This window comes from Lampetra fluviatilis, chromosome 29 (genome assembly GCF_964198595.1).
Source record: "Lampetra fluviatilis chromosome 29, kcLamFluv1.1, whole genome shotgun sequence".
NCBI classification, from domain to species: Eukaryota; Metazoa; Chordata; class Hyperoartia; order Petromyzontiformes; family Petromyzontidae; genus Lampetra; species Lampetra fluviatilis.
Window position 1 is genome coordinate 1,576,357 of NC_136303.1, and position 121,896 is coordinate 1,698,252.

The 121,896-nt window shown below is 52.2% G+C and overlaps 2 protein-coding genes across 8 annotated transcripts in view; one reads left to right on the top strand and one right to left on the bottom strand.

Moving 5' to 3' along the window:
• LOC144942928 (uroplakin-1a-like) overlaps positions 1–4,917 on the top strand; it is a 17,668-nt gene extending 12,751 nt beyond the window's left edge. Inside the window, exons 6-8 of the mRNA XM_078869958.1 lie at positions 359–544; positions 1,716–1,799; positions 2,182–4,917. Of these exons, the coding sequence (XP_078726084.1) occupies positions 359–544; positions 1,716–1,799; positions 2,182–2,226 (315 nt within the window). The 3' untranslated portion in view covers positions 2,227–4,917. The remainder of the gene's footprint in view (positions 1–358; positions 545–1,715; positions 1,800–2,181) is intronic.
• A 20,194-nt stretch (positions 4,918–25,111) lies between these two features.
• LOC144942929 (uncharacterized) lies at positions 25,112–121,212 on the bottom strand. 7 transcript variants are annotated; one of them, XM_078869960.1, is made up of 24 exons: positions 121,113–121,212; positions 100,293–100,381; positions 94,953–95,073; positions 66,447–66,538; positions 65,856–65,940; positions 64,563–64,652; positions 60,686–60,826; positions 60,180–60,272; positions 59,269–59,391; positions 55,237–55,314; positions 53,547–53,634; positions 43,197–43,346; positions 41,979–42,081; positions 41,533–41,677; positions 41,308–41,390; positions 40,808–40,915; positions 39,471–39,616; positions 38,763–38,868; positions 38,379–38,657; positions 37,627–37,796; positions 36,992–37,060; positions 34,667–35,920; positions 33,159–33,526; positions 25,113–32,437 (listed from the first exon to the last, which is right to left on the bottom strand). In XM_078869960.1, exons 2-24 carry the CDS (start codon positions 100,346–100,348, stop codon positions 30,101–30,103), a joined length of 6,285 nt encoding a protein of 2,094 aa, XP_078726086.1. In that variant the 5' UTR covers positions 100,349–100,381; positions 121,113–121,212; the 3' UTR covers positions 25,113–30,100. The 7 variants fall into 7 exon arrangements, with proteins under 7 accessions (XP_078726092.1, XP_078726086.1, XP_078726085.1 ...); XM_078869959.1 differs by having other exon boundaries at positions 36,983–37,060; XM_078869962.1 differs by lacking the exon at positions 100,293–100,381 and having other exon boundaries at positions 36,983–37,060.
• Between the last annotated feature and the right edge of the window lie 684 nt (positions 121,213–121,896).

Sequence of the window (121,896 nt, forward strand, 5' to 3'; positions counted from 1 at the left end):
CTTATTATTTTAGTACTTTGCTTGTTTACTCCGGAAAGCCACCGGGTCTCAAGAAGTTTTTTTTTTTCAGATGGTGTCCTGCCAAGTTTTGTTTTTGGAGTGGGGGGAGAAGGGGGGGGTGATGGGGCAGTAGCCAAATTGCTGCTGTGTAATCCCAATTGAGTCATTTGCGGCATAGTCTTTCAACATAGCGTTGTTTGGCCAATGCCGGGTTGCATTGTGTGTGCGTGTGTTTTTTTTGTTTCGTTCGTTTAGCTGTCCAATCCATACAACTGTATATCCATCGAGTTATCTGTCCGTCCACTCATCCTTTTTTCCATCTGTGCGGCACCCCTGAACGTCCGTGCGCCGAACACAGCAAAAGTGTTGCGGCTCCAACGGTCCCACGGACTGGCTCACGCACACCTCCAAGTTTTCCGAAGCTCACAACAACGACGACGTCAACTTCCCGTGGCCCATGCACTGCTGCGTGCTGAGCAAGGACGGTCCGCCGCTGAACATCACCTACTGCCGCCTCGGCATGGACGGATACGTGAACACCGCGGTGAGAATGCAGACGCGGTGGCCATCGCGTCGCTCGCGCCGCGACGAGTGATAAACATTTTTTTATTTTTACCCGGTAAGGGGCCCCCCACTGGCTTGTCGTCGTGTGGACATTCATAGTGGGGGGAGGGGGGGGGGACTGGAGCGCCCGGAGAAAAATACACGCGACCACAGGGAGAGAGAGACATGCAAGCTCCAAATATACAGCGAGGTGTCAGGGTCGGGATCGTGACCCCACGACCTCCTGTATACCAGGCAAGGTAGTTAACATCTCCGAGCCGCTGTGGCGCTTTGTCACGGTCGTGTCGCTCGGAGTGCTCTTCGTGGTCGGTGCAGTCCGTGCAGGGAATGTGCAGTGCCGATGGAGTTTAGCTGCCTACCCTCTTAAACCTATTTACCCGAATTATCTTTCATATGTATGTGGAACAACAGTGGACTTTTTTAGGTTGGATCGCGTACATTTTTACGCCTTGAAAAACCCGCCACCACCCGACAGCCAATTGGTAAGGTCTGTCATGTAAACAAAACATGTAAATTAGTTACTTGTTCGGCGCACATCGGTGAGCTGGAGGGTAAACCCACAACAACAGAAATCCCTTGTGGATAATATTGGTCACGAAAGCCTACCTGTTAAACTGATATGTTGAGCGTCTTCCACACCGTACGTAGCCAAGCGTGCTCATCGGAGGTGCGGGGAGAGGCCAACACCACTAAACAACAGAAGGCAGTTTTAAAGCAATTAGTTTTCAATCAAAGCTGGTTTCTTTCAGCCCGTACGGCGAGACCTCCCCGAAGTTGTGAGCGGTTCGCCAGCTGCAGAGCGCGCGTGATGGCTTGGTGCGATCAGTGAACCGGTGTGATGGCGTTTGTCGGTCCACCGTGCCCTGCGCCAGTGACAACCTTGGTGCTCTCTCGCTGCGATGCAATTTGGGGTCGTACCGCGCGAGTGCGGTGTATGGCACTCCACGTTGCCGGGCAACTTCTGCGACCATCTGTCGAGCCGCAACCCGCAAACATTTCCAAAAAAACCTCTGGGATAGTCTGAAGCTCTCTCGCTGGTAAATGAGGTTTGGTGGTTGGGGGGTGGTTGGGGGGTGGTTGGGCTAGCGACCACCCCACGAAGTCGCTCGCTGTGTACCCGAGGTAATAACGGTGGCGACTGCATCCCACAGGGCTGCTTCGATTACTTTAGCGCGGCCGTGAATCGCTACACGTGGGGCGTCGCCTGGTTCGGATTCGCCATCCTCTGCTTCACGGTACGTACTGGATGCTGCGTCGCTCAAACGCCGTCGTCGTGATTGTTGTCATCACCACCACCACCACCATCATTGGCATTATCACCAAATGCATCGTATCATAATTGTTTTTCACCATTGTTATCCATCAACGGTATAACAGTCGTCAGCTGCAGCAGTAGCAGCATTAAGAATGCTCAATAATTGAATTGGCCAGACGACAACAAAAAATTGTCCTTGTTCGTGATTTGTATTTGTTATTATATTGCTGTAATGATTTGCCGTTAACGTGGCTTGTGTGTGTGTGTCTCACGTGGTGTGCGTGTGTGCGTGCCTGTACGTGTGGTACCGTGATGTGTGTGTCATCGTGGCTTGCGCGCGCGGTGCCATGCCGTGTCTGCAGTTCTTCGTTCTCGTTGGAGCCATGTACCTGTACACGGTCGCATAAAGGACACCAGCTCAACCGCCACGGAGGAGAACCTCCTGCACCACCGGCTCAACAACCCTCTTGCAACTGACAGCCTTCCCACGTTCCCGGCACACTCATCGTGACCTGACCCATTCGCCCGAGCCACTCACCCTGACCCACCCTGTGGATATCGCAGTAATTCGTTTTGAAAGCGCCGTCGTTCCAGATCGTGTCTGTTGGTTGTGTGTCTCCGCTGTTGTTTTAATGGCGAGCGGCATAACATCCACCTGGTGAACGTGCAACGTTGGACCAACGTTCCATGTTTACTGGGCGGTGGTATGGTGAGAACACTTGTACTGATACGTCGGCGGCGTTTTTAATAAAGGATATGTACAGCTACGGGAGGTAGTGTTTTTGCGGTTGTGCCGTTATAGCTCTCCGATGCGTCTTTTAGGTTGTTCGACACGATGTCCGACAATTCGGTCCCGTGAAGAAGCTCCGAGCACGTGGGCTCGAAACGTCGGACACCGTGCCCAATGATGCACGGCGCGACCTTGAGCATGCATCGGAGAGCTCTTTGTTTGTCCAGCTGTTTGAGCCCGTTCCCAGAACGTGCCCAACACAACGCATTATAACCCCCACGTAGACACGGTCGCCTTTTGTATACTCATTACAACTATTCGTCACACCAAATTATTTTCTTTAACTCCAATCTACGGGAGCTTCGTCATCCCGAATCTAAAGTTTCCACGAGTCACAATCGGCTTCAGTCGGCGCAAGAAACCCATCGAGAGAGCGAGGACTGGCGGGGTGAGGAAGCGGTTTCTCATGCGGCTGAATTTCCAATTCCTTCCATCGACCGGCACTCCGATGATGTCGCTGCACTGCGAAGCGCTGCAGTTGTTGCCGATGTGTTGTAGCCCATCGTGTGATGGCACGCCACCCGAATGTCAATTCGCAAGCCACTCGCGAAGGATGTAAAACACCTTTGTAACGGTCGCGTTATGGACATCGGTTTGCAAGAAACGTGTGCCCAGTTATCACTGTCGGAGCTCGGGGGAGGTGGCGGTGTGGGTCTCTAGCCAGCAACGGTTCCAACCACATGCCTACGTCGGATGCCCCCGGCGTTTCATGTTTGCGGCGCGCACGACCATCGACCGTTTTTGTTCGTTCTTGTGTCCACCGCAGTTCGTTTAAATCGTGCCAAAGAACGGTCGTCTGCAGTTTTTCGTTTTCGTGATCATCGAGAAGAAGACCACCGAACCTCGTGGGGCTAGGGGGTGGGGCTGGGTCTGGGTCTGCCTTGTTTTTAAACCCAATGATTATTTTTTTTGAGGGATTAAGTAATTGACTCCGATTTTGCCATCGTGAAACCGTGCCGCCCAAATCTGAGCACTGCGGCGCCGCAGCTCCCGTGATGTCTCTCTCTCCCTGTCTCTCTCTCCCTCCCTGTCTCTCTGTCTCTCTGTCTGTCTCTGTGTGTCTCTCTCTCTGTCTCTCACACGCGTGTACATACCTCCTCGACGTGGACGCGACCCAACGTTCAGACGGACGGCTGTTACCTTGTCGCTATACGCGCTCTGCGTGTACCCGGAGCCACGGGTGTCTGACCTGACGTGTCTTTTTTTTTTTTAAAAGCTTCGTTAAAGAGAGGGGGAGATTAAAAATAAAAAGGCTTCGAAGTCTCCTTTTGCAATCGCCGTCCGCAGCGCCCTGGCGATGTGGCGTCCGCTGCGCTGCGAAACGCCGGGACCGTTTGTGGCGCTCGCAATGTTTTGGTGCCACCTGAAAGTCGATTTTGTTTTGGTCCTTTCCGCTCTCGAAGCTTCAGAGTCTCGCGTGCGTGGGGGTTGACGATCCGGATCATGCGGCGCTGCGGCGAGACACGAGCCAGTTCGGGTTCTTTGGGTGGCATTCTTTTTTTTTAGTTTTTCTTGAAGTGGTTTGCAACCGCAATTACACCGTGTTTTGTGTAGCGTATATTATATGGTGATGATATTTGTAGAGTAGTCCCCTTTTTCTTGTCTGTGTGTAATCTTCATACCTACAATTTAGTCTTAACAAAGTAAGTACCGTTGTAATCGTAAAATATTCAGGTAAATCGAAGTAGACTGATTTATGATTTGGGGGTGTGTCGGAGGCGTAATAATGACATTGCGGATAAATTCTGTTGTGTTTTCACCTCCTGGCGTTGTGGTGCGTGTTTTGTCGTCCGGCGAGATGAAACATATTTTAAACTTGACCGAACAAACCATGGGGGCGAACACGTCCACGCGAATCGGTCCACGCGGCGTCAATCGAACTTGGAAAATTGGACCCGTGCAGGTTGAGTGGTCGGTCACAGTTTGTCTCCCAGAGCTGAAGGCCCTGCCAGCATCGTGGTTGTCGCGAGGTCTCCGAAGGTGGCCGATTGCCCGGTACAGCGTGCAGCGTGTTGGGCCCCACGGCGTGTTGGCCCATTGGGTCAACCGTCCCAACTAACGTTGGCAACGTTGAACTGGGTGGGGGTGGGGTGGCCTCATCGATTTCGACACCTTCCCTGAAACTGGCAGGGGGAGTCGTGAAGGTCGTCGTGCATTTCGACACCTCGCGTGCGCACTTGTCAGTCCGGGATTTTGGGTCGTTTTTTTTTAAACAGTCGTGCGATTTCTATATTTGTAAGCATTATGTACACTGATTATAATAATACGTATATATATATCTCAATAAATGTTCTGTATTTTGAACTGGGCTGTTGACGGCAGTTGCGTTTTAATTGGAACCTTTCGCCGAGGTTGTGGGAGGCTAGGGGTGGCTGTTTACCGAGGCTGCTCGAACGAGGACCGATTTATTTTTTTTCTAAACCCTAAACGATTGTCACCAGCGTTTGGCCGCATTTACCAGGAGCGCACCTCTTTAGGCTCTGTGCGGCAATGACCTCAAGTAGAGTTGTGAACCTGCACCGGACTTCACACACGGAACCCATCGCCGCCCGAGGCTATGGGTCCCCTCTCGTATCCACGAATTGGGGGGTTTTTTGACCTGGGAACACAAGGCCGATTCTCATGTTTGCACGCTCGAGTCATCTACTGGTTGTATAAGGGCCTCTTTATAATCGGTCAACATGCAGGTTGTTTTACGTGCCATTGGAGAACTCCAAGGTGCGTGTGTGTGATTAATGTGTGGCTCTGCCAAAAGTAATCCAGAGCCTCATTTGGCCCTCTGGCACAAAAAAAAGCAGTTCCGAAGAAATTCGTTTTCTAGGTAGATTTAAAAGTGCATAGCTCCAGTGGCTTTCTGATATCGGAAGCTAGAGCGTTCCAGACGGCCGCAGAAGCGCATCTGAAAGCGTGCGTTGCAGTGAACCGTCATTGTTCGCTGGCCAGTGAAAAGCCGCGTGATGGTTTATGATCCTTGATCCGCAAGGTATTGGGGTTTATTTGTGGCAAGAACTTTGTTTAACGAGTGCGGCCTCAATGTATTCATTCAGAAACCGTAAAGCCAACGCAGCTCGGCGAGCACTCGACAGACCTGATCGGATCTTGCATTACCGGTCATGACACGCCAGAGAATTGTATACGCGCTGCAACTTGGTAATGTTTTGACCACAAGATGGTCCACAGAAAACTGCGTAACGAAGCCATCTGTGTGAACCTGTGAGTTCTATCCCCTCGTGTGGAGTGGACCAGTTCCTGAAACTTTTCTAATTTATATTTTCTCTTCTAAAGACGCCGTGTTATCGACGAATGTCCAGTTAAAGTGTTAAACAAACGACCCTTTAAGTCGGCTCTAGGTTGTCATCAAACACACCCACGGTGCACATTCAATTTAATCGAGACAGACGTCTTTGTGAAGCCCAAGCAATCTGAAAGAGCGTTATAGCTCATCAGATTCCTCCAGCATAACACATCTTATGATTCTGATTTTGACATCTTTAGGAAGGGAGGCGGTAGCTTCTGCGTAGCTCAGAGGTCAGTGTGAAGAGCTGGCACCAGAGACCCTGGGTCTCAGACCCTGACACCACTGAGACCCTGAGCTGGCACCACTGAGACACAGGGTTCCGTATGCCACGTTTCTGCCAACTGCGAGTAAAGAATGTTCTCATTTGTGGTGACTCCATTATCTCAGCCCAGTCACTGCACACAACAACAACAACAATAAAATAGCAAATCACGGATGAGGGTCGACTAGGCCCACTTCCCCCAACGTGCTCGTAAAAACGAGTCGCACTTTGTGGGAAGGCGATACAGCAATGCCTCGTTTAACGCGGTAGTAGATGCGTTCCTGAAAAGTGCCGGGTTAAGTGAAAAAATAATTAGGAATGCGGAATTCCCACCAACGCCTCTACAAAGGTGAGTGCCACCCCCACACACACATTTCCTTTCCATTAAATACAACGCAGACTGTGTTCTTGAGTTGTTTTTACGTGTGTGTTGATGCGGGCCTTGAGGAATGTGAGCAACAATGTGAAATCTCCTGTTAGTTTGTCAACTTTCATTGTATACACCGAGACCAACATTCGTTTTAAAAACCAGCCCAATCCTGTTCATAGCCCTCGCAGCCCTTGTCCGAGCCGAGTCGGAAGAGCGACGTCACTCTGCGGGTGGTATTCCACTCCCTATTTGTCAAATCGAGCCAGAAACTAAACACAAGAAGATGTCCGAATCTACCTCCGGGCCAAGCAGGGCCACATTGGGCGTGGTCTCACGACTGACGCCATTAATTGTGTGTGACGTCAGTTTGCGAACGCTGTTGAAGACGCAGCACCAACGCGTCATCGACACGTGCGTCTCGACTCGGGACATTTGACCCCAGTGGCACGGCTCGGCTTGAGCAGTGGAAAAAAACAACAACCTGACAGCGCCAAGCCAGCTCGGCAAGGTCCTGTCGCGGCTCGGTTGCACAGTGGAAAAGGGCTAGCCGAGATACAAAGTCCGATGCAGGGGTTTGTCTGCTTTGAAACAAATTCTGCTGGAAAACTACATAAACTAATACTAAATTGTGTTTTTTTTTATTTTACCAGGTAAAGCCCACTGAGCTATATAGCTTTTTGTCAGACGTGACCTGTCCGATATTGGTGCATCTCGAAGAATAAACCAAGCTCGAGCCTGGTGAGCACTTGGATGAGAGACTGCCTGGGAAAATCGAGGTTTTTTTGCAGGCTCGGGGTGAGAAATGTCTCGCGGACGGCGGTAGAGGAAGGGATTCTTGAATCTAGCTGTGCGGAGGTTTGAGTAATCCCCCCCTCCCCCTGTATTTGTGAGTTTCTTCCAAGTTCCTCTCCGCATGGCGACACGCTCATTTGTGGAAGAGGCCAAATATCCGCAAATGGAGGAGGAGGAGCCTTGAGACTCGATTAGGTTTTTTTTCTCCCGGAGAAATAAAGTCCATTCTAATCGAGGGCGTTATCTCCCTACGCGTTGTTGACTGCGCTTGAAATATCTATTGTTAGAACTCTGACTGGCCAAATCAAGAATGTGGATGGGCCACATTTTCGACAATTTCCCTACACCATGATGACTCACTCGCACACGAGGCACAGTGACACCACAGACAGCAAGCAGCCCACGCTGTGTGTTTGTGTGTGTGCTTCGTGTGTGCTCGGCTATGCACGTATTGCGACAAAAAAAATTACAAACAGCGGGGTATCTTACAAAAACAGTCACGTTATCTCTGCTCAAAGAGCACATGGGGGGGAATGTTGTCTCAATTGTCCACTCTTGAGTCGGTAGCGGAAATTCTAATTCCACATTCCCATGCCGGAGACCAGTCCGCGTCTCCACAAGGCGGGCCACCGACATGTATGCTGAACTTCTTTCGCACCGTACGTAGCCAACCGCGCTAATCGTACGTGTGGGGGAAACACAATAAACTAAACACAAAAGCAGTTCTAAAGAAATGAGTTTCCAGTCTAGATTTTAAAAGTCAGAGAGCCTTGCACCACGCTCATGGAGTGTGGGGAACGCCGTGTCGCCTGGATTAGGGGCCGTCCATAAATGACGTCACGCACCTAGGAGGGGGGGGGGGTCAGACATTTGTGACGATGTGTGACGAGGGGGGGGGAGAAATGTGACGTCACATCAAAATGCGCAACTTTAAATAAATATAGACAACACGTTCTACTTAATTAAATTGACTTTTAATAAATATTTTCTCCGACAACATCAGAGTGCAGCGCCACATTAAATACGCACTACAATGACAATAGTTTAAAGCGATTTGAAGCATGTTTTATTTGGGGGGGGGGGGGGGGGCAGAACTTTGTGACGTCATATTTGAGGGGGGGAGGTCTGACTTTTTGTGACGCCGTGTGACGAGGGGGGGGTTAAAAAATAGTACAAAACCGCGTGACGTCATTTATGGACGGCATATGAATAGTCGCGTCAGTCACACGTAAACACATTTACTTTCCCCACGATCGCTTTGGACTCGACTTGCAGCCATCATGTTGGTACAACGTCCGTCATCATCATCACCATGCCGAGCAGTACTCCTCTTACCGACAGGTCCAGTCGACTTCCGAATTGGAGCCTGCAGATTTCAGATTGCGAGCCACGAGTTGTCCCATTACAGTGCTGGTTTCACACGATCTCAGGATAACCCCGTGACGTGGGTACATTGGTGGGCGCAGCTTACAGAGATCGCCCCATGCGAGTGTTCTGGCAAGTCACTTCTGAAGAATGATTTGGGTTTATTTTTGTCGCATCGAGTTTAGCAATCTCCAAGTGACGCGTCTGCGTACAAAATGTCAGCTCGTTCGACTTCGCAGATCTCAATATATATGAAGCGGCAAAGCTTTGAAAGAATATAAACGGACAACAGGGCAGGTTAAATAAAAGTGTCTAAAGACAGCGGGCGACAAGCCCACCGAGGAACGCGCGTAGCCGCTAGCCTTGATGATATAGGCCGTGCGCAAAGTTCGTCGTGTGAACGTCCCCTCGTCATTCAGACACTGTCGGAAAGACAGTGTCTGAATTACCTATTCTTCACCTGAGGACGGCTGCTTGCTTTGTGGCCGAAACGTCGTGAGAATTGTATTTTATTATGTTTCATTTTTATTATTTTATTATTTCCCTTCTACGTGACTTTACCGAAAGAACCAAGAAGATGAATCCCTGCAGTCACGAAAGCTTTTGCTCGTCTCGTGTTCACAAATCGCTCGTTCTTCGCATCGCTGGCATTTGTTCGAATTCCTGGGAGTGCGGGTAAGGGCGGTAGCGCAGCAGAGGCATGTGATTGCGACAGCAGCGATATAAACACCAACAGCAAAGTGACGTAGCACCCAGGTTGGGTTTTTTTTTTACATGGAGAGATGCATATGGGAACGAGGCTCATTGTAGGCTTTGTTATTTTGTTGCATTCGGGTCTTTGGGGTCGATGGATGGCTCAGAATTGTAATGCCATGTCAGAGAATCGAGGGGCGCCAATGCTGAGGGTCTGGGTTTTAAATGTCCGGGCTTCAGCCGACCGTCAATAAGTCTGGGTTCTCAAGTGTAGCGATGTGATGGTCTCAACCTGGTCACTCATTGATTGGACAAATTGCAGCTCTGAGGTTTTAATAACACGTCACAAACAACGTCCACTCACCAGTGTGGTGAAGTATGGTCAAACAGTCCCAACCATCGACATAGCATCGGGAGACCTTCATGCGGAAGCGGGTTGGCACGGTTGCAAGTTGTTAGATACGGATAACTGATGTAGTGGTTATCTTCATCTTGCATTTTGGCACTGCGTACATTCACATTGATGGCATTGTTGGTTCACGTCGCTCATTGAACAGGTAATTATGAACACACGCAATTCACACGTATTGGCCACACAGACACACATCGGTGTTAACTTGGGGTGCAGTGCACGTGATGCAAATAAAATCAGGGCCGTCAGCCGGCAGCAGTGGCGGTGGAAGGTGACGGTGATGATGATGAAGATGCGCAATTATTCAGGAGAGGCGGGCTTGCCTGTACGAGTGTCTGGCTCTTAGGCCGGCAACACAGGAGCATCGCAAGTAAGTTGGAGTGTTGAACGTGTCGGCCGATATTCACGGTGGTTGGGTGGCTCTGAGCCTCGGGTTTGAATCCAAGCAGCAGTAGCCGACCGTGAGTTGAAGCTGGTCGGAGCACAACAACAAAAACGTCGTTTTCTCCGGCTACTCTGCTTCGTTCACACATGAAGCGAGACACTCCTTGATCTAATCGTTATGAACTCAACGCGTTTGTTAATAACGCCGTGGCCTTTAAAGGAGGCAAATATAATTGGCGACGTATTGGGCAATGGGCCTTCTTCATAGGGCATCAAATGGTTATTAAGAAGAACCATTGCCCAACATGTCCTATTACGTACTCTGTTTACTTTTAAGGCCACGGTGTCACAGTAACACCCAGGTTTACGTCGGGGATGCGTTCCTGAAAGGTGCGACGACGAATATCGAAACGACGTTAAATCGAAGCGATTCACAGGGTAGGTGGAGGCGAAGGCTGAGAGGCGACGGCTAACGAGACAGGTCGGACGACGATGTCCTGTAGTGATATTAATAAGGTGACGACGCATTTGCGATACGACGTAAAAAGGGGAGACGGATAAGCGGGGTATGACTGTTATTGACAAGTGCTGAGGAGTCGTTGTTGTTCACTCTGCTTGTGCACCACTGTCAACGCAGCAGCAACACAGCATCACTGAAATAATGTGCTCTATCATTTAATGTTAGCAGGGTCCTCTTGAAAAAAAAGTCTTGAAACTCAGTGAGGCTTTCCTGGATAAGTGAATGACATTCGTACGAACATTATGATATATATATGTGTAAGTATTATTAAAGTCCAGTCCCCCTCTTTGGCACGTAATGCTTGGCAGGACAAAGGCGGCCAGACCGCATTCTTTGCGCGCTAATATAACGCGAGTGGCTTTGACCATTTGTGCATTGGTCACCGAGCAGAAATCCACCCGGCAACGTCGGCTCCTACAATCACAAAGCGAGCACAGAATCTGCTGTTTTTGACTCCCTCCCCTCCTCTTCCCCCTCGATTTCAATTCACAAGACGAAGCGTCAATTTGAAACTTGTAAGAGCAGCGCTTTCACCCCATGTTCGACAATGGCCACGTGGAAGAAGATATCAAAGAACTACTTTCTAGATTCCTTTTAAGTGACTTTTTAAGAAAACAAATTCAAATATTAGCACAATTTAACAACTAAACTAGACTCCCTTCGCACAAACTCCCCCTTTACAAAGTGTGTTCGAAGTGACTTTAAGTAAATATTTGTTTAGTGCTGTACCCAACACAGGTACTTCATAGAAACTAAACATCTTCTCACTACCTGCATTCCTGCTGGTGGTGGTTGTGGTCATGATGGTGGTGGTAGTGATGATGATGATGATGGTGGTAGTAGTGATGGTTTTAGTGATGATGATAGCGGTAGTGACAGTGGTGGCGGTAGTGATGGTGTTTTATTCACGATGGTTTCACTGATGATGATGATCTTCATGATGATAGGAGTGTTGTTATTCATGATATTCGATGATGATGATGATGATGCTACTCTGTAGGTGTTTTCAGTTGCGCTGTTTCGCTCTCATGTGTGTTTGGGCAGAAAACATGCGGTACAACCCAAACACATATCACAGAGCTTGTATGATGGTGTCTTTTATTAATTATGGAAAATTATTATTTCTATTGATAATGTTGGTAGTGGTGTTATTAATGATGGTTAAGTCATATTGACGTTACGGATGATGTATTCATGGTGGTGATGTTATTGATGACGACGAACCCTCTGCTTTTACTGCTGTTATTAAAATCGAACACCTTCTGTAAGAAGTTCGTCACAACTCCCATCATGCCTTGCATTAATGCATTCCATGTGACTCATGCCATTCCATGCACCATGCTCGTAGCCTTGCCTACACCACCAGCTCTGCAGAGCTGAATGTGTGGAACACTGGACCATCGTTGGTCCAACGGTTCTAACCACATGGCAACATTGGTCCAATGTTGCATATTAACTGGAATATTATCGTCTGAGGCCACCAACTGAAGAGTTGTTATTCTTGGTTCTTTCGGTAAAGTCACGTAGAAGGGAAATAATAATCATTTAAAACAATACAAATTCTCACGACGTTCCGACTACGTGACTTTACCGAAAGAACCAAGAAAATGAATCCCTGCAGTCACGAAAGCTTTAAATCAAAATTGAAGAGTTGTTGTTGTGGCTACGGCTGCTGCTGCTGCCGATGATTGTGATGACGGCAGTCGTCGTGCCGTCGTTGGTGACGATTGCGTAACGACGAGTTTGTGAATCAATTGTTCACAAGCGTCAATTAACAAACACACACACACACATCCGCTCTCATCGCACACGCTCAGCCCCTGCTCGCATGATTACCACACCGGCAGGCAAAGCACGCAGGCAAACGAGTTTTGTCGTTTCTTACCCCAAGCCGACACCGTCTCCATTCCTGCCATCCGCGGTCACTCAGACACGGTGTAAACATCATCATCATCATCGATAATCATCGTCATCGATAAACATCGATCGTGGCGGGGCAGCCGCCATAGTGACGTTACGGTCAGCAGCACACTCGGACTGGCAAATGTCGCCCGTTTCTAGGATGTGGCAACTTTCTTCAAATGTCCACCACCACCCCGTCTGCCCACCCTTTTTTGTGTGTAGTTTGTTGTTGGCGCTGTACGGTGCGAAAGAAGTTCAACGTACATACACCCAGCAGTCGAAATGGCTAGACCCACAGTCAGTCGATCGTCAGGTTGTGAGTTTGTGGTGGGGCAAAGTGTGGGCATACTTCCAACTGCTCCAGAACGTGGTCAGCGTGGAAGAGGAGGGCCTGCCTTGACTTCTCTCTCGTGGAAGCGAGCAATTGCAGGTTTGCGCCTTTACCTTTTAACCATGAATGTACAGGGTGGTCCGGATGTCTTGTGACCCCCAATGAATTGACCCCAAACTTTTTTTTAAATATTCCTTTACATATTCATTTATACTAATAGGGTTTTTCCCCTTTTTCTGGCAACAAAACTGACACCTTTTGCAAGGAATCATGTTTACATTAACCACAATACTTGCAGTCAAATGCATACAAACATGATTCCTTGCAAAAGGTGTCAGTTGTGTTGCCAGAAAAAAGGGGAAAAACCCTATTAGTATATTTTGGTACTGGCAAAGGAGGTCCCATGATGATATATTCATTTATGTTTTAAATAAACATTTCTTTTGAAAATATTACGTTTTAGAGAATTTAATTGGGGGGGGGGGGGGTGTCACAAGACATCTGGACCACGCTGGAGAAGGTGGCCAGTGCTGTGACGTGTGAGTTACATTCGCCCGGCCCAGGCGGGCAACCTGAGTGGGTTTTTTGCATCGAATTCTTCTTCTAAAAAAATTATCTTCTTGTTATTTTGTTGTTGTTGCAGACGCCATGGGCCCAGGCCCTGCACAGAGGAATCTGGATGGACCGCCTCCCCATCATTCCTCGCATTCTTATTTGGAGTTGCATCTCTCTGAACAGCATGGATTCTTATCTTTGCCAGGGAATGTGCGTCATCAACAACACTGCCTTAATGGAAATTAATATATAATAGGCGACGTTTCGGGCAACGGTCCTGCTTCATAGCACATGTTTACTATGAGTTACGTGCCAAATTGAAAATGTATTATTTTAATCTGTCGCTATCTTTGTTGCATCGCGTTATATCGCGGTGGCTTTAATGAACACATTTCCTTGAGAATGAATCATTGTGCCGCAGTAGTGGGTTCCAACCATTGTAATGCTGTACATGTTGTACGTGACGAATTATATACTGCACTGGTAAGTCTTGCACAAGTGCAATAACACGTGTCATTTCCTTGAAAGGACAAATATATAATGCTATGTTGCATGTGTCTATTGTGTTGCATATTTGTTTGCATGTCGTGTGTAGTTGTATAGCCTGAACAAACTGTTGGGGCAAGTGCTGTTAGCGAGCGGTGGTGTCGTGGTTAGCGCGCTCCACTGCAAACCCGGCCATTGACAATTATTTGAACTGATCCTGGGCCTCCCCTAGGTCGCCTCAGCCCAAATGAGCACCTGGTGCGGTGTGTATACATCGCCACTGGGGAGACAAAGGCGGTCGGACGTGGTGTTGGCCACCCAGTCGTGTGTGCCGTGACAGTCTTTATAGGTGCTACTCACTAACAGCACTTGCCCCAACAGTCTGTTCAGGCTATATGGGGGATCTTTGTCTTTGTTTGGTGTGTAGTTGCGTGTTTATGTGTGTGGAGCGGCGGTGTAGTAACGTGGTTGTTTAGGCTTTGGCTTTTATTTCCTTAATTTCTGTACTGTATTTAATTTTTTAGGGATTTTGTAATTTCGCTGACCCAGGCCACTTGCAAATGTGACTCATCCTGCTCCCTGGAGGGTCCCACTGGTTAAACAAAATTAAAATCGAACTGCACTGGGAAGCCTGCAATTCCTGGCCACAGCTAGCATCAGTGGCGAGTGGTAAACCGAACCAGTCCTGAGCCTCCCCTAGGCCGACTCAACCTCAAATGAGTATCGATCTGGTGCGGTTTGCATTAGCACGAGCGAGACAAGGGAGACCAGGCGTGGTTGTTGGTCACACCACCACCTCGTGCACCGTGTTGGCCTTCATAAATACGGCACTTTCTTACCAGCACTTGCCCCGTCGGTCTATGTAGGCTCTACGGGTGATCTTTGTCTTTGTGTGATTATCCCCTTTTTGCAAAACATTTATAACTTCATCTGAGTGGTTAAATTTCGATTTAAAGCTTTAAAACTCTGTCGGAAAGACAGCGTCTGAATGATGTCATAAACATGATGTCATATACATTCAGACGCTGTCTTTCCGACAAACCTGTTCTTCACCTGAGGACGGCTGCTTGCGTTGTGGCCGAAACGTCGTGAGAATTGTATTTTATTATGTTTTATTTTTATTATTTTATTACTTCCCTTCTACGTGACTTTACCGAAAGAACCAAGAAGATTCATCTGAGTTGCCTCCTCGACGTCCACTGGTACCAGTGGCATTACATCAACCTCTGTGGAGGAGGTTTGTTGAAGACGCAAGTGGGCAGTTGCAGGCAGTCGCCCTCCCGCAACTCTCGAAAGGCCCAGTTGGCCGTTCGAAAGTTTAACATTTTCAACAGCAGGGAGGTCAATTTAACCGTGGCCAGATGGTTCAGGGGTCAGATCATCAAGTGAGTACCACGAAGGTGCCTGGTTGAAAAATCTAGGTTCTATACACCCGTGATTCAACTGGGTTTTCACTGTGAATGGATTGATGGTCTCAGCTCGGTTACCAGTCAATTAGAATAAATAACCTCATTGCATTTTGGTTTCACTTAATTTGGGTAAATTCCAGCTCTGATGATGTAAACGTGCATATGCAGTACATACTTTTCTATATATGTATACAAGTTTAATATGCGACGTTTATCTGTACCCGGATGTGGGCAAGTGCTGCCCCCTAGTGTGTTCACAAATCGGTCACTGCATTTCGGAAGCAGTTCTATGATATCTAGATTTGAAGCTTTCGTGACTGCAAGGAATCATATTCTTAGGTTTTTTCGGTAAAGTCACGTAGGTAAAACATCAAAATTAATGAAAATAAAATAAAATAAAACAAAAATCACGACGTTTCGGAGGCAACACAAGTCTCCGTCATCAGGTGGGACGGTCCATCAGGTGGGACGGTCCCACCTGATGACGGAGACTTGTGTTGCCTCCGAAACGTCGTGATTTTTGTTTTATTTTATTTTATTTTCATTAATTTTGATGTTTTACCTACGTGACTTTACCGAAAAAACCTAAGAATATTTATGATATCTTTTTCGTGGGCTCACTCTCTGCATTGTCAGCGGTTCGTGTGCACCACTGCTAATGCAGCATCACAAAACATTTATACAATTTAATCAAAATTAACATCACGTATTGCCAAAGCGATGTCATGTGACCAGCACTTTTAACGGGAAAGTAGTGACGCCTTGTATATGACATCATTTCCTGTGACCCCACATTTTGGAAACAATCCAAAACATTCGTTTTAGAACGTAAATTTCGCATTATAGACCCAATTTCGGGATTTCGTCCGATAGGTTGGGAAAACAGCCTCCGCAATATGCACACACGGTCACAAACCCTGTTCTGTATTTTTGATGTTTTATTCAACAAAAATAGACACGTGGGTTCAACGTTCGGGACCCCCAGGTTAACACACGAAGAAGAATAAGCTGCTGATCTGGTAGGGACCATGTGTTCATTTTGAAACCTTTGAGATAAACAATCGTGGTCATATTCACCATCATCGTCGTGGACAAAACTCGGGACGCTTTATCAAAACGTAAAATCACAGTGAGTCGCGAATGTCAGACAGCATGTAATGATGTTTACAACTTATAGATGTTTAAAGGGAAAAGCGCGTGTACGTGGATGCGGTGTGCATGTCAATGGTGAATAATAACAAACGGGTCAATATTGTCATAGTGTGTTTTTTGTTTGCATTTTGACTGCAAGTATTGTGGTTAATGCAGACATGAATCCTTGTAAAAAGGTTTCAGTTTTGTTGCCAGAAAAAAGGGGGAAAATCCCTATTATTATATTTTGGTACTGGCAAAGGAGGTCTAATGATGTAGACGCTCACCCCGAGCCCTCATTACTTTGATAGTGCATTGTCTTTGAGCTGTACGCCTTTTGGCGTCCTCTGGTCGAGCACCAATTGGGTCGAGGCTCAAAAGAAAGCCGTACCTTGGTGTGGACCAATCAGTTTCAAGGACAATGCATATATTATCATAGTGTGTTTTTTGTTTGCATTTTGACTGCAAGTATTGTGGTTAATGCAGGCATGAATCATTGTAAAATGTTTCAGTTTTGTTGCCAGAAAAAAGGGGGAACACCCTATTATTATTAAACGGTTCAATTGTTAAGATAGCAGACCCCCATCCCGCATCTCCGATTAGCACGGTTGGCTCGATACGGTGTAAAAGAAGTTCAAAGTACGTACTGTGAACAAAATAGCTCAACGGTGTGTGTGCATGAGTACAAATTATATTTCAAAACGTGTTACATTGATTGTTATCGTTTATAATACAGCCCGATTACATCTTCCATCAACCGTTCGGTTTTCAAGACAAAGCCCATCACTTTTGAATAAAGACACTTCCCACAAAACCAACAGCTCTTGCAAATCGCACGTGAACTGTGTGTCCTGAGCTGCCCAACACGACTGTGAACGTTTGTCAATGAGAAACACATCCTTTAAATCGACTTTCATGCACGCTGTAGTTGTCACGTTTCTACGAGCTGCAGTACGTTTACAGTAAACAACGTCTACTTGTAACGTGCTGCGCAGTACTCGCTCTTGAGATAAATTAATATTTTGAGGCATGGCGAACCGCAGGTTGCCACACGGTGAGCCGGCACCAACATTTTTCCCGAGTTCTGCTGTTCTCTATGAAGGTGTTATCGGCCAATCAATGATGAGTGTTCACGTGTGGGAGGAAACCGAAGCACCCGAAGAAAACCCACGTGTGCGAGGGGGAAACGCTCGATCCCATACAGATGCAACAGGCGGAGTGCACATGTTTGCAGTGCCGCCTCCTGGCACGCTTACGGGACGGGAATATTGTTTTTAATTGCGTGGTTATCTACCAACCCTCGCTGCCGGCTCCACGGTGCTGGATTTCAGGCGTGCAAAGGCACCAGAGCCCGTTGCGGCAATGTCGCTAGCGCGCACCTCCGAGTCACTTTAAAGTATTTTTCGTGAGCTTCAAACGTGTGTCTGATAAACACGAACCACGCAGCCGCAACGTAGTCAATCGATTCCACAAATCTCGAACTGTCGGATTTTGCGGTTGTGCTGTTGAGTATCTCTCCGATGCATCTTTCCGATGTGCTTTTGGGCCACACCACGTGTCGTTCGTCACGGTGTCCGACGTTTTGCTTCACGCGCCGGGAGTTCTTGATGTGGGAGCGGAACGTCGGACAACGTGCCGAACAACACCGACAACACACACCTAACAAGAGCTGTTCTTTTTGAGATTGTGTCTTAATGTCAGTGTAATCCTAATCGATCGTTCCTGTATTTAAATGTATTTTATAATGATAGAAAAAGAAACCCCACCCCAACGATAGGATTGTAAACATTAGCAAATGCATGACATATCTCAGTGCATATGCACACGTGTAGGCCATGATGAACCAGTGAAGATGCACAACTGGTGAAGTAGAAGAGTCCAGTCTTTTCTTCCACCACAATACATTCCTAGATAAGACGCGTTAGGTATTGTCTTTTATGTTTTTGAGTTCACGTGCCAGGTCCAAATATCGCTCGGATTAGGCATGAACGGCCAACTGCACAACATAGGAAACACGGCTCTTGAATCAGAGCCCGTTGAGAGAGATTAAAATGTATCAGTCTTTTCAATATCATCATTATCATCGCCGCCGTCGTTGTAATCATCATCGCTGTCAACGTCACCGTCACTGTAATGACTCACCGTGGACACTGTCAATGGCACCGTCATTAACAACATCATCATCGTGAACGCCACATCACCAGAGTTGTCAGTGTCATAATTGCCACCATCACCATTGTCATCGTTATTGTGAATGCCACGATTGTCGCAATGGTCATCAATGTCGACAGCATCACTGTTCTTGTCAAATTCGTTGTCATGCCCATCGCCGTCTTTGTCGCCACATTCACAGAGCGAATGTGCTTTAAGCATCACGGGACAGCCAGTAATGTTCCAGCAATGTAGCAAAATCCCGATACTGGGAACGACCTCAAAGCCCCCCATCATCCTGGCCCATCGCACATCCATCAAGGTTCCATCTCACACAGCCACCAGGCGGCAGTGCAGGCGTGGTTGACGAGGCGAACGCGTGCCACGTCTGCGCAAATATTTACAAAGTGTGCCCACCCCCCTCCCCCCCCAAATGGCCCGGTAAAAGTGCAAGACCAAATTTTTATTTAGTCGGCACCAATCTATAAAAAAAAAACCTCGCCGTATTTTTTCAATACCCATGCCTTATAACAGAAGAAAGTATGCGGCGAGCTCACGTTTCAGGCAATGGGCCTTCTTTGGAGTCTCGAATGAGGACCATTGCTACGGAAACGTGAACATTAAGCCTGCAATGCGCGCGTCCAGCCTCTACTGCTGGATTAGGGCCCTCCCCACACCGTGCGGGCCACGTGGGTGGCTTGACCACACACATCACCACCGCTGGGTCAGGGCGGGTTAGTCGTGGAGGGCAGCATAGACGGTGGGAGCATGGTACCGTAATGTTATTTATTTATTTAGCTGCACCGACCTTGGGTGACAACGTTGCCCCCCGGAGGAGCCATCGACGCCAGGTTGATTGCATGGCTGTCACTCAATGCAAGCAATGCCCGGGCCGGAGCCTGCTTAGCGTCCAACATGTGATGGGTGGGTCAAAGGCTTCCCTGTTATTGGGCAGTGATGGTAACACACGTGAAGAGGATTTAACACGTCGGCTTTCGCGAACAATATCATACATGCGAGGTTTTTGTTGGGTTAGATCAGGGGTCGGCAACCTACGGCTCCGGAGCCGCATGCGGCTCTTTACGGGCTGCTTCTTGACGATATGTACGTATGTACAGTATGTACTCAGATGCATTGCGGCTCTTGAAATACTGAATTTTGTACCGAATTGGAAAGAAATGGCTCTTCTTGTTATTTTGGTTGCCGACCCCTGGGTTAGATGGTGTAAATATATAAATGTGTCGTTAAAACCCGCCACCACGCGACACAACCAACTAGTACGGGTTGTCACGTAAACAGAACGTGCCAATTCGTCACGAGTACAGCACACCGGTGTGTTGGAGACCAACGCCACCATTGTAAATGTTGTGATGACGATTTTTTTTAAATCTGTGGTTGTGGAACCACTACCAACGATGCCCCTCCCCGTTTGGTGCAATGAAATGGGGCTTCCTGTGCAATTAGTCATCGCCATGCAGCCGAGAACCTGGCTTTAATGCCTGGTGCTGGAGTGCAAATTGGATCTCTAGAACTCGGCGGTTCTCGCTCACTGTACGTACATGGACATTTTTAACTCTACCCCCCGAGAGAGAACTAAATAACAGATGTTAGCCAGCGTCCAGGGATTCAACGCAAGATCTCAGCATGCCGGCCATTTTTGCATTGAACCAATGTTGCTGAAAGTATGCGCTTCCCAGAAGGCCATGCGGCTGATGAGATGTGTAACAATTACTTTTAGATTTTGTTTGTTTTTGTTTATTCGCAGGCTACAGATATGTGAAGGAGGCGTACTGTCAATCAAATTTTGTCATCTTTCAAACCCCGAGATCTGGTACTGGTATTGTGTTGACTTTATGAGAGCATACCACTCCGTTTTGATAACTGACCTCGGCTGACAGAGAAATGTGTCCGGGTTTGGTCTACAGTGGAGAAGTGTGGTCATCCAGATACGCTTCGTGTGGTTGCAGGCCGTGTGAAATGAAGCCGCTGGTAGAATTGGGCCCGCCGCATGCTGTGGGGTCTCCACCCCGCCAGTGTACCAGCACATCCGAGCGTGTGAAAGAAATACCCGTGGGAGGACGTGGGAACACGAGCAGTTCACGGGACGGCAACACAAATACTCCACTGAAGTCAATCTGTGAGGTGTTAAGATGATTGTTGACGGGCCAAACCGGAGCCCTACCATTTGAAGTTGGTGCCACGATGGAGCAAGTCCACCGATGGACACCGATTGTTGACTATCCAACGAGAAATAAAAATTAATTAAAAAAATAAAAATCACGTTTCGGAGGCAACACAAGTCTCCGTCATCAGGTGGGACCGTCACAGCCAGATTTGATGCATCAAGTGAGGCAGGGATTCAAGATGCAAGCTCTTAAATACAAGTTAAGGGGGAGGTATTTATTGTATTTAAGAGCTTGCATCTTGAATCCCTGCCTCACTTGATGCAGCAAATCTGGCTGTGACGGTCCCACCTGATGACGGAGACTTGTGTTGCCTCCGAATCGTCGTGATTTTTATTTTATTTTTATTAATTTTTATTTCATTTTTTTACCTACGTGACTTTACCGAAAGAACTATAAGTATGAATCCTTGCAGTCACGAAAGCTTCAAATCTAGAATTATCCAACGAGACACGATCTTGAAGGGCCAACAAGGGAACCACTCGGTTTCACCTCGTGTCTCGATGACACGGGAGCTGCGATCAACCGCGCTATCTTCCTCCATTAAGCGGCGAATTCAGAAATCGCCTCATTGCGACTGCAGTGGAGTGAAATCCGATCGTTGCCCAAATCACACGCACATAAGCCATCTGGCCACCGCAGACGCCAAGCTTCTCAATGCGTCTGCTGCTTTTAAAACGCAATACGAGAGGTTGATGGTACTTGCTTTAACGAAGAGAAGTACAAATAGCGGGGCCCTTGACAATTCATTTCAGGTCTGTCCAAGGAACATAAACCATCCTCACAGCAGCAGCAGCAGCTTTTGGCTGGCCATCGAACAAAGCCGTTCACTGCATCGCGCGCTTTCAGATGCACGTGTGGCCGTCTGGAACGCTCTTCCTTCCGATATTAGGAAACCGCTGGAGCTATGCACATTTACATCAAGATTGAAAACTAATTTCTTTAAAACAGCTTTTTGTGTTTAGTTTGTTGTCCTTCCCTCGCACCTCCGATTAGCATGGTTGGCTACGTACGGTGTGAAAGAAGTTCAACATACATACGTTTAACACTCTCTGGACAAAAGAAACCTTTCAGTGAGCATCCTTGGTATGTGCGGGACACAAGAGAAACATTGGCCATAGATGAGACTCATTTTCCATTTGCATTCAGAGGGAGAACCACATCTGAAACAAAACTCAGGTATATGGATTATGACTGGTAAGGCATCCCTGAAAGGCAACTAATTATCTTCGTATTTGTGATCATTCACTTATAATGAAATGTACTAATTGCCGAAAAAATATATTAAAATAGATGAGCAGACAATACGCCTCCTTTCCCATGCCTGTCGCTCCACGTAAAAAAGTGAAATATGTATTTTACACATCCCATCAGCCAAATACGAGATGTATTATCTGCTTAACTTGTTTATATTAACCACAATGACCCAAATGATTTGGTTGTCATCAAAATACCAATGTCTCTGGATGGGTGTTTTTATGTTTGTGTGTACAGGTCGAATTATTATCCTGCTAAGACTGATCGCGCATACACACACACGCATGCAGAGTATTTGAATGATATTTCGTCATTTGTTCGAAGTCACACGAACTTCTGCATGGGTTTTCCAGGAACGTCTAAGAGCATGCACACACACGTTCACACACACACACACGTGTGCACGTGTACGCACTACCACATATGCACAACACACACACGAATGCACACCTAAACTCACACATACATACTTGCACATTCATACTCACCATCTCACCACAGGTATAGTGACTGATGGGGGCTTATTGAGCAAAGCAAGGCCACCGTAACGTACATCTAAGTGTACAACACATTCTGCGTTCGGATAACCGGGAAGGACCCGACTGGTTATGGGGTTTGGGTTCGATTCCAGGAAGCATCCGTGGTGGAAAATCTTGGGTAAAAGGTCTAACCCTCTCCACCACTTTATAATGCTCATTTCATGTGCAAATGTGTATATATATATCCTGCCACGAGGCGATTTGCAGGTAGTTTTGTTGAGAATTTGCGGGCAATGGCCGTTTTCTTTTTCTTCCAGAAAATCCCACCCGAAACAAGAGAGAAAAAGCATGCGTATGCATGGATTCTAGAATATATTTTGAACACGTGACCATTCTCGGGAGCATTTAATGAGCAACGATAAAGTTACGTTTCAAGTTGCACGGTGAGACGTTATTGGTAGAGGGTAGGCCACACACACTTGTAGTACTGGTTTCATGAGTTTGTTAAGCACTGCTTTTCATCTCCACGGATTTGGGGGGGGGGGTGCAGCCCATTGACCGATGTAACCGGTTCTCTCGACGGCAAGACCCTAATAGAAGCACAACCCTACACGAAAGTTTCATTCACATTGGGCCACCTTTACAAGAGTTATCGTGCCCACCACTCAACCCCCCTCGTTACAGACGGCTGGACAGAGAATGCGGGTGGGCGGTGGGGGGGGCACAAGGATGGTGGGCGTGGCCATAATGATGGGGGGCGTGGTCACAGCGATAGGGTGTGGCTAAGAGATGGGTGGGCGTCTCCAGAGCAATCCGTGCAGTTGCAGCTCCACAGGTGTTTTTTTGATGGTTAGCAGCCAATGAGTAAGGTTTGTCACGGTAAACAAACCGTGCCAATTCGTTACTACTACAGCACACCGGTGTGTTGGAGAGTACAATCCACAGCATTTACAATTCCGAGTACCGTGACGTTTCGCCAGTAATTACAACCAGCATCATCAGGAGGCAGCCAGAGTTGTGCAGCTCCCCCGCAATGGTTCCCCCCCCTTTACCAGAGGGATGGAGCTTAGAACCGGGGGGGGGACAAGTCAGTCCGTCGAGTCGCGATTGTAACGGACAACTGGAAATTGTAATCGACTACTTCTTTTTGGAGGTCAATCTACTCGGGCCCCTGGAAAGCTGCCCCTCCCCAACATCTTTACAGGAATAACGAAGGCAGGCAACCCACCCTGCAATCCACGCCCGGCGTGATGCGAATGACATCACCAAGCCATGCCCGTCACCTCCCATCCAGCGGCAAACATGAGATTTGTTTCCCCCCCACAACTGATTTCACACTATCCAATGAGCTGAGTAATCAAACCGATAATCAGTGATCTATTACTTAGATAATCGGAAATCCCAGCGATACAGAGAACATCGTCAATGATGCCCAACACGTATTAAATACAAACATTACAAACACACATTACATACAGCCGCCTATGACCTAATAACTCAACGCACTCAATCCTGTAAGATCTCGCAAGCTAAGCATGTTTGAGCCTGGATAGTGCTTGGATTGGGTGATCCCTGTGCGTAGAAAGTTGATATATGTTGCTGCGTGGCTATGCAGTGGACAGCAGAAGGCAGCACAGAAACATCCATTGTTGTGCTGTACTTCTATGTTCCCATGTCTCTGCTCCCCACCTTCAACCCACACAATCCTCCCAGGCCTTTCCTTCCTTCAGCTACAATCCTCAATCGACATCTGACCTCTCCCGTCTCATCAAAGATCCCCCGTACAGCACAGACTGTTGGGGCAAGTGCTGTTAGCGAGTAGCACCTACCAAGGACGGCACGGCGCACGAGGGGGTGGGTGGCCAGCAACCACGCCCGGCCGCCTTTGTCTCCATAGTGGCGATGTTTACTACGCACCGCACCAGGTACTCGTTTGAGGCTGAGTCGAGCTCGGGGAGGCCCAGGACCGGCTCAGATACTCGTCACTGGTGTTGGTGACCGTGGGCGGGAATCAAACTCGGGTCGCCAGGTTCGTAACGCGGCACGCTAACCGCTACACTCCCCCCCCCACTCGTATTCATCAGTCACATCATCACCATCGCCATAGGCCTTTTCTACAGTCAACATGTCATCCAGGGACCACCACTGTTACAGTCACCATATCACCACCGACTCTATAGGTCATCCCGTTAAGTACTGACCATTTTAGAACTTTTGACTCCAAATTAAAATTAATGTTGAGCTGAGCCGGTAGTGGCAATTCCACATTCCTATGACAAGGACCGGTCTGTCAACATGACCACCGTTGAATTCCCACTGACTGTATCGGCACATCTCAGTTGTGCATTTGTCTGTGTGCATGAGCGGAGCAATTTATGACCAAGAACTGCATTTCAGTGCTCGCGATGCATTTGTCGCCTGCACGTTAACGGGTTGAGAAATAATTTTGTCATGCACTCCAAGTAATGTTATTGTGATGAGATTACCTTTCATGTAAACACATTACCAAAGGTAGGTACTTGCAATTCTAACAAAGCAGGTGTACGTCACTTAGTTTTAGAATTATTCAGAGCATGTATCGGTTAAATATTTTTTTTTATTAAACGTACTTTCACTAAAAGAAGAAAAACGATTTCAGGCCGTTTCAATTGATGGTGTTGGCAGCTTCAATTAAGAATTAATGTTATGACATCAGTGCAAGTGATACTAATTCACATGCATGAGCTCCTGACTGTGGATGTTATTCCCCCTAAGATGCCAGGACGCAATCCAGAGTTGTCGGTGAATGTTTCCTTTTCAGGTGTACATTTGAGCAAAATAAACCATGCCGATATCTCCATCACAATCGAGAAAACTACTTAGAAAAAAAACCACGTGATCTTATTTACGGTCAACGAAAAATCGTGAAAGCGTCCTGGTGACAGTCATCGATGTCCTGTAAAATCCTACGACTGAGCACGTGAAGGATATTGTTGTTCTGATTTAAAGCTTTCGCGACTGCAGGGATTCATATTCTTGGTTCTTTCGGTAAAGTCACGTAGAACGGAAATAACAAAATAATATAAATATAAAACAATAAAAATGCTCACACCTGATGGTGATTGCTTGTGTTGCAGTCGAAACGTCGTGAGAATTTTTATTGTTTTATATTAATATTATTTTATTATTTCCCTTCTACGTGACTTTACCGAAAGAACCAAGAATATTATATTGTTGTTTGTCAAAAAATCGGAGAGGCAGTTGAAACGATGGTGCTAGTTTCCCAAATCCCCCACTCCACATCAGTCTATCTCAGTTAGTCGATGGGCAGGTGAAACGTTGCGGTGTGATGGTGCGAAAGTGTGGGCACTCCCATCTCTGCCACGACACCCGTGCGGCATGGAAGAACGTGTCACCAATGCCCTCTCATGGGTGGAGTGTGGGGGTGGAGGTCCCACTCAGGGTCCCACCCACAGTAAACATGCAACGTTGGGACGTTGGTACAACGGTTCTAACCGCAAATGCAAACGTTGTGCCATGCTAACGTTGAGTCAACGTTTGCATTTGTTTGCTGGGTTCTTGAGCTCGTTCTAGTGGAGGCCCATTCCGCCAGTTGTGGCGTAAGATATCCTTGATCTCAAGGTGTGAAGGGTTCACACTCAGCTACAATGAGCTGCACGTTGTTTTGGTGTGCATTGTGCTTTATTAACGACTACATTTACTCCAAATTTACCTAAAATGTATGCGATCTTAAAAACATTTCTTATCGATGTGCATCAAAAAGACTGGTTACGTGAATAGAAAGAAAGACTGCTTGGAAGAGTTTCTTGGAAGCTCAGGTCTGTGTTTGTTTTATCACAAATGCGTTCTTGGATTGTATCAGCTCGTACGCAGGGACTGGAGCTAAGTTTAAACAGCAAATGACCTTCACACAACGTAGTTGTGTTATTCAAATTTCATGCAACATTCCTCGTTGAACAAATACACTTTGCTGCGTCCTCATTGCAACAAAGCTGCACATATTTGAGCCACTTACGTCCAATTATTTGAGCCACTTATGGCCCATTGGATCAATATTGTAGAGCCTATGAAGGCCGAAAGACCGACCCTCCTGCCCTCCCCTCTTGCCTGGAGAGCCCAGCCCACGGAGCTCACTCGAATCGAGCAGAGGAACCTAGGCAAGGGAATTCGGCCTACACGGTTTATAAGTGGGAGAGAAACAACGGCATTTTATAGCAATGTTTTAATGTACATTTTTTTTGCATTAAAAAAGTTTGAGACTGTCATAAAAATGCAAAATAAACTAGTTATCTTGTTAAACATATACATTTTGTCACAAACACAAAAAAATCCGCGTAATGGGGTTTGTCATTGCGTGACAGCCCATTGCAAACTCATGCGGCCTCTCGCAGTGCTGTTCAATTGTCGAGTAATGCAGTCCGGGGTAAGCGAAGCGCAACGCACACACAGCAACTGCGTTGTAATCTCTACACCATGGGCCAGGGGCCCTCACTGGCCGGGTGTCGTTTCTCCGTGGCTGCCTTTGTCCGTGTGGAACGCGGGGGGCAGCATTCTGCTGGGCATTGGCAGCGAGCGGGGCATTCGATCTGCACCCACTTCGATTAGACATTCGAAGGGCCGCGAACCTCTCCTCCGTGTCAAGCCTTTGGCACCTCACTCATCCGAGTCGTGGTTATTTACGTCGGAAACATTGTACGTGCTACAAATCGCATCATTAATGTTACTCTCAACATAACTGCATGAGGATTGCACTGCTCAATTTCAGCCAACATTCGAGAGGGGGTCCATTTATATGTGCTCTTATTCGACAAAATGCGTGCTAAATTGTGGTGGAAACGTGCCAAATTATCATCACCCAAAGTGGGTAAATCCGCAAGGTGATGGTGATTTGGTAATTTTGTTGAGATGCGAATTTAGGGTAGCGTGCGTTTTTTGTCACAAGGTGTGTGGATTGGGTCAGAACTTATTCCAAATCTTGCGTACGGCGACGTGTTCAGGAGCTAAATACCAATGTCGAGGTCTGATAGCCACGAGAGGGCTTCAGGAGAGAGATAGTTCGTGCAAAGATGAAGAGATGATTCAGGAAGGCAAGAGTGGTGGTACAAGTACGGGGGGTCGGGGCGGTCCCCAATATACGTCGGGGTTAGGGGCCGGAAAGTTGCCACTTATAACGAAACGATGTATAACGGGGACTTTTCCCCCATATGGAATACTACTACTACGTGTTAATGGGGGGTAGGGGCCGTAAGAGCGTAAACATTGCCTATGCGACTCAAAGTGGGGCAATTTCTCCCATAAGAAATAATGGAATAAGGTAGGGAAAAGGACCGTAACTTAGGGAAATGTTGTGTTTCATACCTAACAACCAAAATACGTACTGTACATGTTAAGGTAGGAGTTGTGTAATTTGGTAATGGCCAAACATCCCCGCTGCTAAAATATTGCCTGCGAATTGCTCAATTGGGATTGGTCACAGCAGCAGAATCGCCCCCTACTGCGAAAACATGGTAGGACCCTCCTGAAATACAGATGAGACTGTGAGGCTTTTTGGCTATCTGACAAGCTTGGTAATAAGAATAAAAATAGAACTTGGTGGTGGGCGACAAGTCAGCGCAGCAAAACAGATCGTCGTACTGCTCTTCTATGCCCCCCTATGGCAACTCACGCTGAGCGGCGTGGCAAAATATGGTCGAAATAACGCCCAAGATCCACACGGCGTGGGGAGTGGGAGCCCTCTTTCAGCAATGGATGGACAAAAGTGGGGCTGTGCATTTACAAGGTTTGAAAGGCAGATGAAGGAAGAGATTGCCGAAGGCTGAGCTGCGCGAGGATTGGAAGAAGAGGGAGGATCAAGGCTCTGTCCTGCAGTGAGGCTGCTTACACGCAGTGAGGATGATGGTCACTGGCACATTCATTCATTCATCGTCATCGTGAGTTGGGAGTCTCTGAGAAGTCGCGACGACCGACGCAACGAAACCTGTCGCATTAATGAACCGCCGCGTCCTACGTGGAATGGATGTTTTATGGGTTTTTAGTTATTTCGTAAAAAATTTGTTTAGCGGATTTTTTTCTCGCGCAAAACATGATACGTGCCAGAATCGGGGCGACACCGGTGGCAGCGGGCCGCCGGTGGCATCACGCGCCGCTGGCAGTGCGCTCGGCCCGGATCGCCGCTAGCAGCACGCTCAGCTCGATCATCGCTCGAAGCTCGCTCATCGCTCGAAGCTCGCTCGGATCTCCACAGGCAGCACGCACAGCTCGGATGGCCGCTGGCAGGGCGCTCGGCTCGGATGGCCGCTGGCAGGTTGGCTTGGCTCAGATTGCCGTGCACATCTCCTGTTTCTTGGACTCCAACGACAAGGAGGCGTCCGTGATCGATTGTAAAGCTTCCAAAGCCTTTTTTCTGCTAATGTCTCATGAATTCGGCACGCGTTCTGGGTTACCAGACGTGCGGCGATGTTCGAACCAACATGCGCGTTTATGTTGGTATTTATTTGTTGTTACTCAGGGCTGGATTTAGGCAGGGGAAGGGGGCAAACGGGATATTTGTCCATAGTCCAAAACTCCAGAGGGACACACACAAAAAGTTATATTTTTTTTATTCAGAAAAATCTGACTTGATTGGATCTTGTGTGTATCTGTATTTGTCTTGGGAGGAGGGGGTCTCTTCTCTGCCCTGGTGTCCCAGGAGCAACGATACCTAAACCCGGCCCTGTTATTGGTTTGCCGAACCTCACGTGATCGCAAATAGTCTTGCGTGATTGGTGGACTTGAACCCCTGAAACATAGTCCTTCCATCCCTGCATGTGGTCCCCATCAACAAACGGTGACAAACAAATTACGACAACGACGACTTAAAACGTACGGCGATGTCGCAAAATCAATGACGGCAAATATAAAATAAAAACACGCGAGTACTTTTAAAATAAAAATCATAGAAAAAAAAAAATTTAAAATACATGGCAAGATGAAAATTGCATCCCAACCTTTTCCCTCTCCATTTTGGGCTCAACGACACCGATGCGCGTGTCGCTAAGCCATCCGAATATCGCGCAGGAAAACCGAGTGTAACAAACAGGAAGGACATTTACAAAAAAATAAAACAGACATTAACTTAAACGAATCATAAATAAACGTGTTGGGCGCTGCCGCTATGGAGATGAAATCTGCCGCTTATCACTTTAACGAGACCGCACAGGGATGAGAGTTACGCATCGGGTCTGAGCTCAGAGCTAGAGTGAAGGTTACCCCCCCCTAGCATGCATGGGTTTTCTCCGGGCACTCCGCTTCCCTTCCGCACAGTAAAACAAAAAAAAACCCCACCCAGATTAGAATTGGCTGGACATCCCAAGCAGGACCGTCACTAAAAACAAAAAACAAGACAACCACAGTCTTGAGATTCCGCGAGTGAAGCTGTCCCGGGTAAACAAAGCATCAAGGTTAAGAGTTCACGGCTAGTGCCGTCAATCACCCCCCCCACCCCTCCCTCAACGAGCGCGGGCGTCTACAGGTCAACCTGCAGCTCTGCTTCCGCCCGGTGAATCGACAGCTCCGCCGGGTAGAAGCCGCCCCCACCCTGCCTCACGTAAGGGCCGCCCCGAGGGCCCCCCGCGGGGGGGCCCGGCGACATGAAGTGCAGCGCGGCGGCGGGCGGCTGGTGCTGCGAGTAGAGCGCCGCCGGCGCCGGCGAGAACGCGCCGACCCTGCGGCCCGGCCCCCCCCCCTCCGCCGATGTCGTCCGTCGGCACCAGGCTCTCGTACTGCGGCGCCATCGCCGCCGCCGTGCTCGGCCTCTTGGGCCCCGGCGGCGCGTGGTGCTGATGTGGCGCCGGCGGCGCGTGGTGCTGGGATGACGGGTGCGCGTGCGTCTCCCGGTAGCCGGCCTGCGCGCCGCCGGCCGACACCGGCAACGACTGCCGGCGCTCGTGGTGGTAGTGTTGCTGCTGCTGCTGTTGCTGCTGCTGCTGTTGCTGCTGCTGCCGGTGCTCGGGCGCCACACTGTCCAGGTCCGTCGAATAGAACCCCCGCGCGGGCTGCGCTTGGAGCGGTGGCGGCGGCAGGAGCTGCCGGTGCGCCCCCCTCTCCGGCTCCGCTTTGCCCACATAGTGGACCTCCATGGGCCGCCCGTGCTCGTACCCGCCGACCGGCACCAGCGCATAAAGCTGCGGCGTCGGGCCGTCGGCGCCCCCTCTCCCGCCGGGCGGGCCCTTCCAGTTGGCGCCGCGCCTGTCCGTCACGTGGTACATGTGCTGCTGCTGCTGGTACTGCTGCTGTGTCTGAATCTCGGCTCCATCCAGAGGCGACACCAGCGTGAAGCCTTGCTCCAGCAGCAGCGAACGGCGGCCTGGCTGGAAGAAGCAGCCCTCGGGCATGAGGCCGAAGCGGCCCGGGTCCGACTTGCTCCGCAGGTGAACCGGCAAGGGGAAGGCGTCCGAGCCGCCGCCCAACGGCGCCGGGCCAAAGGCCCGCGACGCAAACTCGTCCCCCGACGGCACCACGTTGTCGTAGCGCGAGACGAGCGCGGCAGACTTGGCCTGCTGCCGGGTGCGTGACTCCCTGCGCATGGGCGGGTGTTTGTCACGGGCGGCGCCGGCGGCAGCCGCGGCGGCCGCGGCAGAGCGGCGCGGAGACGGCGGGACGTCGCGGCTAACGAAGCTGTGCTCGCGCCGGCCGGGCGCCGCCACCCACGCCGGCTCGCCCAGCGCTTGGCGCCCGCCCCACGCCGTCGCCGCCGACGCTTCCTGCTGCTGCGCCATCGGCGGCTGCGGGGGGAAGTCGTTGCGCGTCGCGAACGTGTGCACGCGGCGCAAGCCGAACGGCGGCTGGGCCCCCCCGGCCAGGAAGTCCTGCAGCGTCTCGAAGTAGCTGCCGCCGCGGCCGGCCGCGATAGGCTCGTACGCGGCGCTGCCTCGGGGGGTCTGGTACGCCTCGGCCGCCTCGAGGAGGAAAGCGCCGTTCCGGGGAGGCCTGGCGCCGCTGCCGGGTCTCTGCTGGGGGTGCGCCGCCATCGGGTGGGGGTCCGACAGATTGAGCTGCCCACCGAACCCCGGAGGAGGCGGGTAAGAAGCAAAGCGGTAATGCACACGCCCGTTCTCGAAGTACGGCTGCTTGCTCATGACGTCGGTCGGCTGCTGCTGCTGCTGCTGGAGGTGGAGCTGGCGCGACTTTGACGGCGCCACGTACACCACCGTCTCGGGGCCTGGCGGCACTTCGGTTCGCAGCACGGGCAGCGAGCGGCTGTTGACGGCGTCGCCGAACGCCCCGGGCGCCAGCGCCAGCGGCGTCCTCCCGTCCACGGCACCGGCGCTGCCGACGCTCGGCCAGAACGGGGTGGACACCGGCGTCGCCACGGCCGACGAGGGCGCCGTGGCCGGACCGGGCCCCTCCGTGCGCCGGCCGGCGGCGGTCGCGAACGTCGGGAAGCCCTTGCCGTGCGCGGTGTAGGCGAGCGTCGTTACGAACTGTGTGGGCGAGCCGTCCGCCCTGTGCTGCTGCTGGTGCTGCTGCTGGTGCTGCTGCTGGTGCTGCTGCTGGTGCTGCTGCTGGTGGTGGTGGTGCAGGTAGTGGTTGTGCAGTTGCGACGACAAGAGGTCGGAGGGGAAGGGCGGCCGCGGGGGGGCGATGTCGGAGTCGTGCGCCGTGAGTGGGGGGCTCCACGCCCGTGCCACGGTGCCCTCAAAGCGGCGCTCGGAACCGTCCGCCGACAGCGACAGCTGCCTCCTGTGGCCGTGGTGATGCTGCTGGTGCTGGTGCTGGCGGTGGTGTTGGTGGTGGGTGGTGGGCAGTTTTGAGTGTTGCTGCGGTTGTTGGTGCTGCTGCGACGCCCTGTCCTTTTCCATCGCCTTCTCCTGCAGAGACAGAGTGCAAGTGTCAACAAGAGTTAGCGGAGTGATGGCACCAAGCTTCACGTGGGTTTAAATAAAAAAACATTTCTATCAATTCTAGACATTGTCAATCCACCAATGGATGAACATCCATGACTGCGATGGCAGGGGGTGTTTAAACACAATACTACGCTGGTCAGTAAGGAGCAGGACCGGTTCTGAAATTATCTTGACACAGGAATCGAACTCGGCTTGCAGAGTTCAGAGCGCAGCACTCTAACCACTGGTGCTATCACTCCTCCGCTGAACACACATCTGTGTGCGAGCAAGTAACGGCAGGAAGTGGGTGGGTCTGCTCAGGACACACGGTGCCGTCCACCGCAGAGATGCAGCGAGGAAACTTGCGTACAGGCAGAGGACGTATGAGAAATGGATTGAATGATGGAGCGGAAGAGGAGGATGGAGGCAACAGAGCTGACAACAATGACAAGGAAACATCAGCAGAAGATTAGATACGATGACGATGACGACTGCTGCTGCTGGTGTCACGAGTTTGTGAACAGCGGCCTCCATATAGGGGCTGGACAGGAAGAGGAGGAATAGAGCATCATGGATAAATGCTGTCCCTGCCATAGGAATGCAAAACACGAGAGAGAGCGAGACGTCTTGGGGATGCGGCTTTCATCCAGCAGTGGATTGATCACGGCCCACTGAAATCGATGACGGGATACGCGGGTGCACTCGCCTCCGCGTCGCGCCTCCCGCCCGCATCGTTGACGCCGACCAGCGGCAGCCTCTGCGGCCTCGCCGGCGGCCTGGCGGGCGCGTCCCCGTCCAGACTCAAGGCCCTGCCCAGTCGCTCGCCCCGCCCAGCGGCCGCCGCCGCGGCGCCACCGCTCGCCCGCTCATCCGCGGCCTCCCCGTGCCGCTGCTCCCTCTCCCTGCGGCTGTCGCTCGGCTTTTCCGTCGCCGCCGTCGCCTCCGTCTGCTTTCTCACGGCGCCGTCGGACGATTCGCGAGCCGCGCGCTCCTCCGTCGCGTCCTCCGGAGGGCCCTTGGCGTCGATTCTTTGGGCGGCTGCCACGTCGCCCGTGGCTCCTCCGTCCTTAATGCCTGTTCGACGAGCATTTGAGAGGGACGAGCGTCAAGGATTCGCACGTGCAGGGGGGGCGCTTGCTCGGCAATGAACTGCTGCAGTCAAACTAGAGGGTACCCCAGTGGCAGCTGTCCCTGTGCCACACAAGGCGGGCGCAGCACCGGCCGGAAAATGGGACTGAAGTCTGCCAGCAGGGGGCGATGATTGCTCCGTGTAGTCCCATTCGAGCAAATCGTGGGGCGTTTTTCAACTTTGGATCGTGAAACTGGCACCCAATGGACTACCCTTTTCAAATGACGTCACACGCTACTAAGAAGCAGACGGTGTATATTTTAAGGTTGATACTTATTAACTGAGGCAGCCTGGCAGATTTGAACCGCGAATCTCTGCGTGTTACCGCTGGGCCGGGATACTGACGTACAGACACGCAAAATGATAACACACACACACACATGCGTATACAGACACAAACCTGCGTAATGCACACAGACACAAATATACGCACAATTCAATTACACACAGACACATGCACAAAGAAATCCATTGTCTCCCCGCTTCTGATGTTTAAATACCTTGAGGCTGAGTCGACCTAAGGGAGGCCCAGGACCGGTTCAAATTACCGTCACCGATATTAGCCGTGAGTAGGAATCGAATTCAGAGTCGCCCAGTTCGCATTGCAGTGAGCCACCGCTCTCCATTGACACGGATTGACGCGTAGACACAAGTCATGCACACTGCCACCCATCAATACACAAAACAAAGACACGCACAAAGATCCCCCGTATAGCCTTAACAGGCTGTTTAGGCAAGTGCTGTTAGGGAAAGCACCTATGAAGGCCAGCACGGCACACGAGGGGGTGGGTGGCCAGCACCACGCCCGACTGCCTCTGTCTCTCCGAGTGGCGATGTTCACACACCGCACCAGGTACTTATTTGAGGCTAACTGGACCAAGGGGAGGCCCAGGACCAGTTCAGATATTCGTCACAGGTGTTGGCCGTGAGTGGGTATCGAACTCGGGTTCCCAAGTTCGCAGCACAGTGAGCCACCGCTCTCCATTGACACACACGGATTGACACGTACAGACACAAGCCCGCAAATCAATCAATACACACACACACACCGAAACACAGAGACACACGCACGCGCGCGTGCGCACCTTCCACGGTCGGCGTCCGCGCCCTGCTCGCTCCCCCATCCACCGTCGACGAGAAGTTGACCGTGTGGGCGTCGGGCGACCACGTGACCCCCATGACGGGCGGCGACTTCCCCAGGTACTTGAATCCCTTTGCGGCGGCACCGCCGTGGGGAAGCGGCGACGCCGGCCCCGCGGACCCGGCGGGCCCGGCCGGCGCAGAGGCGGCCGTGGCGGCCGCCGCGGCCGCCGCCGGCGTGGCGGTCGTCGTCGCCGGCGTGGCCCCGATCATCTCGGACACGCGCGCCGGCAGCGTGATGGCGATGGGCTCGGAGATGCTCATGGGCGACGCCTTGGCCGAGTTGCGGCCCGCTTTCGGCGAGAACGCCTGCACCATCTTCTCGGCGAACGACACCGACTTGCTCGCCGCCCTCTCCTCCGACGCCGGCGTCGACGCCACCGCCGCCCCCCCCTCGGGGCCGAAGAAGGGGCTCCGGAGCCGCTCGGCAGCCGGCGAGGCCGGGGCGGCGGCGCCGCCGGCCTCCGACGTCGGCGCCGCCTCCGCCTCAGCTTCCTTCCCCGCGTCCGCACCGACGCACGCCTGCGGCTTCTCCTTGCCCCTGCCAGATTTGGTCGGGGCCGGTGGCGAGCGGTCTTCGAGGACGGCCGCGGCATCTACGAGCGAACGCGGCTCCAGCGGGTCGTTCCGCCCGTCCGGCGCGGCGGCGGCGCCGGCGTCGCTTTCGCGAGTTTGCGGCTCCCGCGAGGCTTGCCCCGTCGGCATCGCCAGCCGCCCCGCCCCACTTCCCGCCTCGAACTCGCCGACCCGGAACACGGCCGGACTCCGGTGGGCGCCGGCGGACGACGCGGACGACGACGCCGGCGACGACGCCGACGAGGGCTTGCCGCCGCTGCGCGCTGGGCTCAGGTGGAATGCCATGGGGTCGAAGTCCAGGCCGTCGCCCCCGACGTCCGGGGGGTCCAGGAGATCTTCGTCGCTGCCGACGGATTCCTCTGCGGCGGCGGCGTTGCCCGTCCTCTCCGCCGAGCCGGCGCCGTCATCCCGAGCGCCGCCGCGGTCAACCCTTCCCTCCGCCGCCGCGTCGCGGGAGTTGATGTGACGGCGGGTGCCGTCGTGCCGGTCCGGGGGCGGTGACGGGGGCAGGTTGTCGTAGGAGCCGTACTGCGAGACGTCGGAGAGCGCCGAGGCGCAGTAGTTGGGGGGCAGCGCGTCGTTGCTGGAGCGAGGGCGGCGCGGTTTGCACGCCTTCACCTCGACTGCAACGAGACGGTGGGGAGGACGGTCACGAGAGGGGGCGAGTGATTAATGCGTTTTCATCGCCACCATCGTCATCATCTATCTGTGTTCCTGAGAGTGCCTTATTGTCTAAATGCATTTGCTTGAATTTCGATTTAAAGCTTTCGTGACTGCAGGGATTCATCTTCTTGGTTCTTTCGGAAAAGTCACGTAGAAGGGAAATAATAATTTATTATGTTTTCTTTTTATTATTTTATTTCCCTTCTACGTGACTTTACCGAAAGAACCAAGAAGAATCATTTGCGTCCTTGTCTTTGGGTGTGCATGTCTGCGCGTCTCTATCCGTCTGTAAAGGGAGCGGTGGTGCAGTGGTCGGCACACTGCACGAAGAGCCCGGCCCCCTGGGTTCAATTGGTGGCCGCGGGTCACATCAGTGATGAGGAATAACTGAACCAGTCGTGGACCTTCCCTAGGTCGACTTGGCCTTCAATACGTACCTGGTGCATTGTATAAACATGCCAGGTGCTCACACACGGTATTTATTCCAGCAGTTTAATTAGGCTACGCAGGGTTCTGTGTATTTGTATGTATTTGTACAAATGAGCACCTGCTACAGGATGTAAACATCGCTACTTGGGAAACCAAAGTGTCCGGGCATGGTTCTGTCTACCCATCTCGCTTGTGTACTAGGCCGGCCTTTATAGGTTCCCGCTTACAGCACTTGCCCTAAAAGTATATCAAGGCTATATGGGGGATATTTGTCTTGTCTTGTATGATGCATTGGGAGCAGTGGTAAGCTGGCCGGATGTGTTAAAGGCACAACTAACGGTCGCTAACAGTGCTTTCGGCAACAGTCAAAGTGCGTTTGTATGTTGGTCTTCTTTCACAACGTACGTAGCGAACCGTGCTAATCGGAGGTGCCGGGTAAGGACAACAAAATCAACACAACAAGCTGCATTGGCAAACCGCGAGTTTGCGTTGCCTTCAAGTTAGAAGTGTAGGCTATACGGGGGATTGTTCCAGACGTGCGTGTGTGCGTGTGCGCGTGCATGTGTGTCCCCAAGCCCTCGAACTAGGCATACCCTCCGTACTATGCAGCGAGGTCAGTGACTCCTCGCTCTTTGCCGACCTCAGGCTCCCGCGTTCAGACCGCACCAGACCTACGGGTGGGGGGCGGACACGGGAACGCAGAGGTAAAGCCGCACGGAGATCAACGATCCAAGCCGCGGTCGAACTCCCAAAGGCCACGTGCGGCTCGTGCAGCGGGGATTGTGAAGCATAATTATTCTGACTTGCTGGGTTCTCCCGTCGACGCCCGGCAAAGTTTCAATGGAAGCGTCATGTCTACGGGAAAACTCCGGTTATCGCGGGGTGATGTGAGGGACCAACCACCTACACCCGGATCCAGTAGTCCGTGGTGGCCGTCACTTGGTTGTGTTTTTGTTTGATAAAACCCGATTCAAAAGCTTCTTAACTCACAGGGTACTTGAAAATTAAACGAATTAACTGAAATTGATTTGCACGGCTGACTACGTACGGTGCGAATCGGAGATGGGGGGGGAAGGGACAACAAACAACAGACTCAACACAATCAGCAGTTATCTGGGGTTTGGACTGCAGATAATCCCGGATAACTGGAGTCCTCGCTCGTATAACCCCGGGGTAAAATTTTTTTTAAAAACACCCCGAGGTAACTGGATGCCGGGGCGTCAGGATTGAATCTCACCGGGGAAGGTGGAGCACTGCGTGGAGGTGGACGCCGGCTCACTCGGGTTGCGCTGCAGCTTGCGCCTCGTGGCGCCGCCGCCCCTGCCCAGCTGGAAGAAGGTGCGCCAGCTTCCGCCGCCGGGCATGCGCTTGCCCTTGCCCCCCGCCGGTCCGGCCCACATTTGCCTCCTGCCGGCACCAGCGTCAAGGGGTCAGGGAGGCAGAGGTTAGGGGTCGTCGGTCGACGGAGTGAGCGACCCCTCCTTAATCGAGGTACAAAGAATCGCATTGGATATCATCGCCGCCATATAAAAGAAAATATATTGGCGAGTGCATTGCCCGAATAGCTTTACCCCTCCACCCAGAATGCAGTTCTACGTTCGAATGTATCTATCTGAATTGACATCATTTAGTGAGTTTCGCTTAAGTTATCGAGGTCACGAAAAACAAAGCAGTTTGACTGTAACGAGACACACATTTCTCTCGGTGGCAGAGCAAGCGAGGTGGTGTTTCGAGGTCAATTGAAGGCATCCCATGGACTGATATCGAACACAAAGGGCTTGCACTGCTCTGCGAGAGATCCGAATGCATTCTCCAAGTCATTCAAAGACAACGATCGGGAGAGGGATAAACAAATGCAAGTATCAATTTAAAAGAGGTTCAACCTAACGGTTGCATCGCTCGTCAACGCGTTGCGCGTTCACGTCCTTCTCTCTCCATCACCATCCCCACCCCGACGCGCGGCACCACCGCCGCCCCCCCGCTACGCACCTCTCGCCGTGCATGTCCAGCACCGGCGTGGCCTCGGCCGCCATCTCCCACGCCCGCCCGCCCTCCGGCGTAGCGGCCGAGGGGAGGCCGCTCGCTCCGCCAGCGCCGACGACGACGGCGGTGGCAGAGCCACCGGGCGTCAGCGGGGCGGGCGACGCGTGCGGGGCGGCAGCGGCGGCAATGGCGGCGGCGGTGGCGGCGGCGGCGCCGGCGGTGGCGGCAGCAACGTCCCTCCGCGCTTGGGCCTCCTCCAGGCTCAGCAGTTTGGTGGACGAGGAGCTGACGAGGAGAGACTTAGGCCTCGGTACGGAAGCGCGACCTGTAACCGAACGAGCGAATTAATAAACGCGGAGTTCTCCCGACGCGCGCGCTCTTGGGCTGTACCGCATGTTTTGCGACTTGTCCGGCATTACGTCCGACGTTTCGCGCCACGAGCCGCCATCAAAATCCATGCAGCCGCTCGTGAATAGTGCAGGTTTCTCAACCGTCCCTGCGCGGCAGAACCCCCGAAAACATACGCACAATGTGGGGAGCGTAATCGCGGCGCTGAGACTCCCAAAGCCGCGAGGCTGCCGACGTGGCCGACAGATGACAGTGCGGCAATTGAGTCCATGTGTGCGGCGGACTTCTCCCTGTGCTATCCCTCTCAATCGTGAGGTTTCGGCGGCTACTTCGTTTTTTTATTTTTTTGCACAGTAAACCAAAATGCCGCTTCATTTTGAAGAGCATTGGTCAAGCGTTCCAATTACGAACCCTTATGAATGACGTTTTGGGTTTTACGGACACAGTAATGATGTCGTTTATATGAAAGAACGGGGCGCTTCCAATCAGCGCATAAACAACTCTTTTCACTTTCCCCTCTCACTCCTACGATTCACTCCTTCCGTGCAACACAGGCGCACTTTCGTGAAAGCTTCCCAGTCGACACCTAAACGTCGGGGGGCCGACGCGGGGCCGACGCCGGTCCAACCGCGGTGCCAACGTTGGCCCAACGTTGCCACGTTTGCCCGGGTGTGCCGCCACGAGAATGAGGGCGCGCGCGCTGACGGAGGCAGCCGACGGCTACGGCAGCGGCGAGACGCGAGTGGTCACCTGCGTTGTCGCGCACGATGGACGAGAAGCGGTCGCTGAACAGCACCTCCGTGTGGTTCAGCAGAAACTCCACCACCACGGACTGCATGCGCACCTCCATGAACGCCATCGTGCTGTTATAGCCCGCCATCTCGATCGTCTGCGTCCTGAAAGGCGCAGGCAAGTCGCGGTGAACGGCGGCGGTGGTGGTGGTGTTGCTGTTGTTGCTGTTGTTGGCGACGGTAGCGGTGGTTGTGATGTTGATGGTTGTGGTTGTGGTTGCGGGGAGCGGTGGTGTAGCGGTTACCGCGCTGCGTTACGAACCCGGCGACCCGAGTTCGATTCTCGCTCACGGCCAACACCAGTGACGAATTATCTGAACCAGTCCTGAGCCTCCCCTAGGTAGACTTAGCCTCAAATGAGTACCTGGTCCGGTGTGTAAACATCGCCACTCGGGAGACAAAGGGGGTCGGGCGTGGAGTTGGTCACCCACCCCCCTCGTGTGCCCGTGATGGCGTTCATAGGTGCTCGCTAACAGCACTTGCCCCAACAGGCTATACGGGGGATCTTTGTCTTTGTGAATGTGGTGGTCATTGTGAAGGTTATGTTGATGGTGGTGGCAAATAAACTTTAGTTTTTGGCTTCCTGGTCTTTAGGAAACTCTTGATGTATTTATGTGAACAACTTTATAGAGAACCCAAAATTGCGTAAATTATTGGTTAATGTGCATTGGCAGTGGTACACAAGCACAATTAACATGAAAGGTCATTTTCATCAACAACACTACCTTCAAGAAATATATCTATATACATATAGAATAGGCAACATTTCTGGCAATAACCCTTCTTCATAGCACGTAAAAATGATAATTGTGCATGTACATGGGTTGTATTAAAGTGGATATTCATTACTCTGAGATAAGTGGTGGGTTTTTTTATTAGAATGTTTATTTAATGGAGTATAAATATCACGGAAAAATGTATAAGCTATGATGAACACTTGTGTGGCTGAAATTTATTGATAAATACTTACATTTAGGTTACATAGACCAAAGATGTGTGTGTTTTGAGGCCTAAAACCACACCTGAAGCTTATTCGTTCGGAAAATGTATCTGGTACAAACTGGTAGTGATTGTGTTGATGCTGGCGGTGGAGGAAGTGGTCGTGATTGTGGTGATTCTGGTGGTGATGGAGGCAGTGGTAGCGATGGTAGTCATGCCGGTGGTGATGGAGGCAGTGATTGTGTTGATGCCAGTATGATGGAGGCAGTGGTAGCGATGGTGGTGATGCCAATGGGGACGGAAACCGGTGGCGTTGGTGACACTGGAGGCGCCGGCAGTAGCCGTGCCGATTTTTACCGGAGCAGGTTGGGCGCCCACACGATGGCCAGGTTCTTGCTGTGCATGCCCGTCTTGTCGCTATGCAACGCCAGGGCCCACAGGTGCTTCATCAGGTACTCCAGCGTCCTGCAGAGGCCAGAGAAACGCACGGCCAAGTCCCGCATGTCAGCACTCGCGTCAACGGGTCGCCGGCGCCCGACCGTGCGTGGCTGGTCAACGGGGCTCGCAAGGTGCGCACGTTGACCATTGGTCAACGGGGCTTTGTCACGCAGTCCAATCACGACCCCCGGAATGTGCAGAGGGCCAGAGAGCTCGACGGGAGTTTGACGCTCGCTCGCCAGCCTGGCTGCATTTCCCGCTCGCCTGCGGTTCTCCTCCCACCTCCTCCAATTCGTTGTCGCCTCTTCGAGAGCGAGCGAATTCCGTGCGGCGGGTTACAAAGTATCAAATTATTATGAAATTATTTTATTGTGGGCAACGGCACGCGCCCGGGCGATCGCCCGTGCGTGCGCGCGTACCTGTAGTGTGGTGGCGGTAGCTGCTGGATGGCGTCGTGGATCTTCACGAGTTTGTCCTCTTCCGTCGGGGAAGTCATCGCCTCCTGCGTCGTCAGACGGAACCACTCGTCACCGACGGGAGCCGCGCAACAACAAAAACGGCGGCGGCGGCGTAACAAACGGCGCGTCAACGCGCCAAACCCTCGCCCCCACTCCGCCCCCCCCGGGGGCCGAGTGCACGCTCACCGAGAACTTGTCGTACAGCTGGTAGGTGAGCAGGGGGTTTGGCAGCTCGCGGAAGTAGAGCTTGCAGAGCGAGCTCACGCAGTGGATGTCCTGCAGGAACGCCTCCTTCATGAGGTCAGGCACGTGCTCCGAGTCGAACTCGTGCCTGCGTGGGAGGGTGGGTGAGTTGGGGGGGGTAAGGGGTAGGAGAGTAAGGGCTCGGCCTCGCCGCAGATCAACTGCCAAGGGGTGCCTGGTACCGGGTCAAGCTCTGGATGGGTGAACACCGAGTGATCTACGTGATCATAATGAGCCACGGCCTATCCACTGCTGGATGGAGGTCTCCCCGTCGCTGTCCGCGTGCCCCACGGCTCCGTGGTGCTGCAGGCTATATCACTCATGCACGCGAACCGAGCCCGCCCTCCTGGTGCCGGTGCCGGGAGACGAGTTTCGCCGCGCGTCCTCACCGTAACTTCTGGATGTTGGAGGCGACCCCGGAGAGGCGGTAGATGCCATCCACGATGCCATGCCTCTCGATGAACTCGGCACAGCTCTTCACCACCTGCGGGACTGCGCGCGGACACGACCGAGCGATCACTCGCAGCTCCGCACCACACAGGAGGAACCCGCTGCCGCATTTCTGGGAGGCTCAACAACGACCGCAATATGAGCTGGCAACCCCTCCCCACATCTGTCAGCTCCCCCTTACTCTCACAGGCCCTACCGACTGGTAATCAGGTGGCCCCACCCACTTTTCTTGGCCCCGCCCACTAACCAGGTGGCTGCCGCCCATGAACCAGGTGGTCCCGCCCACTAACCAGGTGGACCCCGCCCACTAACCAGGTAGCTCACCCACCACTCTGGTCGCTCTGCCCGTTATCCTCATCATGAGTCGAGCACGTGGCCATAATCTTTCTATCCAGGGACAAAAGCCCGATAATAAATGTTGTCCAGATGCCTTGGACGACATGCGAGTACCCACACTTGACCCCCACCACACAGATTTAAGACATTTTCCCATCCATTACATCAACTGCCACGCCGGGAGATCGAATCAGAGCGGCCACCCGAGAGGCATGTACGCCCAGGGTGCTCACCACCGTCACTTCACCAGGGTGGAGGCGGCGGTAGCCTCACAGTCATCGGGCACCGGAACCGCTAATGGGGTCGTGTAGCCGTTACAGCCAGTTTGACCTGCGAGCCAGCTCTCGCTTCGGAGGCGAGGGCAGTGCTGGATTCTCCTAGTAGCAAAAGTAGCGACATATGGAGCAGCTACATGTGTAGTAGCGACATATGTAGTAGCTACGGGCCTCGCATTAACTTTCAAGGGCCCCGCGCTAAATGCTTTCAAGCTAGCAATTCCGGTTGAGTGATTCTGCACTTGCACTGTTACTATAGTACTATACTGCATTCAACTTTTATGAACGACTGGGTGTTTAAGGTTAGCGATTTGTCGTATTATCTGGCTGTATAGGAAATGAAAAAATACAATTACTTTACTATGCAAGTAAAAAAATGTGTGTTTTAATATTTGTGTCTTTTAATTTAGGGCCCTTTATAACATATGCTACAGGCCCCGCACTACCTTAATCCGGCACTGGGCCAGAGGGGTTGGTGGATCACGCGGGGATGGGTGGGGGGTGGGAGAGGGCTGGATAGGCTCCCGGCCGACGGGCGACGCTCACCGTCGTGCGCCGAGTTGAGCAGGTACTCCCCCAGGTCGCAGCCGAAGACCCGCTCGCGCAGAATCCCGCGCTGCTTCAGCCGCTGCTTGGACGGTCGCGACTTCATGAAGGATCTGAGGAAGGTGATGAGCTTCCCGTGCTTCTTGGACACTGCGACGGGAGGGGCGGGGGCGGTGCCGGCGGGTGAGACGCGACGAGCACGGCGGGAAAGGCGACGGAGGACAGCGAGGGGGAGAGCAAAGGGGGACGTCGGGAGACGACGGGAGGTCCAGACGGCAAGCGGCAACGCGAGTCAGAAGGCGACACGATAAGAGGCACGGCGATGTACAACATCGTTGCCTCCGTACAATACACATCAGGAGACGGCGAGGGGCAGCAGGCGAACGTGAACGGCGGGACGGGCGACGAGAGCTCAACGCGGCCGCACGCAACACGGCGAGGATGTGTTGGAGAAAACCGAACGAGGGGGGCGACCAGACGCGACGCGCAGGGAGACGCTCTGTCGCGCGCCGTGCGGACCGACGCCAGGGCGAAGCACCGTTGGCGAACACCTATTAGCCGGAGGCACGACGCACGCCCGACGGGTTTGTGCACGCACCATGGTAGCACGTACGTACGCACGCACGTACGTACGTACGTATTTTGAACATCTTTCGCACCGTACGTGGCCAACCGTGCTCAGCGGAGGTGCGGGGGAAGGACAAAAAACTAAACGTAAAAAAGCAGTTCTAAAGAAATTAGCAGACACCGCGATAGCCGCCTATTTTGGGCCGAGTCGATGAAGCGGTACGGAGGTCTAGTCCAAGGTCACAGAGGCCGGCTCCTCGTGTCGCGACGAAGCTACTTCCTGACAGGAGAGCCTCTTCTGTGTGTGTGTCTCAAGAACGTCATAGGGACTTCCTGCTCCGATGGAGAGTTGCCGCTGCGCTCAACCTCTCGTTCACAGCCCTGAGCCTCTGGCGGGAATTCCACGTTCCTACGGCAGCGGCGCCATCCTTCTCCGCAAAGCGGTAGCTATTTTACCGGCCTCCGTAGGGATAATGGGGTGAGTCAGCCCGAAAACCAGGATACGAACTCGCAGCCTTACGGCAGCGAGCCGGCTCGGCGACGGCGAAGGGGACGCCGGTGGCGGCGGCGAGATGTCGCTCACCGCGGAGATGGAGCGACGGTTAAGAGGCCGTGTAGCAGGGCGCGAGGCGGACTGCGGGCGGCATCGCAAGGGGCCGTGAGGAAACGGCGGCTGCGTAGCTTGGGGAACATTCGTCCAGCAGTGGATAGAAACCGATGGCTGGAGGTGTATGTGCATGTCCACGAGGGGCTTTTGAGACTAAAAGTATCTCTACCAAGGGAGCACTGGGTCGCAAATACCATACCTCCGATTAGCACGGTTGGCTACGTACGGTACATACAGCACGTATGTGATGAATGGGCAACGATACTAATTTGCAAGCTCTAACTATTGATCAGAAACAAACGAAAAAGCCGGTATTTTGTTGTCTCGAGGCTTTGAGCAAACCCTTTGCCCAACAGGACCGTTTTTCTCTCTAACAGCGTCACAACTTTACACGCAGGTGCCGTTCACGCTGGCTCATCTCCACGAGCGTTATCGTGCCCCCGAGTTGCACGCACGCACACAGACACAAGACCGACGGACGGACGGACACAAGGAGAGAGCTGACGCATTAAACAATTGCAACCTCGTCTGGAAAGCGCGCAGAAAAAACGGAGCGTGACGCCCGCACACCGGCTTCGGAAAGTCACACGGGCCGCCCCTTGCCTCACTTGTGGCGGAACAATCCGGCGCGAGCGCTCGGCACCCCCCCCCTCCCTCACCGCTCACTGCCGGCGCTCGCCAAAGTGCGGTTCGCTGTTTGCCGAGTCGCTTGCAGGGGTGACTGGCGAGGAACAACCTCGGAGTCTTTATTGAACGTCCCAAAGTTGCCCGTCTTGTTCCCTCTCTCTTGCGCGCGCTCTCTCGCGCCCTTTAAGCCAATAAGTGGTGCTGCGCGTGTGGAATTTGCTCAGGTTCTTAACCCGAAGAGAATACGGTAAATGAAACGTAACCGAAGAAGTGGGCAAATAATTGAACGTCGTAGCCTCTAACCCGACTTTGAATTCCGCACGCCCGTCTGGCGGTGAAACACAAGTCGGCTACGGAAAGTTTTCCAGCGGCGATTTTAAAGCGAGCATTTTTACGAGGAGAAAATAACTTTTTTATTATCGTTACGATCGTTATCTTATTCTTTGGGTCTTTCGGTAAAGCCACGTAGATAGAAAAAATTATTTAAAAAATCACGACGTTTCGATCGCAACACAAGCAATCGTCATCATCGTGTTATATATTTTTTAATTTTTCTATTTACGTGGCTTTACCGAAATACCCAAAGAATATGAATTCCTGCAGTCACGAAAGCTTTAAGTCAAGATTTGATTGTTATCTTCATCGGCCAAGATCGATCCACTGCTGGATGAAGGGCCTCCCCGAGCCGCCGCCATCCGTCACGATGGTGCGACGGCAACACGAGGAGATTTCGTCGCTCCGTCTCCTCGTGAGACGTCCTCTCGGGGGGGGGGGGGGGGGTCACGTTCCATCCCCGTCGGCCGCCCCACTCCCCGTCAATTACCCTGAAATATCAGCCACTTCTGGCGTGGCAGTGCCATGCCATTAACCTGCCGCTAACCTGCGCACGTTCTCGAAGGGAACGTTACTTTGAGTGCGTACAAATAAACAGCGTGTGCTTCGGCTGAAATGGCCAAATCAACATCGCCGCTGCTGCGGAGACCGAGCCCCCATTGTTAGGCACCGAATACCTCAGCACATTTTTTGGCAAAACAAAAAAAACCTGACGAACGTTGAACTTCCTCCGAGATCAAAATCTGGTCCCCGTGACTTTTTTTTCTGAAAGAAAACTATTTTTTTTTCTCCGTGTAACTAATTAATCCTTGTTTTATTGCTACAAGGACCATGCGAGGCACACTTAATCCTCAACGTTTTTTTTGTTTATCCTATTCAACAATAAACCATAACCACGACGTCATAACTGTCATCGAAAGCAGCCTGCCACAAAGTTACGACATATTTTTTTAGATTTACAAATAAGTCTTTCCATTAAAAGAGAAAAAAACGTGAGTATTTTACAACTTATTTTTTACCCTCTGATCCTTAAAGGTCTACGGACAAACATCACCATGTGCCAGGCTAGGTGCACTTTGAGGTCAATGGCAAGTGCCCCGCCACTGAAGAAAGAAACCGTGAAACATCTTACGACTTACGTGACGCGTTGTCGTTTATCCGCCGATCCTAAACGTCCCACGGCAAACGGGGCCAGGTGTTCTCCTCGCTCCGCAGCAAGCGTGTCCACACGGCGTCGCCCACACAGGGGCAAGTTCCTACTCGCTCGCCGGGGCGATCTCCCTCGTGCGCCCTCTCGCTCTCAACTCGCTCACTCGCACGCCTGCTCAGAGATTCGCTCGCTCGCACGCCCGCACGCCCACTGACCCCGTGCGACTGTGCGCCAGACCGACCGGATTTAGCTGTTAAGTTGGCGAGCGCACGAGAAAAACCCGGAGCACCAACTCCGCACGGAACGGACCGGACCAAACTGGACCGGACTACAAACGCCGGTGACGGAAATCACCGAGTGGTCGCAAACAACTGTTCAGTTCCCCTTCTTGAGCGAGAACACCTCCCCCGCGCTCTGGGGCCCGACGTGTGCGTTAATGTTCTTTCTGCGTTGTACGTCATGCGTCAGCCTATACGCCTACGCAAGAACAAAAAAAAACGGAACACGTGCATTTTTTGCCGGTGTTATTTTAAGGATCACAGGCATGGTCCTTGAGTAAGAAACGAGTACGGGAAAAAAAGCTACAAGTTTGCCAAAGATTTTTTTGCCAAACATATTTGAGGAATGAGTCAAGGAATCAGTGAAATAAGGAAAGGAACAGGGGGGGATCGCCGATGCTGCTGCCACTGTAAAAGCAGAAGGGATCGAGCGGGAATGGGCAGGGCCAGGAACGACTGACTAGAGACGAGAGATGAGACTTGCCTCCGAAGTGGAGACCGAGAGAAGGGAAGAAGAAGGAGCGGCGGAGGAAGAGAGAGGAGGGGACGGCGTCGGCGAAGCGACATCACAGAGCCCGGCGGTCACCACCGGGACAAGAGGGTTTGAGGAACAGGACCGAATGAAAGAGAACCGAGGTGGGGGGGGGGGCCTTTTCCCCGGCGGTGGGAAGTCACAACAGCGACGCCGCCAGCAACGTCAAGATGCAACTTAATGGGTGTCGTACCAAGAACATAAACAATGAGTCTTTGTTAAGCGCAGCCGAGTCCCGCGAGAGTCTCTCGAGATTCGTTTCCATCGGAGTCCCGCGTCGCACTGGGACCTTGAGCCAAATCCAGCTTTTTGAAGTTTGCTGTGCGTGTCATTGGGTAAAGAGAAGCCAGGGCGCTTGGAAAAAAACCCAACGACATGTGAGAAAGAATGCTCACAAGTCTGCCTCAAAGTAAACTCCTTGCTGTACTGCAGTATGTCCGCATAGCCAAGTGTCACACACGTCCGTTGTGATCAATTAATCGTCCGCACCCTGTGCAGTATGTGTGCAGTATGCGTGCAGTATGTTTGCAGTATGTGTGCAGTATACGTGCAGTATACGTGCAGTATGCGTGCAGTATGCGTGCAGTATGTGTGCAGTATGAGTGCAGTATGTGTGCAGTATGTGTGCAGTATGTGTGCAGTATACGTGCAGTATGCGTGCAGTATGTGTGCAGTATACGTGCAGTATGCGTGCAGTATGTGTGCAGTATGAGTGCAGTATGTGTGCAGTATGTGTGCAGTATGTGTGCAGTATGTGTGCAGTATGAGTGCAGTATGTGTGCAGTATGTGTGCACAGTGGTGTGAACCGCAGTGGTGTGAACTGTCGCATTGTTATAGACGTTCACAAATCCGAGCGCTTTCACGCACGGTCACGCGTTCTTAATCTCGCCTACATTCGCTCACTCGCTCACGCCTATCAGAATATTTCTTTATACTGGAGGAATCCGATGAGCTAAAAAGCTATTTTTTTTACAGATGCACCTAACGCGCAGCGACGCTTTCTCCCAGCAGTCAAATCAGTTTGCTCTTCATTTGTATCCGGTGACCTTTCTATGCGCGCCAATGGAACCGTCACTGTCTGTAGATGTTCAGACATCCGACCGTTTGACCCGGACCGCTGCCTCAAGTCCTCAGCGAGTCAGATACGCGACGTCGCGTCGCACTTCACAAGCGGACACCAAAGACGATGGCTCCCAGCAGCCGACCGATTGCAGTGACGTCGCTCCAAGGGACGACTCGCTGGCAGTCGAGGCTAACGACAGAGAAGCCGTTACGATCCACCTGGCACCGGCACGCGAGCCGATTTCATTGCTCCGTCTCCTCAGCGGACATCTTCTCGGGTGCATTCCCTCCTTTGGCTGCCACTGCGTCGCTGCTCTTGACCTCTGGCCGTCACCAGCGACGTGTCCTGCCCAAGCCCGCTGACTTTTCTCGACAGTGATTGACGTCATTAAACCTGGGTTATGTTTTATCTCTCTCTGCCTCTCTTTGTACTTGCAAGCGTGCAACTCTCCACGCATGTTTGTTCCATTGTTGTTGTTGTCTACCATGATTCTGAACCACGTGTTACAGACTTAAAGACTTCTCCACAAAGTGGTACCTATTGTACCAACCCCACAGAGGGGTGATGAGTCAAGCCCCAACTAGGATTTGAATCCTCAACCCCCCGTTTGCGAGCCACTGTGCCCTGCCACAGAGCCTGCTGGCGAGACAGCACTGCGTGGTACGTTGACCACAGAATACGCGCCGTCCGGTTAACCGTGAATGCCAACGATTACGTGACGTTGCGTGAAACGGGAGAGGCCACGTGCGCGACGTTGCAACCCAAATCTGATGAATCACTCGCGGATTTATCGGTCGGGGAAGTCGCATCGCAACGTCGGCCGCTGCCGGCGGGCTCGCGCCTTGTCGCAGGCCAGGTGCCGCCTTCACCCTGCCACAAGATGCGCCGCTGCAGGGGGGTGCGGTACAATCACGGAGCGATGTTGACGACCGCGGCGGCGACGATGAATTTTGGGTGGACGGTGGTGGAGGAGGAGGGGGTGAGTTCGGACTGCGGCCGACAACACAATCCCCGATCCCGTGCCGCCCCCCCTCCCCTCTCGTGCGGCGTCCATCAATGGCAGGAAGCCGGGTGCTGCAGGAGCTTCCTGTGTTTGGCTCGGCAACGCACGGGGGTCACTAATTATAACCGACGCCGTCCTTGTTCGCTCGCTCACCGAGACAAAGGTCCTCCCGGTTAGCCCGGCAGAAGCGGGCGCTGTTAGCGAGCGCCTATTAAACTCCTTGCACTGAGATGGTAATTGGGCCTGGCAAGCATTGCCGGGTGGATTGAGCCTTTGTTTCACAAGAACACATTTTCCCACAATGCAATGCCCCACCTCATAACTTTTCTTTTAATATAAATTAGTTAAATTTAGTAGGAATACTTGTTGACTATTGAAGAGTCTGTCTGATACTCAATAGCTACTATTAGTAGTCCAGTCCAAACAAGCAAACTAACAGACACACATACAGACACGACAAAACCCCCCATATCACCTGAATACACTTTTGGAGCAAGTGCTGTTAGCGAGCACCTATGAAGGCCGGTACGGCATACAAAGCATGGGTGGCCAACACCACGCCTGGCTGCCTTTGTCTCCCGAGTGGTGATGTTTATGCACTGCAGCAGGTACTCATTTGAGGCCGAGTCGACCTAGGGCAGGCCCAAGACCGGTTCAAATAATCGTTACTGATTTTAGCCATGAGCGGGAATCGAACCCCCGGCTCCCCGTGTTCGTAGCGAAGTGCGCTAACCACTGCGCCACCACTCCCCACACACACACGCACACAAAAATCGACGGGCATTCAAAAACGCATGCAAATTCGCATGACACACACAAGCGCGCGCGCACACACACACGCTAATTACGTAAGCGTGCTACAGTGCTTACATTAACTCTGTGTTTATCCTTCGCCCCGAGTGCGTTCGAACGCACGGACTCGGCGCAAACCTTTAAGGGGACGTGGCGCGATGCCCCCCCCCTCCCTTCCTCCCTCCCCCACGACTCTCAAAAAAAAACCTGCTTCAAGCCGGTGGTCACGGTCAAGGCCACGGAGGTCGAGTCGCGAAGCTTGCCAACTAACTTGGTGTGCCGTCCCCCGCGGTGCAGCTTGGCAAAGCGGTCTCCTGGGCGGCAGAGCGGCCGGCGGTGCGGTGGTGATGCTCGCCGCCCCACGGCAAGTACCGCCCTGGGTTCGATTCCCAACTCGGGCGCCTTTCTGCGTGGAGTTTGTATGTTCTCTCTCTCCCCGTGTTCTGCATGGATTTTCCTTACGGGTTCTGCAGTTTCCTCCCATAAGTAAAAAAAAAGACTACAATGTAACTGGCTTTGGCCAAAACGTCCCAATGCTGAAACATTGCCTGCAAATTAGTCAATTGAGATTACACAAAGCAACGTCTCCCTCTCAACCCCAACCCTTGACTGTGAAAAACTTGCAAGAGTTGAACCCGGGTTGTCGGGTTCGTAGCGTAGTGCACAACCACTGCACTCGCATACAAAGGCAAATATCCCCCATATAAGCCTTTAATCTACTTTTCGTGAAAAATAATGTTAGTGAGCACCTATGAAGGCTGGATTGGCACAAGAGGGGGTTGAGTGGTCAGCACCACGTCCGGCAGCCTTTGTCTCCCTACTGTCAACGTTTGCACATTGCACCGGGCTGAGTCGACCTAGGAGAAAATCGTCACGGTTTATTGGTCGTAAGCGGGAATCGAACTCGGGTCGCCGTGTTCGTAGCGCAGTGCGTCCCCCCCTCCCCCATCCCCACCCGACTGCGAAAAACTTGCAAGGACCCTCATGAAATAGAGCCTTGAGACTCGGCAAAGCTACGGAATGATAATAACAATAAACAGGCCGCTGTAACACGGCGGGAGTTTCAGGGCGGGCGACGCTGCATCGTCGCCCTGCCTCTCACAAGGGTGACACAAGCAAGGTCATACCGACAGCTCCTGTGATAGGCCCTGCCGTGTCACGTGACCGAACGCACACGAAACCGGGGAGCTGTTAAGAATGATCCGGGCAAGTTTAACGCGAAGGATGTTCAAAATCGATGATAATTACGGTAATGCCACATATTTACCCAGGAAAGCCTCGCTGAGTCTCCAGACTTTTTGTTGTTGTATCAGAAAGGTTCCTGTAAACATTGCGATGTTTGGCTTCATGTGGGAGTCAACCCAAGGAAACCCACTACCTACGACTAGGGGGTGATGACACCCAGCAATGCCATGTTCTAGTCGTCTTGCAACCCACGCCTACCACACCACCCCAGGAAAGCTGCGGTGGTCACCCACACACTAACCAGGCTCAACTCGACTTATCTTCCATGAACCAATTAAATTATTCCACCAATCAACCTTTTCACCGACCCTCGCGTTTTACTGGCCAATACCTTACATCGTACCCCCTTCCCATGAAACCAGAAGGGTCGGTCTACATGAGAAACAAAATCAGCTGGTGTATCCCCTGATCATCATCACCACTGGCCATGATCCACTGATGGATGAAGGCCTCACCAAAGCCGTCACGATCTCTCACGGCCTCACAACACAACAATCCATCTCGTGTGTGTGTGTCCTATCCTGCGCTACGGACAGCAGGCGGGAACCAGAGGTCGATTCCCCGCTCATGAAAAATAACAGTGGCGATGTGAGCAAGTCCTGGGCCTCCCCCTAGGTCCACTCAACCTTAAATGAGTACCTGGTATAGCGTGAAATAAACCTCAGCACTGGGGAGACAAAGGCGGCTGGGCGTGGTGCTGGCCACCCCCACCCCACCATTGGAACCTCCGTTGCCAGTAGCAAAATATGATAATTGTTTTTTGACCCTTTTATCTGGCAACAAAACTGACACCATTTTAACAAGGAGTCATGTTTGCATTGACCACAATACCTGCAGTCGGAATGCAAACAAAAAAACACAACTCTGATAATGTATGCACTGTCCTTGAAATTGATTGGTCCACACCCGAGACAGCTTTCCTTAGAGCCTAGTCACATGGGTTGGACCAGATGACCCCAAAAGGCACACAACTCAAAGACAATGCACCATCAGAGTATGAGAGCTCGGGGTAAGCATTTACACCATTGGAACCTCCTTTGCCAGTAGCAAAATATGATAATTGTTTTTTGACCCTTTTATCTGACAACAAAACTGACACCTTTTTACAAGGAGTCATGTTTGCATTGACCACAATACTTGCAGTCGGAATGCAAACTAAAAACACCCACCCCCCTCGTGTGCCGTGCCGGCCTTCATAGGTGCTGCTACTCGCTAACAGCACTTGCCCCTACGAGTCTGTTGAAGGCTACGCGGGTAGAGGCGGGGAGGGGGCGTCTTTGTCTTTATCCCGGCATAATCACGACTCGTGCACACGCAGAGACACTCGCAGCCGACGTCGAGGCCCCCGGGGTCACAAAACCACCGCGTTTAAAATTCAAACTCTGGAGAACTCTGTTGCCTCATGAGAAGCGCGTGTTCTCTTATCAGCTGATACAGCAACGCGGCTTTACAGATCACCCAGGGGTGGGGGGAACATGGTGGAGCGCTCGCGTATGTTCCTGCTCGTTGGAGAGAGATTCGCGGTTGGAGCCCCACGACCGCCCGGTTAACGCTGCGACGGACGCGTTAATGATGAGTACTCGCCGCCGTCTTCGCAGCGGAGGACGCCAACGATCACGGGACTTTGCTCAAAGACGAGTAGGCCAAGCGTGTACCGGCTTCACGGTACTAATTTGCCACGTTTGTAATCTGACTTGCAGATTACTCAAAGCTATAAAAAACTAGTTTTTTATAACAATGGTTTTACCCTTTCTGGCAATAAAACAGGTGGTGTTAAGATGTTAAAACACCAAACAGAAACCTTTTGCAAGGAATCCTCTCGGCATTAACCACACGTACTCGTGGTGAACAAACTAAAAACGTGCTCTCATATTATAGTTTCAAAGACAATGCACAATATCAGAGCATGGTTTTTTTTGTTTGCATATTCGCCACAAAGTACGTGTGGTTAATGCGGACAGGATTCCTTGCAAAAGGTTTCTGTTTGGCGTTTTAACATCTTTATTGCCAGAAAGGGTAAAACCTATTCTTATACTTTGATACTGGCAAGAAAGGTCCCATGCTACTCTTTTTTTATTTTACTAGGCAAGGCCTGGGGGGAGGGGAGGGGAGGGGTGGGGGCCACGGGGGGGGGGGGGGGAGCGCGTTGTACCTGCCCTGGTGGGGTGCCCGCACGCTGTGGCCGACTGTGGGGCCCTGCCGTTGATAATCTCAACGCAGCTGCTGGGGAAGAATCCGACCTGCGGATGAAAAGCAACGGTGAGACAGGAGATGAGACGGGAGATGATGGGGGATGCGGGCAGCCAATCAGATTGGGCGTAAAAACAAGGCGCCCATACGGGTCGGCATAATAAACAAAAACCCACAGACACATACGCACACACACACATACGCACGCACACACACATACGCACGCACACACACGCACAGACGCACACACACACACGCACACACACGCACACACACGCGCATCACGTGCACGCTCGTTCACATACTCAAGGCAAAGATCACCCGTATAGCCTAAACAGACTATTGGGGCAAGTGCTGCCAGCGAGCACCTATGAAGGCCGGCACAGCACACTAGGGGGTGGGTGGCCAGCACCACGCTCGGCCGCCTTTGTCTCCCTAGTAGCGATGTTTGCACACTGCACCAGGAACTCATTTGAGGCTGAATCGACCTAGGGGAGGCCCAGGACCGGTTCAGATAATCGTAACTGTTTTTGGCCGTGAGCAGGACTCGAACTCTGGTCCCCGGCTTCGTAACGCAGCGGCGCTAGCCGCTACACTGCCGCTCCCCACGTATAGAGAAACACACATACACACACACACACGCACACATACACACACACACGCACACAAAACACATACACACACACACGCACACAAAACACATACACACGGGCGCCGATGAACAGTAAACGGCCGTATGCATACGCACACACAGTATGACAGCTCCATCTGATAGCAAGAAAAATGTGCCAAACACCACATTTGCACAGACCTGCTGACACGCTGGCGCACAAAGGCACTCTCCCTTTTGCCTTACAGATTGTAAGTAATGTTATTGTAACTTCTAAGGCTGGCACGGCACACGTGCGCGTTGACACGTACGCACATTTAATACACACCAATACATGCAAACAAGCGAACACACGCGCACACAAAGACAAATATCCCCAGGTGCAATCTCTTTAACGGACTGCTGCGGGAAAGTGCTGCGAAGGCCAACACAGCGCACGTGGGGGTAGGCATGGCCAGCACCACACCCCAGCCGCCTTTGTCTCCACAGTAGTGAAGTTCACACACAGCAACAAGGTGCTGATTTAAGGCCGAGTCAACCTAGGAGAGGCAGAGAATCGGTTCAAATGTTCGCCACTGGTATTGGTCGTGAGCCGGAGAGTTGAACCCGTGTTGCTGGGTTCGTAGCGTAGTGCACAACTACTGCACTCGCATACAAAGTCAAATATCCCCCATATAAGCCTTTCATATACTTTTGGGGCAAGTGCTGTTAGCGAGCACCTATGAAGGCTGGCATGGCACAAGAAGGGGTTGAGTGGTCAGCACCATGTCCGGCCGCCTTTGTCTCTCTAGTGTCAACGTTTACACATTGCACCGGGTGCTCATTTTAGGCTGAGTCGACCAAGGAGAAGCCCAGGACCGGTTCAGAAAATCGTCACGGTTTATTGGTCGTGAGCGGGAATTAAACTCGGGTCGGTGTGTTCGTAGCACAGTGTGCTAACTGCGCTACACTTTCGCGCACACACAGTAATGCACAAACACGCTCATATACACACACATACGCGCGCGTCAAATGTCCCGCGTTTTGCCGTCAATCGTCGCACCTGGAAGTCGTGTTTTCCCCTCCACCACGTCGTGTCCTCCTTGGGAGGCATGTCCAGAACCGACACGAAATTCCCGACCTGACACAGACACGGGGGGCGGTCAGGGAGGAAGACATGGGGTCACAGGGGGTCACGAGGGTCATAGGCGGGACAAGGCGGTGATCAGACGCGATCAATTCAGTTGAGCGTGGGCCCACACGAGTGTCAGATCGTTTTTTTTGGTTCAAGTTACTTTGTACGCTTCCCAACTGTGGTTGAGAGTGACGACACGTTAGCTCCGTTCTACCTACGTCCATCTGTGATGTGAGAGGGGAGGGCACGATGATTATCGTAGGGATGATCCAATATGAACGATTCTTTAGAATGATGTTCCGTAGGTATTAGGGGTCTCACCCTATGGAAGATTGGCCAATTTTATCAAAATATTTCCCCCAAGAGTTGCGAGGTGAAAACCAGCGCCAAAAGGATTGACAAAACCAGCGCCAAAATAATTCACAAAACCAGCCCCAAAAGAATTCACAAAACCAGCCCCAAAAGAATTCACAAAACCAGCTCCAAAAGAATTCACAAAACCAGCGCCAAAAGGATTCACAAAACGAGCGCCAAAAAAATTCACAAAACCAGCCCCAAAAGAATTCACAAAACCAGCGCCAAAAGGATTCACAAAACCAGCCCCAAAAGAATTCACAAAACCAGTGCCAAAAGGATTCACAAAACCATCGTTACAAGTCAGCGCGGCGCCTCCCTTACCGACGACGTCGTTACATGCGACGTGATCTCGTGACGTCACACGTCATGCGCGTAATGTTGTCATCACCAATTACCAACAGCACCGCGACCTGTACCCAAGACAAAGATCCCCCGTGAAGCCTTAACAGCCTGTTGGGGAAAGTGCTGTTAGCGAGCACCTATGAAGGCCGGCATGTCACACGAGGGAGTCGGGTTGTCAACACTACTCCTGGCCGCCTTTGTCTCCCCGGTGGTGATGTTTACACACCGAACCAGGTACTTATTGAAGGCTGAGTCGACCTCGGGGAGGCCCGCGACCGGTACAGATAGTTGTCACTGGTGTTGGCCGTGAGTGGGAATCAAACTTGAGCCACCGGGTTCTGAGCGCACCGCGTTAAACACTGCACTCCCGATCCTCACTACAAATACCACCACCAATACCATAGGCATCATCATTAACATCACGAGTAGCACCACCACCGTCAATGCAACTACCACGACCGCCATAACCATGACAATGACCGCCATCACCATCACTATTGCTCATCACTTCCTGCTATGGTCACTAAAATGACCACCATTATCGTCGCCACTAGAACGACCATGACCACCACCGTCACAACTATCACCAGCACCATCACCACCACTTCTGCCTGCCTCCTCCTACCAAACACAATAACAATAATCACCATCATTATCATCTCTATCACCATCTTCACCACAACCACCACTACCACCACAACCATCACACACTACCACCACCACTACCTTCTGCCAGTCAAGAAAATAATCACATCATCATCATCTCCACCACAATCTTCACTGCTATCACCATCAATCATCATCCCTCCGAGGGTCACTAAAATGAGCAACCGCCTTGTGTCGCCCCACCGCTTGGCATGACGAAGTGAACAGGAGTGCCCATCCTGTAGATGAGGGGGCGGGCGGGGGGGGGGTGATTTATAGTTTTTGTTTTAAACTAAACAAAGGTTAAGTGCCGGCGGCGGTGGCGGTAGTGGTTGTGCGTGTGCTCTCTCAGTCATGAGCACGGCAGGGGGAAATTCGCCGACAAAAGCTGCAAGAGACTTCCTGGCGTCCCGGCCCAAGTGAGAGGCGGGCTGCCAAGCTAATTATATCCACGGCCGACACGGGGGAACAAAATACAATGCAATATGTACTTGTGTTAAAGCAGTAGTTCTCAACCGGGGGGTACGAAGACCCCTTGGGGGTACGTGGCAATGTCCCAAGGGGGTACCGTGAGGTGATTTATAAACGCGTGAAATTATATCATGCGCGAGAGTCACTGGTGAATAATCGCGTATGAATCTGCCATTATAAAATAACTACGATAGCATTCAAATCAGTACGCTAACCTAGAACAATATAAAAGACCTTCCTAAACTCATGGCTCGTACACAATGCGGTTTCCAAGAGTAATCACCGAGCGCGAGCAAATTACGTCACGCGTGCAAGGCGCCAGTTATTCGCTCGCAGTTACTCGCTCGTCGGGATACCTCGCAAAATGGACAATTGGTTAAAATATTGATGTTCTTTTTTCGTACATTTATTTCTCAGAACCATGTTGGGTTCCTCGATTGAAACTAAATTCAGCAAGGGGGGTTACAGCAGCCAACAAAAGGTTGAGAAACCGCTGTGTTAGAGCCCCGGCTCCCTTCGACAGAACAAGGTAAGAGCTTCCGCTACGTTCAAGTTCACTCTGATAACTAGCGGTCACGTGACGGACGTCACCGCCGGTGACGTGAACCGTGGAGAGCGGTAAATTATTTCAATTCTGTCGCTCGTCCACACAAAGGCATCGGCCGAGTCGAGAACGGCGAATAAAAAGGTCAAGGCGCCACCACTGTCCTGTGATTGCCGTCTCACGTCCACTGCTGGCGGGAGGGCCTCCACTAGAGGGAGCCCTACACACCACCATTCAAGCGACGCGGTTCTGCCGTGTCCATTGCTGAGGCCGTTCTCCGATGTCACACTGGCCCCCGCTGCCACAGTTCCGACCGAGAAAGTCTTCACCTCATGACGCTGACAACGACGGCGAGCTTGAACAAAGCAAGGCCTCGGCACCGACGTCTCAAGACGTTTCTTTCAGGACGGTGGTAAATGTGATTGTTGGGCCAATTCTATCTATACTGCAACCACAGAACTGCAGCTCACATCACTTCTTCTTATTACTCCTTCTTCGCTCGCATTGACCGACGTTTTGGGATTCCCTCCCCATCGTCTCTTTTCCCAAGCCCTGATATCTTTGCTAAATGTATGACGCGCGTTAACCCCTATCCGTCATACCCACCATGGCACTGGTTGTTGCTGGTCGCTTGACATTTTGGACATTGTGGGCCTTGTGGGTCTTGTGGGTCTTGTGGGTCTGTGGGCCTGTTGGTCTGTGGTCCTTGTTGGTCTTGTAGGCCTTGTGGGCCTTATGGGCCTGTGAGTCTTGTGGGCCTACACAAACTCTTCATTCCTCCCTGTTGCTCCTTCCTCCTCATGATCTCTCGCCGCTTCGCCGCTCTACCATCGCTCTTTCCGTACGAACTCACTGCTCTTCAAGGCGGCGTCCGTGACCGAGAGAAAACAAAATCTCGGACGGAGCAACGACGCCCTCCACGCACGCACGCACGCGCGCAGGCACGTGCGTGCGTGCGTGCGTGCGTGCGTGCGTGAGGACAAACATGCCTCACAGGCAACACCCCTGGGGCTCGTGTACAGTTACGCACGCAACGCGACGCAAAACAATGGCGTATGTAACGCACGTACGCCAGCCACGGCGAGCGACCCGGGGTGGGGTGGGGGGTGCATGTGATGTACTACACGCCAGTTTAACACGTAAGGCTTTCGCGACCAATATCATCCATCCATGATATAAGTTCTTTTTTGGGTTAGATCGCATGAATATAAATGTGTCGTTAAATCCGACACCACCTGACACAGACAATTATTAAAGTTTGTCACGTAAACAGAACATGCCAATTCGTTACTAGTACAGCACACCGGTGTGTTGGAGAGCAAATCTACGACGTTTCACCGGTAATTACAACTGGCTGTCCGCCTGATGATACTACGCTGTATAAAAAAATATTTCTTATACAGCGTGCATATACAGTAGAGCCAATGACCAGTTTTGGTCTACCGCAGTCCACTGCAGTCTCTAACAACCCGTTACCAAATCATCTCAGCCTGCGTCTTGACTCGAACGGGTGTATCTGGCGGTAGTCGAGTCTGCGTCTTCGCTCGGACGAGAGAATTTGGTGGTAGGCGTTGCGTGCCGACCGCCGGCGCTGCGCTCACCTCGAAGGAGAGCTCGTCGGGCGCCTGTGCGGTGTAGCGCCTGACGACCTGCGCCGCCGCGATCGCCGGCACGTTGAAGGACGCCTCCTCGCTCACCAGCAGCCGGTGGCCGTGATTGTCCACCTGGCGGGAGCGAGTGGGAGCCCAGTACGGTGGTCATCGCCGTCGTCATCACCATCGTCATCACCATCGTCATCACCATCGTGGTCGTTGTATTCATTAGCATAATCATCGGAATCATCGTCATCATCGGAATCATCATCATTGTAATCATCATCATAGCCATGCATAATCAATTCCACAGCAATTGCAAATCCCGTTTTCCGTTCTTGTAGTATAACTTTAACTGGAGCGTAACGTGACGTTTGGAACATCATTTTTTCATAATTCCGCGACACATTAGACGGTCTCAATTTGCGTGGCAACGTCAACGCTGTCAGAAAAAAACGTTAAATGCACAACTTCTAACGCCCGACAGTCAGTGCAGTTCACGTAGTCGAGGAGTGACGTGATATCATCATCAGCATCATCATCATCATCAGCACAAGCTATGATCAATCCACTGCTGGGTGAAGGCCACCCCCAAGCCAAGGCGATGCCAGACTGTCACCCGCTACAACAATCCCCCCTATCTCCCGCGCGCACACAAGCCGACCAAATCACTCCATCTCCGCAGGGTACGTCCTCTCGGGCGCGTTCCCTCCTCTGAATGCAACCGTAGTTCGCCTCGATCCACGCCCACCGTCCCCTCCCGACACCGTGATGGAGCACAAATGTATACTTGTACGACCATGTGTAAATCCACCGCTGGATGATAATGATGATGATGATGGTGATGATGGTGATGATGATGATGGTGATGATGGTGATTATGACATTTACAAAGACGACGATGACGACGACGTTCTCACCTCCATCCACGTGAGGACGGGTCCGCAGTTGAGTCTGTCGTCGGTGATGCAGGAGAGGTGCGTGAGGTATTCCGACAGCGTCTGCGCCACCGCCTGCAAACCGGCGCACAGTCACCAGCGCGCGACCATTATTCAACAACTCAACGCGTCACGCACCTAACCCGTTATGGCTCTCAGAGCGCTGTTCGTAGCTGGCCGATTAACGTTTTGAGGCTTTTTTTTTTTTAGAGGCCCTGTGCTCAGCAGCCGTGATATTAGAGAGTAATCCGTTCACGAGCAGCGTCCGGTGCAGTTGCTTAATAAACATCATCGGTGACGGGATGACACAGCGGACGCGGCCATTTCTGCCGGCCACACCACCCCCTCGCTCGTGCGCCGTTCCGGCCTTCACAGGCGCCACTCGCTAACGGCGCTCGGCTCGCCCCCAACAGCCCATCACAGAGGCCGCACGGGGGACGTCTGTCGTCGCCGTGCGGCGTAAGCGACGCCACGCGCGGTGCGCTTACCTCGCTGCCCTCCTGGTTGCCCTCTCTGCATGGCAGCAGCTCGGGCAGCTGGCTGTAGCGACGGTCGTAGATGCACAGGTGTAGGTGCTTGTCCAGGATGCGGAAATCCTCGTAGCTTCGCCACACGAGCCAGCTCTTGCCCTGCGCGCGGGGAAGGGGCGAGGGAGGGGGTGACACGTAACTATATGTTATAATAATAACAATAATAATCATGTTTAGTGTTGTAGAGTGTCGTCATTCATGCAAACTGTATCTCTCACAATCGCTGAGGGACCAGAGACAAATGGGAAGACAGCAGCGGCAGCAGCCAGGCCCGTGAGCGGGCGCTATTAACAATTGCCCCAGCTCTGCAGTCCTCTACATACTAAGATGTTTTCAGCAAATCATTGAGTGTTCATATCCGTGCAAGGAAACCGGAGCAGCCGGAGAGAACGCCTGCGTATGAGGGGAGAAACACTCTATCCCATACAGAGGGCGATCGATGAGATGAGTCCGCACTTTGCTGGCATTTCTTTATGTCATGGGTCTTTATCAAGAGGCTCAATACTCCACACGGAATAAAAACATTTGCTGCCACCAACTGTACAGGGAAGCCAACGATCTACTCAATTAATATTCGGAAAATAATGTCAATAATCAGCATTTATGAATAAGGCTTACAAATTTGGCCGATGTTGGAATACTGCTGTCACATCTGCAGTAAAGCAGGTGTGACAGAAGTATAGTTTAATGCGAGTAACAGGTTCAGTTTTTGGGTCTGTGGCTCTCTATGTGAGTCTATGGGTCTCTTGGTAGGTCTATGCGTTTACTTAAGTCTATGCGTCTCTATGTAAGTCTATGAGTCTCTGTAAGTCTGCGGAATATTTGCTAACCTACGTGTCTCTCTATGCGAGTCTATGGGTCTCGACGTGAGAAGGCGCAGATGATGAATCTCGATTGAAAACGAATTTCTTTGCAGCTGCTTTTTGCGTTTAGTTTGTTGTCCTTCCCCCACCCCCACACCTGCGATTAGCACGGTTGGCTACGTACGGCGCGAAAGAAGTTCAACACACACACACATACATACGAGCCATTGCCATCACAACTTCCACACGCGTCCACCACCCGACACTCTACCCCCCTCCCCCCCACCAGGTGGCTTCTGGAGCCTCCTCAAGTTGCAGTTACGAGCCGCCACCAGCCGTGAAGGCCCTCCCTCGTAGGGAACGTCAGGCCACCATGGCGTCTCCTGTCTCTCTCTTCCTCTCTCTCGCGTTGCGATTTAAGCCGTGCGTGTGATTCACGCCGCGAGGATGATTTACAAACGCCGTCACTTCCCACGTCGCAGGCTCGCTCGATGAATCATTGCAATAACAGCGGGGATATTTTTTTGTTTTAACCCTCTTCTCTCTCCCTGGCCAAGAAAGGAAATAAAATCTGAACGTTACAGCCACCGCCGTACAAACTAAAATCAATAACCATACGCGCTTATGTATTATCCGTACCTCAGATTACCAAGGATGACCTACGGCTACGTACGGTATGCGAAATAAGTAAAAAATACATATTCGTGTTTATGCACAAATAATACATATGTATATTATGTACCGCTCGATGTGGACAAACCTATCCTGGAGGCCTGGATAGGCCCATTGAGGGATTAGCGACTAACACGCTTACTTAGACACCACGGTCGTAACTCTCGATTAGCTCTGGCAATGGGGGAGAGGGATGGCCCAGATACAACAAAACCAAGAATAACGTAAGACGCACATGATTTAGGCTGTAAAACCACTAATTCATTTCGTGTTTACCTACGCAGAATGGTGGCGCAGATGCAGAATGCGTTGTCCGATTGTATTGCCTCCTCCCGAAGTAATCGGTTGACTTGCCGACGTGCTTGCAGTCACGTGGGCATCGAGTCACTTACCCTCAGATGCGTGAGGAAGCCAGGTGCATCCAAAAATCATTCCAGCTATTTAAATCGCAAGTGCGGCTATTCTGCAACCCTACGCAGAATGGTGGCGCAGATGTAACCTGTGGACAATCGTCTGTGATTCAGTGGGGCCTCCTCCTAAGGAGGAGGTTCATGATTTGTTACCTACAACCCACCGGGAGAGCGAACGATCACAACAGTTACGATCGGATCGTCAACGCCAAGTCAGCGGAACAAAATCATGAAGAGTCGCCGAGAGAGGCAACGCTTGGAATCACGGCGAGAGATGGGAAGAGCGGAAGAGGAAGACGCGGATTAGAGAGCACGTGTAAAGTAGAGACGTGGCACAGACTGCGAAGAGAAGCTAAAGGTCGGCTTGGGCCAGACGCGTCGCCCGATAGGATGACAGCCGGTGGGGCGAGTCTAACGATGGAGTAGCAGCCGAAGGAGTGAAAACACGGCCTTAGAGGACGTCAAATCGGAGATAGATGGAGCGGTGATGTGCAGGTAAGCGAGTACATTTGGTAATCGAGGCATTCTTACAGCACAGAGGCTACCAGAGATGCACTATGTTCATGCTATGTTTACTATATTTACACTACGTTGACTACATTCACTACGTATGCGCTATGTTTACTACGTTTGCGCTATGTGTATGCTATGTTTACTATATTTACACTATGTTTACTGTGTTTACTATGTGTACGCTATGTTTACTATGTTAATACTATGTTTACCTTGTGTACTATATTTTCGCTATGTTTATTATGTTTACGCGATGTTTACAATGTATACTACTTGAGTTTGCTGCAGAGCCGTTCAATTGAGGAAATTCACCGGCAATGAGTCCCGCATACAGCAAAAGACCGTGACAGTTGGCGAGGGCCTGAGAAGGCCTTCCTCCAGCAGCGGACAGATCACGGCTAATGATGATCCACATTACAATCATCATCATCATAATAATAGTAATCACCATCATCACTGTCATGCGCAAGGCTAAGTGACCCCTCCGGCCACAAATCGCCGCCTCGCCCGATTTACCTGTCCCTCGTGAGACCACGCTCGTTCCCCGGCCGCTGCGTCACTCCCGCGGGTTTCCCGCGGTGAAACATTTCACAGGGCGCCGAGACATTTCCTCCAAATTCCTTCCACGTCGCGTCGCATTCCGTCGCTCGCTCGGGCAGCTGGAGCTCGCGCCGGCGCCGCGACGCCTGCGGCCCGTTAAGTCGGCGGCCGGTTTAGATTTGTTTCAATTTTTTAAGAATCGTCCGACACCGGCGCGTGAAGAAAGAGCTTGTCCGGATAGCGCGCAGCTCTTAAGCGCGAGCCGATGAGCACGCGAGAATATCCGGGCACAGCCGGTAAGTTAAAGAGACTTCGCATCGACCGTCGCCGGCAACGGTTTGCCCCGGTGAGCGCAAGTTAGCGTGGGGGGGGAGAATGTAATCGCCCACCGAGTGCGTATGTACGTACGTATGCACGTACGTACGTAAACATACGTAAACGTACGTGCAGTGTGTGCACACCGGTGCGTGAGGAAGCGTGTGAGCGAGTGAGCCCGGTGAACGAAGAAAGTGGAAAGAAAAAAAATAAAGAAAAAATAATTGTAAAAAATAAAAACTGGCAGAAAACAGGCAATCACTTCCAGATGTGTCGGCACTCCCTCCTACTTCCTCTGTGCGCGCGTTACAATTACAGCATCGCGAGGGGCCGCCTGCTGCCTCTCGTCAACATGCCGCGTGGAGCAACGGCCAAAGCTCAACACAAAAACACACAACACACGACGCACAACAACGAAAACACAACAACACAGCTCGGCACAAACACTGTGGTCGAGCGCACGAGCTTTACTCGTGGGCGGCGGAAACGCTGGGTTGCGGTCGGCCACGGGGTCGTGGGGTTCTGGGGTCGTGGGGTCGTGGGGCCACGGGGTCGTGGGGTCGTGGGGTCGCGGGGCCTCACCTGGCAGTGAATCTGCACAAGGAAGCTGGGCTCAGCCCTCGGCTCCGTCCCATTCTTGCCAAAGTCGGAGTGGTCCTCAGCTAGGCACAGCTGGGAAGGAGAGAAAGAAGGCGGTGGTGAGAGGGCGGTGGTGAGAGGGGAGTGATGAGAGGCCATTGGTGAGATGGGGTTGGAAGGGCGGTGGTGAGGGGTGGATGGTGAGGGCCGTGGTGTGAGAGCTGTTTCGGGAATATCCCGGAAGAAGGCCGGTTTTTGACGCTTTTCAGGAAACGGAGGGTTGGAATGTGTGGGCGGTGGGAGGGGGAATGGTTGGACATTCTCTCTCCTTTCTCCTCCCAGGCTCTCGTTTAATACCTTTCTCTAAATCTGTCTGTTTTTTGAAAACGTACTATTATTATATGGATATGTTTTTTGCGTGCGTTTGCCATCTAAGCAACACACACCATGCTGGTAATTTCTCGCACTTCCGATTAGCGCGGTTGGCTACGTACGGTGCAGAAGAGGTTCAGCTAAATTTCGATTTCAACATCTGTACCCACTTTATTGCCTTAGTCAAATGACTGCTGGAGACATCAGTTTATCGTTGCGAAAACGGGTGAAATTAATTGATTTTGTTGCCAATTTTACATAACATTGGACGTGATGGTAGCCGAAACCAAATACATTATTTTATTTTGCGTGTACGAGACACATGTGTGGTTTGTTAGAGGGCTAATAGGCCGGCTCGGCTTGGGCTGCGAATAGGCCCTGGGAGGAGGTCGTTTGAGGCTCCTGGTTACGGGTAACTGAGTGTGGGCCTCAAAAGCAGGGAAAGAGACAAGAGGGCACACAGAGACACAGACACGAGAGACAGAAACACAGGGAGAGGCACAGAAGAGATACAAACAGACGGAGACACGGGGATAGATGACGAAATATACAGACTCGCACAAAGAGATGCACAGAGGATACACTGAAACACGCAGAGACACATGCCCATACATAGACACAGACATAAGAAGAGAGCCACAGAGATAGAGAACCACACAGAGAGATGCACAGAGGGAGACATGCCGAGGGACACGGAGACGCACACTAAACAGAGAAGGACGCGCACAGAGGCTAGACAGAAGAAACGATAGCCGACGGTCGAGACCGACAAAGAGGATTGCACACCGCAGACACGCAGAGGTTCACATCAGCTCATGGGACGGCATGGGGGGAGGCATTCAGCAGTGGATTGATCATGGCTGCTGCTGTTGTTGATGATGTTGGTGACGATGGCGCTACGGGACAATGGGGGCGGCCGTGCACCTGGATGCTGTCGAAGTCCACGTTGTCGTAGTGAAAGTGGGCGCAGTCGGCCAGGCGGGGGAAGTGGCCCTTGGTGACGGAGATCCTGGTGGGGGGGAGGGGGGGGGAGAGAGAACGGCGCCGTCGCTCAGCCACTCGCTCAAAAACGACACAGCCGGCGACCGCACGCCTCCTCTGAGAGTTTGCATTTCATGAACGAGTGCAGCAGCAACAACAACAACGACGACAAAAATACACATCAAGCATCACGTTCACCGCGTGCTTACCAAGCCCAATTTATTTTCTTACCAAGGCAAAGATCCCTCCCCTCCCCCCCCCCCCATGGTATAGCCTTAACGGACAGTAGGGTAAAGTTCTGTTCGCGAGTTGCACCTATGAAGGCCGGAATGGTGCACGAGGGGGGGAGGGGTGGGTGGGTGGCCAGCACCACGCCTGGCCGCCTTTGTCTTCCCAGTGCTTATGTTTAGACACCGCACCGGGTACTCATTTTTAGGCTGATAATCGTCACCGGTGTGGGCTGCGAGCAGGAATCGAACTTTGGGTCGGACGTATTCCGCGCCGAGGATGTTCATGCCAACGTGGGGCGCTCACTTTTTCAGGTTTGTCACTCTCATGCTGGCGTTGCTGGCACAGGACCTGGCGAGGCCCTCTCCCACCGTGTCAGACCCGTCGTCAGTTTTGGCCTGGAGGTGGGGGGAGGGGGGGGTGGAGAAAAAAATTGGTCAACCCGGAAACGTGCCGCACGTCACGGAGCGGAGGCGACGTCGAAGGGAGGCAACACAGCGTGCCCGCAAATTGTTTATACCGCCACGGTGGCTAGGAGGTGTTATTTCTCTCGCCTGGTATACAGGAGGTCGTGGGTTTGATCGCAACCCTGATGCCTGTATATTTGGAGTTTGCATGTTCTCTCTCCCCGGGGTCGTGTGGATTTTCCTCCTGGTGCTCCGGTTTCTCCCTCCACATTAAGAATCAACGTCACGCGTTTAGAGCATTTGGCTACCGCTATAAATTTCCACACGATGAAAAGCCACTTCGTTGAGCGATCATATATGATGGCCAGGTCGCTTCTGAAAAAGAGCTACGTAGCTCAGTGAGCCTTACCTGGTAAAATACAAATCCCTTATAGTCTTAGTATAGTATTTTTTTATAGAAAACAGGCGTGCAGTGACGTAGCTTTTACTTTGTACATTGTGCCGTAGGTCTCTTGTAACCGCGTGCGTTGATCGCCACGACGACATTCAGTGTCTGGCAAAGCCCCCGGCGAACGGAACAAAGCGTCGGACATCTTCAAAATTCACTTCCTGAAGCTGCTCCCAGCAAGCGGAGCAAACCGCCGGGACACCGTGCCGAGAAAATCGCGCGGCACAACACAAGACCGCATTTTATTATTTTGCTGAAGTTCTCATCCAGGAACGATGGCGGCGCTCTGTCACGCGGCGGCCTCCCCCCCCCCTCTTCCCCAACCCCCAGCTCCACGCGTCGCGCCGAAGAATTCGCACCTGCCATGGCGTGCCCGGTAAAACCGCGCCACCGCCAGCCGCCGTCGCAAGCCACGGCACGTGCACGCGCATTCCTGGCGGACGTGAACGAGCGTCATCATCCATCGTCTTCCTCCCCCATCCTCTCTCCCACCGCCACCTCTGCCACGGCTCGACCGTTTAGTTTTTCTGAAAATGATTTTTATCTTTTGAGGCTTTTGTTTGTAATCCTCCCACGGCAAGGGATGCCATCGTGCTGCAACGGTGAGCACGCTTGGACTTGCATTCCAGAGGTCGCACGTTCGATTCAACCCCCCGGCGGTATAAACCGTAACGCCCACGGTCAGTCGACCGGCAGGTCACGCGTGGTGGGACGAAGTGTAGGTAAGCTCCCACCTCTTACAATAAGTCTGAACAGCGTGAAAGGGCAGCCCAAAAAGATACCCTCACCACAGGGGTGCTCGAGAACATCCGCGACTGAAGACCCTTCCGCCAACAGCAGCGCGAGGGTGAAATTGCAGGGCTGCCACCCTTCCCTTTAGTTTACTTTCCCAAACCCACGAGCCTCTTCGAACCCGCATGCTCACGCTCCGCTTTGAAGTTGCACAAAACACGCAAGATCATCATCAGCGGTGCGGGCGGAAACCCGTCGCCCGCCCGCTCGCCCGCCCGCCCGCCTGCCCGCCCGCTCGCCCGCCCGCTCGCCCGCCCGCTCGCCCGTTGGCGGAACGACTCTTGACATTACGGCAACACATCACGTCCTGTTTGCCGAGTGGCGCCGAGCGAGCAAGCGGCGATTTCCCGTCCTCGGCGAGCGCGCCGGAGGTTTATTTTTGCGGCGGAGTTTGTCCGCGAGGTTTTGCTGCTTTCCCCACGGCCGCTTTCCTGACGACCGACCGCTCGCCGTCACCGCAGATTCACGACGAGATTCGGGGCACGGGCGAGACGGCGCGGCGTGTCGTTGTGGTTTCCAGTTGCCCCCTCCCCCCAGACCCTGTTGTGAAGGGGTGCTTGCCGGTGACGCGTGCAATTAAATGACTGCCGCCCCGCGGTAGTTGGCCCGGTTGCCAAAGATCTCTGGGGGAGTGGTACGTTGGAGGTAAGTCGAAGCGACGGGGCGAAGGAATGAAAAAGTAAGGAAAGCAACAGCGGTCGCCGATGATGATGCTGTCGGAATTGGAATGTCACGAGAACAACTGATGAGAGATGGAGACCGAGAGAAGGGAAGAGAGCGGAAGGGACGGCAGCAGCGGCAGCGAGGCGACATCACAGAGTTCAGAGTTCAGTTCAGAGTTCAGAGTTCGGAGGCCGCGGCTGGACAGGGGCAACTTGGGGAAAGGAGTAATGGAAGAGAATGGGGGAGGCCTTTGCTCAGCAGTGGGAAGTTCCAGGTTGACAACAACAGCAACAATCATTGCTGACAACCAGCAATAAAGTTGCCGTGGATTTTTTTTCTTACAGATTTGCTGGCAGTTGCCTGGATTCGGAAGCATGTGACTTGTAGCTAGAGCCACAGCGAGAGGTTTGCTGGATGTGGCGTGCCGGATGCAGACATATTTCAGTCAGGTCCCCAATCCGCAAAGACCCGGTTGAAATGAAGCCCTGGGAATGAAATCGGTGCGAGTCGGCGAAGGATGATGGCGCAGGATCTGTCCGGTTGCCGCTCGCAACAAATGTTGGCCGTGGCCGGGAACTGAACTCGGGTGGCCACGATCAGAGCGCGGTGTGACAATTCACCCAGGAACTTTGCAACCGAGCGAAGTGTCATTGAGAGGCGCACGCTTGGAATTGACACCGAGAGACAGGAAGAGGAACAAACGGTTTGAGAACACGCGCAACAGGTCAATGACGTCATTCAAATTGTTCATAGAATTGAGCGGGATGCCTGGGCAGGGCTCGTCGCCAGGAGTGATTGACGACATACAATCCAGAATAATGACGGAGTGGCAGCCAAGGAACGGGACGCGTCCGAGAGCGCGTCCTCCGCAGAGACGGAGCGATGAAATCAAGCTCGTGCGGCACTCTACCGCAGAATAGTAACGTTGTGGCGGCTTGGGGGAGGGGCCTTGATCCAGCAGTGGACAGAGCACGGCTGATGATGAGATGGCGACGATTAAATCCGATCAGAGAAAAAAGCCCCTGTCTCCCCCCCCCCCCTTTGGCAAGAAGGGAGAGAGGCAAGGACTGAACAAACTCGACACAAACGCAGCAGCCCAATCACGAGCACAATTTCCCGGGCAATCTCCCCGAGCCCATTCTCTCGGCGAGCTCTCGCTGCGCCGCGTACAGTACGAGCCACCGGGCCTGAATGTTAAGCGGACGAGGTCCATTGAGGCAGAGGCGGCTCGCGTAGAGGAGGATGGGGGGGGGCGTGTGTGAGAGAGAGAGCACGGTGACGAATGTGGGAGGGCGAGCGAGCGAGCGGGTGGGTGTCATCCGCTCGCTCGCAATGCTGAATCACCAGCGAGCGATGACGCCATCCGTCATCGTCTCCCTCTCTCCCGCTCTCTCTTCTCTCCCGCTGCATATTCGCGCTGCGCCGCGTCTTGTTCGGCATGGAGCTGCCTCCGCATCATGGTTGGCACGCCGAGTGTGCGATACCGAGGTCGCCGGTTCGATTCCGTCTCCCGTTTGCGGCAGTTCAAACTATGATTGCAAGTTTCTTACACCCCCCCACCCCATACACCACCCAGCAGTATAAACGGATTCCTCACAGTTGGTCTATGAGTGGCAGATCGAACGTGGTGGGGTAAACCGTGGGTGCTCCCATCTCTTCCAAGATGTCTGACCAGCAAAGGAAAAGAAGGCCCAAAACACCCTCGAGAGTAGGGATCTCTCCAGGGCTCCCTCGAGCATTGTTCGGCAAATGGGAAGCTCCCAGCGTGAACCAGCGGGCCCACGGCACGACCCGAAAATCCGCGGCAGGCGAGCCGCACGGCACAGAGCGGCCGGAACGCCGACGCGGCGAGGATTCATTCTCACAGCCGCCAGCGTCAAGCGGCCCAGGCTTCCCTGCGACGTCGCCCGCAAGCGCCGCCGAATAAAAACACATTTCATTAAAACTACTTTTTGCGGTTATTTTTTGTTCTTCCCCATCCCCCCCACCACCCCCCCAGAACGTCCGATTAGCACGGTTGGCGACGTACGGCGCGAAAGAAGTTCAATACTCGTACGTTCGACGACCGCCGGCGGTGCGGACTGAGACGGCGTGACGTGGACTGCTACGCGGCGCCCGCTGCGAGAGGACGCGCGTCGCGGCCGCGGGGACAACCCCAAAAACCACCTCGACACCCTCCACTGGACCGGCTCGCTCAGCACGAGGGCGCGCCCAGACACAGACCGGCTGAGCTCCGCTCATGACAGCTCACGTGCTCGATGACAGCTCGTGTATTTGTTTTTTTGTTGTTTGTCACGGTTGCTGAGCGCAAGCCCCAGGGGCCCAAAAGAAATGCCAAGCGGCCAACAACAATCAGCGACTGCTGAAGGCACGATCGGTAATCATAATAATAATAGGCAACGGCGCTTTGTGGATTCCAGCAAGACTGTTGTGAGACCTGTGGAGCAGACACGATGGGGCGGAATTGCAAAAGTGGAGCAGTGCGAGGAGAGAAGCAGAAAGGGAATGTGTTGTGAACTGCAGTGTGGTGAGTGGGTGGGTGAGTGGCTGTGTTGTTGTGACCTGCAGTGTGGTGGTGAGTGAACAGTGTGGTGAGTGGGTGGGTGAGTGGCTGTGTTGTTGTGACCTGCAGCGTGGTGGTGATTGAACAGCGTGGTGAGTGGGTGGGTGAGTGGCTGTGTTGTTGTGACCTGCAGTGTGGTGAGATGGTGAGTGGGTGGGTGAGTGACTGTGTTGTTGTGACCTGCAGTGTGGTGGTGGGTGGACAGTGTGGTGAGTGGGTGAGTGGGTAGGTGAGTGGGTGGGTGAGTGGGTGAGTGAGTGGCTGTGTTGTGACCTGCAGTGTGGTGAGTGGGTGAGTGGGTAGGTGAGTGGGTGAGTGGCTGAGTGAGTGGTTGTGTTGTTGTGACCTGCAGTGTGGCGGTGGGTGAACAGTGTGGTGAGTGGGTGGGTGAGTGGGTGAGTGGGTGAGTGAGTGGCTGTGTTGTGACCTGCAGTGTGGCGGTGGGTGAACAGCGTGGTGAGTGGGTGGGTGAGTGGGTGAGTGGGTAGGTGAGTGAGTGGGTGAGTGGGTGAGTGAGTGGCTGTGTTTTTGTAACCTGCAGTGTGGCGGTGGGTGAACACAGTGCAGCAATCAACGAGTGAAGTTCACAGGAAATGGTAACACCATAAACAGTGGTAACGGGGGTGGTGAACCGTGCAATAAGAATTGCGATGAATCGCCTGCGAGCGAGTGAATCGGTGTGTGCTGGACCGTCGTCCGTCTACCTTTATGCAAGCACGAGGGGTGCGGTCTATGACCTGTTTTCTACTCTGTAATTATCTGCCAAGTCTTGTCTCAAAGTTGGGTTTCACCGCGAGGGGAATATGAACAGTGTTATGCATCTCGCTGCTCTGTTGTTCAACACGTTGAGTAAGCATGCGGTCATTGCCGACTGCACTGACACCACCAAACCCGCTGCACATAACAACCTGCTTCACTCTGTAATGGATGGTCATGGTTACGGGCCAGGGTCTCAGATGTGCTGGCTCACTGATTTGAACCTAGCAATCGCAGCTGTTGGCTCAATGATTTAAAATCTAGGAACCGCTGTGCTTCTGGCTCACTAGTGGAAACCTAGGAATCTCAATTTAATCTGGCTCACTGATCTAAAATTAGGGATCTCAGTGACACTGACTCAGTACTCTGGTACGAGCCCCCCCCCCCCCCAAAGCCACTCAGAGACATTGCCACCCACGTTAATCCTTCATTGATTTATGCGGGAAAAACAGGCGCTGTCAGATTAAAGGCGCTAACTGTACCTAAATCCTCTGCGACGCGCTCGGACTCATTCCCGTGCGCGCGGCTCGCATAATGCCACGCTTGCAGCAGCGGTGGTGCCAGATCAGAGGGGGGTTTTAAATCGCTGTATCGAGATTTTTCTGACGGCTGTCGAGGGTGAATTTTAAGGTTGGGAATTTTCCTGAAACGGATATTTTCTTGGGTGACCCAAAAGTATCTGATAGAGTCTCACAAATCCGAGTCAGGATTCGACTCATCCCACCAAACTTGTGGGGGGGGGGGGGGAAGGAAGATAAAACTGGTACCGAATGTAGAAAATTTACAGTTGTCCCAAAAAACAAGTTGGTCCTGCCACAGGAACATGGAATTTCCAGCACTGTCTTAGAGTCGTTTGTGAAGAAATATTAGTATTTTTTCTCTCTGGTTGAAAAATGTTGAGTTGTTCTGAATAACTTTGATTCTTAATCCACAGTCCTTTGTCGATCCACTGCTGGATGAAAGCCACTTCACGCTGCGCCGGTCACAGGGGTTGTTTGACCATACTTCACCACGCTGGTCAGCTCAGGGAGGGTTGGCGGTCAAAGGAATGGACCTAAACAAAATCTATTTACCTATCGACTCATTTGTTTACCCCGATTACATTCCTATTAAATCCAGTGTCTTGATCGGAGACCAAAGACATTTCAATCAGGAATGCTCGCAGCTAGCAGTGACCTTCCTGTGTGAAGAAGCCGTATTAAATAAGTATATTTAACAATCACCCAGAGTGCCAGGGAATGGCCTCCGGACGGTGACATCACCTGCGCCTGAAGTCACATCCATTGAACTCTTAATCCAAAACTACACGCACACCTATTATAAAAATGTTCACCATGTACCAATCTAAGCAAAATGTATGAAAAAATGAAACTCAATGCATCCGTCGACAAAGGAAGAATATGAAATGACATGATGATGGGACCCTTCCGTCACTGCCAGCTCTGTGTGTGTCGTACTTCTCTGACCTGCCCCAACTGGACATCTGTGAACAAAACAACTTCAGAGCTCATTGGATTCCTCCAGGATAAATAAAGATTCTGATTATGTTTTTTTTTCTCTCCAGCATCATGAGATGGACCGAATGCTCCCCTCGTGTGTAACCTTGCTGACCTTTGTTCCCACGTTATTACGAGTCAGCTGATTTCGCTTGTAAAGGAAAGCAGTGTTCAAGGCCTGGTGCCATCTTTACGGATACTGATCAAAATCACAATTTCTTATGTATCCTCAAATAAGGAATTGTCCCCCCCCCCACCCTTCCTTCCTCATTATGCCGTCAACCAGCATGGGTAAAACAAAACAAAAATCAGTTTTTTTTACTAACTCATGTGAATAGGCGAGTAACAATTCGCCCCCTTGCGATTTGATGAACCGTCACAATTTCGGGGGCTCCGATTCGATTCCATCCCAGACCCCCGATGCTTTGAATATCGAGTGGCGGGGGGGGGGGGGGCTACGTAGCGCCTCGAGTGGCTGCAGGGGTCACGTGGACCGACTCGGCACGCCGGAAGCGTCGAGAAACACCTAACGCGGCCGCGGACGCGCGCGCACACACGCAATTCGACGCACGCGGTGCGATCTTAAGAATCAATATTGGGTCGATTTTTCAAGGGTTTGTCTGTTTCCCCAATAGCTAATTACAACAACAAAAATGGTAATCGCAACATTGAAAAACTATAATTATCATAAGGCCCCATGGTGTAAACAAGTGCAGTCTCCAACTCTTATTAGATTAACCTGCCAAGTCACCTGTTGTGTGTTTTGTTTCGATTTAAGCCACACGGTGTAAGTGACGAACGTGCCTTTGAGGTTTCTTGCGTTGATTGATTTTGTGGCATTGCAGCAGCGGCAGCATCACAAAACAGCGCGTTTAATTGGATGCATCGTCTCGGCCCTTTAAAACATTCGGGAATTGAGGAATTCAAACAAATTCTCGTGGAAAAGTGATCCCCCAAACACCCCCTCACATGGTGAAAGAGTAACGGTCGCTTTTGAGAAATAATCAAATTCATGTCTCTAAACCCACCGACGCTGTCCAGGATGAAGGACATCATCATCATCATAGCATGGAAGAGCACAAACTTCACGAATACCACCAGAATCATCCACGTTCAATCCGCTCCCAGATGAAGACCATTCCACGCCGTGGCCATCTCTCACGACCCCGTTCCCTAGTCCGCGCGTTCCCCTCACCGCCTCCGGAACGTCGGCACCGCCGCAGTCTTTCCACTGCTGGATGAGCAGCAACACGGCGGAGGTGTCTCTCCGACCTGCGTGCACGTTCTCTCATCCACGTGCTCCTGCTCCCTTCCCCCGCCTCCCCTGCCCCCCCCCCCTCTCTCTCCGCGATCGGCGAGGTCGGGCCGCGGTGTGACAGGAGGCGGCTGCCGGTGACACTCCAGCGCTGGAATGTCTCCGAGCCGCTGCGGTTCACCGGGGCACACCGACGTGCCGCCAGATTTGCCACGGCCGCGTCCACGCGTCCACATGTGGACGCGCAACCGGAATGGATTCTCAAAAATGTACGCTAAGGATGTGACACCTATTTACTCATCTTATTGTTGGGTTTTTCTTTTCTTTCTTTTTTTATGCAAATTAATTCCACCGTCTTGTTAGGAGGTCAAGACATTTCAAATTCGGAATGCTCGCAGCTAGCGGTGCATCACCTCGTGTGACATTTAATGGCCTAAGGAAGGTGACATCACATGCTTTTGAAGTGACATCACGCCCCCCCCCCCCCACCAAAGATCCCCCGTGTAGCCTTCACAGACCGATGGGGCAAGTGCTGTTAGCGATCACCTATGGAGGCCGGCACGGCACACGAGGGGGTGGGTGGCCAGCAACATGCCCGGCCACCTTTGTCTCCCCAGCGGTGACGTTTCCACACCGCACCAGGTTCTCATTTGAGGCGGAGTCATCCTAGGGAAGGCCCAGGACCGGTTCAGATAATCGCCACTGGTGTTCGCCACGAGCGGGAATCGAACTCGGGTCGTTGGGTTCGTAGCGCAGCGCGCTAACCGCTGCACCACCCCTCCGCCGCCACCGCCACCGCCATCTCCAACCCCCCCAAAGTAAAATTTGCTTTGCCCGGGGTGTAAGAGGTCGCTGTATCTCTGCGCATGAAAGGCGGCTTGCCCTGCAGTTGCCCGCTCACGCCACGACTCGTGTAGAACGGCGCCCACCACAAGCCGGAGCTCCAGACAGCCCCCCCCCCCCGCCCCCCCCTCCAGGGGGCAATTCTCGCCTCCTCTTCCACGCCGGCCAAACGTCACAGAGAAAAAGTGGAAGTACCTACACTTTACCCCACCGTACCTACACTTTACCCCACCGTACCTACACTTTACCCCACCGTACCTACACTTTACCCCACCGTACCTACACTTTACCCCACCGTACCTACACTTTACCCCACCGTACCTACACTTTACCCCACCGTACCTACACTTTACCCCACCGTACCTACACTTTACCCCACCGTACCTACACTTTACCCCACCGTACCTACACTTTACCCCACCGTACCTACACTTTACCCCACCGTACCTACACTTTACCCCACCGTACCTACACTTTACCCCACCGTACCTACACTTTACCCCACCGTACCTACACTTTACCCCACCGTACCTACACTTTACCCCACCGTACCTACACTTTACCCCACCGTACCTACACTTTACCCCACCGTACCTACACTTTACCCCACCGTACCTACACTTTACCCCACCGTACCTACACTTTACCCCACCGTACCTACACTTTACCCCACCGTACCTACACTTTACCCCACCGTACCTACACTTTACCCCACCGTACCTACACTTTACCCCACCGTACCTACACTTTACCCCACCGTACCTACACTTTACCCCACCGTACCTACACTTTACCCCACCGTACCTACACTTTACCCCACCGTACCTACACTTTACCCCACCGTACCTACACTTTACCCCACCGTACCTACACTTTACCCCACCGTACCTACACTTTACCCCACCGTACCTACACTTTACCCCACCGTACCTACACTTTACCCCACCGTACCTACACTTTACCCCACCGTACCGCGACCGACTGACCGACGGACCGACCGAGAGACCGCTTGCGTGCCCATTCACGCCGCCGAGTGGACAGGGGTGGGCACACACGGGAGGGAGGGGGGCGGCAGGGGAATTGAAGAAACTCTGCACCATCGTTTCAATTCCCACGTCGCTCTGCGAGTCCGGTGTTCTCACCGTCGCAACCATTGGGGCAGCATCGCTCCGCGCGTCTCTCTCCCGGTCCGTCTTCAGGGCCCCCTTCTCATCCCCACACCGGCTCCCTTCACGCTACGGTGGGAGTTAAAAGCAAATCATCTCGTGGAAACGACCGGATCCCGTCATGGAAAGTGTGGAATTTCCACCACCGGCTCGCAAACATGGCCAGCGACAGTGCTTCGTTTTGTGACGTAGACGATGCGACTGTTGAACCGTGACGCGAAAGCGGGGGGCCGTGTTGACCGCGGAGCGGGTATCCTGTTTCTCCGCCTGAATGAGTTTAAAGTGTTGCTTACAACGCCAGGTGCTGTCTCTGAAGAGACAAAGGCAGCCTGGGATTTAATCACCGACCTGCTATGGGATCCAATGTGCGTGTCTATTTCTCTCTCTCCGTGCGTCTTGTTTTCTGTCCGATTCCCCATCGCCGTCTCTGTGTGTATGTCAGATTCTCTCGGTCTCCGTGTCTCCGTCTGTATCTGATTCTCTCTGCCTGTCGGTCTCTCTGTGTCTTTGTTGATCTCTGCGAGTCTCTGTATCGGTCTCTGTCTCTCTGTGTGTCTATGCGTGTCTCTGTATCGGTCTCTGTCTCTCTGTGTGTCTATGCGAGTCTTTGTATCGGTCTCTGTCTCTCTGTGTGTCTCTGCGTGTCTCTGTATCGGTCTCTGTATCGGTCTCTGTCTCTCTGTGTGTCTCTGCGTGTCTCTGGGTCTCGCTGTGATTTTATCCGGTTCTCTCTGTGTCTGTATCGACGTGTCTTTCTCCTTGTCCCTCAGTATCCAAGTGTCGATTTCTGCTGCGGTTACAGCCGTGTCTGTGTGTCCTCGTCTCTACTCGTATCTCTCTGTATCTTTCTCTTACAGGTGTCTAAACTCTGTCCACGTCATACCTTCCGCCCACCTTCCCACGCATCGGGAATACTCGTCACTCCCTAGCAATCCACGCTCATTCCCCGTGGTCGCAATTCCTCTCGACCGGCGTAAGTTACCGTCACCGCTGTGGCATCATGAGATGGACTGAATGCTCCCCCCGTGTGTAACCTTGCCGACTTTTATTCCCACGTTATTGCGAGTCAGCTGATCTCGCTTGTAAATGAAAGCAGTGTTCAAGGCCTGTGCCGTGTTTACGAATACTGATCAAAATCACAATTTCTTATGTATTCGCTGTGGCTGAGCGCTGATGAAAACCGTCACTCTCCCTCTAGGCCAGCAGCAGGCAGCCCTCGACGATGATTTATGAACTAATGGGAACACTTTGCTCGAGAAAATTCCGTCTCAAGGCTCGAGAACGTTTGCACGACAAATACAGCTGCCCCGACCCGCAGAACCGTCGGGCTGCCCTCCGCTAAAAAAAAAAGTGTCCCACTGGGTCTAGCAAAGTGACCGAGCGGGTGGCACCAGCCGAGGAATGTAACGCGTCCGAGAGGGCATCTTCCTAGGAGACTGTGCTATGACATCACCTCGTGCGTGGGTACTGGGTGGGGTGTCGCGTCGCGGGAGACGCCGACGGCTCGCGGAGGTCTTCATCCAGCAGTGGACCGGTCACGGCTGATGACGAGCACTGAATGTGACTATTCTGCTTGCCAAAGCTGGCACGCGGTTGGCTGTGCATCGGTCCAGCATTTCTCTCCGGACGCACAAACCGAACGCCGGTCCGCCCCTTCGTCCATTCGCGATAACGCACACCGCCAAATCGGGTCGCGCTTCGCTGGGCGGCAGCGAGGAGAGAATAATAGCCGCGCGGCTATTCAAGCGCGCCGGCCGTTTGGGAGACGTTCTTAGGGACGGACGCGTCCGCGCGTTCCCCGCCCCCGCCTCCACCTGCCTGGCGAGCGTCGCTGAGTTTTTTCAACATCGCGGGAAACCGCCGCCCACGCAGGAACCCACGGAGAACGACGGCGGCGACGGTCACCTCTCGGGGGCTCGAGGAGCTGTTGGAAACGGGCGGACGTCGTCAACTCGGGGGCGCAGCACGCGATAATTGTAATCGCAGCGGGAGCGCGACGCTGAATCGGGGACGACAGCGAGGCGGAGTTCGGCATTCGCAACGGGGAGGCGGAGTTCGGCATTCGCAACGGCGCGAGAGGCGCTGGCGGCATCCAGCAATGGGGCCCACGTAATACGACGATGATGATGACGATAACGGTGATGTAGAGAAGCCTTCATCTAGCAGTGGATAGGCAATGGCTGATGGTCGTGATGATAATGGGAGTCAATGAGGCGAGAGGGATAACAATGAGACGATTATAGGAGAGGGGATCCGTGGGGGGGGGGGTAGATTTGCGACGATAATCCGATGAAGAGAGAGCGTGACAATGACAGCAGAGACATGTGGAAAGGTACAGTGCAGTTCGTCACATGGCTATATAGGAAACTACCGGCAGCAGAACCACGACACGCGCATGTGGAGACACGCGGAGACACGCGGAGACACACGCACGCGGAGACACGGGCACGCGAAGAGACACGCGAAACTCACCACCATGGTCTCCTGCCGGTGGAGGAGCGCGGTGGGGTGGAGTGGTGGCGGCTTGGTGAGTGGTGGCGGCGTGGTGAGTGGTGGCAGGGGGTGGGATTTAACCGGGTGTGGCGGCCACAGACTCCCACGGCGGCGACGGTGATGATGTAACCGTGACCCACCTCCGCACACAAAACGCTGCCTTCTACTCCCCTCCTACCCAACTCCACCGCCTCCTCCCTTACTCCCCCCGCTCGCGTGCGCGAGAGGTGCCGGCCCTCCACGCCCCCTCGTGCGCCGCCGTGCTCGGAGGTGCTCGTGAACAGCACTTGCCCCGTGAGTCTGTTTAGGATTATATGGGGATTCTTTGCCTTTGTACGCGTAAATGCGCGTGTCCGTGCGTGTCCGTGCAGTGTGTGCGAGGGTGCGCCACAGTAGGGAGCACTTGGTGATGCATCTGCCCGTCATCTCGGAATCAGAATATCTATTTATAGTGGAAGAATCCGATGAGCCGTGAAGCTCTTTTTCACAGACGTCCAGTCGTCCATCTCAGTTGACCCACGGCGCCCGGGTCTGTCCCGTGACCTCTCAACGAGCCTTCCGCACTCCACGTGGCCTCAAAGCGCACCGAGCCTCCTCCCTCACTCCGTGGTGACGTCGCCGTCATTTAGTGGCGAAAGATAGGTGCTCGCAAACAGCGCCCGCCCCAACAGCCTGTGTAGGCGATACCGGGTTATTTGTCTTTTTTTGTGTGTGCCAGTGTGTGTCTGTGTGTAGTGTCGTGGTCAGTGCACTGCTCTGTGAACCTGATCCCTCAACCACAGCCAACATCAGCGGTGACAAATATCCGAAGTGGTAGTTGGCCTCGCCTAGATTAGCTCAGCCATAAAATTCGTACCTGGAACGGTGTGTAAACATCCACACAGGTGAGGCCAAGACAACCAGGCGCGGTGCTAAATGCATCACCCCGTGGTGCGCCGTGCCAGCCTTTATAGGTATTTGCTGACGTCACTTGCCCCAATCGACTCTTAAAGGCCAAACAAGGGGTTTTTTTTGTTGTTTTGTTTGTGCTTTACACCCACCACCATGACCCACCAATCTCCATAAAAAAATACACATTGAGAAAAACCACGTCTGCACTCGGGTTGCGTGGGGTGTGTGTGAGAGTGCGAGTTAGCTCCCCGACCTAGCAGCACTTGCCCCAACGATCTGCTAAGACTCTGGTGGTGGGGGATGGGGGGGGGGTCTGTGTCTTTGCCTTTGATCTCCGACCTCCGTGCGGGCAATGGGAGCTGCAGGAACAGCCACCGCAGACCTCGTGCTGCGTGCCCAGCTGTCACATTCATTCATTCGCTGAATCGGCCAATCGTTCGCCCGCTCCTTCATTCGCTCGTTCGCTCCCCTCCCCGCCACTCCCGGCAGTAGGCACACACCGAATGATCTCGGCGGAGGGCATTTCGCACAAACGCTCGCCTGCCACAAAAAAAATCTGCCCGGCCGAAAACCCGCGGCTTCATGAGTCACGAGGACATGTGACAAAATAATTACCGCTGTGCTGAGCCCGGGTCCGCGTGGGGTGCGCGGGGCTCGTGCTCTGACCATTACGCAACACCGCGGGCGACCGCGGTGCTGGGTGCAGCATCCCAACTGGAAGGACAAGCGGCAAGGGGCCGCGTGCCACCAACAATTGTGGGGGTTTAGATGCGCAGCGGGAAAAACAAGACGAAAATGTGAGCTGGCACAGCGCGCACGCATCACCGCGGCGACGGAGGGTTCGCTCCCAACGTCGACAAGAGCTGCCCACCACCAACTGGCTCTCGACGTAGCCGTGTCCTTCACTCAAGACGTTGGCGATCGTGGCCTTCCTTCCATTCATCTCTGTTAGCGATGTTTACTCAACAGCTTCGAATCATTAGATGCTCCCTTACAGTTGCATCCAGTTGTTCAAATTGCTTACGTGGCTTAATTTGCTGTTTTCCCTGGCTTCTTGTACCTAGAATTTTCCCAGTCAAAACATTGATATTCAGTCTCTTGTTTCCTCATGACACGTCCAAAAAATTGGACTTGCCTTTCTCTAATTATTCTCATTCATTTCCCTTTGGTACCCTGCTCTTCGTAATACGTTCATGTTACTCTGCTCGCCAATTCCATAAACGTGAAACATCCTCCTTAAAACCACTTTTCTGTTGCTTCTAATTGCTCTGCAGGGTCTTTAGAATCATCCAACGTTCATCTAGTAACACTTACATAGGGACCCATAGAATCTCAAAGAGACCCAGAGACTCACACAGAGACCCAGAGACTCACACAGAGACCCAGAGACTCACACAGAGACCCAAAGGCTCACACAGAGACCCAAAGGCTCACAAAGAAACCCATACACTTGCATAGAGACCCAGAGACTCACAAAGAAACCCATACACTCACATAGAGACTCAGAGACTCACATAGAGACCCAGAGACTCACAAATAGACCCAGAGACTCACGAAGAGACCCAAAGACTCACACAGAGACCCAAACACTCACATAGAGACGCAGAGACTCACAAAGAGACCCAGAGACTCGCGAAGAGACTCAGAGACTCACATTGACACTCAAGAGACTCACAGCTTTCACACTCACACAGGAAAACAGACCTGAGTATGCAACACTGTAGCAGTCTTTATATTCTCGTTGCCGTCCATCATTTCTTATTTTTCAAAACAGACCCCCTTTTCTCAAATATATCTTTTGTCAGTGCCATTCTTCTGGTAATCTCCATGAACGTTAATCTCCATGAAAGCAACTTCCCTCCACTGTTATCGGGCTACATGAAGAGCCACGATGCTCCGCCTGCACGGCGCAAGTGAGCGGTGGAGGTGCAGCCCTGCAATACCTTCCTGGCAACACCGCTAACGGAACGTGCCTCAACCGAGAGGGAGCTCTACAGAGTCCCTCTAGGGCGGTGTTCTTCACTCGTTTTCAGAGCGGGAGGGGGGAGGACACTTATCCGTGTGCGAGTGCCGCCATTGGGGTTTGACAGCAGCACGGCGACGACGATGGGGTTGGGTGTTGTCACCTACCCCCTGGCACACCAGGGGGTAGGTGGCCAGCACCACGCCCGGCCAACTTTGTCTCCCCGATGGCGATGCTTACACGGCATAGCAGGTACTCATTTAAAGCCGAGTCGATCTAGGGGAGGCCCAGGATCAGTCCAGACAATAGTCACCGCTGTTGGCCGTGAGCGGGAATCGATCCCTGGTCTCCGGGTTCGTAGCGCAGCGAGCTAACGTGACACTACCCGCGCTCGTGCAAATCCGGCGCACATTTTCGGCTTCGTCCCACGAGGTCGCGGCGCCCCGGATTTGAGCCCCACCCAGGTTGTTTTTTTATTGCCGTTGCCGAGCAAGGGCAGAGGCGAGGCTGCGTGTCGCGATGCCTCCTCGCATTAGGCGACGGGGCCCCGGGCGCGCGCCGCGCGCCTCTTGTGCATGCTCAGTGCGGCGTGAAGCCCTGTCCGCGGCTATTAGCGGCGCTCGCAGCAACAAACGCACGCGGGACGCAGGGCCACGTGCGCGGAGAGACCGGTCGCATGGCTCGTGAAGCGCGCGCGTGCGTGCACACACACACACGTGTGTACAGTACACGCACTTGCGCATGCGTGCACGGACAAAGACAAAGACCCCCCCCCCTCCCCACTATAGCCTTAACAATCGCGAGCAGCAATTGCCCAAACATACAAAGACACATACAAAGATCCCCCGTAGAGCCTTAACAGACTCTCGAGGCAAGTGCTGTTCGCAAGCACCTACGAAGGCCCGGCACGGTGCACAAAGGGGTGGGTGGCCAGCACCACTCCAGTCCACATGTCTGCCAAGTGGTGATGTTTATACATCGCTGTGGGTACTCGTTTAAGGCTGAATTGACCTAGGGGAGGCCCACGAGTGGTTAGGAGATTTTGCCACCGGTGTTGGGCGTGAGCGGGAGTCTAACTCTGGTTATTCGGTTTGTAGCGCAGCGTGCTAACCCGCGACATTACCGCTCCCCACACACATTCACAAAACGAAGACACAATTGCACGCAGGTGCAGACAACCGCCGTTCGCCACTGTGTGGTGGCCGCGAGATCACCGCGGCGCTTGTGCCAGGCTAGGTGCACCTTGGGGGTGTACAGACGCAGACTCCCACACGCACAAAGCCACATCCGCGCACGAGCACGCACCGCCCTAGACTGACGGATGCGCACTTGAGCTGTGGTAATGCCGACAAAAAAAAGCCTGACCAAGCCACGAACGGCTGACCTTTGGAAATCAATTTCCACTTTAAAAAGACTTAGGGGATCGACTTCGTATCGATTATGTAAGCCGCAGTACGGTAGCTTAATAGGTGTGCACGTGCGTGTGCCCTTCATCTCGGCTGGCACAAGCCCTTTCTCCCTAACGCTGGCAAGTCCATCCCTTCTCCTTGACCCTCATAAGCTTGGACCTCAACTCTAACCGTGACTCCGTTAAGTCCAGCCCTTCCTGGGGGTTTGATGGGTTGTGTCAAGGTTCTCCTACTTCCTTGCACACGAAGCCAAATGCTCTTTGAATGGAACCGATCAAACATCCCTAATGGAGCAGGACCCTCCTGAAAAACAGCAGCCAAATAAATGGAAATAATGTCACTCGCCTAGACATTCACTTACCCTCCACACCCCGGAAAGCCTCACAGAGTCTCAAGACTCTCTATCCCGAGGGTCTGGCTCACATTGGGATGTTTGGCCAATTCCATAAAGGGGTGTTTGGCTTCTTGGGCGAGGAAACGGTAGAATCTTCTTGGTTCTTTCGGTAAAGTCACGTAGAAGGGAAGTAATAAAATAATAAAAATAAAACATAATAAAATAATTCTCACGACGTTTCTGCCACAACGCAAGCAGCCGTCCTCGGGTGAAGAAAAGGTCTGTCGAGAAGACAGTCTGAATGACAACCCCAGGCTTGGAGCGTCTTTTTAAGCTGGGTTGGAGGGGGGGAAGAGCGCCTTGACAAAATAATTTGCATATCAAGAGGAATTTAGCATATATATAAGCTGGGTTGAAACGGTAGAAGTCTGCAGAAACTCCACCACGTGCACGAGGGGGTGAAGCAACGCTACGCACAGATCGATTCAAGAATCCACTGCCGTACCTGCCATCTCCTGGCCGCCTCGAAACCCAATGCCGACAGCATCTGGTGTTACCAGGAAGTCTCCGATCCACCCTAACCAGGTTCGACTCAGCTTAGCGTCCGAGATCCGAGGGGATCGGGCACAGTGATGGTGTTTTTGCTGCATGTGTGTAGGTGGAACTTATTTCGCGCCGTACATAGCCAACCGTGCTTATCGGAGGTGTAGGAATTACTTGTTGTCACAAAGACAGAAATCGTTCATTGGGTGGAACTGCTAAGCAGTGTGGGGGGGGGGGGACGTAATAATGGGGGCACTGACACCCACGTGACTGATCCAATGAGATCGGGCAGAAGCAGCAAGGTGATTTGGTCACAGATGTTCAACAAAACAAGCCTCGGCCTTACAACACTAAGCCTAATCCCTTAATGGGTTAGCCCTTGCTCCTAACACAATCCGAAAGCTCCAGGAGTGGGCAACATCTTGATTTGAGTCGCCAAACTCCCCGGCATGTGGCGTCTCGCAATCGCGACGACAACGAAGCGGGCCGAGGGACTTGAGAATTCGCGGGGACGAGCGACGCGGAGGGAGCGGACTCGGCGTGACTTCGCGACTCCCCCCACCTCCCCCCACCTCCCCCCGGAGGGACGGCGAGCGCGGTGGGGAGCGAGAGGGGGCGGTGGCGGTGGTGGCTGCGGCGGTAGTTGGCAACGGCGGAACGCCCTTAGACAAGAGGACGCACGTCAAACTTCGACGGCGGAAACTTTGCGAGAGACGGACGGCGCACTGGCTCAGAGGGACAGCGCAACTCCGATTAGTACGGTTGGCTATGAACGGCGCGAAAGAAATTCAACGTACACATGAAGCAGAGGCACCGCTACTCGCGACACTTTAAACACTCATCAGCATATTTGGCATCGTCGCAGCTATTATCATCATCGTCGTCGTCGTTATCAGAGTACAATTATTTGTTGTGTAAATTACCATTCTTTTATCTCCCCAAATTAATATTAGAATTATTTCTTAGGAGCGGAAACTGCAAACAAAGCGGGAAGGGGCAGCCAGAACTGGTGCCAACAGTTGCCCATTTTGGGGCAGTTTTGCTGATGGTGCCAGGAGACGAAAATCCTTGACAAATCGCTCGCAGATCATTGAAACTCCCCCCCCCGCCCGCCCAACTCCCCCTGTATTAGAGAACGGCCCACAAAAGTAGACATCACAGAGCTTCTTCTGAGATGCCTTCAAGACACCTCTCTTCCATACAAATAGAGGGAAGCACTTGCCTGTACGCTCTGTGATGGTTTTTTAAAATAAAGCGCAGAACCAAATTTAACGTGATTTTTTTTTATGCAGTCATTGGAGACCGAGGCATGCCACTCTTGATTTCTTGAAATATATTTGTCTTATCATTCCTATCATCACTGACATCATCATCACAATCATCATCACTATCATCATCACTGTCACCACCATCATCTCTGCTATCACAATCATTATCAGAATTGAGTCGCATCCAGAGTACCATCATCACCACCATCCCAAATCACGACCAATCACCGTCCTTATCGACATCATTCACATTTTCACTGGCGTCACGACCATCATCATCATCATTGTCGAAACTATTCGTATCAAATATTTCAGCATCATGATCATCACAACACCTCCAGGCGTCCGAGATGCCCTACAGAGATGAGATCATTGGCACCGAGCACAGGACACGGTCGCTCGCGAATGAGTGAATGGTATCGTTTGGGCGAGGGTGATGTTGGAATTTGGACCGTGATCCACATATCCGGGCCATAAACACTCACACTGTGCTCATCATCTCCATAAAACATTAATCAAGCATTTGTGAGCGGGGCATGAGAAATGCAATCTCATTTTTGAGACGAGCCCAGCCTCAATTAACAAAACCACTCTCAGAAGAAAAACCATGCCTACGCAGGGAAGATGTAAACACTTTCTCAACACGTGTCTGTCCTTTAAAGGATTCTTTCATCGTCGTCATCATTATCGTCGGCGGCGGCGGCAGCCGTGACCAATCCACTGCTAGATGAAAGCCTCCACGCTCCCACCTCCCCCACCAAGGCAACGGCATCTCTCACGATCCTGCCATGCAGACGATCCACCCAGCAGCCTGCGCACGAACGGATTCCGTCGCTCCAGCGTTTATCCTGAGCTCTCCGACGTCTTGCCGAAGATGTTCTCAGCACACGCGGACAAACGTCGGACGCAGTGCCGGATAACGCGCGGGCACGTACCCCCGAAAACACGTAGAGCTACGCAGCAGCAGCAGCAGCACGGATCGTGAAAAAATACCTGCACAGTCCAAAGCACCCCAATTATGTAAAGGTGATCTGGCGAGCATCCCAATGCAGATGGACCCTCCTGGAAAAGGGTTGACCTTGAGACTCGGCGAAGCTCTCCCGCGAGACTAATAAACGACGTTACCCTTATCAACATCGATGAAGGGCAAAACTGTCTTTGGCTCGTGTCTCTGTGTGCGTGCCGACCTCGTGGGGAGCAGGTCGTGTAGCAGCGGTTCGCGGTACGCTGCGCCGTGCACCCGGCGACCCGAGTTCAGAATCCCGCTCGCGGTCAACACCAGTGACGATTATCTGAACCAGTCATGGGCCTCGCCTAGGTCGACTCAGCCTGAAATGAGTACCTAGTGTGATGTGTAAACATCGCCACTGGGGAGACAAAGGCGGCCGGGCGTGGTGCTGGTCACCCACCCCCTCGTGTGCCCTGCCAGCCTTCATAGCCGCTCGCTAGCAGCACTTGCCCCCAACAGTCTGTTAAGGCTACACGGGGGATCTTTGTCTTGTGCGACATTTCGGGCAATGGAACTTTTTCTTAGCACATAAAAAAAATGTTGCTACGAAGGGCCATTTTCGTTTGAAAGCCACAGCGTTATAGCTGAACATGTCATCGGGTTTATGGTCATTGTGAATGCAGTAGCAGCAGCAGCAGCAGAAATCACCAAATAACTTGTCTAATTGAGGAAATGAGGGTTAACGTTTCTCGTTGAGTGCGACGGGCTTTTCCCAGTATCACCGTCGTCGTCGTCATCATCATCATCACCATCACTCAAACGCGCGGTCTAATCGTCCCCGCAATAAGTGGATTCGCTGTAATTTTGTTTAGCAAATCGATTTCGAAATACATGAAACTTGTGGCGCCCGTGTCACACCACGGGAAGGGGGGAGGAGAGTCCAGGATTAATGAATGGGACAAAAGAGAAAGGAACGGCAAAGAGAAGGGATGTGCTGGGATGGCATTCCCCCGGCGACGGACAAAGAGAAGGCACGGCTCAAGATGAGCAGCTGGAAGAAAGGCGGGGCGCCGGGCAGGAAGGGGAGGAGAAGGATTTACCGGGCCAAGATGTCAGGCAGGGTTTGATGAGAGGGTGGTGGTGATGGTGGTGACGGTGCTGGTAGTGGTGGTGGTGGTGCGAGGGGAGGCAAGAGAGGGAGGGGAGAGAAGGAAGGAGCGAGGGGAAGTGAGCTGCACGGAGGAGGAGCAGCATCAGCGTCTGTTCTCACAGCGGGTGGCGATGGAGAGAGGGGAGGGACTCTGTGGGGGGTGGCCACACAGAAGTCACGTGATTTACGGGCGGCTCGAGCTGCTTTAAATACGTTATGTATACAGTTTGATTTAAAGCTTTTGTGACTGCAGGGATTCATATTCTTGGTTCTTTCGGTAAAGTCACGTAGAAGGGGAAATAATAAAATAAAATAAATATAAAACAATAAAAAATTCTCACGACGTTTCGACTGCAACACAAGCAATCATCATGAGGTGTGAAATCCACAGCAATAAAATGTTATTGTTTTATATTTATATTATTTTATTATTTCCCTTCTACGTGACTTTACCGAAAGAACCAAGAATATTATGTATACAGTTCCCATCATCGTCATCATCAAGAGCGATGGTCTATCTGCTGCTGGATGAATGCCTCCCCCCCCACTGTCACTGTCCTGTACTGGCACACTTTGATCGAGCTCCCGCGCCTGCGCTGGGCTCCATCGCTCCGTTCTCAACGAGCATCTTCGTCTTGGGAGCGTCCGCTCCATTTTGGCTGCAATTCTGTCACCGGTCTCGTGCGTCAGCCACCATCACCTTATGGATATCGTGCGTCCTGCGCAAGCCGTTTGACGACGACCAACACGGTGTCTCCAACTTGCACGTGTTCATCTTTCTCTCAGTGTAAATCTGAGCACGCATCTCTCCACGCTTTTAGCCTTTGTTCCATTTGACTCTTTCCAGTTCTGATGCATTGATATATATATTTAATATTTTATTCAATTATTCCGAGGACAAAAAGCATGTGTTACAGAACCCACGTGCATGTATGACCCTTACTTCCTTGTTATAGTCATAATGGAAGCTCGAATTTGCATTTTCTTCCCCGATCCACGTGCCCCTCTGTCTCCCGGCGCAGCTCCGATGAGCACGCGTGTCTCCACGCTCCTTTGCGAGGAATAATCATCATCATTCACGTGTTTACCCAGCAAGTCCCCATTGAGCGGTGAGAATGTCTTAATGAGAAGTCTACTTGGCAGGCACCGACAAATCCTGCTTTTTTGCCAAAGCCGGAGTACCCGGAGAAAACCCACACGCATCCAGACTTATTATCCCCCTCTCCAAGCTCCCCCCCCCCCCCCTCTCAACCCCCCCCCCCTCTCTCCACCCCCCCACTCCCTCTCTCTCAACCCCCCCTCTCATCGTGGTCATCATTGCCAGAATGACGACGATGATGATCGTAACCATGATGGCAATGATGGACCACGATGACGACGATAGTGACTCTGGTGTGACTCCGACGACAAAGCTAACGATAACGATGATGAAGACAGATACAATGACAACGATGATTATGGCAACAATGATGGCAACAATGATCATATCTTCATACGCCCCCACACTCGGGCCCTCACCTGTCAGCCCCACCTGCCCCTTCCCCCGACCCCCACCACTCCAGCGGGCACGGAAGGGGGGGGGAAGGAGCGATCGGCCGCCCGCTCGCCCAGGCACAAGCGAGGAGCTGGAATGTGGTTGTTTCGGTTTAGAATTTCAACCGAAACGGGGAGGGGAAAAAAGATTCCTGGGGCGATTGCACAGCAGGGATGGGTTTTCATCCCAACGAGCAACCCGGCAGCGGGTTGACCCACCACAAGGTGACCCACCGACCCACCGACAGAGTGACCCACCGACAGAGTGACCCACCGACAGGGTGACCCACCGACAGGGTGACCCACCAACAAGGTGACCCACCCACAGGGTGACCCACCAACAAGGTGACCCACCCACAGGGTGACCCACCGACAGGGCGATATCGCAATGGATTATCATTAAACCCATCTGTGTGGAACTTTGGAGCGTAACGCCTTCGTGCGTGTGCTGGGTCTTCTCCGGTTACTCCGGTTTCCTCCCACATGCAGCCAAGGACTCAGTAATGGAATTGGCCAAACATCAACTTCGGCAGGGAGAGACACTGACTTTAGCACGGTCACTTGGAAAAGGAGACTCCTTTTTGTGTTCAATGGGCTCCGGGCCTGATGTAATATTAGATCGTTGGTTGGCAAATGCATTAAATGAATACAAAAATAAAATAAGAGCAACCCAGTTCTTTCGCACCTCCGATTAGCATGGTCGGCTACGCACGGTGCGAAAGAAGTTCAACATACGTACATACATACGTACTGGCAGATGTAGTGGTTGACCACGCAGAGACAAGTACATTATTCTTTGGATCATAAGACACTCCAGAAAGTAAGGCACACCCCAACAAATGTTGGGGCCAAGCCATGAAATGCAACAATCCGGGAAAGCGTCAAGCTCGGGTGTAAAATCCAGAGCAATAAAATATAAAGGCGAAGCAGAGAGGGGGAAAAAAAAAGCTTCATATCCAGAAAATACGGTAATGGTGAGAGTGGCTGCATTGTGGTGATAAAGTTGTTGACAGAACCTGGCGCCAAATAAAGTTATTCAAATCAGGTCACGCAAGTGACGGGCGGAAGTGAGCGTGGCGGGGCAAGAAAGGGGAAAAGCGGCCGCCGCCCACAGCTCTACAGGGGAAAATGTGCGGCTTGTAACACACGGAGGGTGCGGTGAACGATGGAGTTCCAACCTCCACAGCATACTTTCAGAAAAACGCGGCAGCGACGTTCACGAGGGGCAATTGTTCTTCTCGCAGGGCCTGCCATCTCTCACTCAGCGACCCAACCTCTCGCTCAACAACCCAACCGTAAACAAACTCAACTCCACAGAGGCACCAGAGCCAGCGCTGCAGAGGTTCTACGTTCAATCCAGGTCTCAACCACCGGTGGTGACACCGGGGTTCTTCAGCGCAGTGAAGTGTTTATGGTCTCAACCCGGTCAAAGCAGTTCAAAATACATACATAGACTCACACAGAGATCCATGACTCACGTAGAGACACATAGACTCACACAGAGGTACATAGACTCACACAGAGATCCATAGACTCACGTAGAGACACATAGACTCACACAGAGATCCATAGACTCACATAGAGATCCAAAGACTCACATAGAGACCCAGACTCACAAAAAACCACTCACACAGAGATCCATAGACTCACACAGAGATCCACAGACTCACACAGAGGCCCATTTCTTTAGAACTGCTATTTTGTGTTTTAGTTTGTTGTCCTTCACCTGCAACTCCGATTAGCACGGTTGACAACGTACGGTGCGAAAGATGCTCAACATACATACGTAGTACATACATAGACTCACGCAGAGATCCATAGACACCAATGGCTGCCCAAAAAAAGAAAACCCTGTCACATTACATGTCGTTTTTCACTTCGCTAAAAGGTAAAGGCACAGCCCTGCAACTGACGGCTTGTGCTCCTTCTGGCAGAAGCGCCTCCACGAGAGGAAGCTCTAGGGAGCTCACATAAAAATTTTCACTTCACTTGGCCGAATTGTAGCTCTGAAAAGCGAACATTTTACGGTTTGACTCCCGTGCCAAACGTATCCTACAGCCGTCCAAATCGTGCAGCGGTGCGGGCACCGACACTGACATAGAAAAGAAAACACAAAATATAAAACGATCGCCAAAACTTCAAATCGTGGCAGCACTCCCGCCGACACGGACGCGGCGCAGCGGACTGGAGCGTCTAAGAACCAGAATCTTTATCTTTATTTAGATGTCCGGTTCACATTCGTCGCTGTCGCCGCAGCAACCGCAGCTGACGGGTCACACGCGCACGGGCGGCGTTGTGTTTTTGGCAAAACGGACGGACGAACCGCGACCGCGTGTGTTTTGTGCTGCTGCACGACTCCCCGAAGTCTCTCCTGGGTAGTGCCGTGCACTGTAACCCGAATACGCACCGGGGAGCTCAACGGCGCCGTGCGGTCGTAGCTTGGTCGTGAAGAGGAGGAGGGGGGGGAGCGGCAAGGGAGCATGGCACCTGCTCCCCCCCACCCCGCACGACGGAGCCGATGGCTCAAGCAGCTGCGAGCGGCCGGGCGGGCGCGGTGCGGTCGGAGGAAGAAATCAAGCGAGAGGGGTAGGGACCCAGGCACGCTCACGTGGCACCCGGACTCACAGCTTACATTCACAAATGGTCGTCAACGTGACAAGCCGATGAACATAAACAAGGCAAGCAATTAATCGCTCTCCATCCCCTCGCTGCTGCTCCACCCCTTCCCTGCGTTTCTGCAGGGAGAGATACGCAACTATTTTCCCCTGTCCGGATGTAAACGGTCAACCTCACTCGCATTTAATCCACTGAAAAGTGTTCGAGGCCCTCAAAATAATGTACGCTTGGGGGGGGCTCCCACTGGGCCAGCAACACCGCTGCAAGGAGTAGGGGGGAGGGTCACCGCTCAATCGCTCGCCCACCTTCCCCCCCCCACCCGCCCACTCGCCCATCCTTCCTCGTTCGTTCGCTCGCCCGCCCCGACGTTAACCTGCCGCAGGGGGGAACTTTAGGCTAAAGGCGGCGGAGGCGGCTAAGATTTATGGGGCAGCTTTAAAAGCCCTTCCCGGACGACGCTTCCCATGAAGTGCCCTTTACGACGACGGGGCCACCGGGGGGACCGTGCCGGCGGTCGGACCGGCGGGGGAAGGAATAAAACAGAAGCTGTTGTCGGTGTGGCGGTCGGTGGGAGAGAGGGAGGGAGAGAGGGCGAGCGGGCGAGCGAGCGAGCGGGTGGTGTGCCCGGGAGCAATAGGGCTGCCGTGAGGAAAAGCCGGCTGTTTTCATTAATATTTTTGTGTATTTTTTTTTATCATCTCGGTTGTGCAATCGGAGTTGTGGGGGCAGCAGCTGGGGCCGGATGTCGCGAGTTGATTTTGTTGAACCAGGTGAGAGAACTCCACATGACCAGGATGAGTCTCATGTGCAAGAGTGAGATGGAGGTCACCAAACATGACACAGAATAAAAAAGGCAACTGATATAATTTTTAAGATAACTGCGTCGGTAATTATAAAATCATGGTTGTGAAAATTGTATCAACGTTCCAGAAGGGCTGAATGGTCTGCTTACCATAATAGGCTGGTTACCGACGCAATTATCTTCAAAATGATAATGTGCCGAGGGGCATCTCCTTAATTAGAGGCTGTTTTCATGTTTCGCTACATCAGAGAAGCTGTGACATTTAGACATCACACACTCAGAGATCCAGACCCACAAAGAGACCCATAGACTCACACAAAAATTCGCTGACTCACACAAAGACCAGAGACACAAACAGAAACCCATAGATGCACATAGAAATTAATAGACTCACACAGAGTTTCATAGACTTACATATAGACATATAGACTCACATGGAGACCAACAAGCTTACAAAGGTGCCTATAGACTCAAAGCTGCCTTTGTCTACGCAATAATGAAAACTGTAGCTGTACAGCATCTTGAAATGTGGTGACATTTAGACGCAGCTATAGAAATCCAAATGGTTTTGTTCTGCGAGAGAAATAAATGTCCATCGGAAACTCACGCAGCTTGAAGTTAACCACCTCGTGTATGAGATTGGCCGAGAAATAATGAGCTTACGACATTAACTGTGGGGTCATCTTGAGTATCCTCTTATGCACGCGAGATTAAACGCTTAAATATAAATTATTATTTTTTTTTATTGGCACTTAAAACAAAATATATTTGATATGCCCTGCAAAAAGTGTCGCATATCAACGAATCCAACACATTTGTAATTCTCAGAAAATATAAACAAATTTAAGTGACGAAGCAATCCTGGTGCAATTGGGGTTTTTTTTGGCAGGCTTTGCTGAGCAGGCCAAGCACTTCAGTTGCAAGCTTCGTTATTCGGAGCTGAAACCCGGTCCTCAGCGTTGCCGGCTCAGCCCTGGATATGGCCATTATGAACCCACCAAGTCGCCCGGTCACCCCTGGTGTCACCGAGGTGCACCCAGCTTCTCCCGATGTACTTCGTCGTTTCTTTCTTTTGCCCCACAGCTTGTTCAGCCTCGCCCGAGTCTCATGACTTTTATTCAAGAGGGTCCTGCCGAGTGGCGAGATGTTAACTACCTCGCCTGGTATACAGGAGGTTGTGAGTTCGATCCCAACCCTGATGCCTGCTGCTGTATATTTGGAGTTTGCGCGTCTCTCTTCCCCGCGATCGCGTGGATTTTTCTCAAAGAGTTCTCCGGGTTTTCCCTCCACATTTAGAATCAACATCCACGTGTTTAGAGTATTTCATTGCTATACATTTCCACGTGATAATCCACTAAATTGCGCTATCATTTCTGGCCAGGTCGCTTCTGAAAAATATCTATATAGCTCAGTGGGCCTCACCTGGTAAAATAAATAAAGTTTAGTTTAATTTTAGAGTTCTAGCCAGGTTTACTAAATATTTGATAATTTAGGTTAAATATTCGCAGTGGGGGGGATGGGGATGATTGTGATGTAGATTCCAACCTAGATTAATTTGTAGCCTAACTTTTCTGAATTTGGACGACGACACCGGCACACAATGGCCTCCCATCGCACGTGACGCCACGGGGTCTGTAACGTCCACTGCGAAGCGGACGGCGTGTGGCAGCAGCATGGCAAACGCACACACGACTGCAGTGTTAACCAGGGGCGGCCGCTGGATTTGAACCGCGAGTGAACCTCTGCGACAAGAACGCGCTGCAGGCCGCGCCACTGCCCCACAGTGCTCACGGACACGGGGGTGGGAGCGGTGGGGGGGGCACATAAACCGTCTAGATTAGAAAACACCACCAGTGCGGCGCCTCTTGTCACGTGCCACGGTCGGTAGAGCGCGCGGCTCGCAAATCCCCGTCAGGGTTCGATTCAGAGTTCTCTCTCTCCCCGAGGTCAACGTCGGGAGGTCGTCGCAGCTCCCACACCTCACCGTCGCATCCGTTCATCTGCTAAATCCTGCAGCTGCTTGACAATCGACACGTGACCTCAAGTCTCACCACCCCTTGGTCCCCAACCCTTGAGTACTGTGACCCCCTTATCCACGGGAACATTCAAGCCAAGCCAGCTCAGGGAACCTCACGGGGTACGAGTGGCTGATCACTGGCGATTTGCTGCGCGATGCCGAGCCGGGAATAAACGGTGAAATTTCGCTCGGGCGGCCAAGCAGGGCCAAGGACGGGGCCGACCGACAGGTTTCATCGCGCGCGAGATCAGTAAGTACGCCGCGAGGACACAGTGTCGCCTCGTCATTTACACGCGTGTCGTCGGCGGAACGGCTCGATATCCGCAGTGGAAAAACAACCAGGCGCGTCCTGAGCCACGCCGGTCGGGGCTTTGCCCGGCCGACGGCACAGCTCGGTTGCGCCAGTGGAAAAAGAGGTAAATAGAGTCGTGGGATTTGTGGGTGATGGAACTCACGGAAGTGCCCACGGTGTCGAGGCCGTCGCAGCTCAGCCGCTCCCGCGACGGAATCTTCCACAACGGGTGCAGCTCGCTCGCCATGTCCTCCGCCAGCCGGCTCGGAGCCCGCCTCACCCGGCTGCGCAGGGGTCACAGGAGGTCGCCCGTTGGGGAGGGGGGGGGGGGCAAAGGGCAACCAAAAAGTCGGTGAAAGGCAGGAGAGGACACGGGGTGTTGGGAGTTGTGTATGAGAGGTGGCAGAGGAGATAAAGACAACGTTGTCAAGAGTTTGTTGAAAAGACGAGCATCATCATCCGTTGAAAATGTCACCGTATTAATATGATCGGGTTGGATTTTCTGCCGATTGAGGTAGCAAACACGGCAGAGAAATCCGAGCGAGCCAAGTGGCCCGATCGGGCAACGACACTTCACGGACGGAAGCCAACCGCGCAGGACCGCCGCCCGACAAAGAGGGCAGAGGTCCTAATAAGAAGACGAACACCCAAAAAATGCCGAGCCGGAGATTACTTCTCACATTGACTACCTGACGCCGTATCCAGAGCGCCGCTCTTCCTCGCCATCTCATTTGTGGTGAGAGGCCACGAGACTGGAGATATCACCGGCTGCTTCTGAGCCGAGTAAACGTAACGAATCTTAGTGGGGGACAAACATAGTAACAATTATAGCCAATGCCTTTGTTTATCAAGGAAAGCCTCACTGAGTCTCAGAGAAAGTACAAGGACAACGTGGGAGTTTGCTGCACTGGCCCTCTGCCCCTCAGATGCAAATCGCTGGACAAATATTTTCCGTGTTACAAACCAGACGTTATCGTTACCCGCCACACGTCACCCTGCAAGCAGCAGCAGAAGCCTACAGCAACCGCGTTTTACGCACGCCGGTCAGCCATCCAAGTACTATCCACACTCAAACGTCCTTTATGCTTGTGCTATTAATTCAAATGACATTGTAAAGAAATTAAATTTGCTTATTTATCCAGGAAAGCCTACCACATTGGTTTTTATTTTAAGATTTTTTTTTTGTTTCCGCCAATTTCTGAGTTGTTCATACAAGTGGGGAGGACACCAAAGCACCCAGAGAAAACCCACGCCTTGCGCGAGGGGGCAACGCTCTATCCCCGTACAGATGGAAACACTCACTGTACCGCCCTCTTCCCTTTGTCAGGCCACACAGGCACGGTGTTATTGACGAGGCGTGTTGGCCTTTCGTTCAGTTGTTCAGCTTAGCATGGGATCTGTCCGGTGAGATCAGAGGCACTTTGGGTGATTGCATCATCGTAGGAATTTTGGATGAATAAAACACAGGGTTACGATCGTTATTGTTATTCATAATATCGTTTTTTTTGGGTTAGATCGCGTAAATATAAAAGTGTTGCCACCGCCCGACACAACCAGTTAGTAAGGTTTGCCACGTAAGCAGAACATGCCAATTGGTCACTAGTATAGCACACCGGTGTGTTGGAGAGCAAATTGTAGTGCAAATCCAACACATCGGTTAGTGCTGTACTTGTAATGAATTGGCACGTTCTGTTGATTTAACAAAACTTACTAATTGACTGTGTTGGGTGGTGGCGGGTTTAACGACACATTTATATTTACGCGATCTAATCCAAAAAACCTATATTATGGATGATATTGGTCGCGAAAGCCTATGTGTTAAACGTTATTATTATCATTATTGAATTGATCACTAAAAGCATGCGATTTTGTTACCATTATTGTGTTAATCCTCCGCACATTGTTTTCCTCCCACCAGATCTGTTACTCGACCTCAAAATAAATGACAAAATTTTGTGGCGTCACAGCGTCATCATTTGTTCGCACCACTTTGAACGCCTCCGTTTTTAGGTCAGCGTTGGCGTATTTTTCTGGGCCCCGATTCAGCGTTTGATAAGATTACTCGGATGCTTACAAACCCTGCAATTTCTGGATTTGTGATATTTGCATATCTTACCCACGACCGCGTGTCCCTACCCCAACGCCATATTCTCAGAGCAAAGCCAGAAAAAAAAACCCGATAATCATGAGATACGGTCGCAAATAAACTACCATTTTAATCCACATTGCAGTGTATTGACCCACGTAGAGAACCAGAGACTCGCACAGATATCCATCTGCTTAGAAAGAGACCCATAGACACAATGTACAGACCCAAAGTCATGCAAAGATACGTAGAGTCACACAGAAAATCATACACTCACGCAGAGACCCATAAACACAACGTACAGACCCACAGACTCGCACAGAATATCAGACTAACAAAGAGATCCACAGACTCCTGTAGAGATGTACAGTATACTCAATAATAGCGACCGATAGAGACGTACAGAGCACCACAGACTCACACAGAGATCCATGAAATCACATAGAGGCCCATAGATACACATACATACCAATAGACTTAAATAAGGCAGAATAGGCACACATTGAAACCCATAGAATTACATGAAGCGCAACGACTGCCCCTCTGTATCAAATTAATAAGCCCGCTGTGTCTGGACAGTGTTTGTTATGCGTCACATTGAGACGCTGTATAAATACAAAATATTGTACCATGTTGACTCACACCAGCGACCACTGGACTGACTTATCCCATATGCCCAGAGACAGACTCATAAAGCTACGCAGAGACGCGATGACTCCATCTGTCTATGAAATAAACACACCCACTGCTCCTGTCCACTGTCTTCAGATGCGGTCACGTTTGCACACCGTTTTATAAGTCCACACATTGCACTCCACTGTGTGTTTAATAACGTTTAGTTTCATATCGCTTCGTCGCCCGTGCAAAGTGCATCTCACAATCGCTGAGGAAGCACAGACGGTGCAGCCACGCAGGAGCCGGCGCTACCAACAATCCTCCAAGCTCTGCAGTCCTCTACATATACTAAGACCTTTTCAGCCAATTCATGTGAGTTTAACCACGTGGGAGGAAACCGGAGCACCTGGCGAAAACCGACACGTGCAAGGGGACAACGCTCTATCCCATGCAGAAGAGACAGACGATATTAGTCGGCACTTTGCTGGCCTGCCTTCTCCTGGCGAGCCAGGATTGAGCGCCTCCTCGACGCCCACCGAAAGGGAGTTTCTCAACCTTTGCACGATCCGCCAACCCTCGCTGCCTCAACAGTTGCTGGATGACAGGCCACCACCACCGCCGGGCTCAGCGTGGCTCAGAACGCGCCGACCGCTGCGCCACCACTCCCCACTCCGCAGCAGACCGCCCCCCGTCAGAAACACCATCTACCGCCTTGCGGGTGAGCCGCCTCACACTTCGTCGCTCCATCTCCGCACGATCCACCAATCCCCGGTCTTGTCGAGCGATGGGAGGGCAGAAAACCCCCCCGGGAAGGAGACACGCACAAAGGTGCGCGAGCTCGGATCTCCTCCGCACGCGCCATTCAAGATGTGGGTCAGCACAAGCTGTCGCACGACAACGGCGGCATGTCTCGTCTTATCGCACGTACGTGGGTACCGCCCCCTCTTGTCAATCCCAATTCACTGCTGGATGAGGGCCTCTCCACACCGTGTGGGTCGTGGGGGTTGTGTTGATTAGCGTCTGAGCTGCAGCACCACCAACACCACCATCACCACGTTCAATAGTGTCCCAGACAGTGTGAGTCATTGATGAATATCAAAATGTAAAAAAAATCTTCTTTGTGATTATATATATTGTGCATTTTTAAATGTATGCAATTGTTTGTTGTTGTTTTTGTTGTTGTTGTTAACGTGACAAGTCAAGAATTGTCCAAGTCTGTGTTCTCCAGTTGCCTGGGTGAAAAGTGGTGCTGATTTTTCCTTACCCAATCCTGGCCCAGCTGCTTCAATAGCTCAACAAACACCGCTGCCACCACCACCACCACTGTTACCACCATCACCGTTGCCACCATCACCATACCCCATAATTTAAGTAAATCAATTGGCTCGGGAAGGCCCGATGGCTTGGGGAGCAACATCCAAGTCAGAGACACGGAGCGAGCGACAGTGACACAGACTACGTTCGAATCCAGGTTTGAGCCAGACCATGAATCAAATGGGGTTCTCAAGAGTGTAATGTGGTGGAAGGGACGGTGGTGATGACGATGATTGATGATAGATGATTATTCTGGTGCGAGGTTACGATGATTGTGATGATGTTTAATTTGATTATGATGTTGAACCGCCAGGTAGGATGACTGACGATGATTGCGATTGACATTAAAACCAACTCACTCGCAAGCCCGCCGGCCCGCCCGCCCGCCCGTCTCGCTGCCCGCGCAACAGCACGAACGTCGCCACTCCACGATCTTTGACACCGCATCAGCGCTATCGATTACACAATTACCGCTCTTATCTCCACGCGGCCCGGCAGCCTCAAGGTCACCATTAGCGCCGGCCATTACGGATCAATGCCGGCCCCTCCCTCCACCTCCCTCTCTTCCCCAAGATCTGCGGTGAGCTCACAGAAGGGACGTTAGCGCCACGCGGCACTCGGGGAGGAGAGGGGGCGGCTCGTCACAGCGTTCCCACGGGGACCAACGCCGCAGCGGTCCATCTGTGCCGAGGTGGTTGCCCCCGGTTTCATGTTAGCGGTGGGCACCGGTGATGTTCGGCGTGTTATTTATGTAGCCCTCGGATTACATTCTTCAGACGCGATGCGTTACAAAACTGTGCTTGCGCTGATGTTGGCCGTGGCTGAAATGTCGAATGCAGTAAACCCTTTCCCCCGTTCCGAGATGTCCGCAAGTTGCAGGGTGGGTGGTCGTCGTCCCGCTCGCCGCCGAATCTCGGAACGTGCAATCGGCGGCTCGGCGTTAATTTTACGAAGAGGGGCCTAGTAGCAGCGCCGCCGTCCGTAAAGACGTTGCACTCGCCAAAGAGACCTGCAGCGACGCGGTCGCACACTCGCTGAGAGCTGGCGCCAAGCTGTGCCACACGCCCTCCCGCATGGCCTTTTACTTCCGATTCCGTTTGTAATCGGAAAAAAAACAGACCAAGTACACGTACGTCGTTGGAACGGGAAAGGGTTCAGCTGGATTCGCAGTTCAGCGAGCTAACCACCGTGCCACCGATCCCTTCGTCATTGTCATCACCGTCATCATCCCCACCATCATCGCATGTGATCAATCCGCTGCTGGCTGAAGGCCTCCCCAAGACGTCGCCATCGCCCACGGTACAACAATGTTAGCAAGTCGCTGAGCACCTGCATGAGCCGGCGACCTCTGGATCGCAGGTCCGGCGTGCGGATCGTCACGACCCGCGCGCGTGCGAGCGCTTGAGCATGCGGGGGGGGGGGGCGCTCGTGAGCGCAATCGGCGGACTTTAATCGACCTGAGGGATCGACACATGGGTCGCTGCTCACCAGGCGGAGTCTTCGCGACTGAAGGGGAGGGACACGGCGGCCGTGCCGGCCTCCATGGCGAGACGGCGCGCTGCGGCTCACGGCGCCAGCTGCACGCGCGGAGACATACGGGCGCACAGACACACAGACGCACGGACGCACAGACACACAGTCACACAGACACACAGACACACGGACGCAGAGACACACAGACACAAGGACAGACGCGCATTAGCTCAGGTTTTCGTGCTCAAGCGACCTCCGGATATTGAGGTCACTGTCGTATTCCACCACACTGCCGCCTATTCCTTGCCAAACATGGGCACAGCTACAAAGATCAATACAAAGATAAAGGTCACCCGCACAGACATCTTGACCGTTGGGGCAGGTGCCGGTCTAGCAAGCACCTATGAAGGCCGTCACGGCGTACGAGGAAGTGGATTTGGCAGCACCACGCCCGGCCGCCTTTGTCTCCTTCAGTGCCAATGTTTACGCACGGCACCGGGGACGACTCCCATGTCTGTGTCGAACTTCTTTCGCGCCGTACGTCGCCGACCGCGCGAAACGCGGGATCAAAAATGGCACGTGATCGTGATCGTATTAGAATCACACCGATGCTCGTACTCGAATCGCCCAATGGGAGGGCCAGGACCGGGCTTCAGATAATAGCCACCGACATGAGCCTTGGCCGGGAATTGACCTCGGCTCTCCGGGGGTCGTAGTGCACGTCGACCCATGCAGAGACGCACGCAAAACACCGCACAGACGCGTGCGCACGCGCCCCCCCCCCGTCACTCGCGCAGCAACCGTTCCACAAACTCTGGGCGGTGGTGACGTGACAGCGGTGTGCCCGTGACAGGCTAGGTTCACGCTTAAAGCAACATACAGATAGTGATAGGTTTTCACCCTTTCAACTGGTACAAAAACTGACACCTTTATACAAGGCATCATGTTTGCAATATCCACAACACAAGCAGTCAAAATGCAAAAAAACTCTGATAATGATAATGATATGCACTGTCCTTGAAGTTGATTGGTCCACACCCGAGACAGCTTTTCTTAGAGCCGAGTCTCCATTGGTGTTGGACCAGATGACGCCAAAAGGCGTACTTTTGACACCTTTATGATGCCTTGTATAAAGGTGTCAGTTTTTGTACCAGTTGAAAGGGTAAAAACCTATCACTATATTCTGCCACTGGTAAAGGGGGTCTCATAGTGTAAACAACATACAGATGTCGTGAACGCTCACTTGGATAAGGGCAGTGCGTGTAACAATCGCAAACGCACCACGTGCACACTCACACAAAGAATGTTGTTTGACAAACACACTCCCCCCCACTCTCTCAACCACGCGCCTTACAAACTGTACAGGCAAATGCCGTTCGCGAGCGCCTATTAAGGCTGGCACAGCAATGCAGCTAGTGACCCTCGCCTGATAGCCCAGCACCATGTACATCTATTATTTCAGGCTGAGTCTACCTAGAAGAGCACTAGGGCCGAACCTGAGTGATGGACATTGCAAGCACAGGGAGACAAGGGGGGCGGGAGCCGCAAGTATCGTCTCATTTGCAAGAGGACGTGCATATGAATGCTATAACAATAATTTCATTTTATAGAGCGCCATTCGTGCAATTGCATCCCACAACGCTGCACGTGAACTAGCCAATCCCTTAACACAGATAATGCAAGAACAAAACCCCACTCTTTTGAACTTCTTTCGCACCGCACGTAGCCAACCGTGCTCATCGGCTCGACAAAATGACAAAACCATTAAAGTAAAACAAGCAGAGCAATGAAGCAAATAGAAATCTGTGCAAAAACAAGCAAACAGGAACCGGGGCAAAAACAACTGCGTGCTAAGATGTCTATTTCCGCAGTTCAGCCATCATCATGATGAGCAAATGTTGTTGCCTTAATGGAGAAAAACTCAAAAAACACCATGGATTGTGTGGGTGTCTGTTAGGTCCAAACACGTTGAGTCTCGAGGTCAGATCTGAACAGATGGAGGATGTCTCTTAGTCATCATATCTCGTGGCGCTGGGGGTGTCGGCACCCCCACGACACGCACAGCGGTGGTCGCGCCACGGCAGTGATGAGCTCGCTCACAACGCACGGGTGCGAAAGTGACGCCACCGCCGGTCAGCAGAAGCCACCAACAAACACGAACACACACACACACCGAGGCCGCTCCTCTACCCCCCTCTCTTTCCCTCTGCTCCATTCAAACGTTGCCTTTGCGAAGACCGACCCCGCCCCTCCGCCCCCCCCATACGTAAATTCTAAACGTTAGCACAACGGCCGCGCCGCATCCACCGCCGCTGCACCGGTCGTTGTCGGCGGCGGTGGCATAAAGGAGACCATTGTGGTCCCCTCGGCACTCACAAAGAGCGCATTGAGGAGGAGGGAGAGCGCATGCGGTGGGGAGATCGCAGTGGGGAGAGCGCACGGTGGGGAGCGCACGGTGGGGAGAGCGCGCGGTGGAGGGAGCGCACGTGGTGGGATGAGCGCACGCGGAGCGCCGTTGGGTGTGGGCGGGGGGGTCTCACGCGGCGCTCGATGCGCATCAACTCGCTTCGTGAATAAACTGGCGCGGGGGGTGGGTACAGAACGACGAGTTACTCCCGACAAACGAACTCGGGGGGCTGACGACGAGAGACGAACCCCGACTCCGGAGTGGAGACTTGGAGAAGGGAACAGAAGCAGAGGAATGGAGCGGAAAGAGCAGCAGCAGCAGCGAGGCGACATCACAGAGATTGGAGGACAAGGAGGGACTGGAAGAGGATGACGGGGGGGGGGGACCTTTGCCTAGGAAGTCACAGGCTGATGACAACAACAACCCCGTTGCCTCCGACCAGGGCTTCATTTCTCATTGAACCATTTCTGGGTCGCTGGTGGTTTGAATTGATGTGTGGTGAGTTTAATGCTGGTGTTGGTGAGTCTGTGTGGTGAGTTTAGTGCTGGGGTTGGAGAGTCTGTGTGGTGAGTTTAGTGATGGTGTTGGTGAGTCTGTGTGGTGAGTTTAGTGCTGGGGTTGGTGAGTCTGTGTGGTGAGTTTAGTGATGGTGTTGGCGAGTCTGCGTGGTGAGTTTAGTGATGGTGTTGGTGAGTTTGTGTGGTGTATTTCTTGTTGTGCCATGCGTTGTTTGGTTCCTGACGAAGCTCCGTAGGGCAAAACGTCGGACATCATGCCGGGCAACACATGGCATCAGCAAGCTACTGTGGAGCTCGGTTTTGCGGTTTTGTCATTTTCTGATCAAGCAAGCCACGTGTATGGCCGGACGGATGGACGGACACGGGCCAAGGTACCAGTGGTCAAGGGGCTGTCTCTGACAATTCTGATTACCGTGGGTTTCAACTTTCAAGTTTATTTTGTGCCACCAGCGTGAGAACTCGAGAGACCGGGATGAGTCTCATTTGCAAGAGTGACCCGGGACATTAGCCTGCCAGGAGGGGGCAATGATGTGTGTGTACAATCCCAATTGCGTAACTTGCGGGCAATGTTGGTATTTGCCAAATTTAGACCCTGATGCCGGCACAAACTGGCCAACTCTTGCTAATTACGTCAGGGGGATCTTGAACATCCACCGAGTGAAGCAGATGGCGTGAAGCGCAGTATTATTAATACACACCACAGTATTAACCAGGGCGGCCGATAGATTCCAACCGTGAACCTCGGCAACGAGCAACACACCCGGGCTACCGCTGTGCCGCATCACCGTCCCAGGCATGACAAGATATCCCCCTGCCCCGCTGGCAATTCTGTGTCACAAGATCAGGAACAGTGGGATCTTTGTCCATCACTCTCTCCCTCCCTCCCTCGCCCTCCAACAACAAAAACAAAACACTTCCACCAGATATCATCTTCCACTTTCCGTCAACACCTCCCCTGCATCGGCGTCACTGTGGTAAAGAGGTTTTAGAGAAGCCATGAGAAAGCCATCGTGTCTGGTGGCATCGCAAAGCAAAAACAAACGATTCAATTATTCTCCAAAACTGGCTGCGGCTCAAAGATGGGCGCACCGCGTGAGCACGGGCGAGTACCGCAGAGATCCTGGGTTTGAATCGGGGTTGCAGCCACGTGCGACTGAACCGGGTTCTCAAGCATAGTGAGATGAGGATCTCAGCTCGGTCGCTAATGACTGCACAGAAGCACCGCCGCTTTAAATTTGTTTACGCCATTAATTTGGATCAATTCCAGCTATGATCATTCAAACATCGGCTTGCGCTGTCACGCAGTGAACATTAACTGTCATATGCAAAGCGGGTGGGGAAACTGCTGCCCCCCTCTCTACCGTGTGAGGTCACTTGAAGGGGCCTGAGAGGTAGCTCAACGATATCCACTTCCGTTGGCCGCCGTTCTCGAAGGGCTGCACTGCTCCCACGGGAGACTGACGATTCGTCGCCCGCAGCGCAAGAGAAACGGGGACACACGAACAAATCATGCAAATGTTTTCAAGGAGACAACGACCGAAAAGGATTATCGACGGTATTTCGAGTCTCACCCGAACGCACTCAACAGCGTGCCACTCGCCCACCAACGCCGCACGACCAGAGCTGCTCGCAAACAAACCACCCCCGAGGGTGACCGGCGACTTCACGGCTCAGGTCCACTTCACGCGCCTCCTCCACCTGGCTTGCCTCCTCCTCCGATAGACGGCGGCGTAAACTTTTAAAACGAAAATGTCAAGGAAAGAAAAAAGAGGAAGGAGTCTCGCGGCGCGATCACGAACAACCTACTTTCACTTTGATGGTATCCGGCAGTGGAATGATATCAACGCTGCCTCGCATGCGATGGCACGCGAGAGATAATTTCTTTTAAAAACAATTTTGAAAAAAAAACACGGCTCTCGAATGTTTTTTTTTCTCGCGATGAGTTGTTCGGCACGGTGCACTACGTTCCGCTCCACGCGCCGAGAGAGAAAGAGAAAGCTTCTTCAGGAAATACTTCTTCGGCTCCTGAAGAAGCCTCCGAGGGGTGGAGCGGTTCGTCGGACATCGCAGAGCTGCAGAGCACCACCACGAAGAACCCCACAGATGTAAAATGTGTTTATTTTATTTTCTTACCATTTCACTGTGAAGCCGTCACCCATCAGCTTCAAAAAGATTGCAGTCAATGCAATGGGTTTAAAAGAAAAACGTGACCATCAGGCCACGGCAGCATTTGTTGAACCTTGTCAATTGTCGTCACTGTAAAACCGAGGCATTGTCTGTGACTGCACTGAACACATGGCACAGACTCAAGCTTTAGTTAAGAGGGGACTTAGCGGGCTGTACCAACTAAAGGGTTTGTACGTGTAATCCTTCCCCGGACATTTCAGAGCCAATTTAATTATTGAAAGCAATACACAACCGCGGTGCCTACATCTGAGCGTGTGACATCATGCTCAGAGACACAGCAGAAAATCCCAGTCAAGTGCTTCGCTTTTTATTTAATCAGTAACCTACTGAACGCGGTTGCAACGCGCACACCCCCCGCCCGCCACGGCGGAATGGAACGCGCCGCGGGAGGAACCAATCTACTTTGCCGAAGGGGCCAGACTGGTGGCACAAGCGGGGGTCAAGGGTCACGACCTCATTATCATCACAATGCCGCACGCCCGGCTATTTGTCACACGGCTCTGACCAAGTGGGGTAGCTGGCCAGCCGCTCTCCCCCCACCCGCCTTGCCCCAGGGATGGATCTTGTCCCGTGAGCACCGCTTCACGGCTAAACTCGGGAGGAGCGTCCTAAAAAAATAACTTTATATCATCGCACGAATGTCAAAATCGGGCGAGCGAACCTTGCCCTGCCTGTCGCACGACGTGACGGGAGACCCGCTTGTCCGTCCCGTCCGTATTAAAATGCTGGCCGTGGACCGTTACCACGGAAACAGGAATGTACGGAGCCTGAGAAAGGACAATCGAGAAAGTGCGAGCGAAATTTTTCAGGAATTAATTCCGCACCAGTTGAGGTGAACACTGCGAGCTTTATCCGTGGTGACATGACGTATGAATGTCAACTTCTAAATATAAATACGGTGGAGCGGTGGCGCAGCTGTTAGCGGACTGCGCCACGGACGTGACGGTCCGAGGTCGATACCCAGCCACGGTTAACATCGGTGGCGAGCGATATCCGAACCAGTTCTGCGGGCCCCCACCCCGCCATTCCCAGAGCGGCTTCAATGGCAGGAGGTCACGGGGACAGCGCCAGATGTTGTGGCTCTACTGACAATGGTAGCTGTGCATAAAAAAAATGGAGTGACAAAGACACCCCCCCCCCCCGTAAAGCCTTCCAACACACCGTGAGTGGATGTTACGGTTAGCGAGCACCTGTTATTAACGCTAGCATGGCACACGAGGCATCGGGTGACCAACACCACCGCACCAGGTACTAATTTAAGGCCGAGTTAAGCTAGTGGAGGCCCAGGACCAGTTCAAATATTCGCCACTGTTGTTGGTCGTGAGCGGGAATCGCACTCGGGTCATCGTCGGGTTCGAGACGCAGCGCCGACCACGCCACTGCCGTGTGTCTCTTTGTCTTCTGTCGGCGTGCGGGTAAACCATGCACAGCTACCCGAGGAGGACTTGGCCGCTTATTTATCTTGTTACTTACGCTGCTCGCGATTGGTTTTGGTTACAAAAAATGTTACATTTGACAGAACCACGACGATCCCCGCTTCACTGAACTCTCCCCCACGTCTTGGGCCTGGTCTCCCCGTGTCTGGCGGGGCTACGTTCCGGGCCGCAACACTGCCGCCTTGTTGTGTTCCTGTTATTTTATGTATATATATACAGTGTTAATGTTCTTTGGTTTTTAGTGACTCACCCCGGTGCACTGGAATTCTACTTCGGAGCCATTTTTCATCTGCGCAGCTCCCCGGAGCGTGGCAGAACACCGACGGCCCGAGACGCGTTTCCTCATCCCCAGCCCCGCAGAGCGACGGAACGAACGCCGGCAGGAAACGGCACCTTTTTTTTTAAATCTACCGCTCCACCGGCACCGTCAGCTCCCGGAGCCCGCCACTCATTCGTCACCATCGTCATCATCACCATCATCGCTCCTCATCGGGGCCCGTGAGCTATGAGCGAAACCGGGTGCATGCAGAGCGGCGAGTCGGAAGCTCCCGAGATTTACGTGAAATTATTGCGGCGGGAAGGAAAAAATATACAACGACGATGATATTCCTGAAGAAGCTCCCAGCACGTGGAGTGGAACGTCGGACAACGGGCCAAACGACGGTGATCAGAGAGCAGTGGTGTCCTTTCTTTATCCAGGAAAAGCCTCCGATTAGCACAGTTGGCTATGTACGGTGCGAAAGAAGTTCGACGTATGTACATACAGAGGAGAGTGTGCGTACAATTGGATAGTTGGACAATTGCAATAAAGAAAGTTTGGATTTGTTTGGGAGGAAAGTGGAGGACCCTGAATAACCCACCAGGCGTACGAGGAGGTGGCACAGGTGGAGTCAAGAATCCATCGCTGTACTGTCATCTATTGGCCACCTTGCAGCCAAAGCCAACATTTTTCTAAGTCAAAATTTTTTCACCGATGGGTCTGTGAGCATCCTGTGGGGGGATTTGTTGAGCAGGCGGAAAAAAAAAAGCTCAAAATATTTAAAACATTTCATCTTTTGAAATGTTTTCATGGCTTGTTATTTTTGTAACATATTTTGCTTTAAAGGGGATTTCGTGGGTTGGGTGTTTTTTTTACATCTTTGTACATTTTCGCAATTTTGTTCCAATTGTGCGATGGCCACCATTGCTATTAGATGGAGAACTGTACATTCACAACTCTCGCAGAGGGCAGGCGCATCACCCCGCGTGGGAGAACGGCCCACGGAAGGAGCTATCATAGAACTACTTCCGAGCTCCCTTCCTGCGACCCCTGCCACACAGAAATGCCTGTCACACGGCGGTCAAACAAAGCGATTCAACTCCCAGAGCTGAAATTCTGCTGAGGTCATCATCGCCTCACTACCCTTGCGAACCCAGTTTTATTAGAAGCGACTAAAACATCCTGGATTCGATACTGGGCTATCGGCAGTTCCGGCTCAGCGTCTCGGACCCCTGAGCCAGCCAACAGCCATCGAGTGCCCCACACTTTGCCACACCGCACGTCACCGACCGGTGGACTATCTGCGGGGTTCCCGAATTTACACTGTTGGGTGGACAGAGGCGGCGGTGGGGGGTAGATTTGAAGAAACTTTCCCGATCGTTTCAACCGCCGCGCCGGGAGATCGAATCGAACCGGCAACCTCTCCGTATCGCAGCTGCGGTGTGAGGTACGCAGCGCCCCCCATTACTTGAGACTCGGTGAGGCTCTGACGAGGAGAATGGTGGAACCATCAGCCGCATCAGAGCACGGGCAGGCCCATCGGCACATCTCCTCCATCTATGGACAATTACAGCCGAGCCGCAGAAGTCCGACTGTGGCCATGCAACCCAAACTGTGGACCGTATAGTAAAACACTGGACTCTGCGCTCCTTTAACGGAGGAGGAGGAGGAACGGCGACACAACACAAGCTCTCTCTCTCGCTCTGCTGAAGCCCTCTCATCATGGCCAGCAGCAGCAGCAGACCTCGACGTTTGCACCACATTGCTGCCACACACAAGAAGCGCAGCAGTGAGGCTTTCCTAGTTAAATAAAGGGCATTTAGTCTGAAATAAAGGGCATTAGTAAATATTGTGGCTTTGCGCTCCAACACACCGGTGTGTTGTACCAGTCACGAATTGGCACGTTCTGTTTACGTGACAAACTTTACTAATTGGCTGTGTCGGGTGGTGGCGGGTTAAACGACACATTTATATTTGAGCGATTTAACCCAAAAAAAACTGTATTATGGATGATATTGGTCACGAAAGCCTACGTGTTAAACTGGCATTAGTCTTATCATCATCATCATTATTGTTATGAAGCAGAGGTAGGGACGGGAGTCCCCCTCGATTACTAGCAGTGACTGCCGCCCGACGAAGAGAGGAGGCGGTGCACGCCCCGGCGCTAGCAGCCGCGTCGTTGCGTACACGCGGAAGAATGCACCCAACGAGCACAAACCCCCGGCGCTGATGTAACGAGCGCCATTCCAGAAACGTGGCAGTGGCGGCGGAGTAAGTCGGCAAGCTTCAAAACAATAAAAGTATAAAACCATTACAAAACGCAGGCAAGCCAAGCGTGCAGGATGAATGTTCATGTAGGAGTTGTTCATGCAGGAGCTGTTCTTGCAAGAGCTGTTCATGCAGGAGTGAATGTTCATGGAGGAGTGAATGTTCATGGAGGAGTGAATGTTAATGCACGAGTTGCATTCGTTTGGGTTCGTGGGGGGCAGCCTCGCCTCTGGACTTATTTATTTATATGACCATTTACCCATCAAGTATTTTCTTGCTTATGCACTTACAGTATTCCCAAGATTCTGAAGGCCTCAGTAGATAAAAAAAAAATAATGTGTGGGTGCCCAAAGATGTACTAATTTCGTTGAAAAAAAAGGTCAGAAATACAGACTCGACTATGTTTGTGCCAAATTTCATCTTTCTAACCCTTCTGAAACATCATTAGAAATACATCGGTCACTCGCTAGTGACCAACTTTATATATTAGAAGATTAAAAATAGCGATGAGATCAGCTGCGGGTGTAGGAACTGGATGAATTATTGGCGAGTCGTTAAGACCTTGAAATACGCTGACGGTTTCAAGTAGGCCTTGATCCAGAAGTGGATACATCATGACCGATGATAACGATGTTGACTAAAAGCTGTTTCAAATCCGAAGTTCAAGTTTCTTTCCTTAAAGCTGGCTAGAACTCTAAAATTAAACTATGTTTATTTTACCAGGTAAGGCCCACTGAGCTATATAGCTCTGTTTCAGAAGTGACCTAACCACAAATGATAGCTCAACCAAGTGGCTTATCACAAGGAAATGTATAGCGGACAAATGCTCGAAATGCATGTCTCTAAATGTGGAGGGAAAAACAGAGGACCGGGAGAAAAATCCACGCGACCACGGAGAGAACATGCAAACTCTAAATATATCATCAGGGTCGGGATGGAACCCACAACCTCCTGTATACCAGGCGAAGTAGTTAATATCCTGCCACCTTAGCGCCCAGCTTAAGACATATAGGACAAAACGTCTCATTTGAAAGTGAACTTGGTCAAAAGTGAACTTGGAAAATACTGCCTCCATGCGGGTGCCCCAGATGTGCTTTCCTCCAGCACACACAGATAAACGGTGCCGGTCTACACGTAGCAGACAGTTGATTCAAGAGCCGGAAAGGTATTCGGTGTGTTTACAAAACATGGGGATACTGGACTCAAATGGGGCTCAAACTCTGTGTAAATTTACAACACAGCCACCGACGGGGCGGCCAGGTGGCTCGGAGGTCAGGGCGCTGAGCAGGGGACCGCTGAGCACCTGGGTTGGAATGTAGGCAAGCAAGCGCCTGCAATTAAACCGGGTTCTCAAGCGAAATAAATTCACGCAATGCCATCACGTTAAATTTGGTCGCCCATTCAATTCGACTACATTCCAGCTCCGAAAATTAAATTACCGGTTTGGCCGTTATTCGACGAACATGATCCTCTCGTATGCAAAGCGGGTGAAATGGAAGGTTCTCTCCCTCAACTCTGCGGCCCAGAGGTCACTCGAAGGGATCTCGGAGGTTGCTCGATGAGGTCTACTTCTGTGGGACGTTCTCTGAACACAAGGGTCTACGCTGCACAGCTCTGCGAGATTTTTTTGTGGAATGGATTCTTGGTCTCGTGACGCAGCGCCGATAGCACAATCGGGATTACATTGGTGGGGGGTGGTGGGTAGGGGGGGGGACGATGACGATGATGACGACGACAAGCGAGACCAACACAGCCCGACAAACAGGAACCCGCAGCGGCGTCAGCGATGGATTCAGGCCAAGTCAGCGAGCCGACCGTAAAACAAAGCGGAGGACACGATACGTGCGACGACGTTTATAAAGTGACGATGATCACATTCACCCCCTCTAGTTAAGACCAAAACGGGAGGGATTCTCCACGACTCTGGCTGTCGCCTGATGAGGCTGGTTGTAATTACCGGCGAAATGTCACAGTATTCGAATTGTAAATGTTGTGGGTTTACTCTCCAACACGTTTTGTTTACGTGACAAACCTTATTCATTGGCTGTGTCGGGTGGTGGCGGGTTAAATGACACATTTATATATTTACGCGATCTAACCCAAAATAACCTATATTATGGATGATAATGGTCGCGAAAGACCAACTACCGCCACTCGTTTAAAAAAAGTGCTCGCCGCAGCATTTGTTTTCGGCCGCGCGGACTGCGTCCGCCCCTCGAACAACGCGACACACACGGAGCGTGTTCACGGCGGACGCGGCCCCGTATATTAATCGTGTAACCTTGGAGAGAGAGATAAGTCTGCCAATGTGGCCGCTGCGGTGGTGACGTTTTACGTTCATTGGCGGAGCGCCCCAAGAGCGTGGAATACGGCTGCCCTAAAAGCTACCCTCTGCGGGAGCGGAGTAGGCGTTTCCTGCCACTATATATTTAAGACAAGGTGCTTTTGTGTCCTGTTGCCTTCATATCCTAGAGTTGTTTTATTGTTGAATGCCAGGGAGGGTACCGAGAAGCAAGGTTTTTGGGTCAACTGCGGGAAACATCTTTGTGATGACGATATTTATTTAAAGAGTGTAATCTACTTGTGTTCTATGTGTGTGTGTGAGACCGGGTGTCTGTGTTTGTTTGCCACCAACAGTCTTGTTACACACAATACAGGGGCAGGCGAGGAGAGAGAGGGGGTGGCGTGGGGGATTTTTGCATTTGTTTAAAGTGTGCCAAACATTCATGCAGTCATCCAGCAGTAGATTGACGAAGGGCTGCAACTTAAAGAATGTAACAGTAATCTAAAGTCAAGTCAAAGTGATGTCTGGCTTAAATGAGCATTGAGCAAGTGCTCAGTTTCCTGCCTACAGCTCTGAGCCAGTGGTGGAAATTCCTCATTCCTACGTTGAGGGTGGTGAGTGTATCGATGGGCCTACCAGTGTCGACTTCCCCACAAAGAGGTACTCATCGTTTCGATACCAGAGGGGGACGATGGGCCGAGTCAATGGCCCTCCAAACGGGATTTAAACTCGGAACCTCCTAATTGCGAGCGGCTCGCTCCACCGCCGAGTAAGTAGATACTCGGTTTGGCATTCCCTCCCGTCGTCCCTTCTCCGAAGCTCTCGCAATAAGTTGTGGGCCTTTGGGCATTTGCGCTCAGCGAGTGCGTTTAGAAATTAAAAAAATCTTAGATTTTTGCATAAAACCGCTGGCCGAGTGCGGCGCGTGGCCAGGAACGCTGCAACACCAGAAAAGTCCGAGCGAAAAACACAGCCGGTGTGGCCGTACACGTTATCACGCGGACACGCCATGCCAGACATAGGTACAGCTCGTGCCGTTTTCGTTTGAGCCGAAGACCGTTTCGGTGACGTTTGAGCGACGGCAGCGACGGCAGCGACGATACCAACGACACCGTCGGTACGGCACTCGTGACCGCTCTCCGGTGAAACCGCCGTTTAAACTAAAACCAAACTATTAACTATTTTTATTTTACCAAGTAAGGCCCTACTGAGCTGTACAGCTCTTTTTCAGAAGCGACTTGGCCACAACTGAAAGCTCAACGAAATGGCTTATGATGTGGAAATGTATAGCACCAACAAATACTCTCAATGCATGCTTCTAAAACCCAGAGGACCTGGAGAAAAATCCACGCGATGCCGGTGAAAGAGACATGCCAACTTCCAAATATACAGGCGTCAGGATCGGGATCGAAACCACGACCTCCTGTAAACCAGGCGAGCGAGTCAACATCTGGCCACCGTGGCGCCACCAATGGAAACTGCTGCTCGGGGTCAAACCACAGGTGCTCGGCTATTCAGCAACCCGACCCACGGGCAGGGAAAGCTGCAGACCACGGGGCCGCTCAGCACCTGCGCGCTTCCATTCACATGCAGGTTCAAGCGGTCACGGGAGGGTCGACTGCTTACCGGCAAATATCCGGTCCCGTGTCTGGCACTGCGAGAGCAGGTTTGGGAGCGGAAAGCGGTCACACGCATCGCGTCAGTGAGGTAGAGGGGAGCCATAATGAGTTCTCGCGTTACTGCCGGATAGCGTTCATGTGTGTCTTGTAACTGCTTGTGCCCCGCAGCTGACAGGGCCTGGGTTCCATCCCCGGCTTTTTATGTGCCTTATATTTTTCCAGGAAGAGTTTGTCTGTTCTCCCTCTGTTCTGCATAGGTTTCCCCCAGGTTCTGCAGTTTCTTCCCATAGCTTACAAAACACACAATGGCATTGGGGTTGACTAAACGACCCAATGTGCCAGAAAGAGTATTCAGACTCGGTACAGCTTTCCTGGGTAAATAATGATGAATTATAAATGTGTGGCCAGCCAAAGGTCTTTGAAAGTCACGTTCAGACCTCGGTAAGTCCCTTTAGCCATCACTTTCAGTGGGCCCTGCTCATGTAGCCAACAGCCTCATTCAATAAATCAGACTGTACAAAAAAAACAGAACGTACGAGACAGACAATACCAAAGAGACGCTACAAACGATACACAGTAACAATCGATACTCAAATTGAAACATGACCCATAAACCGGGACAATTGCATTGCCAAGGGTGAAATATCAAGCACATAAATTCAGTAATGCCCAACACTCCACTTGTTCACTGTGAAACATCCAACGCGGTGAGCCAATTGAAGGTAGAGAATAACAGTGACACGTCAAGAGGACGACCAATGTGGAGATGGAGTAATGAGATATGGTCACGTGCAAGAGTGAGATGATCAGATGGTACCAGCACTGGGCAGTGAGAGATGGTGGCGGTGTGGTGAGGCCTTCATCCAGCAGTCGATAGACAATAGTCGACGATTATGATGAGGATTCAAAATAATAATAACCATTACCCAGAATAAAAGTCTCTAAAAACTCTTTTTCAAGAGGGTCCTGCGTTGGGGACGTTTGGCCGAATCCAAAAGCAGAGCGTTCGGCAGGTGTTGAGAGAACACAGGATAAGAACGTCATTCCGACTGTTAACAACAACAAAAGTTCGTGGGCCCGGACCCAGGATGAGTCATCGCTCGAAAGGGGACGATGACCGGCGGGTGAAAAATAGTCCGGAAGAACGCGCCTGAGACAGACATCCGCCGTGCAGATGCGTCGACGAGGTCAGCTCGTGCGCCGGTGGATTGTAACGCCGCAGCACCGCGAGGGATCGAGACCGCTCGGTTGAGGCCCTTCATCATACTTTGTCCTTCTTCGTCCGGCAGTGGATCGATCGTCGCTGCTGACGACGGCAGCGGCGACGGCGGGTTTGGCGCCGGTAAAACGAATTTCTGTTCGCCGCGGCCACCGGACGCGCGCCGATGGAAAGGATGCGGCGTCGGTTTTTCGCCGGGATAAATAAACCGCGGGCGGGTCACCTTCACGAGTTCCGCTCCCCCCAACTCCAAGCCGCCCCCCACCAACAACAACAAAAACGCACGCAGGCACTTGCTGGCACAAGCCTCGCCCCGCATCCTGGATTCTAAGCGAGCTTGCCAGAGGTCTGACGACGCTCGCACATTCTTACCGGGAGGAGAATAATCGTGGTGCTTAGATTTTCAGAGCTAGATGGATTGCTCCATCTGGCAGTGTGGGTGCCCATATAGAATCCCAAACAATGGGCATTACCACGGCGCACGGCGCAGATGGGGGCGCCATGGTGGCGAGATGTTAACTACCTCACCTGGTATACAGGAGGTCGTGGGTTCGATCCCGATCCTGACGCTGTAAATTTGGGATTTGCATGTTCTCCCCGTGGTTGCGTGGATTTTTCTCCGGGTCCTCCGGTTTTTCCCTCCGCATGCATTCAGAGTATTTCGCTGCTATAAATTTCCACTTGATGATAAGCCACTTAGTTGAGCTATCATTTACAGCCAGGTCGCTTCTGAAAAAGAGCTACGTAGCTCGGTGTGCCTTAACCTGGCAAAATAAGAACACATTTAGTTTAGATAAACGGTGGGGGTTGATTCAAGAAGCTCGCAAACCATTGTCTTCAAGGGCAGCTGCCCCACCAGGAGATCCAAGGGCCAAACCATCTCGGCATGCCAAGTTGTCGCATCCGTCTTTTTGCTTTCCTAGCCAAAAAAAAGAGACACTGGGCACTGTAACAGGGCGACGTCGATTCTCGTTACCTAATCACGTCGCCACTCGGCGCTGCGTCAACACCGCTTGTTTGACCCCATTACACAATTACGCAGATGGGTAGGATTAATTTCTAATCACGGAGTGTTGGGAACCAACTGTGATGGGAGTCAGGGCTCGTGCGTGTCGTTTTGTGAGTATCTTACGCTGCAGGGTGCAACAGCGTCCACATCATCCGCAGGGACTCTCTCTGCTGGATGTCATCGTCATCGTCACCAGCAGCCTTGGTCAATCCACTGCTGGATGAAGGCCTCCCTAAGTGGCCGCAACCTCTCGCGATCCTGCGACACCCCGCAGCGACACTCCACTCCTCGCTGCACGTCCTCTGCTGACGAGTTTCATTCTCTGGCTGCCACTCCGTTATCGTTATTCTTGTTATTGACCATCGGCCATTGTCTGTGACGTGTCCTGCCCAAACCTCACTTTTCTGACCGATGTCAATAAACGGCCGCGTGTTCCGCCTTTCTCTCTTCTCGATATAATTCCAGGCGTGGGTCCATCTCTCCACACTTCTCCGCGGAACTTATCAGCGACTGTAATTTCTTCGCCGTCGTCATCATCCGTCATCGTTAACTTTAATTAACGGGGGCTGCTCTCTCCCGGCATCGGCAACGGCAGCTGTACAATGGGCGACGCAACGCGCAATTTTCCCACAAGCGTCTCGACGTCGATTTTAAATTATTAAGCGGAGCTGAGCGCAGGGTGGTGTGTACGCGTGTCTGCGCCTGCCTGTGGCACGACAACGGGCGGAGCGCAGGGTGGATAAAACGCAGCGAGTTGGCACAGTTGGGAGCACAAGTGGTGCAACTGCCAGTCAAGTCAGTCGGTCAAGCCCATAACACCTGGGTCTGTCCCGTGGGACCTCCTGTGAGCGAGCCTTCGACACTTCACGCGGCCTCAAGGTGCACCGAGCCTGGCACAAGCGCCGTCCGTGGTGAATGGAGGTTGTTGTGCGTGCGGCTTTCATAGGTGCTCGTCAAGAGCACCTTCCGCCAACAGCCTGCTAGAGGCTATACGGGGGATCTTTGTCTTTGTGTGCGAGAACTCGCGATATAAGGCAATCGCATCCCGCTGTATAGCATCTGCATTGCTATGCCCATTACTGGACGGACCTGACGTGCGGAATCAAAATCAAAACGAATAAACAGATGTCCTTCAGTGCTCGTTCTGGAAGGCCTTACGACAGTGCCAAAGGCTGTGTTAAGATAGAACCACAGATGACAGATAGACGATAACGATATTCGGGTTTGCATGGAATTTGTTTCCCTCCCCCCTCGTCTCTCAAGCCGAGCCAGTCCGTGGTCCCTTGCCCGTGGCTGCTGTCACTGACGGCGAGAGGATGGGAGAGGTAAATGACGTTCATTTATGGTCAGGTAAAAGCCCTTTGAGCCCAGGAGTCTGTTATAAAAAAGGGGGCCTGGACGTACGTAAGGCAAACACAGACTTACATGGAGACATGTAGACTCACAAAGAGACGCAACTATGCACTTTGCAAAGATCCACGGACACAAGCATCTATTGAGAATCGCATGCTTACAAATGCATTACAAACGGCCCCGTAGATTTACATAGAGGCCTGTAATTAAGTAAACTGTATACTTCATTCACATATCTGTCCCTCCACATAACATTTTTTTTTTAAGTTTTGTACACACCCATCAGCCACACGGCCTTCGGGGTTTGTATAATTTAAGCAGCATTGGTTCAACGCAAGCAAACGCCAGACAAGTTTTGACATTCTACGTCTCATCGACAGCCATCATCAGTAGAGAGTGACTTGCACAGAGACCCATAGAGACCCATCGGGACCCAAAGAATGACATAGACCGACACACGAACACCCGTAAACATCATCACGTGTACCCAGAGACCCATATGATCTGTTAAGAGCTGACTGAGGCCATGAGTCTGTCTGGCTACGGGAGACCTGGGTTTAATTAATTACAGCAGAATCATCAACCATTTCCACAGTGTACACAAACGGACGCATAAAAGCAAATCCTAACAGTTTGAACAAAACAATTAGGTTCAAACATTAAAACTAGATTAAACAGAAGGGGGTTATGCAATGGTAAATTTACGGCAGGGCTACGGACTGCCAAAAACGTCACCTACAATACAAATGAGGACCATCTCGGAGGGATTTTCCGAGTAAATTATTTGACAGAGAAGTAAATACGGGCACGCATGGTGACATCGGAACGCAGTCCAAACCAGCGACGGGCTTGCAAGTAAACAGGCACGCGTGTTTAACACGCTAGCCAGGCTGGCACCGGTAGTATTACCGATAATTATCATCGGATTCAGAATGTGTTTTTTGGTCAGGTCGTCCCCGAAGGACGCAGCACAGTAAATAAGTTAAATTTTCACGTGAACAACGGCTGGAAATTTATTAGGGCGCCGCTAATGCGCACCGATGCGTTTGGAGGGCGATCCGCGCGCGTTCATCACCTCGAGGTACGGGGGCCTTTTTCGAATCTTTACGCTGACGATTAGAGAAAGGGGGGGGTCGGAATCAGGGGTACAATCAACCGCGATGCTGGAAAAATTAAAAACGGCGCAGAAACGTCAATCGAAATATTAAATTCGATTATATTTCCTGGAACGAATGCTGGCTCTCGGACAATTGGCCAAGCAGGAAACAATGCTGGGGGAAGGATTGCCCGGCACTATCGACAGCCAACGCAGCAGCGATCCTGTGATGATTGCATCGCTCCATCTCCTCGACAAACGTCCTCGCGAGCGTGTTTTGTAGCCAGAAAAAAGGAAAAAACCTATTCTCATATTTTGGTACTGGAAAAGGAGGTCCCATGATGTAGTTGCTCCCCCGAGCTCTCATTACTCTGATAGTGGCATTGTCTTTGTGCTGTACGCCTTTTGGCGTCCTCTGGTCTAACACCGTTTGAGACTCGGCTTAAAAGAAAGCTTTCTCAGGTGTGGACCAATCAGTTTCAAAGACAATGCATATATTATCAGAGTATGTTTTTTGTTTGCATTCTGACCACAAGTATTGTGGTTAATGCAGACATGATTCCTTGTAATAAAGGTTTCAGTTTGGTGCCAGAAAAAAGGGGAAAACCTATTCTCATATTTTGGTCCTGGCAAAGGAGGTCCCATGATGTGGTAGTATTTGTTTAATGTTGTTGTCTTTTGCCCCTCCCCCATGGTCTTCGCACCTGATAAGCTCACTGTGATGGCATCACGTTCACTCAATTGAAGAACCAAAGCAGAAGACTTCTTCACAATTCTGGCAAATCGCCTGATGAAGCTGGTTGTTGTTGTTGTAATCACCAGCGAAACGTCACGATACTCAAATTGAAAATGTTGCGAATTTACTCTCGAAAACATCAGTGTGCTCAAGCAGTAAGGAACTGGCACATTTTATTTACGTGACAAACCTTACTAATTAACTGTGTCGGGTGGTGGCAGATTTAACAAATAATTTACATGTACGTGATTTAACCCCCAAAAAATCCTTTATCATGCATAAATGGGGCTCTCCCTTGAATCTTGAGTTTCTCACCTGTCTTAAACAAATTCGACTTGAAACAAGAAACTTTATCGTGAGTCTCAACCACCAGGATTGCCGCCGTCCCCTCCTAGCGGGGAACAGATAAGTGGTCGCATTGCCCTGCGGCATTCCCGGGAGAGTAATTCCACACTTTTATGCAAGTCTGGACAATGCGTTCATGCACCATGAATCATTGCCAGCGCGGGGTGCAAGGGCGTAACGATGCATTAAGTGATCGAATCACGTCCACTGCGGAGGGAGGACTTCATCCAGCAGAAGATACACATTGGCTGATCACGATGAGAATAAAGTCATTTCCGTACGTACAGTAAAACCAAACATATGGGAATGTGCATGCATACATACATAAAAGAGACAAATATCCCCCATGTAGCTTTCACAGGCTATTGGAGCAAGTTTGTTCGCGAGCACCTATGACGGCTGGCACGGCACACGAGGGTGTGTGGGTGACCAACGCTTCGCCCGACCGCCTTTGTCTCCCCAGTGCTGAGGTTTACAGACCGCACCAGATGATCATTTAAGGCCGAGTTGACCTTGGGGAGGACAGACACCGGTTCAAATATACGCCACCAATGTTGGCCCTGAGCGGCAATTGAACTCGGGTGGCAATATTCATAACCACTACACTACCGCTCTTCGCATACATAACATCATCACAAATCAAAATCATAATTTAACAAAAACCTTCACCAATCAACATCGTCTGTTTAACCCTTTTTAGTCCACAGGATAATAATACTCTTTCTCATCTGGTTTACACCCCCATCATCATCAACAACATCCAATAATTATCACTGCCACTGCGTGAAAGCCTTCCACCTTCACCATCCCATCTGGACCATAACGTGAGCGTCGCCACGGCAACGCAAGTGATGGGGGGGGGGGGTGACGTCACCCTCATCATCTCATCCCACGCACGCGCCCGCATCATCATCCCACGCATCCCCCCCCCCCCCACCAGCATTCTCGAACCACTCTCGCCGTTTGTTGCTGCCCGCTCGGCGCCTTTGGGTCCGTGCTCAGAATGAAATATTGAGACGGCGCTTACCAGACCGACCCCAGTCTCGATCATCAAGTGCCAAATGCGGTGAACGTCAAGCTCGGAAAAGCCTCCTCCGAGAGGTATCAGGACGCGTTATTCAGGAGGGTCCTGCTACTTTTAGACGTTTGGCGCATGTATTGTTTTAAACGTGATGAGAAATGTGCGGGAAAACGGGAAATCCCGGAGAAAACCCCCACCACGCATGCATACGTGCGGCTAAGAATCAAAATCTCCGCACAGACAGATTCAATAAGCCATTAACGGAGTGCCTTCTCTAAACAAATCTCGAATAATATAGTGTACAGTATTACTACATGTATGTGTGGAGCGGTGTCGGGGTGGGTGGCATGAACCAGGCGACCCGAGATCGATTCCCGGCCACGGCAACATCAGTGGCGATGTGGTGATATCTGAACGGGTTCAGTCGTTGACCCTTCACCAACGCCGTGACCCGCGTGGTGTGAAACGTCGACAAAAACCAGCAGCCTCCCACGATCGACACGGCGAGGAAGAGACCTCAAAACCCCATCCCAGAGATTGACAAGACATCAGCGTCCATCTAAGTGTTGCCACGTAGAGTAGAGAATGGTTGATTGGTCCCTTGTGCCAACATCTCAGAAGCTAAGCAGGTGCCGAGGCCGGACAAGTGGCTGGACGGTGCCTGGAACGCCTGACCCACTGCGGTGGGCAGCTAGAGGGCAGCGCAAAGCACACAAATCCATTGTTGTACTGAACTTCTATGGCACATGCTCTCGCCTCCATGCTCACAGCACTGGTGAAGTATGGTCAAATAACACCGCGCAGGTACAACGCCCCCCCCCCCCTCCACCTCCCCAAGCTTTCCCGGGCCCCCCAAACTCGACCGGCAACGGCGTTGAGAGTGTGAAGGAGACAGACAGAGAACGGCGCGCACGCTGACGTATGAATGACTGCGCTACAGGGCTAAAAGTCCTGCTCCGTGGATCACGACGACAGCCGAATGCCCTCCCCTCCCACCCCCACCGCACCACACGCGCACACAACCCCGAGGCCACCATCACTTCAGGAAAAACAAGTGACCTGGCCAGGCCTCGCTCACCTCGTTCATCAGGGAGACGATGACGGCTGCTGCTGCTGCGGTGGTGGTGTTGGTGGTGGTGATGGTTCACGTCTGTGCGTGGCTACGGAAGAGACGTGCGGGGGAGGGGCTTTTGGCGGAGGCGTGAGGATGGGGGGAGGGGGAGAGGTGGGGCGGGGGGCGGGGGTGGGTAGGGGTGAGAGGGGGTAGGAGGAGGGGGAAGGAGATGGGGGAGGGGAGAGGAAAGGGGGCGGGGGGAGAGGAAAGGGGGCGGGAGGAAAGTGGAGAAGAGGGGGAAAGGGGGCGGGGGGAGAAGAAAGTGGGCGGGGGGAGAGGGGAGAAGAGGGGAAAAGGAGGCGGGGGGAGAGGAAAGGAGGCGGGGGGAGAGGAGAGGGGGTGGGGGGAGAGGGGGAAAGGGGGCGGGGGGAGAGGAAAGGGGGCGGGGGGAGAGGAAAAGGGGGCGGGGGGAGAGGAAAGGGGGCGGGGGGAGAGGAAAAGGGGGCGGGGGGAGAGGAAAAGGGGGCGGGGGGAGATGAAAGGGGGCGGGGGGAGAATAAAGGGGGCGGGGGGAGAGGAAAGGGGCGGGGGGAGAGGAAAGGGGGCGGGGGGAGAGTGGAGGAGAGTGTTCGGGGGGAGGGGCGAGGAAAGGGGGCGGGGGGAGGAGTGGGGGAGGGGCGGGGCAGTGGGCTGGGCTCAGGGAAGAGTCAGAGTCCACATTGAGGATGCAACCTTCTATTCAGCGTGTTGATGATTCAGAATCACGGACGAAATCCCCCCCCCCCCCGCAAAAATCTACTATTTTGGC

Bases quoted from the DNA above. Each gene is read 5' to 3' on its own strand.
- LOC144942929 (XM_078869959.1), bottom strand. From the start codon at position 100,348: ATGGAGGCCGGCACGGCCGCCGTGTCCCTCCCCTTCAGTCGCGAAGAC. The intron at 41,391-41,532 runs GTGAGCGTGCAC...CTGACGACGCAG, and splicing joins AGCTGTACGACAAGTTCTCG to GAGGCGATGACTTCCCCGAC. The intron at 32,438-33,158 runs GCGAGTGCACCC...CTGTCTCTGCAG, and splicing joins GCGGGAGGCGCGACGCGGAG to GAGAAGGCGATGGAAAAGGA.